Source organism: Eleutherodactylus coqui, chromosome 2 (assembly GCF_035609145.1).
Source record: "Eleutherodactylus coqui strain aEleCoq1 chromosome 2, aEleCoq1.hap1, whole genome shotgun sequence".
Lineage (NCBI taxonomy): Eukaryota > Metazoa > Chordata > Amphibia > Anura > Eleutherodactylidae > Eleutherodactylus > Eleutherodactylus coqui.
Genome location: NC_089838.1, coordinates 163,681,948 through 163,826,126, shown reverse-complemented (window position 1 = coordinate 163,826,126; position 144,179 = coordinate 163,681,948). Strand labels below are relative to the sequence as shown.

Genomic DNA, 144,179 nt, shown 5'->3' with positions numbered 1-144,179 from the left:
GAAATTGTCTTGCAAATAAATCCATAGGAAAGGAAAAGTAAGAGCGTTGAAGTCAGGTCTTAATCGAGTCACTAACACTGTATCTTGCATTGTGTTCAATTGTCTGCTTAATACTGCATCTTCGTATACATGTTTCAAGTACTTTTCCAGGAGAATTGTAAATTCCCATTTGTATTTCAAAATATCAAAGTTAGTAAATCTGTACACTCCCAGATTTATAAACCATTACTGGACTCGACTCTGTTATTTCTTTGGCATACCATCCCGAGAGTCCAGTCGGAGTGTTGGCGTCACCGTGACAAAACTAGGGCTCCGGCCATACGTGTTTCAGTAAATTCTTTGGGGTTGTTATAACCCGATCGAGCGCCAGGCAATCAGAGCTGGTGCTCGATGAACCAATCACAGCCATTCAGTGATGTCATTCAATGAATGGCTGTGAATGATCGAGCATCGGCTTTGATTGGCCGGCTCTCGATCCAATCATAGCGCTCTCTTACCGTAGGTGGGGTTTTCAAAGGTCCGTCACCAGAAGAGAATCCTGTCAGCGCTTTTTTTTAACCTAGTGTAGCTAGGGCTTATTTTTTGGGAAAACTGTATATATACACACACATTAATGCAACAGTACTAGCCAGGATGCTGCTATATGCTGTGTCATTATATATCTACACAGGCTGCCCCACTATATAAATATATTATATATATATATATATCTGGCCACCAAAGGATATGACGGCTGATACTGTCAAAGCTGATACTAGCATGGGTATCACACAACAGAAAGAAGCAGTGCAAAACCAAAAAACATAGAGGGAGCTCACCGCGGGTTGTAAACAACTAAAAGTCTAACAACTAACAACTAGCAACAGCCCTCCAACCCACTATGCTCGTGTGTGTGTGTATATATATATATATATATATATATATATATATACACACAAAATGTATATATATATATATATATATATATATATATATATATATATATATATATACACACAAAATGTATATATACGCAGCGGTACTACCGGGGAGGCTGCTACAGGCCGCCAACCCACTATACTCGTGTGTGTATGTATATATATATATATATATATATATATATATATATATATATATATATACACACAGCGGTACTACCTGTTTCAGTCTCTTACACTAGTAACTGGATGTAATGTTCCCTCCTGGGTCTGCAAAAAAAAGAGAATGTTAAAATGTTCAAGAGAACCACCACATCTCAGCACCATAAACTACACGCTCTAGGATGAGAGAGCGGGGAGTCTAATGAGCTGTGCTTCATATGCATCAAGTGCCCCGTTCCAGCACTGTGTGCCCGAGGAGTTGGTGTGTGCACACAATGTGACTGTTCAAAAGGCTCTGTGTGCACATTCTCCCATAGATCTCTATGAACGCACAGAGCCGGCTGAAATGATTTACGCTGTGTGTGTGTGCCAACTTTGCGAGAACGTGGCAACTGGTGAGTATGAAGCACTGCTACCTGGACTTCCACTTTCCTCAGTTTGGAGCTCCGTATGGTAGTTTATGGAGCCCAGATGTGATGACGGGTTCTCTTTAAAAGCTCACTCTTTTTTCCTATTTATTACGTTATGAATGTAAACAATAAAAAAACGTAACTAGCATCACGGCATGCTTAAAAATATGAACTATTAAAAGGCCACTTCAGTGATTTTTTCATTCAGCTATCCCCCTAGTACATATACGTGTTCCTAGTGGTACCTTGCTGTTTGTGCATCACATAATGTGCCCCACTTGTGGCAGTGAGTGGGTTCTGATTACCACTTCACTGCAATTGGCTTACACTAATTATTGGGCATATGTTATTTACTATATATGATCGTGTTGTCAATATAGTTGCTAAGCCTGAGAAAGGCCTCATCGCCGAAACATTGCTGTCTTTGTATGATGGGAGAATAAAGAGTACATTTTATTTAGCACCTCTACATGCTGCCAGGATTTTCTTCTACATTATGTGGACTTCTGTGGGAGAGTCTTTGGACTCTTATCTGGCTGTTACATTTGGTGGCCCTACCCAGAGTGGTTTTTTTTGGTGCTGCTGACACACTTTGTTATTTTGCATATACCGTTTCCCTGAAATTAAGACCTACCCCCAAAATACACCCAACCTGCATTACATTTTTTAAAATGTAGCTCCAACACACTTCTTGCAGTCCTCAGCTGCCCACAGAAGATCACTTCCTGGTTACTGGATTCATAAATCTCACCTCTATTAATTGGCTGATCAATGCCGCTGCTCAGCCAATTTATATACCCCAAAGCGAAGGCTGTGATTGATTCTTTGACCACTGCTCAGCTAATCAGTGCAGTGCTCCATGAACCAATCATAGCCATTGCATTGGTTCATCGAGCACTGCATTGATTGGTTTTCGAGCGCTGCTCAGCCAATCAGAGCCATTGCTTCCTGTGAGCGGGATTTATGAATCCCATAACCAGGAAGTGATCCTCTGAGGGCGGCCGAGGACTGCAAGAAGTGCATTGGAGCTCCGGAGAGCAGTGGGAGGAACCTAGACCTAGAGTCTGGTAGGTAAGTATAATAAGACACCCCTGAAAATAAGGCCTAGTGCGTCTTTTGGGGCAGGGTCTTATTTTCGCAGAAACATGGTATATCAGATCACAGAAATATTATTTCATTTTATGGTTTTTTGAAAGCAATCTTGATCTGTCTAAAATGTGTTATAGCATAGTATATTCATTGCGCAGTAATGGGGCATGCGATGAGCGTGAAGCAGTGCTCCCTGCCTCCTCTCCTTTGGGCCCCATAACAAGAGCGAGTATGGTGGGAGCACAGACTACTATTTTATTTATCCAACTGCGGTGCAAGGAAATCATCCTGTCAGGAGGTTTCATGGAGTCCGTCCACTGTGGCATGCTAAAGATGTGCAGCATGCAAAGGCAATGCAGAACCTCCAAGAGGAGGATCCTCGCTCTGAGTTTCAAGTCGCTCCACTTCATTTGTGTTGGGTCCTTGCAGCGAACAGTGCCAAGCATTATTTCCAGCGACCACATAACTTGGATAAGGATTCGTTTCTACCAAGACGTTGGATGCTGATAGAGCCCATTTGTCATGTTTTAATCCTGCTGGCCCATTAGTTGGACTAGAAAGTACTGTCTCCTGGGTTAAGGTGCTTACCAAAACTGTAAATAGGCGCTCTGTAAACAGTCTCTACCTTCCACAAGGGCCTCAACTGATGTCACAATTGACTTTAGGCCCCCTGTCCATGGCCAAGACGGAATATTTCTAGCAATCTTCCGCCACGGAGGAGTAGGGGGGAGTGATGACAGTTCTCCGCAGTGAGCCTATCTGATAGATTGGCTCACAGCGGAGAATTGCGGCAATTGCAGCATGCTGCGATTCAAATCCAGGGAGCAGAGAATCACTATGATTCTCCACTCGTGGACGTCAGCGCTGCGCTTTCCATTGAAACCTATGTAAAGTTTCACAGAGCATGACCATTGCCCGTGCTCAGGCAGCCTTAGTGCTCTATAATTGACCCACCGGCTCATGTTCCTGACTGTTTTTCTGCACATACTCACATAGAAGTGTATAAGCTCTTACTGTACCCCCATATTCCTCCCATTTTATATGGAGGTTTTCTCTGTTGAGTTCTGTATATATTCCAGAATAAAAGTGCGCCATGCCCCACTGAATGGCATTGGCATGATGATATTCTCTCCTAGAATTCTTTGTAAGTGAGAACAGGTCCGTACATACAGCAGGTAATGATGCATGATACGGCAGCACACAGTTTGTATGGCTTCCATGAGTTCTGCAGGCTCCACGGACACAGAGACTTTAATAAGGCAAGTGTTTCCAACGCAGAACACTCGTTAGAAGTTGAGTTTAGCAGATGTATGTTAGATTTGCCAGAACTAGTTTTACGGCTGCTGGAGGCTTGTATAGAGGATTTTATCTGCTGTGAAGTAGCCTACCAGAATTCATCCAATTGTAATGAGATCATTTCTCATACTAGGAATATATTAGGAAATTTCTGCTTATGTTGTGTTCACCTAGTATAAGCATACTGAATGTGGCACGTTTCACGAATCTTAATGTATGTGGTGTTGAATACTTTAGTTTAAAAAACGCAGACGTACTATAGGAGTGATATTTTTGTTGACTAATCAGAAAAATTACAAGCTCTCAGAGTACGGAGGCCTCTTCATCAGGCAATGAACAAGTAAATAGCTGGGAGAAAAGATAATAATAATAATAATAATAAACTTTATTTGTATAGCGCCAACATATTCCGCAGCGCTTACATAGACGGGGGATACAGAAAGACAAAAGTACAAAAATTACAGAACCACGGTTACATAGTAATCGATTGATGGAAACAATAGGGGTGAGGGTCCTGCTCCAATGAGCTTACATACTACAAGTAATGGGGGGATACAGAAGGTAAAGGGGCTGGCGGTGTGCGCGGTATGGCGGGGTGGACAGTAAGGGATTCTGTACACATAGACAATGGTCAGACATTTGGCCGTGTGACGGCAGAATCGGTATGACTGCAGGAGCGGTTTATGATGGCTAGCAGGGATTGCAGTCAATAGGTCAGAAAACATGCTATCAGGCGGAGTACAGAGGGGTTTGTTTAGGGAATGCGGTATGTCTCCCTGAAGAGGTGCGTTTTTAGAGCACGTCTGAAGGTCTGCGAGTCCTGGATTGCCCGGGTAGCCTTTGGTAGTGCGTTCCAGAGGACCGGTGCTGCTCTGGAGAAGTCTTGGAGGCGGGCATAAGAAGTACGAATTAAAGGGGCGCGCAGTCTGGTTTCGTTAGCAGAGCGGAGAGCCCGGGCTGGGTGATGGATTGAGATAAGGGAGGCACTGTAGGGCAGCGCTGCACTTTGGAGGGCTTTGTGGGATGAAGGTAGCGAGTTTAAATTGAATTCTGTATTTAACAAGCAGCCAGTGCAGTGACCGGCACAGGGCAGAGGCGTCCGAGTAGCGACTGGACAAGAAGATGAGCCTGGCTGCCGCATTCAGGATGGATTAGAGAGGGTAGAGTCTGGTGCAGGAGAGGCCGATCAGCAACGAGTTGCAATAATCGAGCCGGGAGTGGATGAGCGCAACAGTAAGCGTTTTTTAACGTGTCCACAGTGAGAAAAGAGCGGATTCTTGCGATGTTCTTCAGGTGCAGCTGACATGTTCGGGAATTCAAAGAAAGCAATTCGAGAAATTGGATGTAGGGGGTAAAAGAGAGATCAGAGTCGAATATGACCCCAAGGCAGCGGGCATATTGTCTAGGAGTTATAGTGGCGCCACACACTGAGATGTCAGGATGAGGTCGGTTAGTGGAGGGTGGAAATACAAGTAAGTCAGTTTTAGAGAGGTTTAGTTTTAGGTAGAGAGAGGACACAGTGTTATAGACAGCAGATGTTTTGGAGGAAAGGTGCAGAGATGTCACGGGAAGAGGTGTATAGCTGGGTGTCGTCAGCATACAGGTTGTATTGGAGGCCAAATCTCCTAATGGTTTGTCCAATTGGGGCTGTGTGGATAGAGAAAAAGAGGGGGCCGAGGACCGAGCCCTGGGGACCCCAACAGCAAGGGGAAGAGGAGGGGAGGTAGAGCCAGCAAAGGAGACGCTAAAAGAGCGGTCAGATAGGTAGGAGGAGAACCAGGAGAGAGCAGTGTCCTGAAGGCCGATGGAGCGAAGCATACTGAGGAGGAGTTTGTGGTCAACAGTGTCAAATGCTGCAGAGAAGTCGAGGAGGATCAGTAGGGAGTAATCGCCCCTCAATTTGGCTGTCAGTAGGTCATTGCATCCCCCTGTAAGGGCAGTTTCTGTCAAGTGTTGAGGTCGGAAGCCAGACTGTAGGGGGTCTAGGAGAGAGTGCTCTGATAGATAGCTTACAAGGCGGGAATAAACCAGGCGTTCTAGTAGTTTGGAGATGAAGGGGAGGTTTGAGATGGGTCGGTAGTTGGCAGCATCAGTAGCGTCAAGAGTTGGCTTCTTTAGCAGTGGGCCTATTATAGCGTGTTTGAAAGAAGAGGGAAAGATGCCAGAGGTCAAAGAGAGGTTAAATATACTGGTGAGATGGGAGATGACCACTGGGGAGAGGGATCGGAGGAGGTGTGAGAGGAGGGGGTTGCTAGCGCAGGTGGTGGGGAGAGCAGAGAAGAGCAATTTGGAGACTTCTTCCTCTGTTGCTGGTCTGAGTACAGACAGTGAGCAGGAGCTAGATGCAGTGCTGACAAGACTAGGGTCAGGGCTAGTCTGGGATTAGGAGGTTATTTCCTGACGGATGTAATCAATTTTCTTTTTGAAGTAAGCAGCCAACTCTACAGCACTGAGATCCGTCACCAGGGGCTGCGGTTTTGGGCTGAGAAGGTAGTGAAAAGTATCAAAGAGCCGTTTAGGGTTGTGCGATAGTGAGGAGACTAGAAAGATAAAGGAGACTTGTTTGGCGTGGTGGAGGGTGAGGTTGTAGGTTCTGAGCATGAATTTGTAGTGGAGGAAGTCTGCGGCCGTTTGCGACTTCCTCCACAGCCGATCAGCAATTCTAGTGCACCGCCGGATGAAGCGCATTTGAGGCGTGAGCCAGGGTTGCCGCGTTCTACATCGGATGGCTCAGGTCCACATTTTGTGTTTTTCTCTCAGTCATTAATTTGTTAAGTTGCCTGATGAAGGGGCCTCTGTGTGCCAAACAGGCTCAAACTGGCCTATGTGGGAACCCCTGGTGAGGCCATGAACAAAAAATGAGAGCTACTGATATATTTACCCCTACCATAGGATGTTTGAATACCCACCCACTGAGCAGGACACCTTGATAGAGAGTGTAGCAAGGCAGGGTAGCAAGTGGCAAGATAACTTGTAATCTTGCCACTGGGTGATTCCTAGACAAATTACCGAAGAGGTAACACCTAACCATCTCTGATTTTTGTGAAACTTTGCACATTTATTCATTACTAAAATGCATATAAAAATCTCAATTTTCAGACCCATCAAGTCATGGGGTCAAGAAATACAGAAGGGTCAATTTTCAGAAGGTCACCAAGAACCATAATGTTTGATGTTCATATTTAGGTAGCTATTGGGCAAAGGAAGATGTGCAATGCGTCATTCTCTTCATAATAATGTGTACTCCTATACAAGTTAAAGTAAAACTGGAAGAGAAATTTTAAAAAAATTTTTTGAAGTGGGTCATTTCAGAAAAGAAGCTATATGCCCCATAGAATGAAGCTTTTTACCACAAAATTTCAGGAAAGCATTCTTTGTAGTTTTTGAGCTAATTTTTTTATGGTGACCAATTCTATACCGGCAACCATTTTAGTGGTCTCAAATATGACCAAATACTACTGTATATTCATATCACGAATTGGTTGAGAAATCTGCTTTTGGACATACAATTTGTACAGCTAAATAATCAGTGGATGAATCCCTATAACAACTGGCAATTTGAATGATAGGTAAGGAGAATCCCTTTTCAGGCTTGCTGCTTGACCAATGAGTTCACAGGGTTGTGAGGAATCCCCATGTAAAATGCAGATGATTAGTACCTGCACAGATTTGGGATAAATCAAAATAGATTTCTCATACACACCATATTTTTCAAACCATAAGATACACCTGACTATAGGATGCACCCAGGCTTTAGGCAACAGAAAATAGGGAAATATTTAATGCTAATGTCACCAACTTGTCCTAAGTCGTCTCAGTATTTGGTGTTGTAGGGGAGAAAGGGGATCAATATTTTATTATAATAGTATTATAATCTGCAATAATGAAGGAGATGGGATGGAACAAGGGACTGACTGCAATCACAGTTGAAGCCTTCATGCCTGGGCCAATATCTCTACTGGAAGAACGGCCAGGGCCACACCTGCCCCCTTACCCACCTCCCTGGCATAGTCTGCCCCTGCACAAAAGGATTTGTCACTATTGTGTTATATGACTTGAAAAAGGCAGGGTGCTCCAGCCGAAACATTGTTTTCTATGTGGACTTGATTAAAGGAGCATCCTCTGGACATGAGGATGTGAATATTGCACCTGCTTGCTGTTCATGCCTCGTTTATGGACTCACCTGCACAAAAGTATACTTTGATATTCTAGGCAATAATATGTGGCCAACAATGTGGCAATACCCTGGGGATGGTCAGCACTACCTCCAACAAGACAACAGACCTTGTCAAAAATACAACTCTGTTTTTCGCTGGTTTGAGGATATGGATGTTCCATGTTTGGACTGGCCTACAGAGAGTCCTGACCTTAACCCCATCGAACATCTTTGGGATGAACTGGAACGTTGGGTCAGAAAATATTAACCTCCTTGATTTTCTTTCAGAGAACTCACCAGACATTTGCAGGATCATTTGAGGGAAACACCAGCTGAAGTCTATCAGATATTAGTAGACAGTATGCCATGGAAAGTATCTTATGTCATTAGGGCCAAAGGAGTCTGCACTAAGTATTAACATACAGTATGTGAATAAATACTGCTTTTGATTCTTGCTCAGGTGTCCAATTACTTTTGGTAGGATAGCACATGTATGAATACGAATGTGTGAATAAATGTTAAAATACATTGAGAAGATACATAGAATTAAATAAAAAGTGTAAGGCTGGGTTATCATATGTCCGGTAGTCTGTCTCTTTTTCCTTCCGACATTGTAGTAACATATCGGAGTGAAACTGATGTCAGAACTGATCTCATAGTTTTCTAGGAGATAGTTCAAGGCATCTAGTACATGAGTTGTGTCTGGCTCCAGCATAACAACTGACGTATGTGAACCCAGACTAACTGAAAAATAGTGTGGATAAGGAATGGTAAATATACAATACTGTATGTAATAGAGAATGAATAAATTGTGCTGAGGGTACAATACCTAACAATGTATTGCCAATAAAGAACCAATACATGCTATATAGTGACAAATGAAAAAAGGGAAGGGGACATTATTCCTTGAGATCACAGAGCAATACATAAAAGGACAGTTCAGCATGGTGCTTACATTGATAGCGGTAACAACGTGAATTGTATACTAAACAGCAAAATTCAACATATGACTGCAAAACAGCTGAATAGTCTACAGTCAGACATCCCAATAATATATATGAAGCATTTGTCAATACTGTAACATACAGAAGGTATGTCAGTGAAAAAAATAGAAAGTTATGACCTTTGCACTGTGCTGACACAAATTACTTTTTTTCTTTTTATAAAACATGTTTTTACGGTGTCAAAGTAGTAAAATAATAAACTGTACATATTTGATATCACTGCAATTAATAATTTAAAGTTGTAATGTTATTTATAAGACCACTCTCAAAAATGGTGTCGGCAAAACGTAGCAACAGGTTCCTGCCTCCGACAGCGAGTTTTAACCATCATTCTGATGGGTGATGAGATGCGTTATTCACGGCAAAATTAAACAGACCGCTCAAAAATCATGGCGCTTTCGAGCGCATGTCTGCGAGACCTTATTGAAGTCAATGAGAGTATTACACCGCTATTATCGCAGTGTTTTGAATGCCGTGGTAAAAAGCGCATGTGTGAGAGTGGCCTAACACACTGTGAATGCCGCTAAAAAAGATTTTAAAAATGCTAGCAGGTTTACTATTTTCTATTCTACCCCAAAAAGATTAACAAAAGTGAAACAATAATTTATATGCACTCCCAAAAATACACCTTCACTTAACTACCTCAACAGCGAAATAAAAAAAAGTTCTTGGAATGCTGTGATGAAAAAGCTAGAAAAAAATTGCTTCATCCTGAAGTCCAAAGAACGAGGAGGTAATTTTTGCATGTAACTGTAGGATGAGCCCCCAGAATCACTTCCAATGATTTGCCCTTGGCACCCCACTCCGACACCGGCTCCAAAAGCTTGCAAACATAATTTTTCTAGTTGGTTAATAAAGGTAGCACTTCTATAGCAATTTAGTTTTTTTTTTTTACTCAAAATTATGTAACATCACATAGATTTTTCTGGTATCCTGCTATTTGTTCTGTACATAATTCATAATGTAGACAGATATTGTGCGGTATTCACTGCTCTGTCCACTAGATGGCTATAGAGCTTTTTTTTTCACCTTCCATCTAAAAGAAGAGTCGGGTTCAAATTCACATTTTGCGCAGTGTAACTGATTTAAAGTGAAACATTTACAGCAGTTTCCAAAAACTTGAAAAAATGATCATAATGGAACCGATGAGAATAGACACATGTTTTCCTGATATATGTGTAGTGTAAATTAAAAGGATTCTTCAAGTTATCCATCATGATCAGTTAACTTTAATTCACAACCCCTTTTATTAAAAAGATGTGACCTTTAAATCTGCAATTCAGTATGCTTTTTGACTTATTATATATTGATGATTTGTGTTGATTTTATCTTGTCTCTATACATTTTTAATAGTGTTTTGATTACCTGATGTGGATGCAATATCTAATTGGATAATTTACTCCGTTTTATGTGTAATCAGTTTTTATAAGAAATGTATAAATAAATAAATTACATAGTAACATAACAAAAGAATATGTAAGCAAAGTGGGCAGAGATAAAAAACAGCGAATCATAACATACATCTGCCATACTAGTCCACAGTATCTGAACAATTGTACATTTGCGCATTTTGTCTCTAGATGCCAATACTGCATAACAGTTGTCTGTTTAATAAGCCTTTTAGGGCTCCTTCACAGAGGCATTTGTAATCAGTATTTTGTGAGCCAAAACCAGGAGTGGGTCCAAAATACAGAACAGATGCAAATCTCTCCATCACACTTCTTCTCTGTACGTTTCAATTCTTCGTTTTGGCTCACAAAATACTGATGAAAAATCCACCAGTGTGAAGGAGCCTTTAAGAAGCCTGTGGTGCGCGGTAGCGACGCTGAAACTCCTGTTATCCCAAACATAAAAAGTGGGGCTCAGTCCTACCATCACAACCACAAGCTCTCTCCACAGCTCTGTATATGGAAGCTACCAAAAATAAACTAAATGTACAACCTCCTCTGCCAAAACAAGGTCTAGAAGAATGTCATATGAACCTACCTCAGTAGGACTCTGAAATAACTACCTGGGACGCCCATTGGTGCAGTCTGAAATAGGGATAGACAACGAGGCAGGATACCCATTGTTACAACATTCATGCAGCTAAACCAGGAGATAGATCTACATTGATAATTTTGCAAATCTTATAGGGTCTTCCTCTGCAGTGGCAGGTAGTTAAAGGAGAAAGTAATTTTAATACCGTGGTATGAAATACTTTGTGCTTGTCATTGAAAACAAAATTAGAATTGGAGGTCCTGAACTTTCCTATCCACTAAAAAAATATTAAATTCCTTAGTTTTGGATAAATTTGCCTTTAAATTACTGGGACGGCCAATCTGATCGAACTCATGTAAAATAGAGGGGAGCAAGATGTGTGGAGGCATTATGTATAATGCCAGCTTGTGGTGGTTCGTCCAACCCTCAGCCAGAGATGCTAGGATTCTGACAAAGGGCGATTACCAAGTGTTCCACTGTTAAAATATATAAAAGGGGAGAGAGGGGGCACCCCTGACGTGTACCGTTATTTATAGCAAACGACTCCAACAAGAGGCCATTTGCCTGTATCCTGCCCATTGGCTGGGTGTATAAGGCCAGTACCTGTTCTATAAACTGTGTGCCTAGACCAACTTGTCACAATGAAGCTAAGAGAAAGCGCCAGTGTACTTTATCAAAAGCCTTCTTGGCATCTACTGACAAAAGGCACATGGGTATCTTATTTGTTTGGGCATAGGAGATTTAAGAAGGGTGTTGTCTCTAGTCTACATACCCCTCACAAAGTTCACTTGGTCTCTATGGATAATCTTTGTGATGATTTTTCTAAGGCAGTTAGCCAACAATTTTGAATAAATTTAACAATCCTTAAAGAGATCAGCTATTTGGCAAGGGTTATGTGTACTTTCACTCCTTACGGAGTCCATAGAAATGGGAATAGTGTTCCGCGGATGAAGAAAGCGTGCACAGGCACAACCACATTTATTAGCATTTTCATATGGGAAGCTCCGAAAGCTCCGAAGCTCCTGCTGTCTGGTGAATCCTTTCTGCAGCTTATCTGTCAATCGTTCCCTGACCATAGAGAGACTAATTAACACCCCTGGGTCAAGAGAGCACCAAGGAGCCCCCTCCAGTTTCTCCAACTCTGAAAAGGTTCTGAATGTTAATGGCCCTTTCCTTCTTTAATCAGGCCACACAATTAATGTACCCCAAACTACACATTTCAGCACCTCCCACTGCAAAGGAAGAGGGGTCCCATTTGTCGCATGATCCATAATAAAATGAGAGATATCCTTAATGTCTCCCTTACAAGCCACGTCCTTCAACAGAGACTAGTTAAACCGCCAAGACCATCCCCTCGCTTCAATCCGCAGCAGATCCCAACTGAAGAAAAAACGGGAAATGATCCAAGCACGGGGCTGTACCTATCATGGATTGTGGAGGAAACATTAGGGCATATTGTGAAATGAAAAACATGTCTATTCCATTACACATGCCATGTGCTGGTGAAAAATGTGTAATTTTTCATGCGCAGGTATAGGATCCCTAAGACATCTTAAAAGCCCACTGTATCAGACTCAGAGCAATGAACCCAGGTGACAGTGCCACATTTTTTCGCCCAATAACTGCTACAGACTTGTATTAATCACATTCATACAAGCAATGTTCAGATATCATTCAAAGATCGCATGCACACAGGCGGGTCGGATTCCGCATGCGGAAGCCCGCACGGAATCTGACCCTGTGCCCAGCTGGCATCCGTGCATACCTGTATTTTCTTCTTCTTTTCTATACTGCGGATGGAGAGCCGTCAGACATGTGCAGTACATATTTCTTTTCTTAAACTCCTGCTTTTCCGGCAGAATCCGCAGAAGATATGGAAGAGCGTGCCAGTATATCCACAGTTCCTTCAGCATAAACTGAAGGTTCCTGAAAACAGGTTCGCCAATTTGGAAGGGCTATAGTACCAATGTAGGAGCAGTTTTAGATATGTTTCTTGGAGATTAGCTAGCACATCATAGTTTTTAGAGACGATTTTATGGCAAAAGGACATTGGGAAATAGGAAAGGTTTTGACAAAGTCTCTCTCCTAATTAATCATATGCATTTTTTTTAAATCTCTGCCTCTCCATTTACATAGACATATATCTGTTTGGTGGAACTAAATTCCTGTTTAAGAGCATCAAACAAGAAATCAAAAATTTGCTGGGGGAGCCTTAGCTTAGTATGCATGTGGGAATCCAGGTAGTGTTTAATCCTGACATATAGAAAGAGGTCACTAGGGTTAACTTTATGATAGGAAATCTTTCCAAATTCCTCCAGCATGTTAGAGACTGTTCTCAGGCAAGACAAGGGGTTTGCTATAGTGATGATAATATGTTGTCCTAAGCCGATGGGGACACCTTGGATTCAAGAGTGAGATCCTATAGCGACAGAGGTTCTATAATAATTATAAATAAAAGGGGGGAGAGTGGGCATCCCTGTCTGGTACCATTAGTTATCTCAAAGGACCTGGACAGAGTTCCATTTCCTAGAACTCAAGCTGAAGAAGAAGAGTATAAGGCTTGGATGGCTTTTAAAAGGTTTCTCTCTAACCCAAATTTCCTGAAGACTCAGAACGCAATGTAGCCTAGCGAAAGCCTTTTCTGCGTCTACAGTGAGAAACACTGAGAAGACGTTTGATCCATTTCTACAAAAGCCATCAGAATTATTCTTCTTCTTGTACTGTCTGTCTTCCCTTAACAAAACCAACTTGGTCCAAATTAATTATTTTGCAGTATGTTCAATAAGCTAGTCACTAGGATTTTTGCGTAAATGTTCGCGTCCAGTTCAAAGGTGATATGGGCTGAACGTTTGCGGAGCAGGCTAGGTTTTTTCCCAGTTTGGATATTGCTAGTGGTGTGACCTGTAACATCTTCAAAGGAAAGTCGCTGGAGTGAGCCACTTTCTGAAAGACCTCTACCAAAAAGGGTGCAGTTCATGCCCAAATATCTGATAGTATTCACTCGAAAACCCATCAGGGCCAGGTGCCTTGCCTAGTTTTGATTTTTTTCCTTACTGTTTGGACTCTTTCTAGGGTGATTGATTTGTTGAAGGATTCTAGGTCTCAGTTTGGGATTTTGGGGAACTGAATAGAGTTGAGGAATATATGGATCATGCTCTCAGTAGGCTGATATGTAGAGGAATCCTTTTGCAAATCATATAGTTTTGCATAGAAAGAGCTAAAAGCATCTGCAATGTCGCAAGGGTTGATTAGTTTATGCTACTTCCGACCATATAAAAGGGATTCTAGATCTTATATGGGTTTGTTTAACCCTCAGGGTCATTAGTTTGCTGGCCTTATGGAAGGATATACAGTAGGTCATATTTAGACGAGTACAGGCTTTGTCATAGGCAGCCTCAAGGTGGGTACGAAGTTGCTTGCGTAATCTCGATAGTGAGTCATGTACCAGAAAGGTTAGATCTGTTTGAAGTTGTGCTCCAATGGTTTTTTTATTTGTTAAAGCAGGTGTGTTATATCCCTTGCCTTTGTTTTTTGAATCGGAAACCTAACTGGATCATTATACCCCTTATGGGCAGTCCAGAGAGAGAAAATAGAACGCTCCAGAGATGTATTGTTCTGAACATAATTTTTCACCTCAGTTCTACTTTCATTTTAAAAGTGGGAATGTTCATTAAAAGGGTATTATTCCTCCAAGGTGACAGGATGTTGGCACGCAGATAAAGGGATAGATAAAAAGGGGCATGATCTGACCATGCTTTAGTGCCAATTTCGTCTCGATGTGCTATTTGAAGGGACTAGTATTCTACAATGAATAAGTCTAGAAATAAAAGGTGTATTCTTTAGATGTGGCATTCAAGCAATGTGTAGCCAGGGGGACAACACTGAAGAGTGGCGTGCCAACTTGTTTGCGGTGTCGTAGTTTATCTGGAATTATGTCTCCACATAATTTACCTTGTTGAACCTTCATAAATTTTTAACTGTTCTATTTAAGAATTTGTGAGGAATTGCGGACTCACCAGTTAACTATAGTCATAACTACCTCATTGATTTTGCAAATTAGTGCAAAAAATCTGCCCCTGTCACTTCTGAGGTAGTCCAGGAGTTGGAAAGTCATGGTATCTCTAATGGCAATAAGAACCCCAGCCATTTCCTTTTCTGCATTGGCCATGAAAATGTTAGGGAATTTTCTATGTAGAAACTTAGGAGGATTGTTGTGGAGAAAATGTGTCTCCTGAAGACAGAGAACATTCGTATGTGAGAACAGGGTGTCCCTGTAGAAGGAGGCTCTTTTGAAAGGCTTATTCAGACCATTGGTATTCAATGAAGTAAACTTAATTGACATAGTGAAATGTGAGAGGCTGCAGACAACTTTGAAAGCCTATTGGATAATAGTGTAACGACTTGGTAGATTATAATAGATAATGAAGCTTGCACTTGTAAAATCAGCAAGGAATAGATGCCGATTTTATTGAATTAGTAAATATAAGCAGTAACATTAACTATAGGTACCATAGCATAGCCCTGAGTTAGGTATAGATAGGGAGAGCAGTAGTAACAAACTGCTGAATCGGGGAGGGGGATAAAGTTTGCCTGCAGATTGAGGACGACCTCCAAACCTGTAAAGACAGAAAGAGAAAAAAAAACTTTCGAGGAGCTCTGAGATTCATTTGATAGACCATTCTGGGAAGAGATGTAGAGATGATTTCTGGCCTCTGGGCTGTAGTAGATGGGGAGAGATTCCATTGTTTGAGGAGGGAAAGACCTTCTTCTATTCCATGCATGATATGAATTTTGCCACCTTTATTCGCCAAGAGCTTTGTTGGGAAGACCCACTTTTAATCAATTTTATGCTCTCTTAGAGTAGATGTAATGCAGGAGAATTTTCTGTACAGTTGGATTGAAATGTGGGAGAAATCTGTAAATAATCAGGCTCCATCAAAGGGTTCTGGGAGATCTGGTAATTTCCTGGTGGATTGCTGCAGGGCTTCTTTGATGTGGCAGTAGCGCAATCTAGCTATGACATCTCTTTGAAGATTTTCAGAAACTGCCTTGGGTTTGAAGAGTCTGTGTGCCCTGTCTATCAGTAGATCTAGAGGCTGGCAGTTAGGAAGCACATTTTTTATTAGCGTTTGTAGATACTGTGTTAATTCAGACATATGGATATTTTCATGGATACTTCTGAATTTTATGCTGTTTCACCTATTGTGGTCCTCAATATCCACCAACTTCATTTTTAATGCTTCCACTTCACCTTCCAATGAATAATGAGTGTCCACCATGTCATTATGGGCTTGGGTTATTTAACATATTTTAGATTTGACATGATCTACCATGCCTTCCAGGTCATTCATGGTAGAATTCATTCAAGTTGTGACGCAGGATAGGTCACGCTGTAGTGAGCCTCTGAGAGGAAGAATAATCTATTTAATAAAGAAGCAGCGCTATTTGAAGTAGGAAAGCTCTTAGTAAGTTCTTTGTCTTGCAGGACAAAAGCAGTATCAAATTCAGAAACCTCCTCCCCTCTGGATCTCCGCTTTGGAGGGCTGCTGGAGGTTGATTGAATGGTGTGCCGCGCCCTAGGTCTAAGAATGTATTCACTTCCAACCACTCTCGCAAAAGATGTTTCCCATGCAGTGATTGCAATGCTTGCAAAAATATATTATGATCTGGGTCATTGGTACCTGATGATGATGCTAGGAAATTTGAGATTTTGCAATATATCTCATGTAGTACTATGAATGTCATCTACTATGCAACACACACATGCTCCAAATTTTATGTTGGTCTCATATCACGGGAGCTGAGAATCCACACATGAAAGCATGTGCGGGATATTCTGGCAGCACAGCAATGTGATGATCCCCCATTACTAAAAAGTATTCCCAAACATTTTAGAATGTTTCCTGATTGTAATCCCCAAAAGTTTTTGCCTGTGGTATTGATGCAGTGCATTGTGGCATTAGGGGGGAGATGTCAGAAAGGTACTTGCTCAGAAGGAATGCAGGTGGATTGTCAGGCTTAGGAACAGGGGCGTAACTATAGAGGATGCAGGGGATGCGGTTGCACCCAGGAGCCTTAGGGGGCCCATAAGGCCTCTCTTCTCCATATAGGGAACCCAGTACTATGAATAAAGCATTATAGTTGGGGGCCCTGTTACAAGTTTTGCATCGGGGCCCGGGAGCTTCACGTTACGCCTCTGCTTGGAAACTATGGTCACCGAGAGATTGAATGAAGTAGTCAGTTTTTTTATAGTATTTTGTCTTGTCCTCCATGCTGTTTATATTAATTTTATGCTTTGGTTTACAGTTAATGGCCCCTTCACCTTCCATGTCTTGTACCCCTCTCTCTGTGTGTATGCACTTGGGAAGTGGATCAGGAGGCGACTCTGGTTTTACATCTACACTCAGCACACTGTTGGAAGTTCTTCTATGTGTATTATTTATATAGGAAATGGGTTGTTTCTAATTGTTTATAACAGTTTTTGTTATTGTCATGTCTGTGGGGTTTACACTGTCCTTGTTTTGTTTCTCTTTTTTCTTTTCCTAATTACACTTTTGCACTCCGGTGCATCCTAATGGACTGGTTTGTCTTATTTATATGTAACATAACCTTCATGTAACTTTATTGCGATAATTCGCTGGATGCTCACTGATGCTCCTTCTGTTACATGTTACATGTATGTCTTTAATAAAGTGATTGTTTGGCTTCATACTCCTTTTGTTTTCTTGTGTTAATATATATATATATATATATATATATATATATATAAGTGAATTGAGACCCTTTCTGTCCCAGTTGTGTTGCAGTGTTTTTATGGGCCTTTCTTATCTGGCACTTTTTTTCACGAAGAATATTTGTACTCATATATTCCACAGAGACGGTCTCTTCACTGTAGCCATGTCACAAACTGTCAGTAAATCAGAAAGAAGAGAAGGAACAGCACTTCAGACTTTTATTGCACTTAAGAGTTTATAATTTATCAACATGATCTGGGTGTCAAATATGAGGTGACAGTAGTAACATTTTGGACATTCCGTTCTTTCTTAGGCTTGGGAATTGAGGCTACAAACAGCCAGGAAAGAAAGCCATCATAGTCTTAAACGCAATCAAAGTCTGAAGTGTCCAAGATCCTAGGCTGGTAGGGACCTGAACCTGCACGCAGCACGATAATCATTTAATGCTATAGATGAGCACAGCCACTGAACCCAATTACAAACTGTCAGAATGTGACAGGACCGCAGCAGGAACAGACTGAAAGGAAAGGAGAATGTGCAAAATTGGGCACCATTGTAATGTTAACATTTAATATCAAATTTCAGCCTAGGGAGAGTGGGTATATTTTTTTATAAATTGTAAGGAGGGAGCTCTATTGTTTTTCATAAACAAGAGGGCTACGGTATATTTAAAAAATATTAAAAAAATATCATAATGAATAACAAAGATATTATGACATCATCACCATTAGGACATAATTATGATTATGACACAATCACCCTTATGACATCCTCGCCATTGTGACATAATTGTGAATATGACATCAACACCATTGTGACATCATTGCAATTATGACATCATGGCCCATGTGACTACACAAAAAAAATAATGACCCCTAGGATCACACCCAGTACTTAGTTCAAAACTCTCACACATGATTTGCCATGGGCTTAAATGTACAAAAGATTGTGTCCAATTAAAATATAACTTTAATTGATATGTATACAATGGCAATGAAGTCATAATGGTGCTGATGTCACAATGCTGATGATCCTCACACATAATTTGCTGTGGGCTTATATGTACAAAGGATTGTGTTCTATTACAATCTATGTTTTATTCATATATATATATATATATATATATATATATATATATATATATATATGTATATTTAAAAACACTAAACTGAATTAAAACTCAAAAGCTGCAGTATCCATGGGACAGAAAGTAATTAGAATTATGGGTAATTAGAATTATGTGCATGCCATAATAATTCTTCAGTATGTATGCATTTAGTCTGCTACCTAACCAGTGTACGAATCAGTCCTAAAGTCACAGCTCCGTATAGAACAAAGTCCAATGCTACCAACAAGACCTTGATATTAACAATGGATAGTAGAAATGAAAGCAGCACTTAAAATTCAACCAAGCCCCCGACCTGTTTCGTCAGAAACCTGATGTCATCAGGGGCAGACTGGGGCTATAGATGAACAGGCTGCAGCATAACAGTTCCTAAATAATTCCAGAAAAAAAATAAAAAACAGAATTATAATTCAACGTACTAATTTTTTAGATAGAGGGTGGCCCCTCAGAATGAATTCCACTGCTGAGTCCTTTGTACCTATGTATTCCAGTGCAACATTGTATGGAACACCAGCTTTGCCTGGTGTTTTTCCCATAAGGTTCTCTATAAGGTTAATGCCACATGGGCGAATCACAGCCCGATTTTGCGCTTGCCAACATGTGAATTCCCTGAGAATGCGAGGTGTTTTTATGTCAAAACCGCCTCACATCACTTCTGGGAAATCCTCCGCCGCAGCAGACAGGATCATAGAGTTTCTCTCATTGTTTTCAATGGGAGATCTCACATCGTGTGCATCTAGCACGTGGTGCGATGCTGCCGCTGGCCCTGTTGAGAACAATGGGCAGTGCAATGCGAGAGCATGCACAAAGATAGAACATGCCATGATTTGTTTCCTGCATCACATCGCATTGTGGTGTAATACTGGAAAACACAGCTCATGTGTATGACCCCATTCAAAAGAGTGGGGCTTATATTAGTGCGAGATTTGTGCATCTCGCAACACAAATCTTACACGATTTTCTCGCCTGTGACCTGAAAATGCCATGGATTAAAAACAACACCAAAATTGCCACAAAAAATGTGTTACATGTAAAGAAAATGCTGGCATCTTAGGCCCCCTGCACACGGGCGGAAATTCCACGGCGGGATTTCCCGCAGAATTTCGACCCATGGAAGCTGCCATAGGATTGCGTTAGAAATCATGCACGGAAAACAAATCACGGCATGCTCTATTTATGTCACTATAAATGTCACTCCCCGGCTGCCGGCTCCGCTCTGCGCATGCGCCGGCTGGCCAGCAGATCTCGCAGGGGATCTGACCCGGCCGTCTGCAGGCGGCTGGACAATGTTTGTATTATGCAGATAAAAAAGCCAGGAATTAACACTGCATGAAAAAGCCATTTAAGGTTTTTTTAGGAACAGTTATCAATGTGTGATTAGTGGGATCTCCAGCAATCAAGAGACCGGAGGGGCTGCTTCACTGCAGTACTTCCACTAGCTAGTGGATATGCTTGGCACTACAGCTTAGTCCTTGAAGTGTCAGAGACAACTACATGGACAAGAGTGACATTTTGTGGAATACTGCAATCAAGGAGTACGTTCTTATTGTTGATCCTAATTCTAGGAGACCAATCACACATTGATTAACCATTCCAAGGATGGACCATCAATCTTAAATCCTGAAACACCCCTATAAGAAAGATTCTGATCTATTGCAAGTTAATTAAGGCTGGCTTCACACGGGCGCCAAAATCGCGTGAGTTTTATGCATTAACCCCATTCTTTTGAATGGGGTCATACACATGAGCGATGCGATGCAGGAATCAAATTCCTATCTTGTACGTCTTTCACATCCCACCACCTATTGTTTCCAATGAGACCTGCGGCAGCATCGCACCATGTGCAAAGTGCACGCAATGCGATGTGTCACCCATTAAAGACAAAAGCGGAATCTCTGTGGATTAACGGCCCCATATCACGCTTGCCCATGGGAAGTTAGCCTAAGGGCTCCTTCACAGTGGCGAGGGTGATATCGGGCCGTGATTCATAGCCCGATATCGCCCTTGCCATCCATGTAAAACCCGAGTTCTTCCATTGTTTTCAATAGGGCCGGCACTGTTGCTAGCAGCCCCATTGAAAACAATGGGCAAAATTGCAAAAAGATAGAACATGTTGTGATGTTTTTCCTGCATAGCATCCCAACGCCGTGCTATGCAGGGAAGCATCGCAAATGTGAATGAACGCAAAAGAATGGGTCTCATATGTGTGCGGGATTTGTGCATGTCGCAACGCACAAATCTTGCCCTATTTTAACGCCAGTGTGAAGGACCCCTCAGAGAAAGTTAAGGGAGTGGGAACAACTGCATAATCGTGATTCTGTCAATGGAAAAGACTTCCACCTAAGATTCAGTGAAACACGGCCTCATGTGAGCACAGCGGAAGTATCGCGTGATTACGCATCACAGCCCACCGCATCATCGCCCACTGCCGGCGCGTCATGCGCTGTACTGCGCATGCGCGCTGGCTCGCTGGATGGGACTCGAGTGGCGGATCCGGAGAGGTAAGTATGGGGTCTTTAAGGGGCGCCCTGACGGACTCCGCTGCGATATTCCGCTGGCAGAGTTCATCACGGCCCGGCCGTGGGCAGGAGGCCTTGGGCTATGTCGGCCATGCCATTATATGATCTGCTTCCTATCCACTCTCATCAATGTCTAAAAGACATTTTATTTTCAGAGTCCACATTTGCAAATTTGAGCACATTGCAGTTATTACTTCACACATCTTGCGATATTTTTTAGATGTTCCTGTTTAAATGACTGGTGCAATACAAGACGACATGTAAATATAAGTATTAGTTTATCAAAAGCTACATAATTCTAGTTATATCAATAATAGCTTATTGCAACAATTCCATTCAGATCTCTTTGACATATATCTGCTACATGTACATTTGCATGGGATTCACACAGCTACATGACATGAAGAGCGGATGCTGCTTTCAAATTTGCTGTAGACATCAGGAATTAATGAAAAAACCCACAACCTACGTCAAATGTTATTGGAATAGCCTATCTGGTCCTGTTTCTGGGAGGATGAGAGAACACATATTGTTGCATTGAGCAGTGAGGCTTGTAATGCTTTACCAGAGCAAGAGACCCCGCCTCCTTTCTGTAGCCTGCAGTAAATGGAATTGCTATGTATCTTTTCTTCTCTGTTCATATGGCTGACAAGAATACCTTTTTACTACCAACCCTTCGTCCATGAGAAATCGCTTTCTATATTTAATCAGGATGCACTGAGATTGCAGATCAGAAAATTCCAGCTACCTTGCAGCATTAGAGACAGGTTTCCAGGCGAATGACAATCTCACTTCACTCATCTTCATTTGAACATTTGCCGGCTTCCAGGGACATGCAATGTAAGTTTTCAGTCTGCCTGACATCTGTAGATGGCAGCTTTCCTGCACATCACCTTTCCGAAACTCAGGGGACATTCAGCAGGTAAATATAAATATATCTGCATGATTCCTAAAAGCTTTCTGTTAACTATTAAGCACCGCTGATCTTCAGTGGCATTGCAGCTGAATGCAGATGTTGTATCTTGTAATGAATAAAATCTTAATTACAATGTATCTTATGTTGTTCAATTGTATCAATTTTGTCTTTCCTTTGTATTTCATGCATCACTAGAAGGACTCATATGCACAATATAAATAAATAATGTATGGTGTGATAACATTTCCTCTACATTGCATAAATGTAACAAGTTAAGCAAGTCATGAAAGGGTTTATTTTTATATGTTCCGCACATATTTTTTTATACAGATTTGACTTCTCGGAATCAACAGCAGTTACCTCAGTAGCCGGTGACAACACATAAAGGCAAAGCATCCAATCAAAATCACAAACGCTTATGCAACATATCATTGATAACCATCCAGACATGGCTACTGCTTTGCTAGCTGGAGAAAAACTGAAAGAATTGATCCTGCCGGGGCAACAGGATGATAAAGTTGGGTCTTTGGCAGCTCTCATGGTCCAGCTGAAACTAGAACTGCCCTTTGACCGAGTGGTTACTATTGGCACAGTTCTCATCCCCATACTCCTTGTAACCTTGGTCTTCACAAAAAACTTTGCTGGTAAGTCAAATGTGATGTCACAAATGCAGTCTTTTCCTACATGATGGTTCTAAATCCTTCTCGATGGTTTAATGTGCCTATTTTCATTAAAACAATGAATGGTTTGAATGCAGCAGCCTAATATAAGAGTCCCTTTTATACATTCAACCAAAGTCAATTTGTCATTTGCTAATAATTTTACATTCTATGATGGAGACTGAATGAATTGGTGCAATTCATGCAATCATGGCATATCATTAGAATTGGCCATTACTTTATAAACGGTGTTAGTGCAACCTTTGGGACCCCTGCTGATCCTGAGATTGAAGAGGGCACACCGTTGATTTAGCAACGTGTTCACCTTTAATTTTTTTCCTGCATTGTGGCGCTTGTGTCCACCATTCGGCTGAATGGGACAAAGCTGCAATCCTGAATATAGCTGACAAATGCCATTATGGGCCACACAATACCTAAGTGTACCTCCAACTTTACATGGAGGCACACAGAAGTTTTTTCTAGTATACTCTAATGCAAATCTCTATAAGGAAAGATCAATGACAGATTTTAAAAAGTTGTTCGTATTCTTTTCACTGTATTGGATATATATATTAACTAGATCCGCACATTTTATGAATGAAGTTTCAGAAACAGACAGCTAGAAGTGTAATAGCCAGCTTCACTACCATTGAAAGAGTGTTGCCTCCTATTTACACTTATGGCTCCTCATTGCAGTCAGGACCGGACGTCTCAATGGGGATCCTAAGCAATAGAACCCTGTCGATCACCCATTGATGACCTATCCTGAGGATAGGTTCTGAGTAGTAAAAGTTCTGGAATACCCCTTTAAGTGCATTTCTGGCTAGATATGTTTGCAGAGAGTGTCATAATATTCATATTTCATCAATTGCCTTAATTTTATTATGACATTTACACTATATAGAAAGTTTGTATGCCAGTATCCGCCATTGTCCAAATATGTCGAAATTAACATTTTCACAGAAATGTACAGCACTTGTGTGACTTTTTATTAAAGAATATGCCTGATGATAATAAAACAAAATAACAACTATTTTAAAGAAATTATATATTAATATAGAATCTAAATCCAGATGCAGTTTTAAACTCACTAGACTGATGCGACGATCGCTACGCAAACATAAAATGGGTTCATTCACATTTGGGATCTTTCCCTGCATTGCACCGCGTTGTGATGCTATGCAGGGGGGAAAAAATTGCAGAATCCCATTTCTTTTTGCGATATTGCCCATTGTTTTCAATAGGGCTGGTGGCAGCAGCGATGGCCCCATTGAAAACAATAGGAGAATATTGCGATCCCCTGCCGTGGCTGTGACAGCCCTTCGGGGAATTCCTTCCATGTGAAAACGCCTCGCATCCAGGAGTTTCCACATGGTTTGCGAGGGTTTACGGCCCGATATCGCCATCGCCAGTGTGAAGGAGCCCTGACTCTCCCTAGCGGCGCTGTTGGCTGAAGCACAGAATGCCCCATAAAATTAAAAAAAACTTGCCTCACACTTTTCCCCTAAATAGAAATAAACCCCAAAATGTTCCTCCGGAATAAAAAGTACATATACTGCCGATTGAATAAAACTTGCCCCACCCTGTGCCACTGAATAAAAATATGCAGTACAGTGTGCCCCTTGGTTAAAAAATATACCTCATTGTGCCCCATAAATAAAAAAAACCCACATGGTTATATTATGCCCCCTGTATTAAAAAATGCCCTTGCCCCAGAAAGGAATATTCATGTTTCCTTCTCCCAGTCGACTGTTAGGCAAGGGAGGTTTGACCTTTCTGGCTGACAACCTCTGTGGTGGTAGCATTTCTGCTTCTCACCTAGAAACAATAACCACTGAACAGAATTTTGAACAGCTTGAAAAAAGAGAAAGACTCAGCAAATAGATGCACATTTGACTTTTTAAGAATAATATACTGGTTTACTAAAAGTTTGTCTATTGTAGGACTGAAGTCTACATTTGCTGATTACATAGAATTAGGTTATTATGAAAAATGCTCTTACAATATAGATTTTTCTGATTAGGGGAGGTAGCTCAGTGGTCATCCTAACAGTTCTTGTTTTTCTATTATAATATCATTACCATTTTTATTATCTAGATTTATTAGAAATGGTAATCTGGCCAATTTTATTCTAAAGGTGCCCATACACATTAGATTTAGGTTAATAAAAATAGACTATTTCAAATGAGATGATCATTCATTGGAAAAAATGTAACAATCAACAATCGTTTTAGCCAACCAAAGACAGACTGTCAATCTCTAGAATAAAGTCCGCTGCGGTTGAAATTTAGTTAGGCGAAAGATCTTTAGTTCTCACAAAATGTTGTTTTCAAAGAGAGCCTTTTTGTCAGAACGTTCCCAGAAAGATCATCTGTCTGTCTGCTGTCTGTTGAACATTTATGGCCAGTTTGGATAAGGGTGCTTTCACACCTGCATTGGGGATTCCACTTTCCTCCTCTGTCCATGGAGAAGGAAAGGGGAATCCTCGTGGTTGAAAGTTCTGTTTTTGGACAGAACCGAACAACGCCGAGTGGACCCCATTGACTATAATGGGGTCTACCCGCTATCCACTCAGCTGGCCGGCTTTTGGAAGGAAGAAAAAGCGCTGCATGAAGCGGCTTTCTCTTCAAAGTATTTTAAGCCACATCTGTGATGGAACCTCCGGCAGGCTGTGTATGCGATACAAACGTTCACCAGATTGTTCCTTCAACAACTGTTCAACCATCAAGCTACGTCTATATAATGTGTATGGTCACCTTAAGAATGTAACATCATTTAACGTGCATTTGACAGTTTTAAGGGTGGTTCCACACCTGAGTTATGACTTTCAGTAATAATTCCGTCTCTATGTTCCATCTTTGGATCATGAAATGGAATAAAAATGGAAATAAATGTTTCAGTTTTGAATTCATTGGGTTTTAAAAAAATGGAAATCCAACAGAAAGCTTTCAGTTTGCTTCCATTCTGTTTGGTAACTGAACAAAAGGTGCAGTCTACAGTGCTATTTGCTCATCTAAAAACCGGAAACTAAGTGGATGCAAACTGAAAGCTTGCTGTTTGCTTTCTGTTTTTGTTTTTTTGTTTTTTTGAAAACCCATTGAATTCAAAGAAAAAAAACAAAAAACTTTTTTTTTTTCGCATTATAAGTCCATTTCTCTGCTCTATAAAGGAACAGAGAGACTGAATTCTGACTGAAAGTCATAACACAGGTGTAAAGCCACCCTAAGATGTGTTTAATTATAAGCGTAAGTTTTTATTTTTGTAGTTCTGAGCCTTCAGCACAACATGCTGCACTATTCTGCCCAATAAAATACCAGAGCTCTTGCCTGAAACCTCATGGACCCCGTCATAGTCAACGGATTCCGTCTGGCACTGTTCGGATCCAGCATATGCTAGATCCATGGCTTCCAGTTATTCTGTTGTCTGGCTCCTAGTATGGAGTCAAACAACAGAAAGTGATACCACTGATGTGAACCCAGTCTTAGATTCTGGCCAATTACTGTTGTAATTCACTTTTCTAGGAAGGATTGTAACATTTGGCAACATTTAAGTTTGGACTGGAAATTTTATTTCCAGTAATGTTCTAAGAGGTCATCTGGATGGAAGGCTTGTTTAATATGAACATTATAACCTTGATAAAGAAATGTTAGGTATTGCAGGGAGAAATGACTATTACAGGAATGTCTGAAATTCAAACACTGACCCACTTTGTGAGGATAATATATTTGATAATATATTCAAGCCAACATGGAAACTCTTGTCACTGTCTTCCCAATGTTCTATTCAAGCAGACTAAACCAGTAAGAACAACTGTCACGGTGCATGGGTCTAATAGGGAGCTGGTAGGAAAGCAGCGTATGCAGCATTACATACTGAATATGCATTTTTTTGGCTTCCACGAGCTTTCAGCAGCCTATAGTTAATCTAACACTCTTCCTTTGTGGCAGCTGAGCTACTACAAGAAAATACCTCTGAAGCACCATATTATCTGCATTAGGGCTCATTCACACGGGCGTATTGTCACTGTGTATTACGCACATGTGTTTCCAATGCGTAACGTGCAGTGAATGGAGGCAATGAAAGTCAATGGATTTTTTTTCTCCATTCACACATGCGTTGGAACTGCGAGGGGACACCCGTATGAAACGCAGGAGAAATAAATCGCAGCTTGCTCTATTTCTCCCAGTTTTAAACAGAGCCCTTAAAGGGTTGCATATTGAAACGCTGCCCCCTCACAAACCCTGTGTCAGGGCAGCGTTTAATACAGAAAAAAGAAGAAAAAAAAGGCACATTGTGCATGTCTGTGATGCTATTGGCCCGGGCATGCGCAGTGCCTATCGCAGCCCATACGTTGGCGGAGCGTAGGGGCTGTGATGAGGTACAATGCTGTGAGACTTGCAGTGTGTACTCATATGGCCATGTGAACGAGCCCTTATACTGTATACAATGCTCTTCACATATAATGTAATCAATGAGCCTTGAGGGATACTTTCTCGAATTGTAGAGTCCATGAATATGTTTACTGGGGTACCAAATGAACAGCGATTCCTATGAGACAATTGTTATCAAACTTGGCCCTTTTACATGCTTCCTAATTCCTTGAAACTACACATTGATTTATTAAAAAGGCTTCACTTTTTCAGCATTCATTTCAAATTTATGCTTTTAACGATGTAAGATATCTGCAATTCCAAACCAGACCTTTCTGCTATGGACAGTGTTTTGACAGCTCCGACCTTCCATAGCTCTTTCTAATCTGGTGATCAGCAAGGTTCTGTTCGGACGCCACCAATCTGCCATTGGTGATTTATCCTGAGGATAGGTCACCAATAGTTTCTCCTCTAAAACCGTTTTAAGCTGGCCATGTGTATTCGACTAATGTCAGCAAACCTGCCCATCTCTCCATCCAACAGCAGATGTCAAGTCAGAGACAGATCTGGCATTTTGATTTCAAAATGCCTGACCCTATTGTTTTCGAGGAGATAAGCCACTGTCAGAGGTGTCCCCTCTCCCCATTCAGAACACACGACTCTCAACCAAACCAAGCAAACAAATGCATGGGTGGAGTCAGGAGATATAGCTGTTGGCTGAACACTCAGGTAAGGGCTCCTGCACACTTGTGTTTTTCTTGCGCGGTTTTTTTTTCCAAGCGATATCGCACAAAAATTGAAAGGCACCAACTTGTGATGTGTTTTTAACATTAGAAAGTCCTATTGACAATCGTGCTAAAAAAACGCAGCGATATCGCCTAAAAAAAGCGTGCAAGAAAAACGCAAGTGTGCAAGAGCCCTAACTAAAATGTATGGCCAGTTTTAGTGTGAGTTTACTAAAAGTGTATATTCAAAAAATGTAAAGTTTACCAAGATTAACAAAATTTTCAAATAATTGAGTGCTGAAGAGAATGCTGTTAGCACGGAGGACACAACAGCCTGCTGTAGAGCAGCACAAAGCAGCGGGATACCATCGGCTAGGTAAGTATAAGACACCCCCGAATTCTAGGTGAGTATTGCAATTTTTTATTTTATTTAGTGTGGCTAGGGCTTTTTTTCGGGGGAGGGCTTATATTTCAAGCCAGTGTGTTTCTTACTCTCCATGGGTTGCGTTGGTATGGTACCTCAGCTCTATTGAAGTGAATGGGACTGGGCTGCATTATTTATATGTATACAACCAATGGAGTGTAGGAATGCTGTTTTTGGAAGATGGTAGCCATGCTTTTGTACTTCTTGACAGCTTCTTTACGTTCAAGCTATTCAGACACAGAAATGAGGGGGTTGTGAGAGTACAGGGAGGTCCCTTTGTTTGTCTACATCACATCTATGAGCAAAGTATCTTATTAAACTGAACATGTCTTTTTTACTGAACCTTGCATGATGTAAAAGACCCGCAGACACGTCGCTGTTCACACCAATACGCACTGAACACGACTGTTCACACCACATGTCCGGCCACCTGCACAGACACACAGCACACGTCGCTGTTCACACCTATCCAAACCTGCAGCTCAAACATCCGTCACCTGTAGCAGTGTGCTCCCATAGAACTACAGGTTCAAGGAGCACAACCAAACAATAGACAGCACACAGGGGGCCCATAACTGCCAGTTTGCCACCCCCTACCAACCGTTTTCTTAAAGGGATTGTCCAAGATGTTTTTTTAACCATGTTCCCCAAGCCACAAATTAACAAATAGTCATATACTCACCTCTCCCAGCTCCCCACATGGCCTCCGCCTGCATGTCCATGTCTCCCAAGTGAGATATTGTTTACAGGCTGCAGCAGCCTGTTTACGGGACGCCAACAGTTGCTATAGCCAATGACGGAGACTGACACTCAAGCGCTGAGGTCAGTGATTGGCTGCATTAGCCTGTTATATGCCATACACAGGCTGACTACAGCCTGTAAACAAATGTCAATGGTAGGTTTAGCCCATAAACAAAGACTGGAACAAAGGATCGAATGCATTGCTGTTTGATTTTTTGGGGGCTTATGGAACATGCTTTTTTTTAAACTCAGATGACCCCTTTAGTGATCAAAAAGGGCTCTTACAGAGAAAGAACTGTGAGGATTAGAGATGAGCGAGCATACTCACTAAGGACAATTGCTCGATTGAGCAATCCGGAGTGGATGACAGGTGAGTTGCGGCCATGAGCAGGGGAGAGCTCTCCCGCCGCTCCCCGCCCGCCGCCGGCAGCTGAATCTTTGCTCCTGAGCCGGCAGGTACTCGCTAAGGGCAATGCTCTATTGAGCAAATGCCGTTAGCGAGTATGCTCGCTCATCTCTAGTGAGGATGTCTCTGATAAGTGCAGGGCAGAAGTGCAACATTTATTTCCATTTAAATTCTGCTACTCTGCTCCAAAAACGGAACAAAGAGATGGAATTATAACTGACATCTCTAACAGAAGTGTGAATGCACCCTAAGGGAAGCTGAGTGCGATGTGCACATCATGCTCATCACTTCAGGACATATCACTGGAGCCTGGAAAGGACAGTAAGCCCCTGGGCAACTAAGTATGAATCCACTCTATACGTTAGATTAATAGGAAACACTATACTTTAGAGTCAAATTGGTGCTGTGGCAAACTTTGGATCTTGTTGTCTTGACACACAAGTACCAGTGGCATTGCTGGGATAGATTATATATATATTTAAATAAATATATATATATATATATATATATATATATATATATATATATATATATATATATATATATATACATATCTACATATATATCGATAAATCTGCAGATAGGGCCCACTAAATAGTAATAGTGTCCCTTTTAGACCCAACAAACTAACAGTGCCCACTTTGTGACTCCATACAATAAAAGTGCCCTCATATAGTATTATTATATCATCTGTTGCCCCATAAAGTAATAGTAACCCTTGTGTGCTCCATGTACCCATACAGTAATCATGCTACCATGCAGTAATAGTGCTCGCATTTTGCCTCCATGCAGTACTAGTAGCCCACATTGTGCCTCCATATTGTAATAGTGCACCTATATTCTAATAATGGCCCTGTACAGTAATAGTGGCCCCCATAGTGCCTCCATTCGGTAATAGTGGCCCTTACAGTGCCTCATGCAGTAATAGTGGCTCCATAGTACCCCCATACAGTAATGGTGGATTAATTCAAGCTAGCAGTTTAATTCTGCAGAGTTGAAGAAAGGTAGCTGCGTCATGTAGCACTATGTTATCTGAGAGAGAAGCACTAGAGAGACTGGATGACATACTCAAGGTCATATGCAGCTAGTGTAAATAGCATCCCCCTTGTAAAGCTCCTTATGCTACTGCAGAGAAACGTGATTTTTAAACATGTATCAACAAAATTAGATATATTAATGATAAATCATAGCATTAAAATATAATAAATATGTGTCACATTTGTGTTAGAGGGGAAAACATGCATTATGTAATGATTTATTAAAGCTTCATGAGGTTGACCCATATTTAGCTTTTATGAGCTTTATACCGGTTTCACGCCAGTGAAACAGCTGAAATACTTGATTTCTCACGAAGACCAAATACGATAAACTAAAACCTAGTAAGGCCGGCTTCACACGACCGGATTCCTATTGCTGAATCCACAACCGTCGTCCGCATGGAGGATCCGCAGCAAATCGCAGGCATTGAAAGGCATGTAAAATCATTTTTTCGCTCACAAGAATTGTGTATTCCGCAAGTAGAGGAAAACTTGCAGCATGCTATATTTTGCTACAGACTTCGTTCCGACGGCCTCCATTGAAGTCAATGAAGGTCGTCCGACACGCAGCCCATACACAATTAAGTGATGGTGCGGGAAATGCAAGCATTCAAAAGAAAACAAAACTGAACTGCACATGACCAATGGCGAGAAGCCGCGGTCACCCGCAATACAGCAGAATTCAGGTACGCAGGGTCGCTAGCCAGCTTCACAACCATAGTCCACTGCGGGATCTGACCCAGGCGTGTGAAGTTGGACAGTTTTAGTTCCCAACTTTAGTTGCACAGTATTTCACTACTGACAAAAGAAATATAGTTAGAAGTTCCGGGGCTCTAAGGCTACAGTTCTTCATTGCAGAATTTATGCAAATTCTGCTGTGGATATTAGTATGGATTTATATCAAAATCTGTGTTAAAATTCACATTTGTTACATTTAGATTTTGATACTGATGTGCAGCATCCGAGAAGTGGGTCCACAGCCAAGGAGATAGCGGGGTGGATTGAGGTCTTATCAGGGGGCTCTTTCATCTCCTCCCCTGGGGGTAGCATGGGACCCATCCAAGTTACTGCTGGGGAAGTTAACCCAAGATGTAGATTACCTGAAGGTTCTTTTGTCACTCGTGACGCCACTGTTCCTTCCTTTGCGGTGAATCTAGATGGTAGAAAAATAAGTAGTCCACACACAGGGAAACGTTTAAAGCTAAGCCGGGAATAGTTGGCAGTGCTCATTTACTTGAACATAACAGTTCAACAGTCACACAGTAGTATAAACACGCTAGCAGAAAAAATGGTGCAAAACATAAAGTGGTATGAGTCCACAGTCCATGTTATCTGCGAGGTTCTGTTCCTAGCCAATCTCCTGCTCTCTCGTCAGCTCTCTACCGGTCAACACTCACAATTGGAAGACAGGCACTCTATGCTGCATGGCGGCTCCTCTCTCTCCCAGTGTTTAGGGGGTAACACTAGTATCTCCTGGGTAAAGCAGGCCCAGGGTATGCTGGTGGATACCTTTCAGCCTCTTCCATTCCGAACCACACAGAACAGATGGTGTCTGTGTGGCTCACTCGCAGAACAGCACTCTCCTCTCTCTTGCAAGCCCGGAACAGATCTCTCTTCCAGGCACCTTGCACAAACAAATATACAAATCACGAAAACATGACATAAAACATGATACATGTTTCTGATATCTCACATTCAAGACAGTTAACCCATTCAGTGCTGCAGCTACGCAATACACATCATATTCATGCAACATAGAACACACTGACAACATATAGGCACAAGACAAATGCATTTACACTTATGGAGGGGGCCCATTAACTCTAGGCCACTACAGCTGTTGATTAAAATCCACCTATTTTCACCCCCAGATTAGTGAAGGTGAACTCCACTGAGAAAATTTACATTTAAGATTAAGAATCCTCACTGCAGGTCAGTTTACGTTGTGAATGTTTTGTTGCACTGTGTGGATGAGATTTCTTGGAAGGAGAAGTAGAAGTCCTTCCTTTATATTCCCTATATCTTTAGAATCCACTTCTGGCTTTGGCCAAAAATCTGAATGAAAAACTACCACAAAAATGACTACAAAAACCTGTGTGTGAAACCAACCTATAAGTACCTATAGGTGCAGGGTATAGAACAGGTTAGCCCACCTGCTTGTGGATATCATCACAGGCTTCCCAACAGAGAAGTATCGTGGATATTTATTTTTACAAACGTGTGCCAAAAAGGTTAGATGACCAACAAGGATTTTTTACTATTTGGTTAGTGGAACTCAAATCAGCACACAGACACAGGTCCATGTGTGTCCGATGTACATGTGCTCTGCACATTCACGGGCATTGTATGCCATATTACTCATCTGTAAAGAGTCCTTGACAATAAAGAGAACTACAGAAGTAGCACTTTATTACATTTTATGATGGAGATCTTGTAATAATAGCCTATTATTTCTATGAATGGACAATGGGGGAGCAGCTGCCAGGCATCTCCATCACCACTCATCTATAAAGTGGCATCAGTTTATTGGTAACAAAAGGGACATAATGAATTAGGCCGGGTTCACATCTGCACTGAAACCCTTTGTTCAGAGGTTCGGTCACAGATCCGGCATAAAATATCGGAAGAAATAGCGCTGCATGCAGCGTGTTTTCTTCCAGTAAAATGCCAGACAGCTGAGCGAAAACAAAACGGACCCCATTATAGTCAATAGGATACGTTTGGCGCTGTTCGGTTCCATCATAAGACAGATCTGTCTGGCCAGGCTATTCCTCTTTCCTGCTCCCCCTCGCCGGCTCACCTCCTCTCTCCTCTTCTATTTGCAATAGGAGGGGGCAGATGGTGGCGAAGCTAAGCTCCTGCCCCCTCCCCGCTTCTTGTCTGCAGCCAGCTTTGGGAGGAGGCGGGACATGTTGGCACTTAGCTCCACCCCCTTTCAGTGCAAACAGCTAGAGGGAGTTTAACAGTCACGCTGCTGAACTCCCTCCCACCTTCCTTCTCTGGCTGCTATCATTGACTCCCATAGTCCCTGATGTATTGCAGCCTGGGAAGATAGTTCCAGGACTATCTTTTTGGCCCGACTTAAAAGCGCCTGGTGCTATATTGGCCTGGCCAGGCGCTTTTACGCTGCGGGAAAACGTCCATGTGAACTGATGCATTGGAAGCCAGTGCATCAGATTGAAGCGTATATTGGCTGGCCGTGAAAACAGCCTCCTATATACGCTCGTGTGAAAGAGCCCTCAGGTGAAAAAACATTCCGGCAGACATTTATTCCCAATCATTAACCCAAGTAAAAGGACCTTGAGTAATAGTGTCAGTTATTATAAAGTTAGAATGTAAAATGCTACATTACATTCACTGTCAAAAAATCATGCACAAATACTCAAAAATGCTATTGATATATGTGCAATATTCTTGAAATCTACTTGAAATTCTAAATGTACACATCTCCGTTGAAAATGTTAAAAGAAAAAAATTCTCAATAAAAAGTGATGGAAGCAGGGCATGGAGGCTCTAGTACCCTGTTGTACCGCCTCTAGCTTGGATACAAGATGTGATACAGGTGGGCATGGAGGCTCTAGTACCCTGTTGTACCGCCTCTAGCTTGGATACAAGATGTGATACAGGTGGGCATGGAGGCTCCAGTACCCTGTTGTACCACCTCTAGCTTGGATACAAGATGTGATATGGGCGAGCATGGATGCTCTAGTACCCTGTTGTACTGCCTCTAGCTTGGATGCAAGATGTGATAGGGGCGGGCATGGATGCTCTAGTACCCTATTGTACCACCTCTAGCTGGGATACAAGATGTGATATGGGTGGGCATGGAGGCTCTAGTACAGTTGGAGCTGCTCATGGTTGTTGGACAATCAAGTGATCCTTTCTATTGGTGGTTTGTTGAGGACATCCTGAGCCCGGCTGCCATGTGTGCGTTCCCTAACACATTCACTGGTCCCAACACCAGCTAACAGTCTAGTCAGAACAACCCAGGTGGCGGGCAGTTTGTTGATATAACCATAAAGCTTCTCGCAATCTAATAATGTGCCCCCTCTAAAACTCTGTTTGATTACATTATAGAGGCGTTTAGTGGTCAAAAACCTCTACACAAACGGAAAGAGGTCACTGCACACAAGTAGCCTCTGAGAGCCTTTTTATAGTCCAAGGGTGAAACCGCTTTTAGGGCCTCATGTGGCAAGACCGTTCATCTAATCATGCCACAGCGCATATGTGTCTAAGGGCTCCTTCACATGGCTCCTTCACCTATTGTACCAATCTGCCATAGGTTCCCGTGTTCCTGTACACACATATTGCACAAGATTGCAGCATGTTCTACATTGGCATGTATTACGCGCACAAACACGCCAAGATCGTGCATGCAATGTCATTGCCTACTTGCTGCGCTTCACATGACTGATGCGGACGGCACACAGCAAATTACAAGAATATATGTAAAGTAAAGTTCTGTCAAAAGCTATTTAAAAAATATAATCCATTCAAAAAGCATCTCATTTAGCAATCCAAAGATATTTCATAAAATAAACAAATAAATATACGTTTCCTTGTTCCACTAGAATAGCCATTAGTTGAACAGATGGCGCACTTCGTTTGCATGTGAACTATTTGTTGAAAATACATATCCCTTTATGTATTTTTCATGTACAGATTGACAAATGAATTCTCTACCATCTGTGTCTAGTTATAATTATATTTTAGCATTATGGGGGAGGAGGAAGATTACTTTGCTCTACAAACCATTCTATCTATGTATTATATATCTGGTTAACAGTACAGCTGAAGCAGAGGTGTAGGTGCAGGGACCAGGGCAAGAATTGTTGAATAGTTTGCTTTGAGATAAGTGACTTTTGATGAAATCATTTACTTGGATGGTTTCTACATAGACTTTCCATTGGTAGTTCATTTCTTTTAAAGGAGCAGTTTGTGTCTAGATTATATTATTGGTTATTAAGGAGGCAGTTGGAGGCACTATTACTATTAGTGGCGGAATTAGGCACACTACTACTTTTAAGAGGACACTATACCCATTAAGGGAGCACTTGGGGGGGGGCACTATTATTATTAGGGGGGCATACAGAAGGCATTATCACTTTTAAAGGAACATTATTACTTTCTACGGGGCAAAAGGGGTGCATTATTACTGAGTGCACAAAAGGGTTATTATTGTAGAGAACACAAATGGGTAATATTACAGGGCAGAAAACATACAGGAGCACTATTACTATGTGAAGCAATAAGAAGACCATCATTACTAATTATGGTGCAAAAGATGTAACTATTACCATTTGGGGTAAAAAAAAGATGGCACTTTTACTGTGAGATGCACTATTACTGTCTGTGGCACATTGTGGGGCATTATCTGTTTTGCACTATTATTTTTAGGGACACTATCTATCTGACATTATTGTTTTCAGGGTTGCTCTCTATGTGGCACTATGTTTGAGGGAGACGGTAATTAATTTATGACAACATTATTTGTGAAATTCAGTATTCTGGAGCACCATGCCAAACAGCAGGTACAGTAATGGGGACAAATGGGGCAGCAACAGACACAGCAGCAGAATTGAGAGTTTGTGTAGGTTGGAAGACGGTTGGCGGGGTGCTGCAAAAGAGAGGAGTCAAACTTATGGGTTGACATGCAGGATTCACAGTTTCTACAGAAGCGCTACCATCCTATCCTTTCTCTGTTTTCTCATCACTACTGATTGGCTCTCTACAGCTCAGGGTCATTAAGATCCTTCCTCCTCCATCCTCTGCGACCTCAGGCACCAAAGCTCCAGGACCTTTAAAGGAGATGTCCCGAGGCAGCAAGTGGGGTTATACACTTCTGTATGGCCATAATAATGCACTTTGTAATATACATTGTGCATTAATTATGAGCCATACAGAAGTTATAAAAAGTTTTTTACTTACCTGCTCCGTTGCTAGCGTCCTCGTCTCCATGGTGCCGACTAATTTTTGGCCTCCGATGGCCAAATTAGCCGCGCTTGCGCAGTCCGGGTCTTCTGCTGTTCTCTATGGGGCTCCGTGTAGCTCCGTGTAGCTCCGCCCCGTCACGTGCCGATTCCAGCCAATCAGGAGGCTGGAATCGGCAGTGGACCGCACAGAAGAGCTGCGGTCCACGAAGATAGAGGATCCCGGCGGCCATCTTCAGCGGTAAGTATTGAAGTCACCGGACCGCCGGGATTCAGGTAAGCGCTGTGCGGGTGGTTTTTTTAACCCCTGCATCGGGGTTGTCTCGCGCCGAACGGGGGGGGGGTTTAAAAAAAAAAAAACCCGTTTCGGCACGGGACATCTCCTTTAATCTGGCTCTCACTCAGCTATTCTCACAGTCCCTATGCACCCTGTCTGCCTACTACGTAGCAGAAATTGTCTTTTATATCAAAGTATCATCCAGTCAGATAGTTCCCTGTGGCCATGCTTCAATATTTGGCAGAAATTTTGGCACACGTGGAGATCTTGGCGCAATTTTTGACACACTTCTGCAGTCCATCTCTATGGCAACAATAACTCCTTGGGATGAGTCCCTTACATTAATAACCATCATCACAGCAGTATATTACTTGATGCTACTTTATACTTATCACTGTGATTAAGTATGAGCATGAAGATCTACAATACATTCACTCATTGTAATCAAAGAAATGAGACCCACGGATCCACTGATTTCAACCTCATCTGTTTCATCCGAAATATGTGTTTGCTTCCAGATATACTGTGTGTACATACGTACACTTATTCAGTAGTTTATTATGCACTCTTTGTAAACTAAATCAAGCACCGGTCATGTCCAACCTGGATACGCTAGATCTGTAACCTGAAATCTTCACGCAAATGCACACACCGAACCCCAAAGATAGTGAACTGCGATATGGACTCACGGGCAGATATAACATAATGACTGACAAACACTCTAATCACTCACCTAGTATACCTGCACGCATAAACAGATGGAATAGATGCGGTACGAGGTAGTGGTTCATATTTTGGTCAATATACTTAATCCCACAAGCGCGCAACAGGAGTCCTTGTTGTCTTGTGGATCCCTACTCTCACAAGACAACTTATCCCATGAATCCTGCATGCAAGCGGGGCGATCGTCCCAATAGGGATGGCGCCATGCTGGAACCTAAGGACCTGACTCGCCCTACATGGTAAACGTTCCAAGCAGACAGGACACAGTTCACACCAACGCACCCGAGAATGCACACCATGCAGAATACGACTCTTCATACACCATGTCCGGCCACCTGCACAGTCACACAGAACACGTCACTGTCCACACCATACAGAACATCATGCATGGAAACAAGCACCAGGGTATTGTGAATCCAGCATCCTCTAGCCAGAGGGGCTGGTATATATGTGCAGCAGACCAGTGGGGATTGGCTGGCTGGAGAACTCCACACTCAGCTAGCTCTGTTATCCCACACCTGTGAAGCTGTGCTAATGGAAACCCATAGAACAACAGGTCTCAGCAGCACAAACTAACAGTACCTCCCCTTTAAAAAAGGGGCCTATAGACTCTTAGGGCATAAAAAAATTAGCCACTTCTGCAAAAGATACCACCATATAGGAGGGAAAAAACATTGTGCACTTCAAAACAGGACGACTGTGCGTTACACAAATCGCTTTAGTCACAGGCAAAGAGAGTGCACAAATCTAGAGGAGAAAAAAATGGCAACCTCCCCGAATGACACAACGTCGCATAGGACTTATTCACATGGGCCTAGTGTTGATGCAGACGTGTCAGGTAGGAAAGGGGGAAGCACACCACTACATAACACACAGAGGTCTGGTGCAAAAAGGTAAGGTACCACACAGAACAGGACTGTTCACCTAATGTTCGGCCACCTGTACAGACATACAGAACACATTGCTGTTCACACCTACAGAACAACATGCATTAATGCAAACACAAGGGAATTGGGGGAGGGGAGTAATGGGGAAACCAGAACTCTTTAGCCAGAGGGGCGGGTATTTATATGCAGCAGACTGGTGGTTATTGGCTGGCTGGAGAACTCCACACCAAGCCAGCTCAAACATCCCACACCTGTGGCAATGTGCTCCCATAGAACTACAGGCTCTAGGAGCACAACTTAACAGCACCTAGAGCGAGTTGTTATTTTGCTGCAAAACTCAGCATGCAGTTGCATCTCAGGCAGATATGTAAATGATGAGAGTTGTGGTGTAATTAGATGAAAGGTCTTGTGACCTGAGGCTCTAAAACTGCTTCCACCTTTCGTCTATAAAAAGTCTCTCAGAGGCTACTTGTGTGTAGTGGACTTCTTTTTCCGCTTGTGTAGTTGACCACTAGATTTGCCTCTATGATGTAATAGAAAAGATTTTACCCAGAGTTTGAGAAGGGGCACATTATTACTATGCGAGAAGTTGGATAGTCGTATCGACAAATTTCCCGCCACCATTCTGTCCAGACTGTCAAGAGTGTTGAGACCAGTGGATGGCTGAGGGTACATACACAAGGTGATTGGGCTCAGGATGCCCTCATCAGACCACCAGTAGAGAGGTTTGTCTGATCATCCTATGAGCATTAGCAGCTCCAGTGGTCTCATTCTTCGCCATCCAGAGACAAATGGCCATCATTACAGGCCCTTGTGTCTGTTGGAACTATTTTCAGGTACTTGGCTGAAGGACATTTAGTCTCATGGCACCCAGTACGTGTACTGCTTTTGACACCCACCATCACCTCGTTTGTAGTGGTTTTGTGAATGACGAAACTGGACTTCTACACAGTGGAAATGGGTTGTTTTCAGTAATGAATCCAGGTTTAGTTTTGGCTCTGACAATGGCTGTGTGCAGGTCTGTATACCTAGAGGTAAACGCTACACAAGGCAACTGGGCTCAAGACACCCTCATTAGACCAGTAGTAGAGAGGATTGTCCAACAAGCACGAGCAGCTCCAACTGTTTCATTGTCCACCATCCAGAAGCAGGTGGCAACATTGTTACAGGCCGCTGTGACTCTCTGAACCATGTACAGGCTCTTGGATCAAGGACACTTGGTCTCATGGCACTCATTACACCTACTGCCTTTGACAACCACCTTTGACTCTATTTGCAGTGGTGTTCTGAATGACAAAACTGGACTGCTGTGGAGTAGAACCAGGCTGTCTTCAGCAATGAATCTAGGTTTAGATTGGGCACTGACGATAGCCATGTTCAGGTCTGGAGACCCTGGAATGAATACCTCAATCCTGTCTTTGCTGTGGAGTGATACACTACCTGGACTGCAGGTGTGATGATCTGGGGAGGAGGGAGGGGGGCTATTGCATAAAACAGTCAGTCCCTTTTAGTGTGGTATGATGGATAATGACAGCCTATCAATATGTTTAGGACATTCTGTAGCCACATGTGTTACCTCTCATGGCAGGACTTCTAAAAGGTATTTTCCAGCAGTATAATGCTCAGCTGCACACACCAAGGATGTCACAGGAATGCCTCCACAACATTTTCACACTTAGAATCATAGAATCATAGAATGGTAGAGTTGTAAGGGACCTCCAGGGTCATCGGATCCAACCCCCTGCTCAGTGCAGGATTTACTAATTCGTCCCAGACAGATATTTGTCCAGCCTTTGTTTTAACACTTCCATCGTAGGAGAACTCACCACCTCCTATGGTAACCTGTTCCACTCATTGATCACCCACACTGTCAGAAAGTTTTTTCTAATATCTAATTTGTGTCTCCTCCCTTTCAGTTTCATCCCATTGCTTCTGGTCTTTCCTTGTGCAAATAAGAGTAGGGCTGATCCCTCTGAACTGTGACAACCCTTCAGATATTTGTAGACTGCTATTAAGTCTCCTCTCAGCCTTCTTTTTTGTAGGCTAAACATTCCCAGATCCTTTAACCGTTCTTCATAGGACAAGATTTGCAGACCGCTTACCATCTTGGTAACTCTTCTCTGAACTTGCTTCAGTTTGTCGATGTCTTTTTTAAAGTGGAGTGCCCAGAACTGGACACAGTATTCCAGATGAGGTCTAACTATGGAAGAGTAGAGGGGGATAATGACTCCCCGTGATCTAGACTCTATGCTTCCCTTAATACATCTCAGAATTGTGGTTGCCTTTTTGGCTGCTGCATCACATTGTTGACTCATGTTCAGTCTATGATCTATTAGTATGCCCTAGTCTTTTTCACATGTGCTGCTGTTTAGCTCAATTCCTCCCATTCTGTATGTGCTTTCTTCATTTTTCTTGCCCAGATGTAGGACTTTGCATTTCTCCTTGTTAAATACCATTCTGTTAGTCGCTGCCCACTGTGCAAGTTTTTCTAGATCTTTTTGAATACTCTCTCTCTTTTCCCTAGTGTTAGCTATCCCTCCTAGCTTTGTGTCATCAACAAATTTGATCAGTTCCCCATCAATTCCCTCCTCCAGATCATTTATAAAAATGTTAAACAACACTGGTCCTAGGACAGAGCCTTGTGGTACCCCACTTAGTACATTCTTCTACTTGGATGTGCAGCCATTTATGACCACTCTTTGAGTACGATCACTCAGCCAGTTGTGAATCCACCTAACAGTTGCCTTGTCAACTCCATATTTGGTCATTTTTTCAATAAGTATAGTATGAGATACTTTGTCAAATGCTTTTTCTAAGGTCAAGATAAACTATATCCACCACATTTCCCTGATCAACCCAGTCGGTGATACTGTCATAGAAAGAAATTAGATTAGTCTGGCATGATTTGTTTGTTACAAACCCATGCTGGCTCTGTTCAATTACTCAATTTCCATCCAAGTACTTACATACATGCTGTTTAATAAATTGTTCAAAGATCTTACCTAGTACAGAAGTCAGGCTCACAGGCCTGTAGTTTCCTGGATCCACCTTCTTCCCTTTTTTGAAGATAGGGACAACATTTGCCCTTTTCCAATCTTCTGGGACTTCTCCTGTTCGCCAGGAATTTTCAAAGATTATGGTGAGTGGCTCAGCAATTACCTCCGCTGCTTCCTTTAGTATCCTAGGATATAATTTATCTGGACCTTGAGACTTGAATTTATTTAAGTTAGCTAAGTGTTCCCTCACCATCTCTCTGCTTACAGATAGCCTGCATTCTTTTATTCCCCCAGTAGCACAGGGTGATAAACAATTAGGACAGTGCTCCCATGATAAATCCAGGGCAATATCTTTATAAGGAAATAGATGAAGAGACTCACCCAGTGTGTAGCGGGGTACCCTCCTGGGAACTCTCGCTAACACCTCCACATCCCGGTGGGCATATAATAGCCACTGAAGGATCCTCTCGGTCTTCTTTCTTATCCTGTAGTTACAGGAGAGCTGCTCGGATGGTGTTAAGCCTACTGCTTAAGTGTAATGCAAAGAGTGGCAGCATAGAGGGATTAAGTAAAATCCTAAAAGATCTTTATTGTTCCATGTCCATTCCATAAAACAAGAAGGCAGGCAACATTTCGGCCCACAAGGAGCCTTTTTCAAACTTACTAGGTAGGTGTAGGCACAATGCGATACAAATCCAATAAAAAAGAAAAACTATATCCAGTGCTCGCCAGAAGACAGATGTTCCGACCCTTTAGCAAAAATATTGGTTAACTTGTTTATTGCAATGCGTTTCGTCGCACTCAGGTGACTTTTTCAAGCAAATTATAAACAAATACATACACACTTCTTATATAGAGAACTTACACATGCTTTAGTTTCAGCAGTCAGCGTCCCACTTCACCGGATGGCTGCACTTCCGGGTTGGAGGGGCCGGTCAGGAGTGAACGGAGGAAGGGGTCTACACGCCAAGACATTACTGTGGAGCGCACGCACAACCAGTGTGCGTTCCATGGCCTGACATGCGCAGACTCCACATCAACACCTAATGGATTACTACGATTCATTCATAAAAACATCTCATAGTGCTAACCCTATTTAAGCCTTATAGACAATCCTGCTGTCTGGGTTCATTAAAATATAGCTGCAGACATCCTCAATAATATATATGTATAGCTTTTCTAATACAAAAATGACTAGTATATATAGCAGGAACATATATGCATATAAATCACTCTTCTAATACAAATGATGATCAATAAATATGTATAGCAAAACATATATATAAGCTATGGTGAAAAATAATAACTATGCATAAAAATAATAATAATTGCTAATATGTCATATTAAAATTGATGTATATAAAAACACAGTTTATAGATGGTACTTACAAGAAAAAATACCTAAAATCTAAATGCATTATCCTGATATAAAAATTGCTATTTCTTAAAAATTATTGTTTTCTCTAAGGCCTCAGTCAAACGGGCGTTTTTTCGCGCGTTTTGCGCATCGCATGTCGGATGCGCATGCGCAAATCGCGTGACCGGAGGCGAAAAATCGCGGGAAAAATCTGCACCTACCCGCGTTTATCGTCGCTGCAAAACGCCCATCTGACCAAAGAAAAATCGCCGTGCGCATCAAAATGCGCATGAAACTTCGTCTGACCGGCGAAAAAAATGATTTTGGTGCGCACATAAAACGGCGAACGCAGATAGGCGCGATTTGCGAATCGTCGTGTCCTATAATTTTTCGCAAAAGCGGACATGTGACCGATATCATAGCGAACTATTGGTTCCATATATGCGCGAAACGCATGCGCATGCGCAAAACGCACGAAAAAACGCCCGTCTGACTGAGGTCTAAAGATGTAATTTATCGTTCAAATAATAAACCAATTATTACTTCTAAAATAATAAAAACTGTATATAAATAAACCTATAAGCCAGCTATCAACTTTGTTATCAAATACTCCTAGCTTTCACAACTTTTCTAACACTTCATTCAGCCCGTATGGCACTAGGGTGTTAGGCTTGAAGATCTAATACCTCTCTTTTGCCCACAGGTCACTTACAGAATTGGTGTAAATATATTCTAGAGGGATAACATGTAAACTTGAATAGTCACTGTCGTGATACATTTTATAGTGCTGTGACACACTAAGTTTAAAAAAAACCCAGTTTTTATGTTCCTCCTATGCTTACACATCCTTGTACGAAGTGCATTAATAGTTCCTCCAACATAGCGCTTACCACAAGGACATTCCAGAAAATATACTACCAGTTTGGTATCGCATGTAAGGTGTTGTTTATGCTTCAGGACTTCAGTCGTATCTATGTTTATTTCCATTTTAGCATGTTCTAAGTGAGCACAACATTTAAATTTTTTATTTCTGCATTTATATACCCCTGCGCATTTTGTTTTGATCTCATGTCTGCCATCCATCATCTGACGGTGAAGTGGGACGCTGAACACTGAAACTAAAGCATGTGTAAGTTCTCTATATAAGAAGTGTGTATGTATTTGTTTATAATTTGCTTGAAAAAGCCGCCTGAGTGCGACGAAACGCGTTGCAAAAAACAAGGTAACCAATATTTTGGCTAAAGGGTCGGAACATCTGTCTTCTGGCGAGCACTGGATATAGTTTTCCATTTTTATTGGATTTCCAATAGCACAGGGAAGATCAGTTGATGTTCAATCTACTTGCTGAGAGATAACAGATACAAAATAGGAATTTAAAAATTCGGCCTTCTAAACATCATTCTTAACCAATTCATCATTTTCATCATGTAAGCATTCAATAGCATCTTTGACCTTTCTTTTGCCTTTAACATACCCCCAAAATCCTTTTTTATTGCTTTTGGCCTCTGTTGCAAGCCTCAATTCATTATTACCTTTAGCTTTTCTAACAATTGCCCTACACTTTGTGCAGACCGCATTATATTCTTTTTTTAGATATTCCCCCCTCTTTTCATTTGATAAACATTAGAGATGAGCGAGCACCAAAATGCTCGGGTGCTCGTTACTCGAGACGAACTTTTCGCGATGCTCGAGGGTTCGTTTTCGAATAACGAACCCCATTGAAGTCAATGGGCGACCCGAGCATTTTTGTATATCGCCGATGCTCGCTAAGGCTTTCATTTGTGAAAATCTGGGCAATTCAAGAAAGTGATGGGAACGACACAGCAACGGATAGGGCAGGCGAGGGGCTACATGTTGGGCTGCATCTCAAGTTCACAGGTCCCACTATTAAGCCACAATAGCGGCAAGAGTGCCCCCCCAACAACTTTTACATCTGAAAAGCCCTTATTAGCAATGCATACCTTAGCTAAGCACCACACTACCTCCAACAAAGCATAATCACTGCCTGCATGACACTCCGCTGCCACTTCTCCTGTGTTACATGCTGCCCAAACCCCCCCCACGACCCAGTGTCCACAGCGCACACCAAACTGTCCCTGCCCAGCCTTCAGCTGCCCTCATGCCACGCCACCCTCATGTCTATTTATAAGTGCGTCTGCCAGAGGAAAAGCAGGCACACACTGCAGAGGGTTGGCACGGCTAGGCAGCGACCCTCTTTAAAAGGGGCGGGGCGATAGTCCACAATGCTGTACAGAAGCAATGAGAAATGCAATCCTGTGCCACCTCCATCTGGAGCTACACACGTGGGCATAGCAATGGGGAACCTATGTGCCACACACTATTCATTCTGTCAAGGTGTCTGCATGCACCAGTCAGACCGTGGTTTTTTATAAATAGTCACAGGCAGGTACAACTCCACAATGGGAATTCCGTGTGCACCCACAGCATGGGTGGCTCCCTGGAACCCACCGGCGGTACATAAATATATCCCATTGCATTGCCCATCACAGCTGAGGTAAGAATGTCATGTTTAATGCAGGTGGTCTTCGGCCCACACTGCATGCCCCAGTCAGACCAGGGTTCTTTAGAAGTGGACAGATGCATTTACAACTCCCTGTGGACCCACAGCATGGGTGGCTCCCTGGAACCCACCGGCGGTACATAAATATATCCCATTGCATTGCCCATCACAGCTGAGGTAAGAATGTCATGTTTAATGCAGGTGGTCTTCGGCCCACACTGCATGCCCCAGTCAGACCGTGGTTCTTTAGAAGTGGACACATGCAGTTACAACTCCCTGTGGACCCACAGCATGGGTGGGTGCCAGGAAGCCACCGGCGGTACATTAATATATCCCATTGCAGTGCCCATCACAGCTGAGGTAAGAATGTCATGTTTAATGCAGGTGGTCTTCGGCCCACACTGCATGCCCCAGTCAGACCGGGGTTCTTTAGAAGGAGACAGATGCATTTACAACTCCCTGTGGACCCACAGCATGGGTGGGTCCCTGGAACCCACCGGCGGTACATAAATATATCCCATTGCAGTGCCCAACACAGCTGATGTTACGTCAGCTGTAATGCAGGTGGGCAAAAAATTAATTGGATTACACTGTAGGCGAGGGCCCACAAAAATTGGTGTACCAATAGTACTAATGTACCTGAGAAAAATTGCCCATGCCCAACCGAGAGGGCAGGTGAAACCCATTAATCGCTTTGGTTAATGTGGCTTAATTGGTAACTAGGCCTGGAGGCAGCCCAGTTAAAATAAAAATTGGTTGAGGTGAAAGTTTCAACGCTTTAATGAGCATTGAAACGTATAAAAATTGTTTAGAAAAATTATATGACTGAGCCTTGTGGGCCTAAGAAAAATTGCCCGTTCGGCGTGATTATGTGAGGTTTCAGGAGGAGGAGCAGGCGGAGGAGGAGGAATATTATACACAGATAGATGAAGCAAAAAGGTCCCCGTTTTTGATGGGGATAGAGAACGATGCTTCCATCCGTGGGTGCAGCCTACGTATTGCTTAGGTTTCGCTGCTGTCCGCTGGTGGAGAAGAGAAGTCTGGGGAAATCCAGGCTTTGTTCATCTTGATGAGTGTTAGCCTGTCGGCACTGTCGGTTGACAGGCGGGTACGCTTATCTGTGATGATTCCCCCAGCCGCACTAAACACCCTCTCTGACAAGACGCTAGCTGCAGGACAAGCAAGCACCTCGAGGGCATACAGCGCGAGTTCAGGCCACGTGTCCAGCTTCGACACCCAGTAGTTGTAGGGGGCAGAGGCGTCACGGAGGACGGTCGTGCGATCGGCTACGTACTCCCTGACCATCCTTTTACAGTGCTCCCGCCGACTCAGCCGTGACTGGGGAGCGGTGACACAGTCTTGTGGGGAGCCATAAAGCTGTCAAGGGCCTTAAAGAGTGTTGCCCTGCCTGTGCTGTACATGCTGCCTGATCTCCACGCCTCCCCTGCTACCTGGCCCTCGGAACTGTGCCTTCGGCCACTAGCGCTGTCGTATGGGAATTTCACCATCAGTTTGTCCGCCAGGGTCCTGTGGTATAGCAACACTCTCGAACCCCTTTCCTCTTCGGGTATGAGAGTGGAAAGGTTCTCCTTATACCGTGGGTCGAGCAGTGTGTACACCCAGTAATCCGTAGTGGCCAGAATGCGTGTAACGCGAGGGTCACGAGAAAGGCATCCTAACATGAAGTCAGCCATGTGTGCCAGGGTACCTGTACGCAACACATGGCTGTCCTCACTAGGAAGATCACTTTCAGGATCCTCCTCCTCCTCCTCCTCCTCCTCAGGCCATACACGCTGAAAGGATGACAGGCAAGCAGCATGTGTACCCTCAGCAGTGGGCCAAGCTGTCTCTTCCCCCTCCTCCTCATCTTCCTCCTCCTCCTCCTCACCGCGCTGAGATATAGACAGGAGGGTGCTCTGACTATCCAGCGACATACTGTCTTCCTCCGGCTCTGTTTCCGAGCGCAAAGCGTCTGCCTTTATGCTTTGCAGGGAACTTCTCAAGAGGCATAGCAGAGGAATGGTGACGCTAATGATTGCAGCATCGCCGCTCACCACCTGGGTAGACTCCTCAAACTTTCCAAGGACCTGGCAGATGTCTGCCAACCAGGCCCACTCTTCTGAAAAGAATTGAGGAGGCTGACTCCCGCTGCTCATAGAGCCTGGCCAACATGTGGAGTGTAGAGTTCCACCGTGTGGGCACGTCGCACAGCAGTCGGTGCACTGGCAGATTAAACCGATGTTGCAGGGTGCGCAGGGTGGCAGCGTCCGTGTGGGACTTGCGGAAATGTGCGCAGAGCCGGCGCACCTTTCCGAGCAGGTCTGACAAGCGTGGGTAGCTTTTCAGAAAGCGCTGAACCACCAAATTAAAGACGTGGGCCAGGCATGGCACGTGCGTGAGGCTGCCGAGCTGCAGAGCCGCCACCAGGTTACGGCCGTTGTTACACACGACCATGCCAAATTGGAGGCTCAGCGGCGCAAGCCAGCGGTCGGTCTGCTCTGTCAGACCCTGCAGCAGTTCGTGGGCCCTGTGCCTCTTATCTCCTAAGCTGAGTAGTTTCAGCACGGCCTGCTGACGCTTGCCCACCACTGTGCTGCCACGCCGCACGACACCGACTGCTGGTGACGTGCTGCTGCTGCTGACACATCTTGATTGCGAGACAGAGGTTGCGTTGGAGGAGGAGGAGGAGGAGGGTGCTTTAGTGGAGGAAGCATACACCGCCGCAGATACCAGCACCGAGCTGGGGCCCGCAATTCTGGGGGTGGGTAGGACGTGAGCGGTCCCAGGCTCTGACTCTGTCCCAGCCTCCACTAAATTCACCCAATGTGCCGTCAGGGAGATATAGTGGCCCTGCCCGCCTGTGCTTGTCCACGTGTCCGTTGTTAAGTGGACCTTGGCAGTAACCGCGTTGGTGAGGGAGCGTACAATGTTGCGGGAGACGTGGTTGTGCAGGGCTGGGACGGCACATCGGGAAAAATAGTGGCGACTGGGAACTGAGTAGCGCGGGGCAGCCGCCGCCATCATACTTTTGAAGGACTCCATTTCCACAACCCTATACGGCAGCATCTCCAGGCTGATAAATTTGGCTACGTGCACGTTTAACGCTTGAGCGTGCGGGTGCGTGGCGGCGTACTTGCGCTTGCGCTCAAACACTTGCGCTAGCGACGGCTGGACGCTGCGCTGACAGACATTGCTGGATGGGGCCGAGGACAGCGGAGGTGAGGGTGTGGGTGCAGGCCAGGAGACGGTAGTGCCTGTGTCCTCAGAGCGGGGTTGGATCTCAGTGGCAGGTTGGGGCACAGGGGGAGAGGCAGCGGTGCAAACCGGAGGCGGTGAACGGCCTTCGTCCCACCTTGTGGGGTGCTTGGCCATCATATGTCTGCGCATGCTGGTGGTGGTGAGGCTGGTGGTGGTGGCTCCCCGGCTGATCTTGGTGCGACAAAGGTTGCACACCACTGTTCGTCGGTTGTCTGCACTCTCAGTGAAAAACTGCCAGACCTTTGAGCACCTCGGCCTCTGCAGGGTGGCATGGCGCGAGGGGGCGCTTTGGGAAACAGTTGGTGGATTATTCGGTCTGGCCCTGCCTCTACCCCTGGACACCGCACTGCCTCTTGCAACCTGCCCTGCTGCTGCCCTTGCCTCCCCCTCTGAAGACCTGTCCTCAGTAGGCGTAGCAAACCAGGTGGGGTCAGTCACCTCATTGTCCTGCTGCTCTTCCTCAGAATCCTCGGTGCGCTCCTCCCTCGGACTTACTGCCCTTACTACTACCTCACTGATAGACAACTGTGTCTCATCGTCATCGGCCTCCTCACCCACTGAAAGGTCTTGAGACAGTTGCCAGAAGTCCCCAGCCTCATCCCCTGGACCCCGGGAACTTTCCAATGGTTGGGCATCAGTCAGGATAAACTCCTCTGGTGGGAGAGGAACCACTGCTGCGCAATCTGAGCAGGGGCCCGAGAACAGTTCCTGGGAGTCTGCCCGCTCCTCAGAATGTCTCATTTTCATGGAATGAGGAGGCTGGGAGGAAGGAGGAGCAGCAGCCAGAGGATTCTGAGTTGCAGCAGTGGACGGCGCAGAACTCTGGGTGGACGATAGGTTGCTGGAAGCACTTTCTGCCATCCACGACAGGACCTGCTCACACTGCTCATTTTCTAATAAAGGTCTACCGCGTGGACCCATTAATTGTGCGATGAATGTGGGGACGCCAGAAACGTGCCTCTCTCCTAATCCCGCAGCAGTCGGCTGCGATACACCTGGATCAGGAGCTCGGCCTGTGCCCACACCCTGACTTGGGCCTCCGCGTCCTCGGCCGCGTCCACGTCCTCTAGGCCTACCCCTACTCCTCAGCATGCTGTATTACCAGTAATGCAGAAACAGTACGCTGTAATTAAATGTGCCGCTTATTGGCCTGTGGTTGGAGGCTGACTTCGCTTACGGAACGCCAGGAAATAATTTGGCGCAAGCCTGCTGTAACACTTAGCTGGCTGCGTATGATTTTGTTGTAGAACTACTACACCCAGCACACACAGACCCAGAACACTGAGCACAGTGACAGGCAGGCCAAATAGATTTTTTGCCCAATATTTTTTAGAAAAGGCCCACTGCCTATATTCAATCAATAATATGTCTTCTGTCCCTGCCTCCACACTTCTGTCCCTAGGGTATGTCACAGAACTGCAGAGTGTTGCACTGTTAACTGCAACACAGCGGTGATTTCAGAGCCCAGACAGAGCCAGGAAATTATTTGGCGCAAGCCTGCTGTAACACTTAGCTGGCTGCGTATGATTTTGCTGTAGAACTACTACACCCAGCACACACAGACCCAGAACACCGAGCACAGTGACAGGCAGGCCAAATAGATTTTTTGCCCAATATTTTTTAGAAAAGGCCCACTGCCTATATTCAATCAATAATATGTCTTCTGTCCCTGCCTCCACACTTCTGTCCCTGGAGTATTACTGCAGGGAACAATGCTCTGCACGGCCGATATACAAAAAAAAAAAAATGTGCAACACTGCAAAAAGCAGTCTCCACAGTACTGCACACAGTTAGATGTGGCCCTAAGAAGGACCGTTGGGGTTCTTGAAGCCTAAAATACTCCTAACGCTCTCCCTGCCTAAGCACTTCTGTCCCTGGAGTATTACTGCAGGGCGCAATGCTCTGCACGGCCGATATACCAAAAAAAAAAAAATGTGCAACACTGCAAAAAGCAGCCTTCACAGTACTGCACACGGTTAGATGTGGCCCTAAGAAGGACCGTTGGGGTTCTTGAAGCCTATAATAACTCCTAACACTCTCCCTATAGCAGCAGCACCAGCAGCAGCACTTTCCCTCAGCTATGTCAGAAACGCATCTGTGGCGAGCCGCGGGAGGAGCTGATTTTTATACTCGGGTGACACCTGATCTCGCCAGCCACTCACTGCAGGGGGGTGGTATAGGGCTTGAACGTCACAGGGGGAAGTTGTAATGCCTTCCTTGTCTTTCAATTGGCCAGAAAAGCGCGCTAACGTCTCAGAGATGAAAGTGAAAGTAACCTGAACATCGCGTGGTACTCGTTACGAGTAACGAGCATCTCGAACACGCTAATACTCGAACGAGTATCAAGCTCGGACGAGTACGTTCGCTCATCTCTAATAAACATATTTTTCTTCATTCCGTGACCTTCCCTGTCACCAGATTTATCGCCAATAGAACATGTATAGGACAATCTGGGATGACAACTTTGACTAGGAGTTTGTACAATCTAGAGGCTTAGTCACAGAAAATGTGGAATGATATGTCACAGGATAACATACAGAACCTGTATGCCTCCATGCCCACCCATATCACATCTTACATCCAAGCTATAGGTGGCCTAACAGGGTACTAGAGCCTCTATGTCTGCCCGTATCACATCTTACATCCACGCTAGAGGCAGAAGGCTTTCTAGAGCCTCCCTTTAAGTGTTCAGTTTTCTGCAATAGATTATCCTTTTGCTCTGATATTGTAATCACTTAGTTATATAAACATCACAATCACACATAGAAAGTTTCATTAGATTCCAACAACTTCTAGGTGCTAGATCTTTTTTGACAATGTGTGTACTATCCTCAAGGTAATTAGCTATATCTGGTATGGTGAAATTGCTTGCCATGGCAAGTATTGAATTATTTTATTCTATTCTTTTTCAGGTGTGTCAATGATTGTAATGTAGCTTACCCTATAATCAGCAAACTTAATAGGGTATTCCCATCTGAGAATGAATTGACGGGTTGAACCCTTTGCCAGATCCTGAAAATGAAGTGAGATCCACTCTGCTTTTTTACTGAATAGTAGCACTTTTGCTGTAGAGCTCTATTCAAGTGAATGGGCTGAACAGCTCCTAGCTTGGAGTGTCATTGTGCAAGGAAAAAAATATGTGCTTAACAATCACTAGACTCCCAGAAAAGTAGGTGGTAATATATTAGCAATATGCAACCCCTTTTATGTTGCCAGAATCTTGAGGTCCTAAAATTCATTCAATCTTCATTTTTTTCTGATTAAAGCGACCCTCCAGCTTTGGGCCAAAATTCTGTCCTGGAACAGGAGTGGTAGCGGGATATATTACCTGCAGTTGTTCTTCTCTGCTGCCCCTCCAATCCCCCGGTTTCAGACCCTGCTTTTCGCTATCTAAGATGTCTGGAGCAATTTTCTGACTACCGGTATCTAATACACACTGTGCACTGCTGTATGATAGGCCAGTGGTGATCACATGAGCAGCTCTGGCCAATCAGAGAGAAAGTATAGTAAATTGGTAGTCCTAGCACTATCAATGCACTATGGGGATAAGGTAGTCTGAGGATTACATCGGCCTTCTTGTATGACTGAAACAGGACCTGAAACTGGCAAATAATAGGTCCGGCAGAAAAGAGCAGCAGGCAATATACCCCCCATTGAGTCCCAAGACAGAATTCTGCCCTCAAACCAGAGGGTCACTTTAAATTCTGATCCTAATGTGATTTTTGTTTATAGCACTGCAGCATTCAAATAATTGACATACGGTATTTCCATGTCTAACAGCTTTTATATCTTTTTAGGCTAATTAGCTATATATTCTAGCAAATTTGATTTCTCCATAGACATATACAGTACTCTTATTCAGCACTATTTGGCATTATATTCATACCTTAGGGCACTTTTATACAGGAACGATTAACACTGAGTAAATGGAGGTGGCCCGCCACAATAAACAGGCAGTCGTTCATAAGTGAATGACTGCCTGTTTAGACAGGCCGACCCGTCGTTCAGTTTTCTACATGCTCGTTCGTTGTTCAATCAGGGCATGCATTTATACTGAACAATAGTCTTCAGATTCTCACTGGATGCAAGAATCTGAACTATTTTTTCAGCCCACGTAAAAGGGCCCTTACTCCTTAGAAATTCGCTTTCATGCCTCAGGACATGTTTACATACACTATTCACATAGTGTCACATTCTATCAATATACATGTATTTATTTTTCAGAGCTTCTTTTGTAGGTTAAAACTGCTGCAGTGATTTTTCTCTATGTTATACAGAGGAGCCTATATACTGCTACACACCTCACAACTTCACCCGGGACCAAGCGTTGTATGCCAGGGGATTTTGCTGGACAGAACTTAAAGATGCACTTCCAGGAGTGAACGCCAGCCAATGGCCTTCATTATTCGAACACAAGTTCCTTCCATACGCTCTTCTGGCCTTTGCTGGAATCATGTATATTCCTGCCCTAGGATGGGAGTTCCTTGCTTCAACAAGATTGACTTCAGAATTGAACTTCCTACTTCAAGAAATTGACAACTGCTACCACCGAGCAGCCGAGGGAAGAGCACCCAAAATCGAAAAGCAAATTCAATCAAAAGGTCCAGGTATTACCGAAAGAGAGAAGCGTGAGATTATAGAAAATGCAGAGAAGGAAAAAAGCCCTGAACAAAATCTTTTTGAGAAATATCTAGAAAGACGAGGTCGGAGTAATTTTTTAGCTAAGCTATATTTAGCAAGACATTTGCTTATTATATTTTTAAGTATCATACCAATTACTTACTTAAGTACTTATTATGCTACGCAGAAGCAGAATGAGTTCACATGTGCACTAGGAGAGCCCCATCTTAAAACCAGTAGCTCAAAACTGCATATAAGGGTGAATTGCAAGTTGCCATCTGTTCAGCTCCAAAGAATTATTGCTGCAGTAGATATTTTTCTTCTTAGTTTCATGAATTTAATAATCCTTATTAATGTAATACATCTCTTCATTGTAAGAAAGTCCAACTTTATTTTTGACAAATTAAATAAAGTTGGCATAAAGACTAAGAAGCAATGGCAGAAATCGCAGTTTTGTGATATAAATATTTTAGCCTTGTTTTGTAATGAGAATCGTGATCACATCAAATCTTTAAATCGCCTTGATTTCATAACCAATGAAAGCGACCTTATGTATGACAATGTAGTTCGCCAACTACTTGCAGCATTAGCACAGTCTAATTATGATGCAACACCCACAATGCGAGATTCTGGGATTCAAACTGTGGACCCCAGTCTAGATCCAGCAGATATTGATGTCAATGAACAGCTCATTATAAAGAGACCTAGGAAGAAAATGAAGTGGATCCCAAGTAGCAACCCTTTACCCCAGCCCTTTAAGGAACAATTAGCCATAATGAAGGTTGAAAATAGTAAGCAAGAAAAGCCTAAGCCAGTGAGGAGGAAAACTGCCACAGACACCTTAATTGCTCCACTTATAGAAGCCTCATCCAAATCTTCACCCCAGCCTTCATGTCAAAAGAGTGATGCCAGCACCTTGTCAAGCATCATCAGTGAAAAGAAACATTCTCGACACTTCTCCTTGGATGTTCATCCATATGTTCTTAGCAATAAAAAGGCCAAACCAGAGACACACGAATCTGCGCCTATTGCAACATCTGAAAGCCAAGAAAACGGTTTCTTAAACCAAAATGAAGGTGTGATGACACTTATCAAAGGTAAGGCCAGTATAGTCTTATGTGTTGATTGCTTGTGGGCTGCTTCTACGAAGCTCATTTTCCCTACCTACATTCTAACATTAACCATTGATGGAATCCTTATTGCATGTTATAAAGTAATCCTCATAGCATTAATAATACTCAATAAACTACACATACTGAGAATCTGCGAAAAACCAACATGTAAAATAGTGGCCTCGCAACAGATGTTGCATTGGTTGCGTATATTGGCTCCAGGCTTTAAGCCATATGTGACATATTGCAGTGCAAAATGCCAGCGACAACACGAGAATCATATATCATATTGATGAACTAATTTATGTAGATGTGGTGATTTGGTCTCTCTTAGACTGTCTCTTAGTATGATGATTGATAGATAGATAGATAGTGCAAGGCTTTTTCAAGGTTACACTTAATTTGACTGACTTTCCTATCAAGTCATGTAACAAATTTCCAGAGAATAAAAATCTTTTTAAGCCTTTCAATATGTCATCACTTTGAATGTCTGTACTACATGACCTGATTATTTTTTTGCTTAAAGGAATATTCCAAGACCAAAGGCAAATTCCAAAACAGTTATTAAAGGGCTTTTGTCATTTAAAAAAAATAACAATACTTACCTATTCCTCCCCAGGCAGTCTTCTTACCGCATCTTTTCCTCACTGATCTTCTCCAGTCCCCCAGTCACCTAACCGCAAGCCGGCTGGATCCTCTTTTTCTTGTTATGGAACATCCATGCTCGGCATTCTTCTTCCTGCAGGTCAATGTAGGTTACATCACTAGTCATGTAATGTTCACTGCCTAGCAAGGAATGCCGATCTATTGCCGAGACCGCACATCAGCGTTGTCTTGCCGCAAGTGTTCATATACTATTGCAGAGACACAGCATGCATGGGTAGTCTCATCAATAGCTTGGCTCTCCCTGTTAGGATAGGATCGCTACGTCACTAGTGACGTAACGTACATTGCCCTGCAGGAAGGTGAATACCAGCAATGGACGCTGTCACTGGAAGAAGAATCAGCTGAAGGTGAGGTGACCCGGGGAGACTGCAGGAGCCAGGAGAAGATCGGAGGGGAGAAGATACAGTAAGAAGACTGATGGGGGAGGAATAGGTAAATATTGAATTTTTGTTTTCTAATGACAGAACCCCTTCAATCATTTCACAGACTCCTAGGGTGATGTCACATCATGACGTTTTCTTGGCAAACTGTTCTTGCAGGGTGGTTTGCATTGCCTTCCCCAGTCATCTTTTACCTTCGAGCAAGCTGGGTACTCATTTTACCGACCTCGTAAAGATGAAAGGTTGAGTCAACTTTGAGCCAGAGTTAACCCGAAACCTTCAGGTCATGAGCGAGAGCCTTAGGACTGCATTTCTGTTGCCTTAACACTCTGTGCCACACGGGGCTCTACGTCTCTATCACATTTCCCATAATCTCCTACTCACTAAACCAATGATGATTATTTATCTGCTCTCATTGTTTCACAATGCTGAAAAAGAGGAGAGAACCTGTATCACTGTCACCAGCTATAGCTGCAATTGTAATCTACTTTCATACAAGACAGCTGTCCTAGCGCGCAGTGGATCATCATATTATGATATACTGTGTCCACACTCCACTGGACTTTGATATTTATAACAGTTGCCATCTTATTGGCATTTTCTTCTCCTCCTACAACTAATTTTATGTGTCAGTTTATCTTCATTTTCAGAGGCAAACACCATGCCCCCCTTTTGTCTCCTTATCAAACCAGCAACTTTCTCCTTTCACTATAACCAAATGCCTGCTGCTCCTTTGTGCTCCACACTCGCTGCTCTCATACAAAATGGTAAAAAATTGTTTCATGTGTCCCATTTTGCTCCCAGGACAACAATGACCACTCGGTATTCCTGTGGCTCTCCAATCTTCCTTCATACCTTTTCTCCATAACTTTGATGTCTTGATGGAACCTCTTCCCTTGTTCCTCACTGAAATCACCAAGATTGATGGGAAATCTATTTAAGTGGCTATAGGGAAAGTGTACCTTGATGCTCATATTATCCCCCAAATTCTGAAAGTTTGTGAGCATGTTGTGAACCAATTCTTCATATTTGTGTGTTTTATGGTCCCCTAAGAAGTTTCTTACAACAGAGACAAAACTACACCAGGCAGATGCTTCAATGTCAGTCATGACTTTGCTGAAATTGGAATCGTTGATGAATTTTCAAATTTCAGGACCATCAAAGATTCCTGCTTTCAGTTTTTCACCACGGAGTCCAGGGAAGGATTTGCAAATGTACTTGAAGCAATTAGAATTTTTTTCAAGGCTTTAACAAATTGCTTAATGAGACCTAGCTTTATATGGAGCAATGGGAGACTGATTTTTTTTTCTCTATCAACCAAAGGCTCATGTTAGAGATGGGGTTACCACTGGGGGCACCAGTGTCCAGTTGAGGTGGGTCGCTCGTCCTGGAGCTGCGAGGACCTGATCTGTCGGCTATGTCTGGGGTTCCCGAAGTAGGTAGGGACACAGGAGAGGGCTGGCGTAGGGATCCCCTGGCCATCTGTCCCTGCCAGCTTTAACAGGTCATTTATGATGTTCGATGCACCAACTGCCATATTTTCCCTTGAAGGCCATGTCACCTTTTTCCAATGATCTTGCTTAGCCCAACTATCCAACATGAAGATGAAACATGGGTGCTTTGTGTATCCACTTTGCTGCTCAAGCAGGAAGTTGACCATCTTCAAATCAACACAAATAAGCCACTTGTTCTGATGATAACCAAGTTTATGCAGAACCATCTTTATGTTGTTGTATTCTTCATGAAGTTCTGTTGAGTGGACAAGTGGAATAGATGCATAGTGATTACCATTGTGTAATAGCACACATTTTAAGCTTTTGATGGACTTGTCTATAAAGAGTCACCAGTCTTCTGGTCGATACTCTGGAAGACCAGATGCTTGCTTAGACAGACTGAGGTCTCGTATCAAGTCACTGAATTCTTCCTGGAAGAACTGCTGACAGCGGCATTTAAATCCCCTGAACGATATTCAGGGGTCTCTTACGGCCCCTCCGGGTAAGATCGCAGGGTGCCGTACAGGTGTCATAGCAGCTGGGGTCCTTCTGAAAATGGTGGCTTGATAGACTGCCTGTCAAATCGGAGTATGACATAATGCTATAGCATTACATCATACTGCAGGAGCAATCAAAGTATCGCATATTGTAGTCCCCCAGGGGAGCTGGAAAAAAAAGTCAAAATAAGATCTATAAAGTTTTATTAATTGTAAAAAAAAAAAAGTCATAAAAGTTTAAATCACCGCCCTTTTGCCATATCTATAAAAAAAAATCAAAATCATAAAGGAAAAATACATATTTGGTATTGCCGCATTCCGTAAAAGTCCAATCTATCAAAGTAGCGCATTATTTACCCCGCTTAATGTCGTCTGGAAAAAAAAAAAAAAAGAACGCAAGAAATGCAGTTTTTCAGTCACTCTGTCTTCCAGAAAAATGTAATAAAAAGCGATCAAAAGGTCGTATGTATTCCGAATTGGTACTAACGTAAACTACAGGACATCTCACAAAAAATGAGCCCTTTTACAACTACGTCGATAGAAAAATAAAAAAGTTATTGCGCGCAAAAGATGGCAGAAAATAATTTGAAAAAATTAAATGTCTTTGAAAAAAAATTAAAGTAGTACAGCAAAAAGAAAACTATATAAGTTTGGTATCGTAGCAATCACACTGACCCATAGAATAAAGTTATCATGTCATTTTTGTTGCAGTTCGTGCGCCATAGAAACGACGCACTGAAAGATGGAGGAATGTCTTTTTATTTTTCATTTTACTCCACTTAAAACAAGCCCTCATATAGCGAGATCGATGGATATATAAAGGAGTTACCATTTTTTTAAAGGGAGGAGGAAAAAAATAAAATGGAAAAAAAGGGGCCGCGTAATTAAGGGGTTATAGCATATCTCTAATGAAAAATAAAACCTTCACAGTGCTCTTGGATGCTCATTTACAGAACCTTTATGAAGCTATTCCATATAGAGCTCTGCTGTTTACCCAGCAATCATTCTTCTTATACCAAATTCACTAACAGAACATTGTTATCATTGCCTGCCATGTAATTCCTCTACCTTGTTGGTATTTTATCTAATCTATCCATCCATCAATTGGAATGAAGTGAAGTTATCAAACAGCTTTAATTTAGCAATTATAGATTACAAGCCTGTACATACACGTGGAGGTGCCTTTCCTAAAAGGTTTTTAAATGGATCAACGGTGGTGCGCTTTAGTTGTTTCACTCCTTTGCATACTGTATATTTGATTTTCTTAATTGCTGTTTTTTTATATAAAATGTTTTCCCTAGTATATATGTTCCTATTGTTTTGCACATAACTCCTGCATGCGCCTTGGAACTCTAGAGTTAGCATTGATATCAGCTCTGGTAGGTTCATGTAGAACAGAGATGCACAACCTGCGAGCCGCGGGCCACGTCTGACCTGCTATGCAGCCTACAACCACCTGGACTTGTCTATGTGTGGCTGTTCACATGTAGTTCCCATGTCAGAGACAAGTGAACACAACTCAGAAGCAGGGATAAGTGAGTACTAATGGTATTTTATAGCTATCTCTGGGTCCCTGGACCCCTGCTTGGCACTCCAGAAAGTAGCATGTAAGTTAGTGGTGTTTTTATAGATGCATGCAACTCTCTCCATTGGGTGTTGTGACATGCTATGAATGTTACCACAGCACCTATTATTGTCCGTGGAGAGAGCCATGCGCATGTATACTCTGCTTCTCTCTAGAGTTCTGATTGGAGGAGAAGGGAACTTCCATTCTCCAAATTGGTGAGGGTCCTAGAATTAGACATCAAACACGTCAAAGTAGCAGCTCTACATACAAAATATGCTTTTCTTCCTTTATAGACAGGACATCACATAGCATAGACGTGTTTCCATCAACAAGCGGACTTGATCACATCAGGTGATCAGGTTGACATGATCAAGACCGCTTATCGGAATAAACACATCTTCTGTGCTATGTGATGTCCTGTCTATAAAGGAAATAAAGCATATTTTGTATGTAGAGTTGACACTTGGTCGTGTTTGATGTCTACAGTTGCCGTTCAAGGCTTACAGCTGCGTCTAATGCTCCGTACATATATGCACGCGTGATCCTGGATTTTCCGGTTATAGAGGAGGTGAGCTGACCATTTTTTTTCTTTTTACATGTTCTAGATTTAGAACCTGCACCTATCTAAGATTTACTGTAGTCCTTAGGAGAAGTTCAATATGATATTGTGGCCATTGGACCAAAAAAGGTTGTGCACCCCTGATATAGAAGTATGTTGAACTCCGAATGAAATCTGCACAGAAAATAGGGTTCTCTAAACTTTTGTTGACTTGATGGTAATCAATGCTTTCTTTTAGGAGAGCTTGAGTCAGTCATAACGACAGGTAAGTGAACGATGTAATGTAGAGCTCCATGAAGGAAGTATAGGGTCAAAACAAACCAGCATTTATATTTGAGATTATTGCCTTCACTCCATCCAAAACGTCCTTGCTACATAACTATATGGTTGAACTACAATAAGGGTGCACACCTTTTGTAGTCATTGCATAGCAAACTGCATATTGTCTATGATTTCCTAATTGGTCTTGGAACTTATGGGAATGCAAGAAGTATTTTCTCCTAACTAGATTCATTAATTATATTGTTGAAACCATTGCAAGCATTCTAAAATATACATACTTCTTTTTTTTAACAGATGCATCAAAAGCTACTAAATTTATTGAGAAAGAAAACCAGCCATTGTCTGAAAGCTGTCAAGATGTTTCAGTAACTGGAACATTCCTCATGTGCGGCAGTCACATGGCAAACACCGCGGTTTCCACGTCGAGTGTTACCCTCAGTCAGTTGAAACCTGAGCCAATGAGTATATTCAACCGTAACCCAACTCATCCCTTGCTCCACATAAGCACTTTATATGAGAACAGAGAGGAACACGTTACTACTCTGATAGATAAGGACCATTCCTCTCCTGACTCAGCAGATATCATTTCAGTAATACCACCAAAGCAAGTCATGTTAGCCCCCTATGAAGAAACTAGGGCTATAATACGTTCAATGGACTATTAGATTTAATAGGCTGCATTACACCACCATGCATACTCACTGCATGAGCATGGAAAATAAAAACGAGCTATCTTCTAAATATGCAACTGGCAAGTTACATACACAGCTTAGTCACCACAGTTGGGGATCTGTAGATTTTTCCATGTAGTCGGCAGTGTAAAGCACAAGTCATATTCATTCTATAAGATAATGCAGCATGACACTCATGCAATATACAAACACTGGGCTAAATTCAAACTGGGCAGGATATCCATCAATAATTGATTAACATTATAAAGCCGAGTTAAGACAAAGCGCAAATGCTGTGGAATTTCTGCATATAAAATCCGCAGCATGTACAGTACAAGCTATGTGGATAAGATTTGAAGAAATCTTATCCATATGGTGCAGGAAAACTATTTGTACAAAATTGACACAAGGAACAGATTTTAAATCCACAGCATATCAATGTATGTTGTAGATTTTCAGTACAGATTTCGCCTCTTCAAATGAGGAAATGAAAACCGCATCAAAAACCGTGTCAGAATCTGTATGTAACACATGGGGATTCTTACGTGGATCTGCACCAAAATCCACAGCACATTCTGTGCTGCAGAAAATCCGCTACTTTGTGAAAATCCCCTAACAGTGCTACTTGGTTAGGTCTGATATACAGAAACAAGCAACATGTAGAGATATTTTTATGGTAATTTACAGGTCATACATTGTATTTATTGGAGGATCGTTAAAATGTAGGAACCGTGGCTATTAGTTTGGAGTGCCAAATTACAGTCATATCAGGATCTTTTATACGTGAAATCAACATGAAGAGACTGTTGTTAATAAAAAATAGCAATATATATTTTACATTACATACAAGTACAAATTCAAAAGGAACATACGCTTTTTATAAGTACGATTGATTTGCATTGAATATTTATATATATATATATATATTCTACAAAAAGTGCTCATGTAAAATACTGAGAGCGCGGGTAATAGTATACTATGAAATAATATTGGTATTAGAAAATTTTACAACTGTACTAATACTGAGCAGACAATATTGCTAACACAGTACCTGCGGAAATAATTCATAGTAAGCCAACCAAGCTTTTTATTTGCTAGATCTATTTGCTAGATCGTCCCTCATAGTCAGTTTTGTTGGGGAAGTTGGTAACCAGAATGCATTAAGGGTGGCTTCACATGAGCGTGTGCATGTGCGTACATAGGTACGTACCCCTGTACACACAAAAACATGCGTGTGTGAAGGTCCGTGCATTGCCTTCAATGGAGCCGTGGCTGCTGCTGGCGGCTCCATTGAAGGCAATGGTCTGTCGGCACCCCTGAAGTGATTTTCAGGGAAGAGTACATGGCAGATGTTTTCTTCATCCCTACGGGGAATAAAGAATTCTCTGCTGTACCTGTAACAGATGTGACAGATGCAGCAAATGAGTTGCTCATTCCCACAGGGAATAAAGAATTGCCTAGCACAGCTGTCACACATGACAGCTGCGCTAGAGGATCCAGCTGCCGGCACCTTTTAATTGTTTTTCAGTGAAGGGCTTTAAATATAAGCCTCTGAAAAACAAGCCAAACTAGAGTAAAAATAAATAAATTCTCACCTTTCTTTAGCTGCCAGGGCTTAGCCGCTTCCTGTCTGCACTGTCCCCGGCTCTGCACTGAAGTTCTTTCAGCAGCCGGGGAATTAAAATCCCCGCCTGCTGAAAGAGCTGCTTCTGATTGGCTAAGAGCCTCAGCCAATCACAGGCAGCTCTTGCTGAATGAATGACAAGCGGGAGCTGACTGTGACAGCTGTGCTAGGGAATTCTTTATTCCCCGCGGGGATGAAGAATTCCTTTTCTGCATCTGTCACATCTGTGACAGGTGCAGCAAAGAATTCTTTATTCCCCGTGGGATGAAGAAAGCATCTGCCGCATGTGGCAGATGTGTTTTTCATCCATGCGTAGGAAAAGGCAGCGGCGAACAAGTGAGTATATATATATATATATTTATTTATTTATTTTTTTTAAACACTAAAAGGGATGATTTTCAGGAAAGAGCTTATACTTAAAGCTCTTCCCTGAAAATTACTTCCGGGCTGCCGGCAGATCATTGCCTTCAATGGAGCCGCCAACAGCAGCTGCGGCTCCATTGAAGGCAATGCATGCATTCCGTATGGTGCGCGCATGTCCTATCTTTGCAGGCGCACACCTGTGAAACACAGACATATGAACACACCATAGGAAATGCAGTGGTTGTAATAGATGTGTGTTTTTGTGCGTGCGTATAAATGCACATAAACACGCTCGTGTGAACGCACCCTTACAGAGAGATTCTACATCTCTGCTTGCAATGAAACGGATCACTCACTTATCAAAGTTGGAGATTTTTTTCCGTAGTTCTATGTATAAAAATCACATGGCCATAATTCTTTGTCTACAAAAGCCAAAATTTGCCATGGCAAGCTGCCATTTTTTTCATTCTTGAAAGAGTTTATCATTTTAGAATGACCAAGTGAAAGTGAGAGATTAGCCAATTATTACTTTGGCAGAAGTCTTTGAAGGTGAGAATTATGGTCTAGTTGTGTTCCTATACTGATAGCTGATTCAGCTGTACCGGTGCTACCAGAGGTGCAGCTATAGTGGGTGCAGGGGTAGGACTCACTAGGACACTAGTGTCTGAATTGGCCCCAATGCCCCTCTGCTACATAAGAAGACACCAGCATTCTAAATGACACATGGTAGGAATCCTTTTACAGGTTTTGCATTGGGGTCCAATAGGTCCAACATGCCTCTTTACATAACTTGTAAGGAGGGAACACTGTGAACAATAGTTAATTTCTAAATACACAAAATAGTGCATTTGCAGGCTTAAGTAATCAAAAGCTGGTTTTATTTTTACTCTGCAGAGTCACTATTTTCTTATTCAAAGAAATTTACAAAGTGACCAATTGGTCTACTCCATATCAATTCGTCTGCATCAACGGCAACCAAGACTAGATATTTCTATTGCCCCATCAGAACATGCGATACGAACAAGTGTCTCTTGTCAAATGTTCTGACATTCAAGCACCCAACGCTTGTAGAGCTTACTGGCTATATGTATGTGTTTATGTGTGTGTATATATATTTTGTATGCATTTGTAAGTAAGCATATGAATGTGCATCTGTATAGGTATATGAGCACATGGGTACTTGTCTAGATGATTGATTGAGCACCTGGCCATTTGAAGTATGTGAGTACTTTATGGCACTCTTATTTGTAGTTTAGATACTTGTACCCTGTAGGCATCTATTTGTTGCTTCCTACAAGGCCCTGCTATTTGTACACTTGATAGCTTTCTTATTTATGTCATGTTGTATGATCCTTTTATTTATGCGTTGTATGGCCCTTTTATTTAGATAGTATATGACTGTTAATCAGACACTCTGTAGCAGTTGTATTTATAATCAATGACAAATTTTATATATTTATGATACTAAAGGGGTTTTAGTTTATTGAATAGTGTGTTCAAGTAAAGTGGCTTTTGTGTTCAGGAACCCCGCACCTCCGATCACTTCTACTCTTTTTGTTATTATTCAAGTTGGCCAACAATACCTCTGAAGAAGTTACAGGTGAAGTCTCATAGTAGCAAATTGTTACCACACATCAATACTTTTAAGGCCCATTAAAACGCAAACATAATCTTTCAAACGCCTGAAAGATTTAGTGATCTTTTTGCACAGTGTTAATGGCCATTAACACTTTATCATCTTCATTTGTATGTAAAAGGGCCTCCAGGAGCTGTTTGTAGAGCCTAGCGTGTGGGTAATCACACGCCCAGCTGTGCACACAGCTGCATTGTTCTCGTTGCGGCTGCTGAAGGATGGATTTTAAGTTCACCTTAAAATCATTGTTCAAACGAAAAGTGCCCGATGCCGATTATCGCTCATTTTCAGTCGTTTGAAGGAATTTTGAGCGATAATTGTTACGTGTAAATAGGCCTTTAGAGAATTATGTAAAATCTTGTAGCTGCAGTCAGTACAATTCATGCCTCTTATGCATGTGTAGCTTTAGATTTGAATTGATTTGGTATTGTCTCCCTTTCTTATTAGTTTACTCCAGTCTAGTAATTGGCCATCAGGTAGCACAAGGCCCTTGAAGCATTCCAATCAACTTTATACATTGACTATAGTATACTTTATGCCATAATGTATATTTAATTTGAAAGACGGCTGACTATATAAATCTTGATATGCAGATGTTTTCAGTGGATAGGTCAATACTTTATTAAGTTATAGGTGCTAAAATTGTTGTCTGTACATTTTATTTTGCATATACTGTATAAATATAAATATGTTTATATTTTCCATTATATAGTTACTAAGAATGATACAAAAGAAAACATTATTTTTATATATTTATTCATAGATATAGTGATGACCACAATCAGCATTTGCAACTCATTGAATAGGTGAACAGGGTACAGAATTCTGCAAGCACAGTAGAAGAACGCACAGCAGTGGTGCACATAATGTAACATATCACGGCATTATTCAATAGCCTTTTGGGTGTAGTAATTAAGCACAAATAAACAAAAAGGCATATATAAAGCAACTACCATGAGTATATTCTTATGATGGCTACATATGGACAAATCTTACTCTTCATTTAGCAAGGGAAGAGCAAATGTATTGATTTTGTCCACGTGTGGTTTGCTGCAGAAGAAACAATGCGCTGATTTCTTCAGTGATGACACTGTCACATTATTTCTACACTGGTCTTGGGCAATTAGATGACTAAAACTCCTTTACAAAGCACTATTATTGTGCAGATCACTCCTTAGATTTAGCGGTTTGCCCAATAATTGTGCCGTGTAAACGCAAGCAGTGAAAGACCCATTAGCGATAAATCACTCATCAGAACTTTCCCGCAGAACTAAAAGTCATCTTTGGTCTGCCGTTGCATGGTTCCCATAAACAGGCCGTCATTCATCTATGAATGACGGCCTGTTTACTGGAATGATCTCCGGCCTGCTCTACCTCCACTAAGCAATGATTACTCCTATGTAAAAGCACAGGAGCGAATATTGCTGGGACGAAAGTGCCAAACACTTGTCCCGTGTAAGCGGGGCTTAATACACATGCCAGTAGTACTCATACGGAACCAATTCCCACCACTGACATTTCTTCAATATTTCATAAATATGTTTGCTGGAACATGAAAACCAAGTGTCAAGTGAACATATATGTGAAGACGGGTAACATACATATGTCATATAGCGTATACAATGATAAGATTCAAAAAGAGATGTATATTGTGTGAGACAAGAGTGCTAACCAAGTCCCACCTACTGATAGGTTATGACGTGACAATAGAGAATTCAGACAACAGGTGATCACTGTACAGGATGCTGCAAACTAGGAAGATGTAGATTGATATATAGTTTTATGGGGAAATATTATATCATGCTGCCTGCAGTTTGAACTGCATGGAGCTGATGTCTTCTTTTAATGTCAAGGGGAAAACTAATCTTTACTACAACTATTGGATACATAAGAATTGAATGCTCAACTAATCAACCCCTTCTAGACTCTATTTAGCCGAGACAACAGTAACATTCTTGAGTCTTTGTGGATAGGTCTGTGTCAGCATTGCACATGTGCAAATTGTAACTTTTCTCCATTTTTTTAGAAAAACAGTTCAAACTGTCAAGTTGCCAGGGGGCTATGGGTGAACAAATTCAAGTACAGCCATTGTGTAAATAGGAATGATTTGGTTTCTCTAAAACATTAAGGGGTTTTTCCATCTGGATAACCTATAAAGCCTCCCCACCAATAATTATACTATCTTACCATAACAGCTGATCATAGCAGGTCTAACTTCTCTAATCCCAGATGATAACAGCTGGTCTATGAAGCTCCTGATTTCAATTCATTGCAGGACAAATGTAGCATTACCCGGTGCCTATTTGAGGAGATGCTGCATATTCTCAAATCTGCAGCATGCAGTACAGATTTTTTTTCTGCAGATTTCACTCGTGGCATACAGATTTTGCCACAGATTTCAGGTCGTTCTGTAAAAAATATTTGTTGTGTTGTATATTTGTCTCTAGCACACTAGTGTATTTGGGCCTGTGTTCTGTCCTGTTCATTCACAGCCAGCAAACTGCACTATGATAGCATGGGGGACAGGGGCGTAACTATAGAGGATGCAGGGGATGCGGTTGCACCCGGGCCCAGGAGCCTTAGGGGGCCTATAAGGCCTCTCCTATCCATATAGGGAGCCCAGTACTATGAGGAAAGCATTATAGTTGGGGGCCCTGTTACAAGTTTTGCATCGGGGCCCGAGAGCTTCAAGTTACGCCTCTGATGGGGGACTATGCAGATTAACATTTTCACATGGACCAGTTGTCCGCATGAAAAAACTCATTACGAGTCCTATTCTTGTCCGTATTGTCTATATTAAATAGAACATGCCAACGTATGTCTCTGCGCTGTCTCCATGTGAATCAAGTTGGACAGCATGCGAACAGGTATCCATGAACCTTTTGGGCTCAACTCGCACACATGGTAAGTGTGCACCTGGCCTAACTGTCAGGAATCTGTCGCTTGAGAGGGGCATTTAAAAGCAAATATAATCAATAATGGAAAAAGTTGGCATCTTTTCTGCATCCCATGTTTGATCAGAAACAGAAATGATTGGAATACTTCGGATTTGAGATGACTTTCACCTTAACTATCTATGTAGATAAAAAAGCCTGCTACCTTAAAGCTACAAACAGAAATCTACTAGACTCGTCCCTTGATACATTTTCAGGAGAAGGGATAATGTCATGTAGTAACCCAGGCATGCTTATGGGGCAAGTTTGAGCCCTCGAAAATGTAGGTAGGCTATATTCTGCATTTTATATGCAGAACAAAGCACTGCTTGACAAATATTTTTTAAAATACATACTTATGGTGTGAAGCAGGAGGTCTCCCTGACCTAGGGCTCCTCTGATTTCTGGCACTGTAAACTGTTACAGGTGGGTAAGCTCATCTGGCTTGTTAAGGTCCAATAAGTATAGCTGAGCTGTACATACAAAAGCTGTATGATGGGACTTGGCGGCCATACAGTCTCTTAGTTTATAGCTACACAGCCTCTGTGTGTTTCTGTACAGGGTCTGTTGCGTAATGTATATATGGAGATACAAATGTAGCAGCTATTAACAGATCTGATATATCATGATACTTCAATTTACAGCATTGTAGTACACTGTAGTTCAGCTATCATAATGTGTTAAATGTCAAGTTCATTTTTGTTACATCTGCCTTTACTTTTTGTCCTTCTCACCCCTCTCCCATTGCCTAAAGGTTATTAAGAAGGGAGCGTAACATACCTGTAACAGCATAATATACAAAGGGTCTGAATATGTAACTATGAAGACACATAAGGCTTATTCACATGAGTGATATTCTCATAAGAGTTTTTTGCGATGCACATAAAACTCGCACAAATATGAAATTATTTTTTTACATAGATTCAGTCACACTAGCGATTTTTTTTGCTGCGAGGCAAAAAAAAATTGCAGTATGTTCTATCTTTGGGGGTTCCCGCAGAACGCCTCACCAATTTTTTTTCAATGGAACCTTAAGAAACATTGCATGGCACTCAGATGCCATGTAATGCATATGCGAATGTGATGCGATATTTCCCATTGAAGTCAATGGGATACACTTGCGATCCTAACACACGTAAGGATCGCGATTTCATAAAAGCGATTTTAAAAAATGCTTTGCTGGGAAAATCGCACGTTGGCAAGCGCAATATCAGACCAAGTTTCTCAGCCCAATATCGTGCTCGCCTGTGTGAATGTAGCCTTAAGTTTGCATAGGAGTGTGTACACAAATGGTAGAAAATAGATTATCTGCAAAGTTGCATTATGTTTTTAGTTCAGATACATAAAAGCAATAAAGAGGACATTGAATTAAAAAGCGTGCAGACATGTTAACTCAATTGTATACTGTTGTGTTCAACAGCTAGCAGCTTATTTGAATAACTAAATTGAATGCAGATAATTAAAAGGGTTCTCAGATTTAAAGCGACCCTCTGGTCCCTGGACAAGCCACACTGCTTCTGTGACTACCTGATGCACACTGGTCACTGTACATCTTTTTTTCAATTGCTGCCAGTCCTGAAAAATGAAATCAATTGTGTGGTTGTGCAACTCACAGGCTGCAGCAACATTGACACACTTATTGCAAAAAACATATCTTTTGCCTTCTGCAGGTCGCATTCTTGGCAACCTGCAAGTTGCACAGCAACGCCATTGATGTCAACGTGAGTGTGAGATTGCAGGGCTACACAGCAAGCTCTGGTCACGCGACCTCTGTCACAGCCAAAGTCGTCATGCAGCACCAGTCTTATTACGTTTTATGTCTGTCAGTAGATTAAAAAAATGTACGTTTGAAAAGCCCTTTAAATTTTGAGTAATAACACATAAGCATTGAGTGGATGAAAATCAGAGCAAACAATGTTTATTTTTCACATTCCAAGATAAACTATTTCAAGGGTGCCTTTACATGAAACAATTATCGTTCAATAAATTGCTGGATCGTTCGAATTTGAACGATAATCATTCAGTGTAAACTTGGCAAACGATTGAACAATAATTCATTTGCTTTTTGTTCTTAGTTCATTTAATGTAAGCATAAAAATCATAAAAATCGTTCGCTAATCGTTCAGTTTAAACAGCGATCGTTCAGTCATTCTCATTCACTGGTACAGGGAAATGAACAATCCTGTTAAAAAAATAAACGATCTATCTTTGCGTTTAAACTGACCGCCTGAGTGAACGAGCAAACCGTGTCCTTGTTTGCTCGTTAACTCAGGCAAATGATTTCTTGCTACGTCTAAAAGTACCCTAAGGCTTCATTCACATGGGCGCGACGATTTTCATCCAGCCGTATCATGGCCAAAGTGTGTCCAAAAATCACGTGAACGAAAGGAAGCTGTGACTAAGTCACGGCTGCAACTCCCGCTTTAACACCCGTTCAGACGGCCGAGGCTGCAGCGCATATGTGGAGCAAAGGAAGGGGGTGGGAGCTTAGCAAAGCTAGTCCCTCCCCCATTCCACTCCAGTCTATGGGAGCTTCTGGCAAGGGGGAGGGGCGGGACTATAGCACACTAGCTCCCGCCCCATCCCACCCCATCCCATTGCAGACAGCCGTCAAGAGGTGGAGAGGGGGAAAGAAGGGGAAGGTAGTTAAGCAGTCACGCTGCTAAACTCACTCCCACCTCCCTTCTCCAGCAGCTGTCATAGGCTCCCATAAGTCTATGCAGCTGCCGTAACCAGCATACTCATTATGACATTTGAGCAAACAGCTATTCACTAAAAGACAATAAATTTAAAAGACTAGAAAGGTTATCTTCAAAAAACAAATGGTATTTGTATGTCACCACTTTCATATATTATCACAAAAAGAACACTTATTGCTGCAGTGTCAATCATGTCATGGTTGATTATGCATCCAGAGCAGTTGGTGTACAGCATAAATACACCCTAAAATTTGTCCTCATCAGTACAAACTATGAAAATCAGGGTTTTGGAGATATGTTGAGTAGCAATTCATAAGTTTATCATCCAAATATTAGAAGATGCTACACTGAAACATCATTATGGGCATTTTCTGAATTTTTTTAATCCAACTATTCATGTCATTAAACAGCCTATACTCAATAAAACAGCCTATATTCACCTGTCCCGAGTCCCCACACCTCCAGCACTGCCTCTCCATTCTCCCTGTCGGCGCTCTGCTTACAGGATGCAGTCAGTCTGTTGCCAGGATGTCACAGGTTGCTGCAATCCTGTGTGAACAGGGCCTAAAACCGTCTGTAATGGTAAGGCAATAGGAAAGAGGTGAATTACACATAAACTGCTCTTTACCCAATTGAATTACATTTCCTTAGACATGTTGGGCGTTCTATGTATATGTTCTCTTCTAGCCACTTATATTGGCAATGATGTAAAAGATAGCATCCTTCTTTCAATACGATGTCATTTTTATGTCCTTGTCTTATTTTTGTAACTTTTTGATGAGCGAATCTATAGCAGGCACTAAGAACTGAAGAAAAGGTAAGTGAATCCTTTGGACTTACCTGGTTTTCTGCATTACTAAAAAAAATGATTTTTGTCTAACTCACAATTATAGACAAACCTAATCTAACACCTAATTTAATAAGAGTTGTACCACTCATGTCTTTTATTGACTATACTCAACAAACATCCACAGTGCAGGGAGAAAAACTAAGTAAAGCCTTGAATTTAATACCCTATGGATACCCTTTAGCAACAATCACCTCCGAAAAATGTTTCCTGTAGTTGCAAATAAAGCTCTATTCACATCTCCAGTGCACATCCGGTATAAAATCCTGGACAAAATAGCAGAGCATGCTGCACTATTTTGTCTGGTAAACTGCTGGACAGCATGTTGGAAGTTCGAAAAATCCAATTATAGTCAATATGATCCAGTAGGCTTCATTTACACCTGTCATGTGCCAGATCCGGCGCTTACATTATTTAGGTTGTTTAGCTCTTATCATGAAGTCAAACCACAAGAATATAGAGCATAGATGTGAATGATGCTTACGATTTCCACAATGCTGACGAGAAGCTTTGAACCATAACTGCAAATGTGTTGCAGTAAATCAATATTCCTGAGGTGCCTTGCCTGCTTCAGGTCATTCCACAGCATCACAAAAAGGTAACGTACAGGACTCTGACCTTGCAATTCCAAAAATATTTTTCAACTGTTCATTAGTTGATTTACTTGTGTTCCTTGGGTCATTGTCTTGTTGCATCACTCAATATTTCTTCAGCTTGAGGTCTTGGACTGCTGCCCTTGCTGCCCTCCTGAAAAAAGCTTTAATAAACCTTCGAATTCATTTTTGTCAATGATTGCAGGGGGTTCAGACCCTATGGCAGCAAAGCAGCTCAAACAATGATGCTCCCTCTACCATGCTTCATAGTTCAAATAAGGTTTTGCAGTTGGTGTGGAGAGCTTTGTTTTCCTCCAAACATAGGGTTATGCATTTGTGTGGAAAATGACATGACATAGGAGATATGAGAGTTTTGATATTGAAGGGTGGTTTAAAGTCACAAAGCCATAGAAGAATTTGGGAATATAAATTTATAACAACTTTTGACACGTTCAATGGAAGATTGAATTATTGCTGAGGTTTTATGGGTGAATGGCAGGTATAAGACATCTATAGCACAGATGAGACTGTTGACCTGATGAACCCCCTCCAACAGTAATTCAGGGACCATAAACTTTCAGTCCATTATCAGTGTCTAGTTAAAAATGTTTGTGTACCTGTTGCAGCATTCCTGGCCTGACGACCCCTCCAACAGTAATTCAGGGACCATAAAACTTTCACTTCCTTATCAGTGCCTAGTCAAAGAAGTTTGTCTGTTGCAGGATTCCTATTAAGTGCAAACCAATCACATCCATATCTGTGCCTTGTCATAAGTATGTATGTTATAAGTGTGTATAAATATCCATGCCTCTTCAGATCTATTCCATTTAAGCCTGAAGAAGAACCTGAGAGGTTCGCAAGCTCGCTATTATTACATCATGTATTTGTTAGTCATTAAAAGGTATCATACCTACAAGATTACGTGGTTTCTCTTGCGGGAAACAATCACATTTGTGTGAAAAAGTTCAATTTTTACCTCATCTGTCCATACAACATTTTCTCATAAGTATTGTGGAACACCCAGGTGGTCTTGGGCAAACTTGAGACAGGCGGCAGTATTTTTCTGAGTTCCTAAATCTTTTTTTTTATTTTGTCATTTGTAGATAATTTGTCTAGCAATGGATTGACATATAGAGCCAGGTCCTTAGCAGTGCTTCTGTAGCATTTTCCAGCTTCATGTAACACACGTTCTGAAAGTTCTTTGCATTGAGGCATGGTGCACAATAGCGAGTGTTTCTTGAGAAGAACAGATTTGTCAGTAACCAGGCTTTGAGCGCTTTTACTGGGTAAAATAACTGTGAAACCCACACTTCTAATGTTATTTTCTTAAGAGCAAGGACACATGGTCCAGTGCCGCATGTAGGCAAAACTCCACTAGTGCATGATTTTACCATTGTAGGCAAGTATGGCTTCACCCTAACAGAAACAACTCTTGCCTATCCATTGCAGAAGACATTAACACAGATGTTCATTTACTTCTTATCTCTGAACTGTGGATGATTATTCAATGTGCTCAATAAAATATATGAATGTTACCATTATTTGTGTATTATTAGTTAGATTGTCTAAAATTATAACTTAAATGACTACCAATCAAGCCTCATTTTATTAGTAATCAATGCAGAAATCCACGTAATTCCAAAGGATTCACATACTTTTTCCCCACAAGTTTTTATATCTAACCTTGGCTAGTTAAGTATTTCAACTCTATTGATATGCAAAAGAATGAAGCAGCTTAGTGAAATTTTTCCCATGATGGGTGTAGAGCTTCAGAGAACAAGACACCAAGTCCACAAATATGGACTTGGTCTGAACCCCACTGCTTTTAATGACATAGATTCATGCACATTCTTTAGACATCTTACCATATACAATAAAGCTTAATTACCTCATTTGGCAGAGCACAGCCCTAATTCTACAAAAACCTGGTATATCAATATATTGTATAGAATGTATAGGACCAAAGTTTATTTTTATTGAAAAATCTATGTACCATCTTATTTTGCGCCTCTAAGAATATATGTGATAGCATACTTCATATATTATTATCTACAGTGTTGATATTGATTTCATTTCTCCAAGGTGATCATGCAAAATTTCGGTAAAATGCATACAAGGCTTTTCTTACAGAAACATACACTTGCGGCACATTTAATTTCCCATGGACCAAACTTGAAGCGCGACTCGGCAGACTCAAAGAAGAATTATAGAGTTTATTTTTGTATTGTATTTTATAATGACCTAATTTTTTTAATTTGAACAATAAAAACAATACATTCGATCTAAACCTTCTGTTTAAACAACAGTGTTAACTATGGTAGCATTGTTTTAATAATTAAAGCTGAAATATGACACCACAGCAATAACGATGTATAAATTATATTGCTACAACTGTTTCACAGTCACAACCTGTCAGATTGGATAAAACTCTCCCTGTGTTTACTGACAATTGTGTGCTAGTAGGTGCTGTTGTTATTAGACTTGGTAACTATTTCTGCTACATAATTAGCATACGGAGGTAGAATTAGATTAGCATTATGGAAAATGTATTATGTTATAATACCATTATACAGTAAAGTTACAGTTCTAAGGAATTCATCTAGAATTAACACTGCATTAAATAATAATGGTTATTATATGCAAACTTCTATCTGAGCAGCCCTACAAGTTGTTGCTCAGTACCGCTATTATGCTTAATAATATGCATAACACTAGATATTAATAAACTTATTTCTTACAACCTGTATGTGCTTGGGTGGATTATTATTTACCATGTTCTATGATACGTAAAGCAGAGCTTCTTCTGTACATTCGTCAGGAATCTATAAAAGTAATGTCATACACCGAGGAGAAAATATAAAAAATGGACTGTATGCATATGGTCAATGTGAACGGTTGACCTGGTAACATACCCAGTAAAATAACCCTTGATAACACGCTGCCACCTGCAGATAAATAATATGTGAAGATTGGCACTGTTTATAGGATGAAAGTAGACTTTTTTTTTTTTTTTTTTTTTAAATCTCATGTAGGTATAATAAGAGCAAACAGTCTTCTCATGTACTTCTTATTATGAAACTTGTCCAAAGAGTTGCTGCTGATATTAAGTTAAGCTGATAATTGGTTTCCGTAAGTGTGGAGGAAGAATCGATTTCCCATAGCATGCTATGGGCTCTATTTGCTGTAGATCCGTGGTGCGGATGCCCATCATGGATTTCACAACAAATTTCTGTCCGTGAGCAGGAGCCCTTAGGCGTCATGTCCACTGGCAAAATCGAATTGCGGATTCCGCTGCGGAATCCGCATTCGATTTTGCCCATAGGGATCCATTAGCCATCCACGGGCAATTAAATTGGCATTTTAATGGATTTGCATTTTCTCCCGCACGTGAGAGAAAACGCAGCATGCACCATTTTCTGCGGGTCTCCCGCAGGCTTCCATAGAAGCCTATGGAAGCCGTTCGGTCCCGCGGTACACCTGCAGCTGAATTTCTGCTCTCCGGCGCGGGAGAGCAGGCGTTCAGAGAGGAAAAAAAAAAAAGAGTGCACGGCGCATGCGTGCGGCGCGCTGCCGGCGTGCCGAGCACATCCGCCGGGCACAGAGAAAGAAGATCCAGCCGCGACAGACAGGAACCCGCAGCGTCTGGACAGGTAAGAAACTTCTATTTTCAGGCCTCATGTCCCCGGGAAAGGAGGGTCCTGCTGCGGGATTCTGCATGGAGAATCTGCGCGGGCCTGTGGTCATGAGGCCTTAAGGTGCAAGTGTGTCTGTCTGACCTCCTGGTGTTTGATCCGTGTCTGAACTACTCAGCTCTCCTGACCTCTCCTTTCTTGACTTCAGCTTATTGTCGGACTACACATTCTTCTGTCTGCTACCTGCCCTGACTCTCGGCCTGTTTCTTGCTCAGGCAAGTTATTTCCCTGCCCTGACCTCGGCTTGTTCCTCAACTACATCTTTGTCTGCAAGCTTTCAATACTGCATTACAGGAAAACCTGACCACGTCCATCAGCTGCCTCTTAACTGGGAATATTTCCAGGGTAATGGTCTGGGGGTTCCCACAGCAAAGACTAGATTCTGACCGGTGGGGTTCAAGGATGAAACCAGGAAACCCCAGGTGCTGCCCTGGATCTAGTCCCAAGTCAGATCAGTTTACAGGCACAGCAGAACCACGTTGGCTGTGTGACCACTGTCTGCCATCTGCTGGTGAAAGTCGAACATTTTCCATTCAAAGAGAATCTGTCACCACTCCTGACATGTATATTTTAGTAAATACTTGTATTTTTCATGAACTAACAATTCAGGAGCATCTTCTTTTATAACTCTATGTTGTACCATTCCTCTGGTTACTGCTCCTAGAAAAGTATAGAAAAATTGACAACTGGGTGTAACCAATTGGGGAGGGTGTGTGTATATATTGTCCATTCAGTGTTGACAATGTCAGACTATATAAAAACACAACCTTAGAACAAGAGGGGTGTCACACGTACTTTTCAATTCATAAATATTCAGGAAAAATAACAGAGGGACGACACAACATAGAGTCTACAAAAAGATGCGCCAGAACTGTTATTACTTGATGAATACAAGCATTTACGAAAACAGACACGTCAGACAGGAGTGATGTCAAGTCTGCTTTAACGTTCACCTTTCATCAGCAGATGGCAAACAGAATTACATATGCGGACAACGTCTACAGCGGCCAGAGGATAAGAAAATGAAGCAATCAGAAGAATGAGGGTACATGGCTAGTTTAAGACCACTCTCACACACGGGGTCGGCAAAACTCTGTGATTTTGTTTGATTTTTACTGACGTTTTCGAACGCATGTCACAGCGTTCACATCGCTTTTTAACAAATCCCATCATTGTGATAGTAATGAGGTGCATTAGAAAGCGTGAAAGCGCACCAAAATCGAGTGCACATCTGCGAGGCCCATTGAAATCAATGGGAGCATTGTACTGCGATTACTGCGGCGTTCAATACGCCACCATAATCGCAGTAAAATGTGCATGTGTGAGAGTGGCCTTAACCTGCATGTACATTTTTGCTGGTCAATGAAACAAAATCATTATTTCCATTGTACTCTTCTGTGCTTTTGCGTATTATTGTTGCTGCTTGCTTCAGACTTACTCTGAAAAGGAAAACGGCTTCTAGCCCTCTGATTCATTCATAGGAAAACTGAGAATTCATTCTTCCTGAGGATGACTGTATCTGTTCTTCCCCATATCCTCATGTGACCTACATTCTGCTTTGTTAGATGATGAGTCACCTATTTCCATACATCTTTGAATTCTGTGCAACACTGGGTTTAAAATATGTGCAAAAGGTTTCCCAAGTTTGAAACTACTAATCACTGTTTCAAGAAGAAAGTTGACCACTTAACGAGAACCTGTGAAACCTCATGTAGAGACATTCCGCATTGACAAGGGGATTGGCAACATGCAGTTAACAATTTATTTATATACAGGGGGTGGGCAAAAATATGGACACACTGTATGAAATGCATGCCTTAAAATCAGACTCTACATGGTTTATTGAAAAAAGATTTATAATCCCCTATAACTTAAGTGGAGGTAATTTGACACAGATGCTGACAGGCAAAAGTGAACGTCTGTCCAAGCAACAAGGTTCCATTGGTCATGGTTTTGAGCCACTCAGCTGGCTCCAAAAAGTACCCAGAGCAGGGAAAGAGGTGAAGTAAACACAAATTTGTCAGAAAAGTTCTCGGCCAACCAGGGGTCAAAAGGGCAGCTTAGTGTTAATGGTTAAAATACCATGCATTTCGTATGGTGTTTCCATATTTTTGTTCACCCCCTGTATTTCCAGGAGGAATAACAAATGAATGGTACAATGCAGAGTTGTAAGCAAAGATACTCTAGAACGCTTGTTTTCTGGAAAATGCAAGTTACACATATTTCATAAAAGCTAACACAATCACTTTAAATGGCTTTTCCGAGACTTTCAAAAAAAGAGGCTACGGTCTGGGAATGATACAAAGTTATAAACTATGCAATAGTCACTGGTTAAAAGTCACTCTGGTCCCAGAAGCTCCTGCAGCAGTTATGTGCCATTCATCATTTACATGACCGCTGCAGTCATTCACTGGATTCACCGGTCACAGTGATTGGCTGCAGCAGTCACATGAGGAATGGCATGTGATTGCTGTAGGAGTTTCTGAACTCTTTCACAGAAGCAGGAGGAACACCTGGATGACTAAGATAAATTTCCCTGTAAGGGTTCAACTTTTCTCTAAAACATAACTTTTAATAAATAAATATTAAAAAAGGCTTGTCAAGCAAGTCTTAGGTGGGACACACAAAAGAGAAAAAACAAACAAAACAAAAATCCTCCTTAACTAAAGTCCCCAACCCGTGTATCGGGAATTAGACAGGAGATGAGAACTGAATGTTAATTCAAGTTTCTCTTTGAAAGTAGCCAGATTTATATAGAGAAAGTACCAGATATATAAAATAATTCCATAATCTGGATGTCGTTATATGGTCAGCCTTATCAAAAAATAGGCGTTCCCAAAAGTGGATCTATTAGTATCCACCTTTTAGTTCTAAAAAGAACAAATGGGTCCAGAACCAGACCGATACCAATCCTCTATATAGCAGGAGGATTTGTAGGCGGCTTGATGGTTAGGTCTGATTCGGAGCTAGGAACTTTACAAGGAGTGAATACTCCAGAGAATACAGCTTTATAGGATTTGGAAAAGGTCAAATTCGAAGGTTCGACACGTTTCTGCTACTTGTAATGTAGCATCATCAGGAGCCAAGATTAAGGTCTGTGCAACTCTAGGATACAAAGCCCCAGAATCAATCGTGAGTTGAATCAACTAGACTAGTCAGAACTTCAGGTGAGGGATAGACGATCCTATCATCTTAGGCTTTTCTATGTCTAAGCTCCAAGTAAATCCTCACCCCAATCCCAACAGGAACAGAAAACAAAAAAAGGCAGCAGCACCAGCCCTTATGGTAGGCTGGTGGCTAATGATCGTCTATCCATCACCTGAAGTTCTGACTAGCCTAGTTGATCTAACCTAGGATCATTTCAAGCAATTTATAACCGTACTAGATCCAGTCTATAGGATTTAAGCTGTTTTTGATCTATTATTATATGAAATCCAACTCAAGATTGATTCTGGGACTTTGTATCCTAGAATTGCACAGACCTTAATCTTGGTTCCTGATGATGCTACATTACAAGTAGCGGAAACATGTCGAACCTTCGAATTTGACCTTTTCCAAATCCTATAAAGCTGTATTCTCTGGAGTATTCACTCCTTGTAAAGTTCCTAGCTCCGAATCAGACCTAACAATCAAGCCGCCTACAAATCCTCCTGCTATATAGAGGATTGGTATCGGTCTGGTTCTGGACCCATTTGTTCTTTTTAGAACTAAAAGGTGGATACTAATAGATCCACTTTTAGGAGCGCCTATTTTTTTTATAAGGCTGACCATATAACGACATCCAGATTATGGAATTATTTTATATATCTGGTACTTTATATAAATCTGGCTACTTTCAAAGAGAAACTTGAATTAACATTTAGTTCTCATCTCCTGCCTAATTCCCCATACACGGGTTGGGGACTTTAGTTAAGGAGGATTTTTGCTTTGTTTGTTTTTTCTCTTTTGTGTGTCCCACCTAAGACTTGCTTGACAAGCCCTTTTTAATATTTATTTATTAAAAGTTATGTTTTAGAGAAAAGTTGAACCCTTACAGTGAAATCTGTAGGAGTTTCTGGGACTAGAGTGCAAGGGACCAAAGTGGCTGCACTGGACTGTCAGGACATATAATCAGTGAGTACGGTTTAGTTTTGTTATTTTGTTCCATTTTAATATGTGAAATGTTGTTCACCTAAAATGTCACACCTGGAGAATTCTTACAAGATTTCCTTACTTCCAGATCATCTTCTGGCCTAATCACAGCCTTAAACATATATAGTCAAGTCCAGAAGTATTTGAACAATTTTCATAATTTTGCCTCTGTACACCACCACAATAGATTTTAAAGAAAGCAATCAATATGTGATTGAAGTTTAGACTTTCAGCTATATTTAAGCAGCTTTAACCTCTTCCTACCCTGCAATGTTCTACTAAATCATGTCAGCAATCCATTTAAAGGGCTACTATGGTGGAATTTTTTCTTAATTCATTATGCAATTAGTCTTCCAGTATATAAAAGTAATCTAGCAGCACCTTGCTTAGTGATTCCTTTCTATCAGAAAATTCAGTTGGGTCATGTGATCTCAATTTTGACCATCTGGGAATTACTTGCCTTTGTGATCTCTCAAGAAGTCACTGTTTCAGTCTTCTTTCAAGGGGTGGTGGTAGGGGGTGAGAACAGAAACTTCTATCACAGTTACTGATGATAGCGAAGGACATCACAGTTTATCCTCCCTAGCTTATTTAGGTGAATATAAAAAGGTAATGATATTCTCATTGTCCTTCCAGGAAGCAGAGGTCCTGCTCTAGCTAGTCAGGTGATGCTGTGCTAATGTATCATAGGATTGCTAGTACAGCTTAAGAGGAAGGAAAAGCTGAAATAAATCTTAAAATCAAGATGGTATCTGATAAGTATCAGACAGGAGGCTATACTGCATGGAAGTGAGTGGAAAATATATAGGAGATGTCCAGAGTGTGACAGAAATTAAGTGAGGGTGCAGGATTAGAAAAAATTGTTTGTTTGCTTTTTCACTAGAGTTGCCCCTTTAAATTATGTCTGCACATGACTTTGATTACTGGAGGAACTTGATAAATGTCTCATTTAGGCTACCAGAGTTCATTGCAAAAAGAAAAAAATGACATACCACATAAAGTGCATTCCCTTAAATATTTTATTATTCATTAAACAGGAAAAAACAATTAAAAACACAAACAAACCAGGGTCATCATCTTATAAATAGGAATCCTTACATGGGGAGATGTGCAGCCAAACAGCGAGCATTTTTATGTTCACCTAAACAACATCATCAGCTGATGAATGAGCATTTGCTTATTGGTTGGCTGATCATTTGTCCTTTTACATGGCCCAATTATTGGCTGAATGAGAATTCGTAGGAACAGTCAGGCCTGTTAATCAGCCCATGTAAAAAAAGACCTTAAAGCTTGACAAAGACCATAGCTTATGGTCGAAATGTTGTTTGTGTGTTGGAGCAAACAAAGCTGTATCGTCAGATATGAAAATTCTTTAACGTCTATGGATTCTTCCTCTTCCGTTGACGAAGCATCCACTAGCTGCAATCTTCTTCCTGCAGGTCAATGTCACTAGTGACGTAGCATTCACTGTCTGGCAGGAAGCGCCGGATGCTATGTCGAGCTAATGCCGAGACTGCGATAGTTCCTATGCTAACGCCGCGAGACAGCACGCATGCGCAGTCTCGGCAACAGCCTGGCATAGCATCTGGCTCTTACTACTAGACACTGACCTGCTGGAAGAAGAAAACCGCAGCATAACAGAAGAAGAGGATGTGGACGGCTTGCGGTGAGCTGACCTGGGGACTACAGGAGCCAGGAGAAGATTGGTGAGTAGAAGTTGCGGTAAGTAGACTGCCTCGGGAGGAATAGGTAAGCATTGACTTTTTTTAATGACAAATCCCCTTTAAGAGCAGAAAGAAGGTTCAATATATATTTAAAGTATATTTATGCAGAAGAGCAATCCACAATTACTTGCTGTTTGAAGAAGCTGTGACACTCTTGCAAGCACTTCAGGCTCGTCATTGTATACCAGGCACAGCACTATTCATTTTGTAATGGCGGTGCTTGGTATTGCAACTGCACTTGAATAGGACTGAGCTGCACAAAGGCCATGTGACCAACGAATGTGACGTCATAGGCTTTTTCAACAGCTGATTGGCAAGGGTGCTGGGAGTCAGACCACAACGGATCTGATATTGATGACCTGTCTTAAGGATGAGTTATCATTATCCAAGTCCCAGAAAACCTCTTTATTGAAATCAATTTAAAAAGAGCCAAGCTATGATACTACTGTACTAAAAAAAGAAACTTAAAAGGGGTATTTCCACCTTGGCTCTAAGTAACCGAGATGGAAAATTTCCTCTATAGTTACCGGACACACAGCCAGTAACTACGAAAACAGAAGAGCGCTTCAGCCCAGTGCTATCTGTTAATTACTGACTTCATGGTCATCAAAAACTGCTTGCTAGCATTGTATTGTCATTGATAAGTAAGCTTTTAACCCTTTCTAATCCAATTTGTATCCTGGTTTTCCTAGGTGGCTTACTCTTTTTCTGCTGTTATACAACTGCGCTATCTGCTGGCTAAAGTCAGTACTGCATGAGGTGACACATTGGATAGGCTCCGACAGAAGAGGCTGGCAATATACAGTAAGAGAACTCCGAAGGACGTCTTCCAACATCGGAGCTGTATAGCTTTAAATCATAATGTCTTTAGACGTCAGACAGTGGATTGGCGAGGGTTAAATCCGATTAATAAATTGTGTTTTATGGGTGTATACTTGAAGCAGTGATGTCTAACTACAAGAACAGCAGTAGTTTTTTTCTCACAAATAATGACAAATACCCAGTGACTATTATTGAGAACATAAAACATAGTGTCAATAAATCATGTTGGAACTGCATCTGGCATCTGATGATTTATTTTAGTTGCCAAGAGGCAAGATAGGACAATGCCCACAATCTGCATTAATGCTAAGCCAAGGGTAACAGTAGCAATGTAAAACATGTTGTCGCTTACAAAATCACAAACCTTCTTGAAGCAACCCTCTCTATTAATAGTCAGGACTTTCGGGGACAGAGGACTATTATGGCATCCCTTGCGGGTCTTGCAGCAGCTGCTGGGAACTGAACCATTGTTGTGTCCAAGGTGATTTTCCTGCTGCTCCAAGGACCACGGTGACTCAAACCAATCACGGTAGCTATGTACTCCACAACAGTGCAGGGCCCTTTGTATTGCATCCAAGGCATCTGCTTTCTCCTCATCTTCTGAATAGGATAACACTGCGTTCTGTAATCCACTTTGAAAACCTTCAGCAATGTCTCTATTATAAAACGGTTACAGGGGTATAAGTCATTGTTCTGTGATACTCTATTTCCTAACTAACTACAAACAGTATTTTTCACTCATTAGATGCCTACACTAAAAATATGCACTTGTATATAAATCACCGTGAAGTCTAAGGCTGGGGTCACACAGGGTGGATTTGCCGCGGTTTTGCCGCAGCAGATCCGCCCGCGGCAAAACCGCCCGCGGCCGCTAAGCCCGGGATTAGCCAGCCATGTGGACGAGGTTTCTCAGAAATCTCGTCCACATGGGACGGCTAATCCGCTGCGGTAAATCCGGTTGAAACCGCGGCTGCGGCCGCCGCAGCCGCGGTTTCAAAAGAAGCAGCATGCTCATTCTTTTTTGCATTCCGCTGCGGCCGCGCTCTCCTCTATGGGAGCGCCGGCCGCAACGGAAGAGCAAGCGGCCGGACCGCTTCAAAGCCGCCGCGGCTTAAACCGCGGCGGCTCTGCCGGCGGAGATCTCGCCGTTTTTGCTGCGGCCAAACCGCGAGATTTCCGACGGCAATCCGCCCCGTGTGACCCTAGGCTTAGGGTGGCCTTACATGGAACAACTATCGTCTGCATAGTTGCTGCAAATAGTCACTAAAATGTACAAATGGCTGATGTTCATTCGTTGTCTAATTTTGCGATCACTGAACGAATTGTCAGGAGCGTTTACACAGGCGAAATACAATTTGTCGACTAGTTAGGGGGCATGAGGATCTTTGATGGGCCTGTATTTGAAGTTTCAACCCCTCCCTAAGGTACGCTTATTTGTTGCTGAATCCACTGAATACATATAAATATGTGCAAGCAGTCTTCGAGTGACCACTAGATATTGCGAGAGGCCACAGCATGGTGTATTCTGTTGAAGACCAAACCAGCCAGAGACTGTAGCAATAAGCTTTCTTTTGAAGACTAGTATAGTCTGTTCAGTCGAGGATCACTCACACATATTTGTGTGTTTTTGACAACCAATGTGTCTGTAGGGGAACAAAATGCTAAAATAAATGTGGGAGCCAATCAGTGTTCAGGGGCAAGAGTACTACAAACAAGTGCACACCTCCCTGCTAAGTTGTTGGCTAGTTGCCTAAAAACAAACTGCTTACACCAGACGATAATCAATTAACCAGTGACTATTTTTAGGTGAGCTGAGACGAAGTGACTAGTGAATAAATTCTCGCTTTTCACCCAGTTTGTGGCTGTGTTTGCAAGGAACTCATTCACACTATGGAGTGACTATTTGGACAATAGCTGTCCTTTGTAAAGCCAACCTAAGCAATGTGCAGATTAATTAAAGGGTCCTTCTTTATTTATAACCACCCAAGGATCTAAGTGGTCAATTGACTAATGAATCTATCCCATTCAATCGATTTGTTTCTGTCTCAATCTAACATCATGAAGGGTGTCCATATATGTTGTGGTTGATCGGCTGTAACTACATGCGAATAATAAGCAGTTCAGGTGGCGCTTAGCAATTAGTGGTGATCCAAATGCAGTTAGTATGTATCAACCGCAGTTTATACGGGCACCCTAAGTCAAGCATGTCAACATGTTAACCATTTATTGCAGGCTTGCTTACCTTTGTCTCCTTTACATCTTCCAACTTACTTTGCTCGGCTTCCTTTGTTAAAGGAATTTGGTTGATATATGGTGGAGGAAACAGGTACACTTAATTGTCTATTAATTCAAAGTAGAAGAACCTATGATCACAGACACTAACACAAAAGCTATCCTCTGGATAGGTCATCAGTAGTTGTTGGACAGGGGTCCACTGCACAGGACCCCTGTCTGTCAGGTGATCACCTGGTCACTGTCCAGTGCAGTGGGCCGGATTTTGTCATCAGCAAAAAGGGAAGAAAGTTCCGGCTTCACTCCCATTGAATGGAAGAGGTGTGCTGTTACTCTACTTCCTGCTCCTCTCTTGATCAGGACTAGATGTGACATCATGACCAGGAAGTGCCGTAGCAGAGTGACTCTCCCATTGATTTCAGTGAGTGTTAAGCTTCGTCCTCCTTGTCCGCAGATGACAACATCCGTCCCTTTGCACCCAAGCAGCGGACCCCTGTCCATCAACTACCTATTCAGAGGATAGGTTATTAGTGAAAAAGAGGGCAGACAACCCCTTTAAATGTTTTGGGTTTGAGTCTAGTAAAATGGTAAAATATTTCACGTATGTAAATATATTTCTCCCTGTAAATTATTATATACGCCAAACAATAACATTCATTTTAAGCGCATAACACAAACTGCACATATCATTACCCCTTAAGGACCAGGCTGTTTTGTGCCTTAAGGACCAGACACTTTTTAGAGGTTTACCCATGTGGTGGTTTTACTGCCCTATTTTTTTCCTTTAGCTATCAAAATTACTTTTGCTGCATTTTCCCCCCATGACCTATGATTTTTTTAACATTCATAGTTGTTTTTTCAGTGCTATGTACCCCAAAAAGGACAAGGCAGAAATGGTTAAAAACAGCTTCTACCTTCTCCTTTGGGTTCTCAGCTGTGACTAACAGCTGAAAATCTGAATAGTTCCTGCTTGATTGCAGCAGCAGAGGCTTTAATCCTACGCCGTATTTCTGCTATTGGGCGGGATTAAAGCCCAGGAACAAGTGCCGTAAATTTACAGCGCTTGGTCCTTAAGGGACTAAACCTCACAGAATCACATTAACCATCATGTTACAAGATAAAGTCTGCAGAGTGTAGCATTATGAAAGAAAATGTCAAGTAACAGTATGGACCATAGCATTGCATGGTGTTCGGGCTTGATCAATGTGTACGAGATGTTGCAGGTGCAAACATTGCAATTAATGATCCGCAAAGCAGTCTATGAAAATCATGAAACATTTCCATGAACTTTTTATAAAGAAAATTAAAGTCAAATAACTCAAAGCACAAAAGTGGCATCATGTGACTAGAGTTGTGCAATTCTGTTGTGCCCAGAAGCTCATAGAACCAGAGTTTAGGGTATTGATCAAATGTAGCAACACTTTTAACAAATGGAAATAACCCTCTAAGGTTCCATACCTGTGAAAACGATTGGGTTAGAAGATCAAGAAAACAAATTATGAATAATAGAAGCAGAAGTTACCTGCGATAGAAGAGAGCTGAGAGCCCAGCTGCAAGTCCAGCTATCAGCACTGCTACCAGAAAGAGCCCATAGGTGCGTAGAAGACATTGCTTCTCTACTGCAGCACTGATGCATCCTAGAAAGCCCCATAGCAGCACAGCGCCTCCGGTCACCAGCAGAATGAGTGGAGTATTTGGATAATTATTGGTGGATAACACCAAGTATTCCTCTAAAGAGATTTTTGCCCAGATTCCCACTGTAAGCATAACTAGACCTGCCACCCAAAAGATGAAGCTGAAAGCCATGAGTAATATCTTTAGTAAAGACATTCTACGGTTTGTGCATCTCTTGTTCTGCTGGGGGATCATCAAGGACCTAACAAGATTGTCATCTTCATGCGATATACCCACTGCTACATTATACTGTGAAACAAACTGCTGCTCTTCATCCTCTAGTGGATATGCAGGGAGCACCCACATACCATTTGGGTTGCTTGTTAAAGGAAGCTCTGTCACAATGGAGATTCTTCTTTCCCCACGTAGTTCCAAAATCTCATTGCCAACTGCAGAAGATTTCCTTGGATGCATCAGCTCTGTTATCCTATCGGTCATGGTCCTTTGCCTCTGCAGATTTTTACAGCCTCCCTCTCTTATCAACTCTATGGAATGCCAATAGATCTCCCTTGGTTCAGCAATAAATGTCAAATAGTGGGCTTCTGCATGCAATACTTAACAGCTTTTGTCTCCGCCTGTTTAAATAGATAATGCATATCTGCCAGATATACTTTTTTAGGGATTTTGCAAAGATGCAATTATCATTTCTATTTACTTTTGCAATACAAAGTCTTTACATGAATGTATATTTTTCAAATCACTTCACTAGCATTTAACAGAATACACATGCTCATAACTAATGAATAGTTCTATTATAATGGACTTTTGAAATATATATTCATAGTGCAGAGAGAGTTATTCCTAACGGCAAATAACAGTTATTATCATATAGACAATTATTAAGACAATGACCTACAGAATGTCTGGATAATTGAAAATGCTGATATAAAAAACCTTGGTTGCTAAGAAATTGTAAGTGCCTAGACAACAGGTAGAAGTATGAAATGCAAAGGCATATTAGCTTCTACAAGCTCCGAGGCTGACCTTAACCTCCATGTTCTTTTGCACCAAACTGATCAACACTGCAGTAGTTCATCACACCACAATATTTAATAGTACACAAATGTTCAATGAATTAAATAGTTTGATAAAGTAGATTATACTTGATGCATTTTACCTGTTTGCATTCACTTATATGTGGGGTGTCACTCTTTATATAATGCTTGCATAAGACCTAAACTGTGAAACTTATAATGTGGTGTTTTGAACAAGGGAAGTTCTTCCTTTTAGACCAGGTTGGTCGTGTCTCAAGAAAATCCATGTTGAGCTAAGATGTGTTATGTGATATTGAAGTATCTGTAAAAATTTAATTTATGTTATACTCAGGGGGGTTGTAGCCCTATTAATCAGGTATGCCTAATTATTATGTGTACATATCCATTAGTTGCTGAGTTTTTGATCTGTGTGAAACCCATCAACATAACTTTATGGTATTTCACAAACTTATTTTCCCAATCATCTTTTACCATGTCATTGAATTCCTTGATCTTGAAAACTATGAAGAACAATAAAAACAGACTTGTGAACATTGTTCAGGTTCGAGGGTCAACACTTTCTTACAATGACTGGCATGTATCCAGGTGTCTTTCCTTCCAGCTTAACCGAAGTAGCAGTTGTGAGTTGTATCTGTTACGGTCTGTCAAATCTAGAATCCAAGCTTTTTCTCATCTGCCTTTTGAGGACCACCCAGTCTTCTGGAAGTAGTTTTTGTGTGACCCCTCTTTTGAATCTGGAATTGAAGAGAACACATGTGTATGACTGCTTGCGTAGCCACTTCACATAGGATGTGAGGTCTCCATGTTGTAACTGCAACTGCTGAGGAAAGTATAGGCCAATTACAGGGGCTCTATCAAACAGGACCTCAAAAGGCTTGAAAAGAGCCACACGGTGGCTGAAACGTGTTGCACAGGATGAGTGACCCCTTATAGGAGGACTGAGCACAGGGTGAGTGACCCCTTATAGGAGGACTGAACTCTATTCCTCTTGCATGAGGATATTTTAATGTCAAATTTAAAATTTGCAATTAAAGCAAGATTTGAGCACTTTGGGTGAGGAAAAGACAAGGGACCCAGTATACGTCTGAGAGATTGAGAAGAGATCTTGGGATACCAGGGCAGGAGGTTTAACCCTTGAATGACCCACATTCAGGGGCACCTCCCCCCTTCACAAGTGAGTACCCATAATTAATCTAATTTTTCCCTCTGCCTGAGCGCATATACAACCATGTTCAAAACAGGACCTCATAAGGGTATACCTAAATCCTTTTATTGGGTGTGGTTCACACTGCATGAAGAACTAAGGGAAGACTTTCTAGTCATGGTTTTCCTATTTCTTCTATTGCTTTTTGTATTTTTAACTTGAAGGTGCCATTCAATCTCTCTACCTCGCCACTCCTCTGGGGGGTGATATGGAGTATGGAATACTTGAGTGATCCCCAACCCCTATGGATCTCCTGAAGTATCTCATGATCGAAATGCGTATCTCTGACGCCTTTTATGACATCTGACACACCATATCTGTAGATCACGTCATTCAATGGTTTCTTTGCTATGGTTTTGGCGTTGGCATTTTTCAAAGGCCACTCTGAAAAGAGGTCTAAGCAAACCAACACATACTCCCACACACTCACCTGAGGTAGTTGTATAAAGTCTATCTGCAGTCACTAGAATGGGTAGTCTGGTTAAGATGTGCATCGAGAAGGTACCCTTACAACTTCAGTTGTAATGTGCCTAGTGCCCTGTGAAATGCAATGGCCTATGAGCACAACTGTAGGTTGGCAAAGCTGAAGTTTGAATTTGGATGCTTTCCAGCTATTTTCAGTGTGAGAAAGTGTAAAAGGTTGATGGTTACCTCCAAGCACTGTACAATAGTGTCATAACACAGGAGCAACATATTGAAGCAATGAAGTATTGAAATATTTTGGGAACCAGTTTGGCAAAACTGTTTGTAGGGCCTCAGAGTACTGCCCTGGGGAGCTAGCTGCTCCCTGCAGCAACACACACCAGCAATATTGTCTGTCACGATGTATGGAAGTGAATAAGAGCTGGGCGCGATCTTGTAGGATTACACTGAAGAAGCGTTTGTGAGATTCTCCATTGTGAAGAAGGTGGAGCTGGTTGGTACCTGTGACAACAACGTATGGGGATATGGCACCAATTGTGACAGCATTAACTGCTCGAAAATTGTGGAGCAAGAGAAAGGTTTGAGGTTACCCTTGGCAACCTTTTTCTTGACTAAAAACAATGGAGTGTTGTAAGAAGAATGACATTCCTATACGATCCCGTTTTCAAACTAGTCCTGGAACTGCTCATGCATGCTGGCTTCCTGTGCAGTACTCAAAGAGTATTGCCTGATATTGGGTGGTTGTATGCCAGGTTTGACTTTAACATCCACAGGAGTGACAGGCAGTTGTTCAACATCCATTTTGTCTTTGGCTCACAGAATCTCTGGTACCGATGCAAGAACATTTAGCATATAAATAGATACATTTTAATGACAGTCTGTAACAATAAGCACAGAACAAATGGTAGTTAACAGATAGCTATGGGGCTAGTCACCTTAATATCATTTTGGGTATACTCAATTACTGCTTGTATCACTGTAAGCATATCTTCCCCTAATAAGTTGACTCGGCAGGTCTCTGACACCAAAAACCTATCCACATTAAAGTAAAACCCAATATATATATATAGATTATACCATGTACCTGCATTGTGCACACATCAAGAATACACACACACACACACATTAGGTCAGAGATATCTTACTCATATTCCCTCCCTTCCCTTACATCACCTAGTTCCATCTCTTTTTCTCTGGCTGTTTGGGCATGTCTCTTGCAGTCCATGTACAGCCATCTAATGATACACATACCATATAACATATACAGATAAGACAAAAATACGTATAGAGGGCCCTTCACGAACACATAAAAATATCAGATCCACTTTATTTATGATCAGATTTGATGAAAATTACATCCAAATTCTCTTCTGCAGCAAAATCATAGTCTACCAACTCAAACATCTCACGCAGGCAACCCCGTCTCTCAAGAATGCAATGGAAAAGAAAACTTAACTCCTTGTAGGCAAGTGATGGGATTGTATAACAGATTTCAAAGTTTTCTTTTCCAGCTTCCACGTGTTCTGACCATAATGTAACATCTTTCCAACCAGGGACTTTTATACAAAGCAATTTGTTCTCTGGTTCCCCTACACCACAATTAGCCCAAAATGGATCTAGTACATGTTCAGCTCTGCTGCATCATCACATTGTGAGAAGGAGTCAGTGGAAGACATAGAGGCAGGGAAACAAACACTACAAACACAGAACAGACATTGTCTATACATTCACACAAAGTACACTGAGTTACACTGATTGTTAATAATTCAGCAAGTAAAATAGAAACAGAGAATGGTACCTTCCTCCAGACAGCAGACAGAGCAAAAACTGTAAGATCAAGGGTTTTACTCACTGTTGTTTTGTGCTTATCAGGTGTCCACCATCCATAAACCTTGACAGTCCTTAGAACATTCCATATGCCCACGTTCATCCACCAAGATGTTAGAGTAAACACTTAATTTAGATGACACTCAATGAGTACTGTAGCCTTATCAATCAGGTATGCCAAATTATTATTCAGTGCATCGGAGAAGAATATAATGAGAAACACTTAAGTGATGTTTCTAAGCTCTTCTTTTTTATTGTTTCAATGCAAGAGTTTATGTAGTGTGGCAACCCCCCACAAAGTAAACAATTCAAAGTTTACAGCATGTGTGACACTTCATAGTAAAACACTACAAAAGGTTAATTATGACAAAGCTGCATGCTCAGCACTACAATGCCTGTCTTCTTGCTATTCACAAAGCACAAATATGATGCACACGACACTACTGAGTAAAATATAATTCAATACTTTCACAGTATCCATAGCATAATAAGAATTATAATCTTTATTTATATAGTGCCCGTATATTCCACAGTGCTTAATACATTTATAGGCACCATATTCTCCTCCAGAAGCAATATGGCAATGTTCTCATGAACTGTCGCAGAATCCAAGAAAGCAAATTAAAAAAGCATTCTGTACCCCCTTGAGAAGGTACATTTACATGAGACATTTTCAAGTAGTCTTATAGAGCCCTTTTTAACCAAGACATCAGATTCAGCAGTTTTAACACCATACTTAAAAGGGGAGTCCGAGATCTATTCTTCTATAAGTCACAACTCCCCCTGTCATAAATCAACAAACAGGCATACACTTACCTCTCCCTGCATCTCTCATGCCACTGCTTGTTCCTCACTGTGGTTGTTTGTTTACAGGCTGCAGTCCTGCCTGTTTATAGGACGTCACAGGCTGCTGCAGCCAGTCAGAGAGCTCAGTGCTCGATCATGGAGCTCTGTCATTGGCTGCAGCAGCCTATAACATCCCATAAACAGGCTGCAGCAGCCTATAAATGTGACGTCACTGGAGAGACCTGGAGTGTCAGCCTATTTGTTGTTTTATATCAGGGGGATCTGTGTTTTACATTAAAAAGACCCCGGACAACCCCTTTAATCCTCAACAGGCAGACAATTCACTTTGTAGGGATACAAATGAACGAAGACTATTTCACTTTCTGTCCTGTTAACCATTTCTTAAAGGTACATTTTTTTCCTCCCCCCTTTAAAAAAATCGTAACTCTTTTATTTATCCATCGACGTCGCTGTATGAGGGCTTGTTTTTTGCAGGCCGAGTTGTATTTTTAATAGTGCTATTTATGTACCATATAATGTACTGAAAAACGTTAAAAAAATTCCTAGTGGAGTGAAATGGAAAAAAACCTAAATTCCGCCATCCTTGGGTGCGTCTTGTTTCTACAGCGCACACACTGCAACAAAAATAACATAATAACTTTTTTCTATGGGTCAGTATGAATATTACGATACCAAATTTATAGCAATTTTTTTTTTGCTGTACTACTTTTATTTTTTTCAAAGATATTTTTTTCAAATTATTTTCTGCCACCATCTTCTGACAGCTATAATTTTTTCATTTTTTCGTCAACATAGCTGTGCGAGGGCCCATTTTGTGCGGGATGTCCTGTAGCTTCTGTTGGTACCATTCTGGAGTAAATACGACTTTTTGATTGCTTTTACTTAATTTTTTTTTGGAGACAGGTATGACCAAAAAAGTACAATTCTGGTGTTATGTTTTTCTCTGACGACGTTCACCATGAGGAGTAAATAATGTGTTACCTTGATAGATCGGACTTTTACACACACAGTGATACCAAATATGTATTTTTGTATTATTATTTAGATTATTTCGTTATAAATATGACAAAAGGGTTATTGTTTTACTTTTATTACTTTTTAAAATAATTAGTAAAACTTTTTTTTTACTAATTTTTTTTAGTCCTCAGAGGGGACAAGAACTTGCAATGCTTTGATCGCCTCTGCAGTATGATGTAATGCCATAGCATCAGGGGCGTAACTATAGGGGAGGCGGTTGCACCCGGGCCCTGTAGCCTTAGAGGACTCATAAGGCCTCTTTTCTCCATATAGGGAACCCAGTACTATGAATAAAGCATTATAGTTGGGGACCCTGTTACAGGTTTTGCATTGGGGCTCAGAAGCTTGAAATTACGCCTCTGCATAGCATTACATCATACTGCGATCGGGCAGGCATTCAGAAGGCCCTCGGCTGCCATGACACCCGCGCGGCTTCCGGCGATCTCATCATGGGGAGTCTTATGGGACCGGGTGATTTAAATGTCGTTGTCAAAATTTTAAAGGGTTAACAGCTCCGATCAGCCGCACAGCTTTTGCGGGTGGGTGCTGGCTGTAAGAAACGGTTGCCGCTCACATGGTATGGAGGAAGATCACTCTGCATTCTCCCTCCATACACATCCCGAACGTGCGTGGACGTAACCTTATGTCTTGCGTCGTTAAGGGATTAAAGGGCCACTCCAGAAAAAAAAAATTCTATCCCTGCACCACTGTATACTGCAGCCACTTCCATGCAGTGCAGCCCTTGTCTGATGCTTATCAGGCATCATCTTGATTTATTATTTTCCCCTGACTAGTGTTTGCTAGCAATCCCATGATGCATCAGTGTATCATCACATGACCGTGTCACAAATTCTGAGTGCACTCACATGAAGGAAACAAATGAGCATTGTTCATATGAATCGGCCATCACACAATAGGTGAAAAATAAATAATTGTGGGGAAAAACCGTGAGCCACGTCAGATACCTAGAGCAGCCTGTACCAGAAGGAGGTTCCTGCTTGCTCTGGGTATCCCTCCTATACATCATACACCTTTGTGTCATGGCGGTCACACACTGTAACACACATAACTGTACCATATGCAGTATATAGTGTAACCTGCAGGGGGCACTTTACACGCCGTACAATGCGGACTAGTTCACGTCTCCAAATACAGCGTCATCAAATTCCTCCCTCCCCAGGCGAACGCCCTCCTAGCTGACTCCGCCCACACACGTGACCACGTAGACATGACATCATGAAAAGGTCCTTTACCTACTAGGAGCTAGCACAAGCCGTCAGTCACACGGTGACCCTCTGACGTCACCACACATATGACCCTGCACTACCTTTCCCCGCCCATTTACTCCACTAGTCCTGCTCCGCTTCTGATTGGCTGCAAGTTCTGCTGACAGCGGCTTCTCTGACTGGAAGCTCCCTCACAGCTGAGCCTGCGCCGCTAGGCATGTTGGGTGTTGAAGTTCTAGCTGGATGATCTTCACCACAGGACGAGCGCTTCTCTTTGAGTAAGAACTACAGTTCCCATGAAGCAATGCTGTCGCCGCTCCTGGCTCCCCTCCGGAGAGATGACTAGTGCAGCATGTTGTGCCGTGCTCTAGCTCCAGCTGAGTGTCTACCCGGGGATCACACATAGTGAGAGGCATCAGGAGTGGGGATCTTCTCTTCTCGGACTCAGTGAGTGTGTGCCGTCCTGCATTCAGTAGTGTCTGTAGGGATCGGGGCTCCCAGCGCCCCAGCCGCGGGCCACAGGTGTTGTGCGCCCGACCAGCTCTGCGGGAGGGGAAGTGCGCGTGCTGTTCTGGCCAAGTTCTCTGAAGTTGTGGCTGATAGTAGAACTTACCTGCAGCATGGTGGCCGCCCGCAGTTGCTGCAATCATGGAACTTATATAAAGTGTTCCCCGGGGAATGACCCTGCTAGCCGGAACTTCTACAGGAGGAGGTGGGGCTGTGTGCCCATAGTGGCCCTGCCAGTGCCCTGCTGATGAATGATCATGGCTGGCATCCATAGCAGCTCGGACTCCTGTCTGTTTGTCTGCTGGCAGTGAAGTTTATATTTGCCCTTCTGGAATGGGGCTTGTGAAGTCGCTGATCCTAAATACATTGGAGACTGCGCATGCGAATGACTAATATCATCAGCCAGAATATTACGTAATGGTGAGGTCACGCACTGCGCCGAAAATCCCAACAATGGAAGCAAATGGGGCTTCAAGTGAGAAAATATAATCTTTGTTGCCCATGGTAACCAATCACATCACAGCTTTTACTTTTCAAGAGCACCATGAAATGAAAGCTGAGCTGTGATTGGTTGCTATGGGCAACAGACCGTCTTATAACTCTCCCTCCATACTAATGTACTGGTAAAGTACACCATGACATTATAGCGCGGGTGTAATACATGCAGAAAAGTCACCGTGTACAGTCTGACATCTCCCATAGTGAAAAAACACACATGCCGGATTCATATCTTCCATTGTAGATCCGGCATAAAATACCGGAATGGAGAAGCGCTCCATGCGTCACTTCTTCCGGTAAAATGCTGAGCAGAAACCAAACAGACCCCATTATAGTGAATGGGGTTTGTTCGGCTCCGTCACAAGACGGAGCAATTGGGCCAAGGAATTCCCCTTTTCCTGCCCCCAAACAGAGCCCTTGATGGAGGCGTGAAAGCAGACGTTTACACGTGATGTCGTAATACAGTGATTATTACTATGTCTGAGTAGAAATGGGCTCCCTTAGTCGTTGGGATGCCTAGCACCTGCTATGTCTGTGGCCTTGGTAGTTAAGCCCATGGCCCTGCCTAAGAGCTCATGTCCACGGGCGTATGCAGAAAACGCTGCCGGTCCGCCACAGCATTTTACCCATTTTGTAACCATACGCTCTGCCTGCAGAAAGACCGGGAGGGACAGCGTATGGCACTGCACATGCCTGAGTATCACACGGATATGCGAAGTGTGCCTTTTTTTTTTTTTTTTTTTTAAATCCCCCATTCCGTTTCAGAAAACGCTGCACATACACAATGTATTGCATATGAACAGCGTATCCTACGCAGCCTATACAAATGTATAGGGCTCACGCTGCGCACGTAAGTGTCTACATTAGAGATGAGCGAGCATACTCGCTAAGGCACTTTACTCGAGCGAGTAGTGCCTTAGCCGAGTATCTCCCCGCTCGTCTCTAAAGATTCGGGGGCTGGCGCCGGTGACAGGTGAGTTGCGGGGTGGAGAGAGCGAGAGAGAGATCTCCCCGCCGGTCCCCGAATCTTTAGAGACGAGTGGGGAGATACTCGGCTAAGGCACTACTCACTCGAGTAATGTGCCTTAGCGAGTATACTCGTTCATCTCTAGTCTACACGTATCAATGAAAGTCCGTTGACTTTCATTGACTCCATTCAATGTGTATCACACCTCCATGCAACGGATGCGTAATATGTGGTGTAAACACGGTCGTGGACTTGAGCCCTAAGTCAGGGCCTCGTAGGCTGCCTGTTCATTTTATACAGAAGTATTGCAGTGTATTATTGCAGGCATTAAATGATTGCATAATCTTGTCCCTAGCAGGACTAATAAAAGTATAGCAATCCAAAGAAGATGTTTAGAAATTAAAATCCTGAGTAAAAAGAAACTTAAACTTTTATTACATAATAAACTACATATTACATAAATGGTTGTCGCATCTGTAATGACCCAAATGTGTTCTGTAAAGTGTAAAAAGGTGGCAATCACAGAATAGCTGTCCTCTTTTTTTTTTTTTTTTTTTTTTTTTTAATTTCTGTTCTTAGTCTTCCAAAATTAGGAATAAAAAGTAATCAAAAACTGTATCTACCTCAAAACCGTACTGAGCACGGGTCATTCTGCAAAAACTAAGCTTTCACAAAACATGTTCTAGGTCGTTAAATGCGGTGACACAAAAGCAAATGATTGATTTTGCACTAGACGAAAAAAAGAAGTTAACATAAAACCTATATAAATCCACTATCAGGCCTCGGCACACGAGGATTTTTCATGCAGATTATCCGCAGCGGGTTCACTGCACGTCTTTGATAAAAGGATTTTTTTATTGCTTGCGGGAGGAAAAAAAAGGTGAAAAATCAGTTTTCCCCCCGCTTCATCCTTTCCCCCCTAAGAAATATTGTTTTAAGTGCTCAGCCACAGCATCACTGCTTGGTGAGGAGATGGACCTTGTTATTTTGATCAAGAGGGGTTCCAAGTGGTCGGATCTGCACAGATCAGACTCTGATCTATTGTCCTGTGGCTAGGCAGTGAGTTCAAATCTTGGGATAACCCCCTTAAGAGTTAATACAATCATATCACTGTATGATCCATTGATTCTACAGAAGTGTGGTCGATGTAATAGTGCTAATTGTTGGGCTGCACCGGTACTTGCAGCTTCAGCCTGGCAATTGGGAAAACGTGAGCACTACCATCAGCCACTGATGTAGCAGGAACCTAAGAGATTGGGAAGATTCAATCATAATGCCCTTGTATAAGGCAAATAAAGAGTATACTACCCTTCTGACTATAAGATTTGGCAATATAAGGAATCCGTGTCACATGGATCTTCAATAAGGCAATTTTTTCTCTTTGTGAAAAATAAAAATGGTGACCTGCCCCAGTACAACGCTGTATCTTGGAGGTATCTTCCTGAATAGTGTGTGCTAAACGCACAACATGATGACGGAGGGCCGATAGTTCTGCATTATGGCCTAGTACCGGCGTTCTGTGCAGGACCCTGTAGAATATTCACATCACTGCTCGCTTCTGTCTGTGAGTCTGCCTGTGTCTTGGTTCTCTTCCTATATGTGACTTGTATAAGATGATCTTTGGTTATACACCTGCTATGGGATCTGGTCCACAGAGCAGGCTATTAGTTCCTTAATTACCCATAGTGTGTCTGGGAATGAGATATTTTGAAAACCATTGCCAAACCTAATACTGCAAAGGTTATGTATTCCCTTTTAAAGGAGGTTTCCAACTACATAACCCCTGTAAGCCCCTGCAATCAATCAGCTGATCATCATGGGTCTGGATGCTGAAACCATGGTGCAGTTTTGGATCCATTGCATGATGGACCTCATTGTATTATAATGGGTTTTGTTGTGTTCTGCTAAGGTGCCTGGCATTTTAAGGATGGTGGGGTGCTAATTGCCAGGCTGCACCCTAAAAATGATCGCTGAAAAGCTGCACCTCTCCCACTGTTAAAACTTCAAAAACTTTTTTTAACATCTGAAATTGTCTGCTTGTAAAGGCCCATTTAGACACAACGATTAACACTCAAAATTTGCTCAAAGGCAATCTTTTGAGCGATAATCATTGTGTGCATTTACACGGCAAGATGATCGCCCAAAATTCGCTCAAACGGCAGTTTGAGTGACAGTTTTGAGTGTTCACTTTGCATAAGATCTTAAGTAGCTATCAACTTTAGAGCTTATTAGTATGTAAATGAAGGCTCCCGCTGTATACAGAAGACAGCTGGAGCGCTGTCTTCTGTATACAGCTGCTGTGTTCTCGGAGTGCTCAGCTGGTATCCTGCTGAGTGCTCCAAGCAGGGTATGCAGAACACACCTGGAGCGCAGTCTTCTGCATATTCTTGCTGTGTTCATAGAGCGCTCAGCTGGTATACAGCGGGATACCAGCTGAAACAATAGTATATGCGGTATCCCGCTGAGAACTCAGCGTGCTGTCCTGATGACTCATTGTTGTCTTTCAGCTAGCTGAAAGATAACGATGAGCAAATCATTAACGAAAACTGCACGATGGCCGTGCGTTTAGACACAACGATTATCACTCAAAAGACTGCTTTTGAGTGATAATCGTTGTCTAAATGGCACTTAAGGCCACGAGATGCACAAATCTTGCGTGACTATGAACACCATTCTTTTGAAGAGTCATATACACGAGCGGCACGTCCTATCTCTCCGCGTTCCTCGGAACACATCGCCCATTGATTTCAATGGGACCTTTAATGCATCACATGGTGTGCGATGTGAGGTTTTCCATTCAAATCAGTTGGAAAGCCTACCAATCCTCTATCGCACGGGAAACTCGTGCAAGAAGATCTGAATGTCACAGATGGGATGTGTTCTTGCCTGTAGAAACGCCTCGCATCCGTGGGTAAATCGCACGTTCACAAGCGCGATATTGGACCGAATTTCACAGCCCGATATCGCGCTCCCCTTTGTGTAGCAAGCCTGAGACTGTCATACCATACAAAATGGCTAATAGGTAACCTTTACCGCATCTCAGAAATGAAGGAGCACTTTGTGGGTTTTGCAGCCTCCCTTTTATTAGGACTTTTTCCAGGCACTAGTTGAGGTTCCAAGACATAAACACCCCTCAAAAGACCCCATTTTGGAAACTACACCCCTTAAAGAATTCATTGAGGCACGGTGGTGTGATCATTTGATAGTTTTTCGTATCACATTGGCCTACGAGAATGAAAAATTACAATTTACTTTTTCCAATAAAAAGTAGATGTGGACCCAAATTCTATATTCTCACTAGGGGCAGAAGGAGCAAAAGCACCATTTCCTGCCTCATGTGGGCATAAACTGCAGTTCGGGCAGGAAAGTAGCACCATTTAGCACGTTGACCACAGATTTTACTGGAAAAACATGGACAGGACCCCTAAAGTTTAGTGGGAAAATTCAAAAAATTGACTTTATTTTGGAAGCAGAACCACCCAAGGAATTAATCCAGGAATGTAATGAGCATTTTGACCTCACAATCTTATGTGGAATTTGTAACTGGTCCATGAAAATGGAAAACGCAAAAAAATTCCAATAATATGTAGTTTTAGTTCCAAAACGAAACGTAACTGGAAGAAATAGCAGCACAAGTTTTTAAGCATGTTCGTTTAGCAGCATTGCTGATCCGGGGGGGAGAGAAGCGCTATTTGTTGCCCAGATTTTGTTGGAATGGATTTTGGGCACCATGTCCCATTTGCAGAGCCTCGGACGTGCCAGTACAGTGGAAACCCCTTACATGGCACCCCACTGTGGTAACTGCACCTCTTAAGGTATTCAACTAAGGCCGGGCTCACACAAGCGTATTTGAATTGTATATTACGTGTGATGTATGCTCGTATGATATGTGGTACAACGCGGCAATTAAAATCCATAAATTCTTTTGCTATATGTGCAGCATTTATCCACAGTGTCACTAAGCGACAAAAAGGGAAATTGAAAAGAAAAAAATGAAACCAGTAAGCCTGTGCATGAGCGTGTGTGAGATGTGCTGTCATACGCAGGCAAATATCGCTGCCATGCGCAAATCAATGGGAGCGTCCTTGGGTTTTCTTTTCTTTTCACGTGCATAAAAAAATCTGCAACACTTTTAATGTGTATCTCAGTCGCGTACATATACTGTGTATTATGTGACTAAAGTACACATACGCCCTGTCAATGAGGAGTTAATGACACGCTGACCTTCTTCTGTGGGTCAGTGGGATTACGGTGATTATATAGGTTTTTCTTATATTTTGCTACTTTGCAGTAAAATAAGTTGTCCAATAATGTTTTTTTCCCCATATTCAGGGAGCCATGACTTAATTATTTCCATCTGGCGACATGACTTTTTTTGCAAGATAAGTTGATGTTTTCAGCGGTATTGTTTGGAGTACAGATGTCTTATTTATGTCTTTTTACTACTTTTTGGGGAGGCTAGCTGAACACAAAGTTCATCTCTGGCATTGTTTCTTCCTTGTAACATCCAGTATCCTTAGAAATGACATGTTGCTTTATTCTCTAGGTCAGATACCGAATTTATATAGTTTTTTTTTTTCTTCTTTTTTTCCATTGCTACTTTTTGCGCAGTAAAGGCATGTTTTGTATAGGAAAAAAATGCATTGCCATATTCAGAAAGTCATAACTTTAAAAAAAAAGTTTTTCTGTCTATGGATATGTGTGTGGGTATTTATTTATTCTTTTGAAGGGTGAGCTGAGATTGTTCGTCCAACTTTGGGGTGTATGCAACTTTTTTTACTTTGAATTCAATGGGAGCTGCACCTGAAGTACCCCTTTCTTGTTAGGCTGGTCTCACACAAGTGTATGCTACTGTGTGCATCCGTAATATGCAGTACCAATCTGCCTCATGCCCACGGGCTTAGTTTTGCTGAGGAATCCGGAGTGGCCATCCATTCCATAGCATGCTATAGTTAAATTATTCTTCATGCACACGAGCGGAAACGAATTGCAGTTTCCTCTCACAGGTGAAAAATTGCAGCATGCTCCATTTTACTACAGTTCCTGCATGGACAGCTTCCATTGGAGTCAATGGAAGCCGTCCGACCTGCAGCCCATCCACAATTGCCATTGTGGACAGGCCGTAGATTCTGTGGGAAAAGCGGGAGTTTGAAAAAAAACAAAACTGTACTGTGCAAGTCTGACGGCGAGCTGTGTGAACTATCTGCAGTAGAGAAAAAGAAAAGCAGGTACGCATGGGCTCTGTTGCTGCCAGGGCCGGATTCAGCTGCGGCTCCTGCATGCGGAATCCGACCCGCCTGTGGGCATGAGGCTTTAAGGCCCTTTTACACACAGCAATGATCGCTCAAAGATTGCTAAAAAGCAATCGTTTAAGCAATCATAGTTGCGTCTAAACGCGCCCATTGTGCACTGCTAGCTGATCGTTGAATTCAGTCCAACCTAAAAATCGTAGTTCAGCCTTATCAGCAGTTCTCCGCCGGTAGTGCTGATAGCATTGTTTCCCACTGGAGAACAAAGGAGCTGAATGCAAATAAGTACCCTTGGGCTATTAACTGCATTCAGCTAAGGCTTCATTTGCACACTTAATTGCTCTTAAGTAGCTGAGTAGCTAATTAAAAGTTTATGCAAAAGGATCGCTCAAAGCTGTCACTGAAACTGTCCTTTGAGCGATCATCGCTCCGTGTAAATGGGCCTTTAGTCTAACTTCTGAAACTTGAAAGACCAATTATGCCTTCCTCAGGTGCCTCAAAAATGTAGTCGCACAGGTGGAAATGACTCTGCCAGGCTCCACGGGATAAACTGACACTCTTCACTTAGGACAGTTTCCAAAGAATACGAAACAACTTAGTGCAGTACAGCTGACACTGAGACCAAGGGCTATAAAACGTTTATTATACTCACAAAGATGAATCATAAACAGGCAGATAACATGAAAACACCGATGTTCCACGTGGCAAGCAGGGCCAGAATAACCAGCCAATTCTAATTTCATCTGGGGCATAGCATACAATTGCCACAGGTGGGCCTTTCTGTGCAAAATCTGCTCACTATGGTAAGATTATAATATACATAGATAGTGTATGTAATAATGAAATCCTTACAAATGCAACTTAATCAGGCAGTATAGACATCAAATCTTTAAGCGATGCATTCAAGGTATCAGCGCTATGGAAGTCCATTCACAAAATGTTATTTCACATAGCTATGGTGGAGCGACTGACTCATCCCAGGGGCGTCCACCTAAAACAGGAGAGAGTATAAACAATAAGACAGTATCACACTGGAGTTATCCTGGCACTGTTGCCACGTGGAACATCGGCGGTTTCATTTCACAAGCCTGTTTGTTGATCACCTTTATGAGTATAATAAAAGGAGTTTTATGGCCCCGGTCCCTGCGTCGGCTGGACTGCACTAAGCTGTTCCATACTCTTTAGATACTTGGAGACTGCACTGAATGGGGAGTGTGAACAGCGGTGATCTGTAGCCCGTCAGTCTATCCTGTGGAACCTGGGAGAGCCACCTCCACCTGTGTGACTACATCTGTGGGGCACCTGAGGAGTGCATGGAAGTAGTCTTTCATGTTGTATTGTGGGGAAGTGGACATTTCCTATTGTACCTATTTATTCTCATAACTTGTGAAACTCCCAAACCAGCCCTACAAGACCCGGACATATTGTATGCAGATCTATTCTGTTCACTTGAGGGAATTCACATTAGTAACTGTTGGCTTTGTGGTTATGCAGGCGAAACGTGAAGCTCCTGGTTGAAGCACAAATCTGTTCTGTAATGCAGGACAGCCCACCACAAGAGGTAAGCTACTCCTACTCTCCTAATTGTATATTGTATCCATATCTCTTTACACATTGGGCAATCTTATATAGAAAACGCACACAAATGTGTCGGATACAAATCCACAGTTCTGCTCTGATTTGAGTGACGTTTTGCCTGAGCATTCTTCAGCACCAGGCGATGAATACTGGCGGAATTAAAAATCGAAAACTCACCGACTTCCTCTGTAATCTTGGTTCCACATAGCAACCAATCACAGCTCCCCTTTCATTTCTTATACTGCTGAGGTAAAATGAAAGCTGTGCTGTGATTGGTTGCTAGGGGCAACACAAATTTTCTTTTGGCCAGCTTCCATAACAGTGCGGTGCGGGGCTCATTTTTGTGCCCCACTTTGTATATTCCAGGACCGCTAATCATAAAAAAGCTTTTTCCCTGCCTGTTGTTATAAATGGTTGCATATGCGATAACATAGAAAAAGGCTGCCAGTGGTCTCGGGATGGTTTTCACACATTTGCATTACACAAAACCTATCTTGTATAATAAAAAAATCTGGCCCGTGTAAGATACACCATCAGTATCCGATGAGGTCCAACTTCCGCTACTTCTACTAGTCAACTGATCGAAGGGGCAGCAGAGCTCAGAAGGGTGCTGTGGCCTGGTCACTGTCTATGAGGCACAGGGCTGTACTTCTTGGAAATTCCCTAAATCTACTCAATATGAAAGTGCAAGATATGCAGAGTTCACATATGTCACTTCTGCCTATGTATACATGTGTGGTCGTTACATAGTCACCAGTGCTAAATGGACCAAAAACCTTCATAAGGCTACTTGCACATGAGCGAGAATCTCACGCTAGTTATGCGAGATGCACGATTATGACGGCCATCCTTTTGAATGAAGTTAAGCACATGAGCAGTCCCCCCCCCATTGGTAAACATCCCTGAGTTTGCAACCTCCCTGATTAGTTGTAGGCGATGACTAGATATGCAGTCGATCATCTTTTAACTCTTTAGTGGTAATAAACATGATCCATCCTCCCTTCGGCTGTGTTCACAATCCATTGTTGCTGATTTAGTCCAAAATGCAAATAAGAGATGTTGTAAAATGTGGCACTAATTTTTCCGGTAAAACTCTGGACACCATGATGGAAACTTGATGTAGCCCATTGTTGTTCTTGGGGTCTGTCGGACATAATGGGCAGCGGTCATGTGACTGATTTGTCTACCTTTCCCATAACGGTACAGAAACATGGAATGCTCAAGGCAGATGTGAACAGAGTCTTACCAGGTTCTCTCCGCACAACCATGAAGTAAAACGTCTCATGTTGCTCCCTGACCTCAAGCGATGTTGCATCCTGAATATTGCAGCTAGACTATTAAACCTGGCAGGCTTTACTATAATCTTAATATCAAGGCACTAGTTTATATTCTATCTGAGGAAAGCACTGGGCACAACATGGGCCACGTTTAGAGTGCCTGTACACCTTGCAGCCGAGCTATGGTAACGGCACATGGATTACCACTAATTACCATGGCAAGTATACGTGAAGGGCACCCATTAGCGGTAACCCATGTAATTACTGGGACTCATCTGCAATGTGTATGTACAATGTTTAGGCTGTATTCACAGGGGGGTGGTTGAGATGTGGCTAAAACTGCAACCAAAACGGCACTGTTAGCTATGGCTCTCTCTGTGGTTTTGATAAAAACTGCCCCCAAAAAATTGTTTTTCTGTTGCGTTTTTTTCCCCCATGCAGTTTAACTGCACTTCAACCACTTTGTGTGAACACAGCCTTAATGTATGAATGGTAGCTGCGATTCACCTCTTGCTTCTGGGCTTTAAGTTGTTCTTCCTTAAAACAGTATCCAAATACAACCGATACATACGAGTGTTGTCTTGCCAGGTTGGCGCAGAGGTGATGGCGGCATCGGAAACGGCAGAAGATGGACCAAATGATACTTCGGACGTACCACACAACATCTGTCAGTATACAGTAGGATTCAGAAGTCACTGGGTTTTTTGTTGGTTCTTCTTTCCTTTACGTTTGATCTTTTTTGCCAATGTTTTCCATCTGCAGCCAGTAAATGCTGATGGGATGGGGCTTAACAAGGGTGGAGGAGAAGGCTCCTTCTGCAGCCATTTTTCTTAAAGACAGAATTGTGAGGAAGAGGGGGAAATGGGCGATCTTCTGGTAGACATGGAGAAGACCAGTTCATATCCACTAATCAGATGTAATAAGCCTTTGCTGTAGCAGTCACTGGGCTCTTGGGTTCCTACAACAAAAGCGCCCATATCGCCTATTTTCTCACCATGCATACAGAGTTGGTCTGTATTTAAGTCATTAGTTATTTTCTATCTGTACCGGTTCATTTTCATGAATTTTTGTAATCGGTGACCAATTTCCGGACACCCTGTGGAATCAAAGGAAAAGATGAGACTGATAGAGGAATTGCCATGTATTTTTATTTTAGTGTTTTTTACTCGTGAGTGCCTTCACAGAAGTTCTTTTTGTGGGGATTTTTGTGATCGTGGCAAAACCATGTGTTTACTAAATAGGGCATGGCGAAATGTAATAGAAAGCAGCACAAAAAGTGCTAAATACAACCTAAGATAATTAAAGGGGCATTCTGGTAAGATTAAGTTATACCCTATCATTGGGACAGGGGATAACTAGCTGATTAGTGGGGTACGACTACTGGAACTGCAATTGTTAGATCAAGACTCCCATATCTCCTTGAGAGACTGATACAATGAATGGAACGTCAGCCACATGCTCAGCCGCTGCTTTATTCATGTAATTGAGGTGGCGAAAACAGCCGAGTTCACGCTCGCTGCTATCTCCCATTCATATGTGTGAGGTCATTGGAGATTGCCTAGCGCTTGAACTGCTCCATTAATTTTGACAGTCTCTCGGGGAAATGGGAGACCCCTTTTCTGGTATTCATGAGAGTCCCAGCATGACATTATTATTATTATTATTATTATTATTATTATTATTATTATTATATTTTTTTATTTTTTATTTATTTATTTATTTTTTTCTGCTATATCTTTCCTGGTCTTTTTTTTTTTTTTTCTGTAAAAAGCCCCGTTCAGCCAGGTACTAACCTGAAGTGAATACGGAAATATTAAGTGCACTATGAACAGAATGTTTTGGGTTTTTTTGCCATTTGTCTTTACTTGTAGTAAAACTTGGAATTTTTTTTTTATTTTTTCAAAACACTGGTTTCAAAAAAAAAAAATTTAAATAAAAGTAACAAAAAATGCTTGAGAAAAGACACATAAGAATCATTTATTTTTATTTTATTTTTTTACAACTCAAATAAAAGCCACAAAATGGGTGCAAACACATGTGAGGTAACCTTATGGACTCAGTATATGGTCGTAGCCGGCTGGTATGGCACCTGCAGAGGTTTACATGTTGACTATAGCTAGATGCATAAATAATTCTCTGTAATTCCCAGTGTGCATGCGGTCTTCATCCTGCCATATGCTGTGGCCCTTCCTCTGCTTAGATTTCCTTCTATTGTTTGTTTAGCTGATGCTGATGCTTTTCGGATACTTTGGGAGATGAAAATGAAGAAAAGACAGAAAAGTCCATCTCTTCCGGAAACTGTGACGGAGCTGAGCACAGAGGAGGGAAGTAAAGTATACATTGTGGGCACGGCTCACTTCAGTGACAGCAGTAAACAAGATGTGGTAAAGGTAAGGGCCAGACCGGCTTTTAAAGAGGAAGTAAAGCTTCCCCATTTCATACGTTTTTTGTTTTTTTCTTATTTGGTCACTGGTTTTAATTGCTACTGAAAGGAATTCAGGTATATTTTGCAACTGGAAAAACCAGCTCCATCAAGGGGATCTTCTCTATTGAGAAATGTGCATAGAACAGGTTACATATGATTATAAAAGGTCTGCACATATTCAGATGCGCATTTCGGACTACAAAGCTACTTGTTCATCACATAAGCAGCAATGTGACAGCGTGTGTATATACAAAATCCTAGTGACCAATCAAATGTTCCCACTACGTGGACTACAATATGTATTTTATGTGGCAGCAGAGTTATTGGGGCACTACACTTATGGTGGGTAACTAATGTACAGCAAGTCACTCTTGTAATTCCTGCCTGATGGATATGGTGTGCCCAGCTTCAAGATCCAATAAGCTTCCCTGCTTCGTACACCCTTCCCCCAATCGCCTCCCCTTGGAGGGTTTTTATCTCTGCCGATACCTACATACTAGTCAGTGGCCGTACAGCCCACGTGGTGTTCTATAACCTATTTTGCAGCTCTTGATTTGATTTTATTGGGTTTTCTTCTTGGCAAGAATATGTTTTGCCATTCTTGTTCTCCGTTTTCTGGCAGTACAGCCCACATACACCAACCTACATTCCGTCCAATAGATGCTATAAACTACGTATTGTGAATCACAAATAATAAACTATTTAATAGTCAATGTGGACGTTTCATCAGTTGCATGGAATGTAGCCGGTTTCAACCCATACTTGCTGCATTGTCTGCTTTCACATTTGAAAAGCCCTTTTCGAGATAGCCAGGTTTTCTTATTGCTGTAAGATCGATAACATATTGCAGAGGTTCCGACTCTTTTTGGGGACACACAATACTCCTTTATCCAATATCTGTTGTAAATGTTATGCTGTCTCAAAATGGGGAGATAAGTGTAAAAATGATGTTTAATGGATTTAAAATCTCTACAGTATTCCAAAGAAGAAGATAAGTTTCTTTTCCAGACTACTTGATTTTTTTTTTCCCCTTCTAATAACGCTCTGTTCATACTGTGTTTTACCAAGAAATAAGACGCTGTCTTATATTAATTTTTGGCCCAAAATAGGCGCTAAGTCTTATTTTCAGGGAATGTCTTGTTTTACTTACCTAGCGGGTGCGGTCCAGGTCCCTCACACTGTTCTCCAGAGCCCTGGCACGGTTCCTGCAGTCCTCGTCTGCTTACACAGGATCACTTTCTGGTTACGAGGTTCATAAACCCCTCCTCCATGAAGCGATGGCTGTGATTGGTTCTTTGCATTCTTATGCAGGGAAGTACCGTATTCTTCGCTTTAGAAAACGCCTACTGCGGGGGCAAAAAGTCTGTGCACCGTATACAGTGAGCATGCCAAAATTCGCACATCCTTCTTGCACAGCTGCCCGGTGGAACCACATACAGAGCAATGGAGCCCATATTAACAGCTGATTGGTGGGGCAGAGGAGCAGCAGCGGTCACTCGCGAAAATCACGAGCACAATTGGAGATTTCTTGCCTCAAAAGGTAGGACATGTACTATGTTTTGACAGCTCATTTTTGGAAGCTCCCATCGACTCCAATGGAAGCCGTCCAGCAAAGAGAGGTGGAGCTATACTCGCTAATAGCAGCTGCGATGTGCTCGTGGCTGCTATGTATTCACGTGATTTAATGCTCAGACCCGCTGTTTTAGCATGGCTATCTGAGCACTCAAACAGGACTCATGTGAAAGAGCCCTAATGAGGCATGCCATGCAGGGTTCCTAAAAAGTTGGCTGGCAACTAATGGAATCCTCATTACATTGTCACTCAGCTCTTCCAGGATCCTGAATGCCAGCTGCAAAGTTTTGCAAGTATTTATAGCACATACATTGTTATAACCAGTCAGATATGGCATTCAGGGCTCCTGGAAAGCTGGATGACAAGTGATAAGATCACCATTACACTTACACTCTGCTGTCCCTGGATCCAGAATGGCAGGTGAACCTAGTGGTATCTACTTCATTCTGAGGCGGTACTACTGCTCTTTGTCTCCTCTAATGCCTCCCTGCCTAGTTTGGGGGAGTTCAAAATATTTTTTCCCTATTTTCCACCTCTAAAACTAGGTGCGTCGTATCATATGGTGCGTCTTTTAAAGCGAAAAATACGGTAATTCCTTTTTATTTTTTATCCTTATCTGCAAAAAGGTTATAAAGAAACTGATTTTGTGGATCATTCATATGGCTAGTGAAATTCAGATTGTAGTTAACAAAATCCTATGGGGGAGCCATACCACGGCCCCAAATTATGAGCTTGTCAATGTAGCATCCATACCACAGGATGTGTTCCCTCTATGGATTGGGGATTGTAAAAATTACCTTCTCCAACCACTGTGCCATTAATAGATCCGCCATAGTTGGGGAGAACCTGGACCTCATAACGGCTCCTGTGAGTTGTAAATAAAACTGCCAGTTGAACCCCGAAATGTCTTTTTAATAATCCACACTAATAATTCCTGTAGATCACTATCATATCTACTAGATCTGTTTAGATGGTAAGAAGCCATATTAACGCCCAATGGTGGTGTATACTACAATAAAAATGAGTCGCATCATAAGTAAGCCGCAAATAGTTCTCTTCCCAGGTGAAACCTTTTGACTACCTCCATGCTATCTTTAATAGAGATGAGCGAGTATACTCGCTAAGGCTTACTACTCGGGCGAGTAGTGCCTTAGCCAAGTATCCTCCCACTCGTCTCTAAAGATTCGGGGGCCGGCGGGGGAGAGTGGGGAGGAATGGAGGGGAGATCTCTCTCTCCCCCCTGCTCACCGCCGCAACTCACCTGTCACCCGCGCCGGCAGCCGACTCTTTACAGACGAGCGGGAGGATATTTGGCTAAGGCACTACTCGCTCGAGTAGTTAGCCTTAGCGAGTATACTCGCTCCTCTCTAATCTTTAAGATATCCAGGAACCCATCATACCATTAGCTGCAGTGCTCCGTCTACCTATATACTCAGCCTTTTATTTCAGGATCCCATGCTCACAACAGTTAGGCAGAAGGAGAAAAGAAAGGCATTTTTATGAGTTTTAGGTAGTCGATAAAGAGATGAGTAAAATTGGTCAATTCTTTGCTTGTTTTGCATTCAAAGCTCCCATACTTCTGCCTTCTATTAATAATATCTTTATTTAATTTGGAACAACATGCGGGCTCTATGGCCTCTGTAGGCATTAAGAGAGTTAGTTTAATCACCTCCCCTTGGAGTTTTTTGTTTTTGAGGAAAGGTGTACGAAGCAGGGAAGCTTATTGGATCCTGAATCTGGCTTCATGATAAACATCAGGTATGAATTCCAACAGTGACTTGTACATTTATTAGGTACTCATCATGTGACCCAGCAGTTTAATGCTCCAAAAACTTTTGCACATATTACATTGTGTGTGTTTTGTTTTTTTATGTGAATGTGTGGTCAGTAGGATTATAGACATGACGTCACAGTAGCTTTGTAGTCTGAAACGTTTTATGTTTCAGGTATTTCTACTTTTCACTTGAAACCCGTGGCCACTTGTGCACCTAGAGGATGCTTTCTGCTCCCCTGATTAATTGAGAGCCCATTTTGGGCACCACCTAGTTTGTTTTTTTTTGTTTGTTTCTGTGTGTGTGTGTTTTGCAACTGTATTTGAAAGCCTAAATTAGGAGAGTCCATGAATAGATCCTAGATGAGGGTAAAATTATAATGGAAAGATTCCTCCCCCCCCCCCCCCCCCCTTCCCCTGTGAATCCTGATTTCGGCTTAATAAAACTGACCAAGCTACTGCAGCTTGTAATGATGGCTGGCCATAAGGCAGCAGAACTGGACTTAACCTATAGCTGCAGCTATTCTTGGGTACGGTCTCCCAGTACTTGGATACCCTTATATTTTCCGTACGGTTGAACTGTGTAACAGTCAGAAAGTTGAATGAGCAATAATATGAAGGAGGTATCAACACTAGTGGCTAACAGATCTCAAGAATAGGAATTCCTCAACCGATGACAGGAACAGAATGGTGATATAACCAGATGACACAAATAGATGTTGATGAGAGTAGTGAAATAATAAAGCAGATGGAGAATAATGATGGTTATCAGATAATGGAGCAGATGGCTGATGATGAACAAATAACTAACTCGCCCTAAGTCAAGTTTTCCCTAAAGGTGGCCATTCATATTAGTTAGAAGTAGTTTGATGTTTGAACAAGCCTTGAAAGAAGCCTCGTCTCATGTACAATCCTTTTGGAGATGTATTCATAGGTGTTTTGGTCAATATTGCCATAGTGCTTCAAACTGGCCAGATATGTTCAGTGGACTAAATCTCTCTCATCAGACATATAATTCAAATGTGGATGACTTCTTACTAGCTGATTACAGTCTGTCATTGGTCAACTGATATGATCAATCATTAAACTTCACATAACAATCATTTTGGTTGAAATATCCGCTTTCATGCACTTAGTCTGTGTATGGGGTTCTTTAGTCTATCCCTAATCTGATGTTGACCCTAATATCAGACACCACAGTCCCTGGGTATCCCTACAGATATTCCTGATGGAAACCTTATCTAAACCACTGACCCTAACCAACAATGAGAGGACACGAATACCCAAAGGCAAGAGAACCCAGCGGACCAAAGTTGAACTAAAGGTGGCCATACACATTAGATAAAAGTAGGCTGATGCTTAAGCAACTCTTGAACAATTAAGAAGGTGTCTGCCTGGTGAATGATCATTTCACAGACGAAGCTTTTTACATTTTAGTCTATATTGACTGTTATAGATAAAACTTTAGGTGTGATTGACTTCTCTCAAATGATGACAGTCTGTTATTGATCATTCATCATTAATGTGGTTTTGTGAGTTATTGCTTTTATATAGTTTGTGTCTCTCCCTCCCACTCATGTCCAAAACTATAGAAAAGTAATATACTCCTCATGGCGTTGGACTGCTACTTTGGCGGTCTGGTGCTATGACCCTTGACAGGTAATCTCACCTGGCCAGAAGGCCTTGCGACGTTCTGTAAAACTGTCACGTGGCTTAGAAGCCCCAAGGTAGGTTTACGGGACACCCCTGATGACATCCTTGTCCGGGTTTCTATTGGCAACCCACATGACCGCTGCTGCAAATGTAAACTGAAGACCAGAGCAGAGTGGCAGTAAGAGGCGAGTATGTATGTTGGGTGTTTTTTTTATTTTATTTTATTTATTTTTTTAACTTGGGTTCATCTTCACATTGCCAGCACTGATTTTTTATTGGGAAAACACCTTTTAAATTTCACATGATAAACTATTGTTTTGGTTGAAATTGTCAATCAACTTTAATCTAATGTGTATGGGCACCTTTAGAAGCAAGATAAAGGCAGATGCAAACAAGGAAAAGCCAAACGGCAACTGCTAGGCCAAGAAGCAAAAAGTGAAAATGACCAAAGGAACAAAACTGCAGTAACGAGAAACAAAAGCTAGACAAGAAACAAGATACTAGAAGCCTACAAGGGATACTGGATTTAATTGCACCAAGCTTACGTTATAACCAACAACACATTGCTGGAGTAAAGAGGCCAGCCAATCAAGAAGTCTTATCCAAACAAGGCTGGGCTGCAGCAGTGTGGTCAGCTGACCCACTCTAATGGACCAGCTATGGAACAGTTGTATAACAACTACCCCTACAACAAACTGGTTGACAGGACATGATACAGCAGCAGCATTGTTGCTGATCGTAAAACAGTGTGAAAGTGGCCTTTATGAGGTTAAGTTCAATTTGACTGACTGGTTTTAGAGTGTCTATAACAAATATTTAACTATGTTCAATAGTATCAGTGACTATAACTAATTAGTGTTGTGTATTAATGTATTTTTAAGAACTTTCTTTTTATTAAACACTAATTATTTTAGACCATACAAGAGGTTCAGCCTGATGTAGTAGTGGTTGAACTGTGTCAGTACCGAGTGTCCATGTTAAAGATGGATGAAGAGACCTTACTCAAAGAAGCCAAAGAAATAAATCTGGAAAAACTCCATCAAGCAATTAAACAGGTATTTTTAAAAGATCAGCCATCATGTATATCAATGTGATGTCTTCCTGCCATGTGAAATGCAAAGGGGTGTACTCTTTAAACTTAATAGTCCTTCTGCAATGCCACTGATGTTTATGGCTTAGAGTAGACGGTAGGCTGAATAGTGTTTTCTTAATGTCCACTTGACCACTGAAGTAGAACACTGTTCTCTTTAATACTAGCTTTCTATATACAATATTATTTTATATACTTTACAGCTTTCTATCTTGATTACTCACTAAAGTTCTGCGTTGGCAAAATTCTTAAAATTGCCATTTTATCGCCAACCGTTTTTATAATTATCGAATGATCTGTTTACTGCTGCCTGCTTCATTATTTTCTTCCTCCACTCTTTTGTACTTGTGCCAGAATGGAGTCATGTCCGGCCTCATGCAAATGCTTCTTCTGAAGGTGTCTGCTCACATCACTGAACAGCTGGGAATGGCTCCTGGTGGGGAGTTCAGAGAGGCTTTCAAAGAGGTGAGACTCCCATTATACAGCTTGACGTTCCTGTGTTCCAGTAGTAATTGTATGCGCCTTTTCCCAACATAAGTCTGACACTAAAGCAGCTATCACATCTCCAAACACTGATTTATAGAATTGGAGTACTTTTTGGACGATAAGTCGCATCTGACCATAAGACACAACAAAGATTAGGAGGGAGGAAAAAAAATTCAGACTTAAGTTCAGAGTTCAATAAATTTGTACTCTTAAAGAACTGATAACAGAAAAAGACTACATTTTTTTATACCATGAGCAATATATTGTTTGCTAAGCATATGAATTAAGAGGTTTTTTTTTAATATATATATTTTATTTATTTTTCCATCCCAGCCCTGCTCACCCGATTGCCTTTCACACCCTGACGTCTCCTATGTATATTGTAGTCCCTTCCAATGTAGTGCAGCCTCTTGTCTGATGCTTACAATGCACCCTTTTGATGCAGAGATGTCCTTGCTTGCTTTCTCTTTCATTATTCTGTGCTATCAATCCCATGATGCACCAGCACATTGCATGAGCAACTACAGCCTGTGCCATCTCTGCCTGCAGAGAAGATACTGCCATTACCTTCTGTATTTATCTAAATAAGCTACAGACCTAGAAGTATACAGTCAGGAGGCTGAGCTGTGATCTCCTTCATTATAATAGTATTACGGGCAGGATAATCATCACCAGTAACTGTTATAGGAATGTGTGTTTCCCTCTAAGAGGTTTGTGTGGTAGGGTTCACACAGGAATTTATGCTTTCTGAAAAACTGAATCATTTGAGAGCACACTGCTTTGCAAGGTGATGAATTAGGGGCGGTGTTACTCAATCAAACTGCATCTGTGGAACTTCCTGTGTCCTTTCCAGATAGCTGTTTGAGGGTGCATACTGCTGTACAAAATGTGAGCATGTTGTGTATTTGGAAGCCCAGATCCTGGATCTAAAGATGCAGCTTACAACACAGATATATTCATACCATGGAAAGGAGTTTACTGCTCACTGAGAAGACACTCGCTGGGGCAAATGTGGGGATTGATGGTAGAATGGTAGTTCAAGATGATCAGGCAGCTAGCCTGTTTAAAGGCCACACTATGGTAAGATATATATGAGCGAGATGGACATGTGGGTTTTCTATGAGCCACCTAATAGAACAGAAGCCACTGAAAATCTGTTACTGAGGCAAATTGATGAAGCAGCAAATCACAATGAGGTAATTATGGAGAACTTTAAAGGAGATGTCCCGAGGCAGCAAGTGGGTCTATACACTTCTGCATGGCCATAATAATGCACTTTGTAATGTACATTGTGCATTAATTATGAGCCATACAGAAGTTATAAAAAGTTTTATACTTACCTGCTCCGTTGCTAGCGTCCTCGTCTCCATGGAGCCGACTAATTTTTGGCCTCCGATGGCCAAATTAGCCGCGCTTGCGCAGTCCGGGTCTTCAGCAGTCTTCTATGGAGCCGCTCGTGCCAGAGAGCGGCTCCGTGTAGCTCCGCCCCGTCACGTGCCGATTCCAGCCAATCAGGAGGCTGGAATCGGCAGTGGACCGCACAGAAGAGCTGCGGTCCACGAAGGTAGAAGATCCCGGCGGCCATCTTCAGCAGGTGAGTATGAAGACGCCGGACCGCCGGGATTCAGGTAAGCGCTGTGCGGGTGGTTTTTTTAACCCCTGCATCGGGGTTGTCTCGCGCCGAACGGGGGGGGGGTTAAAAAAAAAAAAAACCCGTTTCGGCGCGGGACATCTCCTTTAACTATCAGGATTTAAACTGGGAAGATGAAACCTGCAGATCTCATAAAGGTAACAGTTCTGTCAATAACTAAAGCTAATCCCCTTACCCAACTTGTACAGGACCCGACTAGGGGGACAACCATTTTGGACTTAATATTAACCAACAGGCCTGACAGAATAATAGGTGTGCAGGTTGGGGGGCACTTGGGAAATAGTCACCATATTTTAATAAATTTCCACTTTTCTTTCAAAAGGGAGTTTTATTGGGAGCTAAAAAAATACTAAACTTTAGAAAGGCAAAGGTCAATTGGCTTAGAGATGGCCTTAACCATATTGACTGGGACAATGTGCTCACAAATAAGAGTACAAACAAATGGCAAATGTTTAAAACCTCTTACTTGCTGTGAGCGGTTCATACCTTACAGAAGTAAAGTAATTATGAATAGAAGAAAACTAGTGTATCTCAGTAAAGATGTAAAGGGGGCAATCAATAAACAACAAAAAAAAGCGTTTAAACTACTAAAAAACTATAAGGAAAAAAATAAATTATGTAAAAAGCAGCAGAGGTGAAGACAGACTCAATGCCAAGGAGAGTAAAACTAACACTAAACTGTTCTTTAACTATATAAATAGTAAATAGATTAATACTGAAAGTGTTGGCCCTTGAATGAATAATGTAGGAAAAGTTGTAGAGGATGATGAGGTGAAAGCAAATCTATTACCGTAAATAGTTTTTTTTTATCTAGTGTATTCACAGAGGAAAATGAAATGTCAGATGGCATGCAGTGTGATAAAGTAAACTTTCCACTAAATGTCAACACTTTAACCCCGGAAGAAGTTCAGACCTCCTTAAAAAGATTAAAATAGCCAAATTGCTGGGTCCTGATGGCATACAATCCTGGATTCTAAGAGAATTAAGTCATGTGATAGACAGTCTGTTTCTTATATTTAAGGACTCTATAGTGATGGGGTCTGTTACACTGAATTGGTGCATAACCAGTGTGGTGCCAATATTCAAAAAAGGGTTGAAAAGTGAGCCTGGAAACTACAGGCCAGTAGGTCTTACTTCTATTGCGGATAAAATATTTGAAGAGTTTTTGAGAGATGCCATCCAGGAGGAAACTGGCTGTATAGCTCCATATCAGCATGGGTTTATAAGGGGTAGCTCCTGTCAAAACAATCTGATTAGCTTCTACGAGGAGGTAAGTTTTAGACTGGACCTCGGTAGTTATTGGATCTTGTATCTTTTTTATTTTTCCAAAGCGTCAATGGCAACTGAAGTAATAAATTTAATGGGTGCACTACAATACCTTGAGAGTTTATCAAAATTGGGGTTTTTCCACTTTAGAAAAAAGACGGCTGAGCGCGACCTATTAACCATGTATGGATATATTAGAGCACAATATAGAGATTTCTCACGCAATCTATACCCAGGACTGTGACTGTAACAAGAGGGCATTCACTACCACTAGAGCAAAGACGTTTTCTATACCAACATAAAAGGAGATTCTTTACTGTAAGAGCAGTGAGTCCATGGAACTTTGTCTGAGGACGTGGTGATGGTGCATTCGATAAGAGAGGAATCTGTTCTAGCATTACATGTTATAGTCACGGATTACTTCAGAAGGGTTTTTGATCGAGGGATTATTCTGATATCCAGACTTTGAGTCGGGAAGTAATTTTTTTTCCCCTAAACCCTTTCCAATCCACTGTCTGACGTCTGAAAACATTCTGATTGAAGGCTGTACAGCTCCGATTTTGGAAGACATTCAGCAGGGTATTCTTACTGTATATTATTGGTCGCTCTGTTGTCAGGGGCCTCTCCAGCATGTCCCATACGACAGTACTGGCTCTAGCCAGCAGATGGCGCCATTGTATAATGGCAGAAAGAGAAAGCCCCCTAGGAAACCCTGAATTCAAAATTGGATTGCAAAGGGTTAAATGAGGAAAATCTGCTTCTACCTCATTGGGTTTTTTGCCTTCCTCTTAATCAACACTTGATCTACCTTAAGAAAAGGACTCCAAGAGTTTAAGATAGAAAGAAATAACAAAACAAGGTAATGATTAGAGATGAGCGAGCGTACTCGGAAAAGCACTACTCGCTCGAGTAATTTGCTTTATCCGAGTATCGCTGTGCTCGTCCCTGAAGATTCGGGTGCCGGCACGGAGCGGGGAGCTGCAGGGGAGAGCGGGGCGGAACGGAGGGGAGATCTTTTCTCCCTCTCTCCCGCCCGCTCTGCCCTGTTCCCCGCTGCGACTCACCTGTCAGCCGCAGCGGCACCCGAATCTTCAGGGACGGGCACAACGATACTCGGATAAAGCAAATTACTCGAGCGAGTAGTGCTTTTCCGATTACGCTCGCTCATCTCTAGTAATGATAGCTGAGATAGATATTGGGGGTTAGTTAGATAGTTACAGAATTTCACCAGAGTGACTCATTAATTTCTCTCAAGCAATGCTGTAGTCTTCATTACGGCTTGCAGGCTATACAAAGCACTGTACAGCTAACTTCTAATGAACGTGGTAAGCATAGTAGATGTGGGCACTGATCAGTTAATGAATCTATGATGAGGATGAAGAGGAGGGAGAGCGACTCACACGGATTGAGCTACAGGAGCTAATGGTCAATGATTTACTTCCCGCAGCTACTGCAATCACATCGACACTACTTGGTAATTCTGTATATTGATCTACGTGATAAAGTTTTTTTCTCTTTGTCTGCTACAGAGGGCAGAATCTGCTCTTTTCTCTTGCTCTGTATTTGCAACACTATAGCATCAGTCTCCTTCCACCAGCTCAGAGAGAATGGGAAACTAGTTCTATAGCCTGCAGAGTGTAAAAATGCAAGATCCAAGTTGTATAATAAACATATATAGTGTTATTCCTCATGTACACACTGGCTTATTCTTACACTTCAGAACACATAAACCTTTATGCACATTTTTTTCCTGATTTTTATAAAGCAAGTTTAATAGTTGGAAAAGTCTGTTTTTTTTATTTGCATTTTGCAGTACTTTTTTATTTGACCTTTCAATTATTAACAGAATATTTTGCTTATTTTTGTATTTGCATCTATTATAGTTTTTTCAGTCCTCGAATACTACCTGATGTGTAGTATTAACTATAGTGATACATAACAGTACTGCACTAGACACTCCCTAGAAGTATGAAAGCTTGCTATAAACATAGTATTTTTATAATTTTACACACATGCTTTGTCTTAACCATCATATCTAAAATGTTGCATTATATTGCTAAAATTGCAGGCCAGCAAAGTGCCTTTCTGCAAATTTCATCTGGGTGACAGGCCTATTCCTGTAACATTCAAGAGAGCCATTGCTGCACTTTCATTTTGGCAGAAGGTGAAGCTCGCCTGGGGCCTCTGCTCATTATCGGACCCAATCAGGTACAAAAAGCTTGTTTTATTTTGAAGATGTCAACACATTTGTCATATACAGTTGCTATCAAAATTCAGCCTTAATTGAAGATTAGGTTTCTTTGCCAAATTTACCAACTTTCAACAGTTTTTGCCAAAAAACATACAAGAACAATTTAAATAACTCTACACAACTAATATAACAAGTGCTTTCTCACAATTTCAAGACAAAACACAACTTTTAATGACTGCTGCAATTTCAGAATTATTCAACCCCCATGAATATAATCCTTTATAAGAGCACACATTTGTAAATTAGGTGTCATCTCAAGAACACATGATGTAACTAATCGAGGGCTTCATTAGTTGCATCGGGTGTGCTTGAGATAAATCGCATCAAATACCTGGACTGGCTGGGGTTTTGTTGACAGTGACATTTGATTGCATGTTAGCATATGTCTAAGTCAAGAGAGTGATCCAGAAAGTTGAGAAGAGATCGTTGCCTTGCGCAAACAAGAAGAATGATACAAAAAGACAGCAAAAGTACTGAAAGTTCCAGTTGGAAGCATAGTTTGCAAGTTCAAAATTAAAGGAACAGTGGCCACACTACCTGGATGTGATAACAGAAGAAGCCATCACCAGCTGCCACCAGATTCCTGATGAGGCAGGTCATCCAAAACCCTCGAGTGACTGCCAACAACCAGCAGCGAGATTTGGTGCTAACAGGCACTAAGGTTTCCTTTTGCACAGAGCGGCTAGACTCACACTAGCCATGAATGCAAGTTGCGTTTGAGAGGTTTGGGCACAACTCTCATCAGACAGCACATGGGCACCAGTCGAACAGAAATAGGACATGCAATGAGTTTTTTTTCAGTGTGAAAAAACGTCAATGTGCATAGTCTCATAGCTCTATAATGGGGCTATCTGATGTCTGTGGGTTAACATAAGCAACACCAAGCCCCAAATATGATAGTGTGTGGGGAGCCTAAGGTCTGTACGAAACTCTGAAGTTCTTCATGCCTGAACTCCAATCTGCTCAAAATCATACAAATAAGCCACAGAAGTTTGGAGATTCTGTTCTGTGAAGCATTAAAACAAAATTGGAGCTTTTCAGGCCTTCGCATCAGTGGTATGTCTGGAGGAGGAAGAATGAAGCAATTCCTCTCTACAGGCTATTTCAGGGGAGGCGGGGCGGAGCTAATTCACGGCACTTAGCCCCGCCCCAGTCCCACCTCTCCTCATTGCAAATAGTGCAGAGGGGTGGAGAGGAGGCAGAGAGGGGGCAGGAGCTCAGTGCACTGCTCCCGACTCTTCCAGCCTCCTCTCCCTGCAGAGAGAGACGCCGTATATCGGCCAGTGTGAATACCCAGCCGATATACGGTCGTCGGAAATAGCCCTACAGTAAAGTATGATGGTAGCTCTGTGATGCTTTGGGGTGGCTTAGCTTCCTCTTGCACTGGAAATCTGCAGCATGTAGAGGACCAGGTGGATTTAATCAAGTATCAAGAAATCCTGGGGGAAAAAAAAAATCATGCCTTCAGTGAGGAAGCTAAAGCATGGGCATCATAGGATTATTGTCCTGTTGGAAGGTCCTAAGCATACTTTAACTTCAACCAGGCTTTGGTTTTAAAAATCCTGGAAGATTCTGGAGTGGCCATCATAGTTGCCTAACTTGATCCCCATTGAAAATCTATGATGGGACTTGAAGAAGGCAGTCGCAGCATACAAAGCCAAGAATCGTACTAAATTGGAGGTAATTGTCTATGAGGAATGTGCTTGGATTGCTCAGAAATGCTCTCAGAAGTTGATGCCTGTCTATGCATTACATTTGCAGCTTGTCACAGCAGTAAAAGGTGGCCGTCTATACACTAAAGATACTTATAAAGGGGTTGAATAGGGCCAGGCTCACACAAGCATGTGGTAAAACGCTGCGTTGTACACTGCGGTGTGAGCTGATGTATCACTGCGCATGACAACATATATCTCACATACGCTGTCATGCAGTCTTCCTGGTTTCATTGTTTTGTTTTTTTTTTTTATTTTTTATTTCCACTCTGTTGCCCAATGACGTTGCGTGTAAATGCCGCACATACGTATTAGTACGCACCCATAGGGCTCTATCGCATGTGATATGCAGTAAGATGGAACATACTGCATTATTTTATTTTATTACTTGTGTATTATATGCAATAATGAAAAACGCTAGTTTGAGTGTAATGGTGACAATCAATGCATTTGAATTGCCGCAATGTACTGTGTATTGTACATGCATGTAAAACTCAATTCAAATCTGCTCGTGCTAGCCTGGCCTTATTCTGAGGCTGCAGGAGCCATTTAAAGTTGAATTTGGGGGGCTTGGCCAGCGACCAACATGAAGAGTCGCATGTGAGAGGAGCTCTCAGGGAAATCATAAAATCCTGCCAAAATCCTGGCCTTAAGGTGATCTGATAGCTCAAAACGGACTTCTAAACCCTGCCGTGAGTAACCGGGACAAGTCCGGGACAGAATAAACCCCCTGAACACGCCATAGGGAGCCGCGGGACGACCCAGAGGAGAGGCCGCACCAACGCCCTGTCTCCTTCCCGCCACTGCTGACGCCCCAGGCGGCGGCTGCCTTATCTACATACCGGACCGAACGACGAAGTCGATCCTCTCCCCCATCCTCCGGTGCAGAACGCTCGGCGCCGGACTCAGCCGGAGACCTAAACCTGCCGGTCTGGGTCACCCGGCCGGCTACTTGGAGCTCCCCCGCCGCTGCGGATCAGTTACTTACCGGCCCGACCGGACACCGAGGGCGAAAGACCTCAGCTCTAGGCCGGCCTTACGACTGGGGGTGCCCGCTCCTGCATCTGGGCTCGTGGACTCCTTCCGGGACCTGCGGCGCCAAGCCTTCCTTCCACGGCTGTGAGGCGGTGCCGTTGGACGGCCCGAGCGAGGCCGCGGGGAGAGGAGCGGCTGCTCCTATATCTCTGACACGGCCTGCCTGCCGCGGGCGCCGCTAGCGGCCGGGGCTCTATTAACTCCCCGACAAACCAGCTGCCTTAACCCTACTCGGTGCCGTGGGACTATAGCCCCCTATACCCGGCGAGATACTGTCTCCCTGCCCCCCCCCAGGAGCGGACTGGCCGCTGTGGATCCTCAGGGGGCCGCGACCCGCCTGGCCTGGCTGTTTGGCCCGACTACCCGCTGCTCTACTCCCGCTGCTGCAGAACAACTCCATATAGATCGTGCTCGGACACCGTGAGCAGAAAGCGTCAGATCCAGAGCTGGCCCTGTGCCTGAAGGTGCCCCGCACCGGCATCTCGACCCAGCGGCCCCACGGGCCACATCTCTCCTAGTTACCCTGCAGCGCTGGGACACATTGCCGCCGCCGCGAGACCGCGCCACTGAGCGACCCGGTCAAGGGGAGGTGACGAGCTGCTCCTCCCGCTCCGGTGAAATTACCTGCTGCAAGCGCCGCTGGCGACTGCGACCGGGCTGAGCGACCGGCTCCACCGCCTCAGTTTCTCCTGCCGCCGTGAGACGACAGCTCCTTATGCTCGGCTGGGAGTCGAGCACGAAACGACCTGCCGACCGAGAACCGGCCCTGCGGAGCCGGCATCAAAACCGTAAGTGAAACAGTGACCAGGGGACAACACCTGGGCGCGGGGTCGGAAGCCAGACTACTTATTTTGGCCTCTCTGAACTAGCCTGGGCCCAAAGCTAGCGGACATAAAGGGACCACGCCAAAATATAGTCCCCCTTTCTGTGACTTAGCTCTAAGCCCAGCTCGCTATAAGGGGACTCGCCACGACTTAACGACTCTCCGACCGGGCCATTCGTACTGATGTGAGCCCTAAGCGGCATCTCTTAATATCCACAACACGGATCTTTGACGTATTAAACTCCTAACTATCGTGGCTTCGCGGTACTGGGCCCTCTGGGACTTTGATAACTTAAATCCTTACTAAAGGCCCCCCCCTACGTTCTTTGATCGGCTAACCTGCCTTAGTCTCAAGCAACCTCCCTCGAAAACACTCTACGTCTCTACCACCAAGCCTACCGCCTACATCTCCGGTTAAACACGTCAACCAACTCTCCGCCAACATGAGCACACGCGCTAAAGGCGGCTCTGCTGCAGAAAAATTAAAAGAATTCTCACGCACTGAAACTCCAGACCACACTCCCTGGGCGACGCGACCAGCCCAAACAAAGGAAACCGAAACTATATCTGGGCAACCATCGGAACCAACTATGCGACAACTCCTGAAAGCAATCAACACCTGCAAGTCCACCCTTACAGACAAGATAGAAGAAATTAAATCGGACGTGCTTCTCCTGAGACAAGACCTACAAAATATGCGAGGCAGGATGCATGAAATGGAAGATCGCATCTCGAACGTAGAAGATTCCCTGCGACCAATCCCTGCGGCGGTGCAGAAAGCCATAAGATCAGCGGAATACTGTCAAGCCAAAACAGACGACCTAGAAAACCGCTCGCGCCGCAACAACTTGCGTATAATTGGCCTCCCTGAAAAATCTGAAGGCTCACAACCAGAACTGTTTGCGGAGAACTGGCTGAAACTACTGCTAGGTGACGACACCTTCTCTGCCCACTTTACCGTGGAGAGAGCCCATCGGGTCCCGGCAAAACTGCCACAGCCGGGCGCACCCCCACGCCCGTTTCTAGCAAGAATCCTAAACTGCAGGGACCGCGACGCCGCCCTACGCCAAGCCAGATTAAAAGGCCCACTCAAACATAACTCAGTGATATCTATATTTCCAGACTTCTCCGCGGACCTACAAAAACAGAGAGCCACTTTTATGGAAATCAAGAAGAAATTCAAAACTAGAAATATCCCCTACTCAATGGCGTACCCGGCCCGCTTACGCATTGTCGCAGAGGGAAAGGCAATCTTCGTACATTCCCCCACCGAAGCTCTGGGATGGCTCAGAACGCACCCTGCGTCACCAAGAGACCTTAGTCCATAATGTTCACAAATATGAGCACTGACCTGATCTACGGCTGAGGCGACCTTTTATCCCCCTGGCCCAAAGTTGGCAGATCGGCCGCCCATGGTGTGAACCTGCTGTCTAGGACTTCCCCGGGGTACAAGGCTACCCTAACCGAACACTCAAAGTCCACTCGACAAAGCTAGCCACCTATAGGCCACTGGGACTTCCCTTCTCCAACAACACCAGCTACCTACCTGATAGTTTGTAGCTCGATATTTCTTTTGTCTCCTGTCTTTTGGTTTACTGGAATTCTAAATGTTGGATTTCCATGTTCATATCCAGACAGGAGGCCAATAGTTAAAGATTTAAACTGTTTTAAAACACCATTTGTTGTTTGTTGTAAAATGTCTATGCCGATGACACTTATTGCTCTGTGTATGCAAAGCCCCTCCCCCCCCCTTTCCCACAAGGATAGGCGCACTGATTAAACCCCATGACCACATCGACACTAATGTCTTTAACATATCTTAGTTGGAACGTATGCGGCCTGGGCACTGCCCTCAAGCGCAGGAAAATCTTCTCCTATATTAAACAAAACAACCCACACATCGTATGGTTACAGGAGGACCCACCTTACCAAGGACAAAGCCGATACCCTTAAAAAACCATGGGTCCAATGGACGGCCCACTCTTTTCACACCTCCTCCTCCAGAGGCGTCTCATTGCTCGTACATAACTCCCTAAGATGGAATCCCATTAATATCCGCAGAGACCCGGAGGGCAGATCAATATTCGTGTATGCCGAGATAGGGTTTGGAGTCTGTCATTCTCTGTATTTACAACCCACCACACAACAATCTCTCTCTCCTACAGGCTGCCATAACCTTTGAAAACCAATACCCCCTGGCAGGAGTGATCTGTATGGGAGACTTTAATCAGGTGATGGACCCAGCCAGAGACAGATTCCACATACCCACTAATGCTGTCGTCAACACTAACTCCTTGTGGCAGCTGACCGAGAGCGTTGGCTGGGTCGATCTCTGGCGGTTGCATCACCCTGAAACCTTAGAATTTACCTGTCACTCCCTTGGACATAATGCCCTGTCAAGAATCGACTATATATTTAGCTCCACAGAAACGGCAATCTACCTCTCAGATATAATACACTGCCCGCGCGGAATATCAGACCACAGCCCGATTCTTCTAACATTGAAATTTCCCCAACTTAAGATAATCCCCACCTGGGAGCTACATCCGTTCTGGCTTAAACTTCTAGGCACTGACGATCAAACCCCATTCCATATATCCCTCTTCTTAGATGCCCATGGAAACGATACTCACCCAGCCTTGAGATGGGACACCCTTAAGGCGTACCTCCGGGGGTGCCTTAAATCAGCCATCTCATACAGCAAACAAACGACCTCCCAAGCAGACAAAGCTATAGAAACCAAAACATTAGAGGCAGAAAAGGCATTCATAGATAGCCCCACAGATTCTAACAAAGAAACATGGCTCAGTCTTTCCCGCCTCTATAAACACCAGATCCACGCCAAGGCCAAGCGTAAATTATTCTTCGTGAAACAATACTATTTCGAACTGGGTAACCAATCCAGCCATCTGTTGGCTAATCTGATCAAACGTGAGAACCACTCCAATACGATCCTTAAGATAAAAGATCAACATGGCGCGGAATTGACAGATGCCCCAGCCATAACAAACTGCTTCAAAGAATTCTACACTAACCTGTACAGCTCACCTACGAATTTCACTAAGTCAGACATCCTAAACTGAGTGATCTGAATTTCCCAACACTGTCCGAGGAACAGGTGGAGTTCCTGGAGGCCCCAATCACCTTTAGGGGAAATTCAGCAAACAATCCAAGATATGGCACTTAACAAAGCCCCGGGCCCAGACGGCCTCCCAATAGAAGTTTACCGGAAATATGCCGAACAGATGGCCCCGCTATTACTTGAGACTCTACAACAGGCCCAACTAGATAAAGCCCTCCCACCCTCGTTCTACGGAGCTTCCATCATAGTTATCTTGAAACCAGATAAAGACCCTACAGACTGCAGTTCCTATCGTCCCATTTCCCTGGTAAATGCCGACTATAAAATCCTAACGAAACTCCTAGCTACCAGACTAAATCAAGTAATCCTATCTATTATACACCCTGACCAGACTGGTTTTATGCCAGGGAAATTACGACGATTAACTTACGTAGAGTCCAAACAGCGATCCAACTGGGCAAACAGTTCGACATGCCCTGGGCACTGGTCTCACTGGACATGATGAAGGCCTTTGACTCACTGGAGTGGGTTTTCCTGGAGGCCTGTCTGATCCGATTTGGGTTCGGTCCCCTATTTTTACAATGGGTCAAAACTGTCTACAAATCGCCAAGCGCTAATGTAGTAGTAAATGGCATCCCATCTACCGAGTTTCACCTCGCAAGGGGCACCCGTCAGGGCTGCCCGCTATCCCCAGCTCTATTTGCTATAGCCATAGAAGCTATGGCGATCCGGTTGAGAAATACCCCCGATATAACTGGCATCAAATGGGCAGGTATTGAGAGTAAAGTGGGCCTATATGCGGACGACACCATTCTCTTTCTGTCAAACCCTACAACCTCCTTTTCCCATGCTATGTCCCATATAGACAAATTCTCCCACCTATCTGGACTGCACGTCAACTGGTCCAAGTCCACAATTCTATATACAAATCTTAACCCGACAAACGATCCCTGCGTCGCCAGATACGGCCTAGCCGTGGTCTCCACATTTAAATATTTAGGGATATATATGTCCCAAGACCAAAACAACGCCATAAAAGATAATATTGACCCACTAATAAAAAACATCAAAAAATAAATAAATAAATTTGGCAGATGGTCTAAGCTACCGCTTTCGGTGGCCGGCCGTATAAACCTGGTTAAGATGGCCATTCAACCTAAATGCCTATATATACTGCAACATATGCCAATATATGTCCCCAAGCGTATATTTCAATCCCTCAACTCCCACATCACATCTTTCATTTGGAACTCCGCCCGCTCAAAACTTAGCCTTTCGACCCTACAAAGACCCAAAGAGCAAGCTGGGATGGCTCTTCCGGACCTACGGCTTTACTACCTGGCCAGACAGCTGCGCAATATCCGTAGCTGGGTCCTGGAACGGGAAATGCCCATAGCAGACCAACTTCTTGCAAAACAAGTGAAAGGGAACAACCTTCTAAATTTCCTAGAGTTCCCAGAACATACCAATCCTTCTGATATACTACCACTTCACAAACTCGCCCTACGGGTGTGGAAAGAGGTTAAAGCTATTCAACAATATAAAGAAGTGATAGCCGAACTCCCCCTATGGAACAACCCCGGCTTCACAGCCTTGCAGGCGGTTCCGGACCCTCAATACTGGATATCTCTAGGGGTGAAATCAGTGGGAGACATATGTGCAGATGGGACTCTCCCCACATTTAACCAACTTCGTGAAAAATTACAATCCCCACAACTCCAGATATTTAGATTTTTACAGCTGAGACACGATCTGAACTCCCAATTCCCACCTGCCTCTACACGTATATCCAAATTCCCCACAATTGGCATCCTCAGATCCCAAGGACCCAAGGGCCTAATCTCGGCACTCTATACGCATCTCCTCTCAGCCAAAACTGACCACAACCCGCTCTCAGCCTACGATAAATGGAAAATTTCCATCCCGTCTTTAACACCTGAAGACTGGATAGACATCTCTAAATCTCATCTTTCAGTCTCCCCTGCAGTCAACAACAAACTGATCCAGTTATATATAATACATCAAGCATATCTTACTCCTAGTCGACTACATAAAATGGGCAACTCCCCCTCAAATTTATGCCATAGATGCCGTCAGCCAGAAGCTAACTTCTGGCACTTGATATGGGATTTCCCCTCGATAAATAGATTCTGGTCTGAGATAGTCTCCTTCATAAACTTCACCATTACCACCTCTTTTCAATATCCGGATGGACCCCAAGTTAATTCTGTTTGGCTTACTGGAGGAGGAGGAGTGGCCATATCACATCCGCATCTTTCTCCAAAAAACATTATTTCTGGCTCGTAAGGCAATAGCCACTCATTGGATGGCTGCGGGAGTCCCCACAATCTCATACTGGGTTCGGACAGTAAACACAGTAATCTCCTACGAGAAACTTATATACCAAAATAGAGGATGTCCAAATAAACATCAAGAGATATGGGGCGTTTGGCTGGACACCAACTCTACTCTATCCACAGACTATAGTTCTAGGCTCAAGACCTTCTCTATTTTGCTCCCTCCCCCCATCCAATCCTCTCCTCCTTCTCCTACCTATATCCTAGCTCCCCCCCCCCCCCTCTTAATAAATAACAAACACGGAACCTCACACCAGAATAATCTAAATAACCGGCATAGACAGTTTGTTTAACCGTTAAAAGTTTTTTATTGTTATGTACACGGACAATTCATATGAAAAAATGCTAGCACTATAAGTAAATTACAGCACAGCATGCTATAGATGTAACACCGAATTCATATCTGACGCAATTGATATTATGTACTGTGCAAATTCACTGTGCAAGTTAAAGTTGAATTTGGAGAAATCACATGTTATATATATTTTTTTTTTATTATTTGCAAACTGCTGAAAGTATGTAAATTTGGTAAACTAGGCCTAATTTGCAATGGGGGTTGAATAATTTTGCTTGCAGCTGTAAATGGTAGACTCCTGATCAGGTTTGTGTGTGTCTGTACCGTAATCTAAATTTGTTGTCTGACTTGAATTTCTTGTTTCAGTGAGGATGACGTGGAGAAGTGTAAACAGAAGGATTTGTTGGAGCAGATGATGGCAGAGATGATTGGTGAATTTCCTGACCTGCACCGCACTATAGTCTCCGAGAGAGATATTTATCTCACCTACATGTTGAAGCAAGCCGCTAGAAAAACTGAACTACCTCGTGCCTCTGAAAGTAATGACCAGCTTCTCCTAACCTCTTTAACATTGCACCCGGCTGTGTTTTATAGATTCATAAACATGATTTGAGTTTGGGTGTATCCGTATAAATTCGTATTTGCCATGCGTCCTCTGGCAGCAGCCGCAGGTCACGATTAGAGATGAGCGAGTATACTCGCTAAAGGCAATTGCTCGAGCAAGCATTGCCCTTAGCGAGTACCTGCCCGCTCGAGGCAAAAGGTTCGGGTGCCGGCGGTGGGCGGGGGAGAGCGGGGTGGAACGAAGGGGAGATCTCTCGCTCCCTCCTGCTGACTGCCGCTACTCACCGCGCCCCCGCGTCAGCACCCGCACCTTTCGTCTCGAGCGGGCAGGTACTCGATAAAGGCAATGCTCGCTCGAGCAATTGCCTTTAGCGAGTATACTTGCTCATCTCTAGTCACGATCCTTTTAGTACATTTAGCCCTGCTACTTGTATCTGGAGCAAAAATCTGGAACTATAAATGTAATAATGGGTTCACTGCAGTTTTGTCCTTAAAAGAATTGTGCAGTGATAGAAGACATGTCATCACCGTGACCTTTTATTGTAAAGACTGATTTGTAGAAAAAGTATTTTTCATTTCTGGGGTTATTTAACAGAAAATGGAAATTTTGTAGAATACTTTTTATTGGAGATATATCTTTATGCAAATGACCCAGCTTCCCATCAAGGGGCTTTGGGCTTGCTTTCAGTGGTGCTCCTGTAATCATCCCTGCAGCTACAGGCTTGCGGCTCTGCCTAAAGGCCCATTTACACCAGCCGATCGCTAATCGTCGATCGTTCTAGCGATAATCAGTGTCTAAATGTGCGCCCATCGTGCGCTTTTCGGGCAATGTAAGCTGATAGTTAAATTCAGTCAAACCTAAAAATCATTGTTCAGCCTTATCAGCAGTTGTCCACGGGGAGTGCTGATAGCATTGTTTCCCATGGAGAACAAAGGATCTGAATGCAGATAAGAGCCCTCCGGCTATTAACTGCATTAAGCAAAGGCTTTATTTGCACACATAATTGCTGAGTAGCTAGTTAATAGTTTATGCAAAATGATTGCTCAAAGCTGTCGCTCAAACTGTCCTTTTAAGCAATCATCGGGCCGTGTAAACCAGCCTTAACCCCTTAGTGACCAAGCCTGTTTGCGCCTTAATGACCAGGCCAAGTTTTGCAAATCTGACATGTGTCACTTTAACATGGAAAAACACCAGAAAGGTTTTGCATATCCTAACGATTCTGACATTGTTTTTTCGCCACATGTTGTACTTCATTTAGGCAGGGAAAAAAAAGACCGATAGAATTTGTGTTTATTTATTAAAAGCGCGAAAATTGGGAACATTTTGAAAAAATCTTCATTTTTTTCACATTTCCAACTGCAATATCTTAAATATGTGCAAACATAATATAGAAATTTTTGCTAAGATATATATTTCCACCCGTTTACTTTATTTTGGGGGCACATTGGAAAAAACGGTTTTTTTTTTTTTTTCGTTTTTTTTAACCATTTAGGAGACGTACAAATTTAACATTTACTTTTTAGCATTTTGAGGAACACCAAGCCAAGATTGGAAAGGCTCATGAGTGTCAGAATAATAGATACCCCCACAAATGACCCCATTTTAAAAACTACACCCCTTAGTGTATTCACTGAGGGGTGTCATGAGTATTTTGACCCCACAGTTTTTTTTCAGGAATTAATTCAATTTAGAGGAGAAAAAGTAAAATTTCATATTTTTGCAAATCTGTCATTTTAAAGGCATATTTTTTTCCAATAGTTTACATGAAAATGAGGATTTACACCCCAAAATGGATACCCGTGTTTCTCCCGTGTTCAGAAATATACCCATTGTGGCCCTATTGTTATATCTGAGTCCACAACGGGGCCCAAAATGAAAGCAGTAGTCAGTGTCTTTCAAAACAGAAATTTGGCTTGAAGTCCTTTTAGGTCCCATAGCACACATGTAGAGTTCTTGAGTGCCCAAAACCATAGAAAACCCCCACAAATGACCCCATTTTAAAAACTAGACCCCTTAAGGAATTTATCTAGGGGGGGAATGCATATTGTGACAGTTTTTGAATGAATTCAAGCCAAGCAAAAGGAAAAAAATTGTGATTTTCGTTTTTTTGGCAATTCTGTCATTTTAAAAACTACTTTTTTTGTACAGCACACATATGAATGAAGACTTGCACTCAAAAATGGATACCCCTGTTTGTCCCGTGTTCAGAGACATACCCATTGTGGCCCTAATCTTATGTCTGGATGCACAACAGGGCCCAAAATGAAAGGAGTAGATAGTGGCTTTCAGAACATAGATTTTTGCTTGAAGTCCTTTTAGGCCCCATTGCCCACTTGTAGAGTTCTTGAGCGCTCAAAACCATATAGAACCCCCACAAATGACCCCATTTTGAAAACTAGACTCCCTAACGAATTTATCTAGGGGTGAACTGTGTATTTTGACCCCACAGTTTTTAAATAAATTCAAGCAAAGCAAAAGGAAAAAATTAGGATTTTCATTTTTTTGGCAATTCTGTCATTTTAAAAACAGCTTTTTTTGTACAGCACACATATGAAGGAAGACTTGCACCCCAATATGGATACCCCTGTTTGTGCTGTTTTCAGGAACATACCCATTGTGGCCCTAATCTTATGTCCGCATGCACAACGGGGCCCAAAATGAAAGGAGTAGAGATGAGCGAGCGTACTCGGAAAAGCACTACTCGCTCGAGTAATTTGCTTTATCCGAATATCGCTGTGCTCGTCCCTGAAGATTCGGGTGCCGCTGCGGCTGACAGGTGAGTCGCAGGGGAGAGCGGGAGAGAAAGATCTCCCCTCCGTTCCTCCCCGCTCTCCCCTGCAGCTCCCCGCTCCGTGCCGGCACCCGAATCTTCAGGGACGAGCACAGCGATACTCGGATAAAGCAAATTACTCGAGCGAGTAGTGCTTGTCCGAGTACGCTCGCTCATCTCTAGAAAGGAGTAATCGGTGGCTTTCAGAACATAGATTTTGCTTGAAGTCCTTTTAGGCCACATTGCCCACTTGTAGAGTTCTTGAGCGTCCAAAACCATAGAGAACCCCCACAAATGACCCCATTTTGAAAACTAGAGGCCTTAACAAATTTATCTAGGGGTGTACTGTGTATTTTAACCATACAATTTTTGAATATATCTAAGCAAAGCAGTAAGAAAAAATTACGATTTTCATTTTTTGGGCTATTGCGTCAATTTAAAAACTGTTTTTTTTTTTTTTGTACAGAACATGTATAAATGAAGACTTTCACCTCAAAATGAATACCCCTGTTTGTCCCGTGTTCAGAAACATACCCATTGTGGCCCTAATAGACTTACAGGACACATGGCTAGGGCTACAATGAATGGAATACCCGTTGGATTTCAGGGTACAACTGAATAAATTCCATGCCCCATTGCCCACTTATAGAGCCATTGAGCGGCCAAAACTATAAAGAACCCCTTCAACTGACCCTATTTTGAAAACTGGACCCCCTAACGAATTCATCTAGGGGTGTACTGCGTATTTTGACCCCACAGTATTTGAATGAATCTAAGCAAAGCAGAAGGAAAAAGTTACGATTTTCAATCTTTTTGGCAATTTTTTAAATTTAAAAACAGTTTTTTTGTACAGTGTACATAGGAATGAAGACTTTCACCCCAAAATGGATACCCCCGTTTGTTCCGAGTTCAGAAACATACCCTTGTGACCCTAATTTACTTACAGGACCCATGGCAAGGCCTATAAAGAAGGGAAAACTTCTTGGATTTCAGGGCACAACTGAATAAACTCCAGGCCCCATTGCTTATTTGTACGGAATAAAAATTGACTCCCTAAAAATATCCCCCCCCCCCCCCCCCTCTGCACCCTTTTCGGCATTCGCAAATCTTAGATAAAAGTAATAATGTGAACTGTGTGGTATTTCCGAAGACAGGGGTAATTACGGAGGCTGGTTAGAATGGGCCCATGGGGCAGTAAGACCCTCCACTCGTGCTTTTTGGGGGTCATTTCTTGACCTCAGTGGCGGGTATAGGGTGTAAAAAGTGGCTTTCCGTGAGTCTTCGTAAGCTTGATGAGGTGCGGCGGTCTCACACAGAAGACGCTCAACAAGGTGCTCCTGGAACTGCAGGAAGGCGAGCGTTCCCGGCTTCTTGTAAAAATACGTATGACTAATAGCGGTCTGAATAACGCCGGGCTCACGCAGCCGTAGGCGGAATCCGCTTCTGGAGGCCCGCAGCGAATCCCATCTGTGAGCCCGGCTGTGACCCTGCGTACGGCCGCGTAATGTACTGCGCATAACTGCCTACTCACACCTGGCAGTCATTCGCAGTACAAATTTTTTTTTTGTTTGGATTTCCCGCACCGTCGCTTAGCGATGACACTGGTACCCACAGCCCGTATACAAGGTAGTTGCGTATGGGCTGCGGGTATATCCATGACCATGGAGCACAATAGAGTCATTCCATGTCAAGTGGTCTGAAACAAGAAAAAAGTCCCCACTTTCACATCTCAGATTTTGCTCACAATTTATATATTACACGCCCATGGTATCAAAAGAAACTTCCCAAGGTTTTAGACCTAAAACTTTGGGAAATTTCTTTTAATGCCATGGGCGTGTAATATACAAATTTTGAACAAAATCTGAGATATGAAGGTGGGGAGCATTAGACCACTTGACATGGAATGACTCAATAGGCTCTATGCTATAGATAGCAGTGGTAAAATAGAACCTGCTGCGTTCTCTTTTCTGCGAGTGGATTACGCAGTTCCGACCCCACTAATTGTGTAATCCAATGCGATTGAACTGCGTAATACCACGGATCAGACGCATGCGGAATCCGTAATTCCTATCCGGTCATGTGAGACCGACCTAAGGTAGATCGCTACCTTTTTATCACGTGACCGGGGACCGCTCAACGAGGCCACCCGTCACTGCTCCAGGCTCTCGGCAACCGTTGGTCGCCGAGAGCAAGGGGATTTTAAGTTTCCTGGGCTCCCCGACTCTTGCGCATGTGTCTGGTATTTCGCCGGCGGTCGCATGTGCAGAATCCGGGTAAGTTCACGAATGAGGATCGCATCAGGGTGCAAATACGGAGTCCTCCAGTAAAAAGTTTCATCTCCTCTCACCGATCGCATCAGTGAGGGGAGATGAAACTAAGTTTTTAAAAAAAAAACTTTTACGTGATCGCCATTATCCATTGGATAACGGCGAACACGTGATCAGGAACCGCTCACCGTGGCCCCCCGTGAAATTTCCAGGCTCTTGGCTAAGTTTTGTAGCCAAGAGCAGGGAGATTTTACGTTATCCTGGCAATCCACCTCTTTTGCGCATGCGTCTGCCGCTTTGGCGACGGCCGCATGCGCAGAAGCTGTGGTAAGGTCCGCGGATAAATCCGGGGGCCTTAGGTACGTAATTTCATCCTCCCTCACGGATATGATCCATGGGGGGGAGATGAAATGTAAGCGTTTAAACTTTTTTTTTTTTTTTTGTTGAACTTTTATGAACTTCTTTTTACTTTAAATGATCACTGCTATCCATTGGATAACAGTGATCATCTTTGCAGTGACATCCCTCTGCTCTTGGCTACACATGGCAGCCAGGAGCAGAGGGATTTTAAATTTCCCGGGGCTCGAGCCCCTCTGTGCACGCGCCCGATGTCAATCATCGTGCGCGCATGCGCAGAAAGGGACTCCGGTCCCGGAAGTCCGGGACACCGCTGAGGACCAGGGGTGAGTATTTTCACCTCCCCTCATGGATCAGATCCATGAGGGGAGGTGAAATGAACTTTATTTTTACTTTTTTAAAAACTTTTTCGCGATCGTCGCTATCCACTAGATAGTGGCGATCGCGGTCCGGGGACCGCTCACCGCGGCCCCCGGGGACATCTCCTGGTTGCCGGCCACCTTCAGGAGCCAGGAGATTTTAAACTCCCCGGGGTTCCCATTCTTCTGCGCATGCGCATGACGTCATTCCTCTGGCGCGCATGCGCAGAAGAGCCGCGACTGGTCCCGGAGGACCCTTTTACCTGCGGCAGACATCGGGGAAGCCGGGTGAGTAATTTCAGCTGCCCTGATGGATCCGATCCATCAGGGCAGCTGAATCTTTAACTTTTTTAACCTTTTTTTTCACTTTATTGCAATCGGCCCTATCCATTGAATAGCGCCGATCGCAATGCCGGGGGGGACTGCCCGCAGCCCAGGTTGACAGCTCCATGCTGTCGGCTACCTGCGGGCACCGACAGCATTGAGCTGTCACGTCCATAGCCCACGGGGCTTTATTCTCTGTAGGACGCATGTTTTTACGTCCTCAGAGAATAAAGCCCACTTGGGCAGGACGTAAAAACACTATGGGCTGGTCGTTAAGGGGTTAAAACGGCATTCTCTGCAGCAGTATTAGAGCAGTGTTATCATCTGTGATGATGGCAACGACTGCTGTACTACTGCCACTGTAGACGTTGTTTTAGGCAGAGCCACAAGATTACATGTCTTCAATGCTCTGTGGTGCTGGGGGATTATAGGAGCACCACTAATCATGCCAGAAGTTCTTACCCAACTCCTGAGGATTCCAATTGCAATATGAGAACTGTAATATTTAGTCATTTGCTTCGGGTTTGTTTCACTTTCTTTTGACTGATTTCTTCGTATTTAATGTATCCAATGTCTGCCTTGTTTTTATGTCTCACAAACGGTAGAACAAGTTCTACTTCAGTATGGATAACATTGATATTCTTGCAGTTCTTGTATTCACATTTGTCACTTTTCTGTATTTAGCTGAGCCTAGAAAAAGTGTCCCATCTATTGTTGTTGGCGTTGTCGGGATGGGGCATGTACCTGGGATCGAGAAGAACTGGAATACTGATGTAAATATACAAGAGATCATGAGGTAAATCTGACGATGAAACAAATGTGTGTTTATCTTGTAACTTGGGACCTCGCGTGTGTAAGTCAGTGTATTCTAGTTACTTAATGCTAGAAACACAACAGATAGGAGCGCAGCACTACCATAAGGGCTCCTACACAGTTGCGATCGCAATATTGTTGCGTTTCTTTTTACACAAATGTCAGTAGGATTTTCTAATATTATAAACGCATCGCACAAAAATCACAAAGCCCTAAAATATATTTTTTTTTATTAAGGCCTCATGTCCACGGGCACACACGGATTCCGCATGGGGAATCCCGCATGGAATCCGACCCTGCCTGCGGCCGGCAACCCTGCGTACCTGCCTGTATCGTCTTTTCTTTTTTTTTCTTCTGTACTGCAGACGTGCGAAAGTGCCGGCGGTACACATGCACAGTACAGGTTGTTTATTTGTTTTTGTTTTTTTCCTTTCAAATTTTTAAACTGCTTTCTTGTGGAATCCGCAGCCCGTCGCAATGTTAATTACAGACAGGCCGCGGATTTGACGGCTTCTATTGACTTCAATGGAAGCCGTCCACACAGAATCCACACTAAAATGGAGCATGCTGCGATTTGTTTTCCGCACGTGGAATCCGCAAATCGCATCTGCATGTGTTTCATTAGCGGTGCGGATGCCCAAGCTTTCCTATACGAGGCTTTAACTGCGGATCTTCTGTGCGGATTCCGCAAATCCAATCCGCCTGTGTGCATTGGGCCTAACAAAGATAAAAATGAAAAAAAACCCTAAGGGCTCATGTCCACGGTCAAAATATGATTTAGGATCCGCAGCGGATTACCTGCACGCGGATCCGCACCCCATAGGGATGCATTGACCACCCGCGGGTAGATAAATACCCGCGGATCGTCAATAAAATGGATTTTAAAAAAAAATGGAGCATGAAAAAATCTGGACCATGCTCCATTTTCGTGCGGGTCTCCCGCGGGGACGGCTCCCGCGGGCTTCTATTGAAGCCTATGGAAGCCGTCCGGATCCGCGGGAGACCTAAAATAGGAATTTAAAGCATTTACTCACCCGCAGCGGGCCGGGAAGCTCTGCTCTTCCTCACGGCCGCATCTCCCTTGCTTCGGCTCGGCGGATGTGCCCGGCGCATGCGCGCGGCACGTCGACGACGTGCCGGCGACGTGCCGCCGGCGTCAGGAATTCATCCGCCGGCCGAAAAAGAAGATCCGGCCGTGAGGAAGAGCAGAGCTTCGCCGCCCGCTACGGATAGGTAAATTCTTATTTATTTGTATTTTCAGCGCTCACGTCCGCGGGGCAGGAGGGACCCGCTGCAGATTCTACATGTAGAATCCGTAGCGGGCCCGATTTTCCCCGTGGACATGAGGCCTAAAAGCAGTAACACAAAAAAGCTGTTCTGCATATGTGCCGTGTCCTTTTCTAGTCCTCGCATCTGTGGGGAAGCTTGAGTGCCGTTGTAGTAACACTTCGGTAAATACAACGCAGGCACCATGATGCTAAGCAGCACCATTAAAGTGTCGTCATCACATGGAGCAGCTCTTGCTATTTAATCGGGACACATATGATAACCCTCCTCTGAAGAAGAAACCACATAAACGTACGTCGGGGTGGCTGCATCTCTGATTTATGGCTGCTTCTATTGACGATACTTGGGCTAGTTGTGTATTCCTCACTATGAGCCTTTTATATCTGTGTGTATTTAATGTAGTATAGCCTCCTAATGATGCTGCCATTTTTGTTTTTCCTCCCCACTTTGAATGACCTTTTTTATTTTTTCAATCAATATAGCCAAGAGCTTTTTTTTTTGGCAGAACAACTTGTATTTTTCAATGGTACTGCAGTATTTAATGTTTTATATAGTATTTTGAAAAACTTCTAGCTGTAATCCTCTCTTTTTATTTTTGTGTAACTTTTTTTTTTTTTTTTCTTTTTTTTTCCTGATAAAATTAATATATTTTCTGGTAGTGCTGTGCTCCTACTTATGATTTCCATCTTGTTTTTTGGAGTAACTACCATATATACTCGAGTATAAGCCTAGTTTTTTGGCACATTTTTTAATGCTGAAAAAGCCCCCCTCGGCTTATACTCGAGTGAGGTAAAAAAAACAAACCCTGCAATACTTACCTACCAGCCTGCTTCTGTGTCGCAGGCGCGATGGTCTTCCCGGCGGTGCGGCAAGCAGCTTGAGAAAACTCCCCGCTTACATCTCCATGCTCAGCTTTGAATTCCCCTGCCATCAGCACTGTGTAGGTAAGCACGGTGATTGGATTGAGGGCCAGCCAATCAATCATTCACAACCATTCAGTGGATGACATCACTGAATCGCTGTGATTGGCTGGCGCTCGATCCAATCACAGCGCTGACGACGGGGGAATTTAAAGCAGAGCAAGGAGATGACAGCAAGGAGAATTCTCAAGCAGCTTGCCGCACCGCCGGAGAGACCATAGCGCCGGGGACACAGACGCTGGCTGGGAGGTGAGGATTCCATTTTTTCTTTACCTAATATATACTAGAGTATAGCTAGGCTTATACTCAGGTCAATAAGTCTTACTGATTTTTTTTTTTTTGTGCCAAGTTATTGACTCGGCTTATACTTGGGTCGGCTAATACTTGAGTATATACGGTACTTCTTTATCTGTGATTATGGGTGGACAGTATAGCTTTTGGACAAAGTGCCTAGCCTAGTTTACTAGTAGCCTTGTATTGCATGTACTTACTACTTCTCTTTTTCTTACAGCGTGCCTCCTCCCTCAGCCCTAAATAGGATTATTACTTTCACTGCAAAGGTCACGTTTTTTGGACTTCTCGGTTACGGTTGTTTTTGTCTTAGTAAACGGACTGTCCAACTTATTCTTTCAGTGCCAGCTACACAGTATTGCCTTCAAAGACTGAACCAAATGAGAATCTAGAATTTTTTTAGGTTTCGACTCATGGATGCTAGTTATTATCTTCTGCGCTACTGATCACACCACCTGTCCTGGATTTAGACTCAACAAATCGCCAAGAAACTGCATTGCCATCCGATTGCACCAACAATAAATGGCAGCTACGGCAGCTTCTGCAGAAACTGTTGTGTTTTGGAGGATAAGAACCTTAAGTATAGCCTCTCAAAAGTGGGAACATGAAACCATAACAGGCATTGCAAATATCCCAACCCGTCAGAAAAATCATATCTTTGGTCATTTTTGAGGGCTATTACTTTTTTAAAGAGTACGCTTTTTATGGTGCAGTGCTTCCACCATTCTTTTACCTGACCTTTTCATAAGACTATTTTGATGGACTAACCAACTAGAAGGGTTTTCTGATCTACCCCCTGCTTGTATGTATTATTTATCAAATGCATCATTCTATCTAGAGCTGACTCTTACGAGACCCATGGCAAACGCATATGAATTTAGTAAATGAACAAGGGATGTCCATAGATATAGTAGTTTATTCACTTTTCAATCATTCACTTGTCTTATAAAATTGCTTAACTACCTGGCATCACTTTTTGTTATACCAAATCACCTTCACATTATTATTCATTGGTCCAGGGGCTTAAAAATGATCTATCTTTGTGTTATGGTGACATTTACTTCCTAAAGTGAGCACCAAATTAATATTTTACATGGATGATCCACGGGATGTATCACAGACTTTATATCTACACTTTCTATTTAATGAATACTCTTTTGGGTAGAGGTTGCGTAAAAATAATCCGTTCCTGAATTACTCTTGTTACCTTCTTATCTTAATGGATATTACACTTGTTCTCTTTTGGACCAACTGCACAGCATACTTTAACAATACGTAATCAACTTGTGCATAGCCGATTCAGTCATCTCTTGTATGTTGCCACTTTGTGGCAGAAGAGCTGCTCTTCTTGAATACCAATACCTATTTAGTTTGGCGGAATAAATTGGGTAGATGAGACTGGCGAAGAATGGCATAACCAGACAGATGAGAATCGCCATGGGGCTCTAACTGTTCTACTATTGTCTTGAAAAGCGGTCTTGACCAAAAGTACACCTATTACTGGAACTTGCAGGGGATGTCTCCGATCTCTTCTGGACTTTGGAAGGCTAATCTGCCTATATGTGATGTATTGAGTCAAATTTGCCATTAGGTAGTCTGGAAAAGCTTGTTGACAACCTATGTGGGAGCTGTAATGGGGCTGATTTGTTGTCATCAAAGTCTTATAGAGGAGGACAGTTTAAGAGCTTGATTATGATGATTCTTATCGAAGGGTTAATGTCATTAGTAAAAATCTAGCAGCAGAACAGTATTGTTACTTTACTCTCCCATGCATGACTCTGATCAAACGGGATGCGGGATATGAAGAGATGTAATTAACACCTTTTGTACACCGTTGATGATTCTTTGGCAATATCTGCTATATACTTTTATGTTCAGTTTAATTTTGGTTGACTTATTCAGTGAATGCTTAAACGGGCTGTGCAGATGTGAACTATTAATTGCCTATCCTCAGGATAGGTCATCAATAGTAGAAGGGACCCCATATGAACAGCTGATTTCTGCAGAAAGCAAATGGCTCCATTCCCACTGTAGTGGCCAGGCTTGGTATTGCAGGCATTAAAATGAGTGAGAACCTTGTAATGCCATGCTTGTCCACTGCAGTGGGAACAGAGCTGTCTGCTTCCTGTTGAAATCGTCTCAGTGTTCCAGCTCAAAAACAACTGATCAGCTGGGATCCCACATGGCGGACCCCCATTGATCTACTATGAATGTGCTTCCCTGAGGATAGGCCATCAGTAGTTTACACTTGGACAACCTCCTCAACATGAAGTGTTAACTTAAGGGGGAAATTTACTTTGAACACTTGATGGGCAAAATGTAAGTGCTTTTACAACTGGAGGTTAACAAAAAACGCTGTTTGATAGAAGTCCCTGTTTTGTCTTGGGCTAGGTCCATGCCATTTTCTTTCTTTAATTGCATCCTGTAGCAAGATACGAAAATTATTTTCTGTTTGAACGAACAGATCCCACCTTCTTTTAATATAATGGTCAATGGCAAACAACCTGCTTTATAGGTACTTTTTCCCCATCTCTTCATTGATCTATATGCTTTGAGATGTTAACACTGACATTGCTATGCAATGACTCCTGCATTCTCTGCTATGATCCCCAATGTCTGCTTTCAACCCCACCATTTAGAATCCTATTGAGGAACAATGATGAATTTGTGGTCCAGGATGGGGAAAAAAATGCACCATATCCTCCTGTAGGTTTTGGGTGGTGTTGTGGTTTTCCCCATCCAAGTGAATGGGCTGAACTGCAGTGACAGACACCTCTCATGGACAGGTGTGACATTGACATTGTGCTAGAAAGAAAACTGATGGTTCTCTCTAATCCCGGACAACTGCTTTTAATAAGCTGCGTGTTTAGTCCAAAACTACCTATACATATAAAACAAATGGTGATTGATGATTGTTCAAAAAAGTGAATGTTCAGTCCTGATGGCCAACAGCAGACTATTTGATAAAAATGTGATCTATCAGGTTGTATCTTTTTTTTTTTTTTTCTTGCTTGTTGTGGGTCAAAAAATGCATGTTTGTGGCATGAGTCCGATCATGTGCCACCTTGTGTAAATCCATTGTGGTTTTTGTTTTAATACAGTACCTCCCCTGATCTGCAAATTTAGTCTACCATGATGGTTGGATCATTTGTACGAGTAGTCAACAGACAATTGATTTGGCCCGTTTCAGACGATGATTCTCTTATGTGCATGGCCAGCTTTAGACTGGATTCGAATGGCCCTATGCAGGGTGCACCTGAGAAACTTGGGCACAACTTGCATTGGACAGCACATGGCTGCCAGTCTTTGTGTTATCTGATATCTATGGACCCTGCACATTCCATGTGTTGTTCTCATCCATGAAGACCGATTCGAATAGGACATGCTGCAATGTCCTTTTTTAGACCGTGTGAAAAATCAATTGGCCATGTGACTAGCCTCACCAGCTCTTATGGGTTATGCGCTATTTATGGTGTACACGGACATTACACAACCTTCATATATAGTCTTCTGAATGGGTCCTAAGTAGAGATGAGTGAGCATACTCGCTAAGGGCAATTACTCGATCGAGCATTGCCCTTAGCGAGTACCTGCCCGCTCTAAAGAAAAGGTCCAGCTGCCAGCGGCGGGCGGGGAGCGGCTGGGGAGAGCGGGGAGGAACGGAGGAGAGCTCTCTCCCCCCCCTCCCCCTGCTCCCCCATGCTCACTGCCGCAACTCACCTGTCACCCGCGCCGGCAGCCGAACCTTTTCTTCTGAGCGGGGAGATGCTCGCTAAGGACAATGCTCAATCGAGTGATGGTCCTTAGCGAGTATGCTCGCTCATCTCTAGTCCTAAGTCTTAAAAGTGAACTTTTCCTTTTAGAGAGGTTATTCTCCAACCTTTTCCTCCAGCATCCATACATTTCCTATCCTGTGGATGGGTGATAACTGTTGATTGGTACTTTTGGGAGTAGGCCCTATTGTTATCCTGAATTCTTGCAGGTTTATCTTGTATTATCTGTTAACTGTAAGACATGTAAACCTGTTGCATAAGTTCCCAGCCGGTACTTTTGTATGGGAGTAGACCGTGTGCTTGGTTGTGGTCTGTGTTGTCCCGAATGGCTTTTGTTGTAGACCAAATATTTTAATATGTCTGCTTATTTGAAATATGTTAACTTTTTGAAATTTTGTGCTTTTTCTGTCTCAGGAATTTCTTAACACTGTGTGAATGGAGGGCAGCTTGTGCGATCGCCGTTTTTCTTCCTTTGTAATATCAGGCATTGTGGGTTTTTAGAGCTGTAATATACAACTAACATGCCTTCGATTAATACGCAGATGTGTAGAGCTTCTGCAGTAAGTAGTCTGGCTTCTGATCACTCATATCTCTTAACTTGATGCTGTAAAACAATGATTCAAGGCTTAACTGGATGTGATACAATGGTCCCAACCTGAGTGGCACCAAACGTCCTGCAAATAGAAGCATTATATATTAAATAGTGCTGGTTTTTATTCCCGGATTGTCTAACAACAGACTTTTATCTGGCAGATATCTGTGCCGCCTTAATCCCTCTGATGAGGGTTTCATGTTTAGTCCCATCTTGCTGCATTGTGTGATGTGATATTTCTATCCTTCAACAAATATTTCCATGATTTCTCGTAAAGGGGTTGTCTAAAATCAGTCCAAATTGTGGCAAAGGCGGGGGATGGTGTAACATGTCAAAATAAACTTTTGGTTACTGGTTTCATCCACCACTGCTTCAGTATCGACTTTAGGCTGAATTCACACGAACATATATCGGCTCGGTTTTCACGCCGAGACGATATACGTCGTCCTCATCTGCAGGGGGGGGGAGAGGATGGAAGAGCCAGGAGTAGGAACTGAGCTCCCGCCCCCTCTCCACTATTTGCAATGAAAGGAGGCGGGACGGGGTGGGGCCAAGTTCTGAGAATTAGCCCTGCCCCCGTCCCGCCTCTCCCCATTGCAAATAGTGCAGAGGGGCGGAGAGGAGGCAGAGAGGGGGCGGGAGCTCAGTTCCTGCTCCTGGCTCTTCCATCCCCCCCCCCCGCAGATGAGGACGACATATATCGGCTCGGCGTGAAAACCGAGCCGATATACATTCGTGTAAATCCAGCCTTAAGCTGCTCCCTGCCAATCTTCACGTTCTTACCGCTGCAGTCCATTACTGGTGCACTGCTGAAGCTAGTCATTGGCTGCAACAGTCACTTATTGTCGACGTGATGCCACCGCTGCAGACCCATACACAAAGACGGCAAGGTAGGGGATTCAACTAATTACTAAGGCTGGGTTCCCACTGGACGGAAATCCCACAGAAATCTCGCAACTTCGCCGCACCGAAAAGCCGTGAGATTTCTGCAGCTTCAAAACCCGCGGCATTTCACCACGGGTTTTGGAGCGGTACGGCCGTCGGCATTCCGTTGCGGCTTTCTCTCCCCATAGAGAAGAGTGAAGCTGTAACGGAAAAAAAAATTGACATGCTGTGGCAGTCAATTCTGCACCGCATCACCGCTTCTGCCTGGCTTTGCCGTGACAGATTGTCCACCCCGTGTGGACAAGATTTTTGCAAAATCTCGTTCACATGGCTGGCTAATCCCAGGATTAGGAGCCGCAGGCAGATTTGCCACATGGAATTTCTATGGCAAATCCGTCCCGTGTGAACCCAGCCTAAAGCTTATTTTCTTTTGCACAATCCCAACCTTTTGCCCAAATTGCATCTGATCCAATCTCTTTAGGCTGACCATGGCTACATGCTACACTTTGATCTCCTGAATACTTGACTCCGTTACTAGCCAATGTGGAGCATTTTATTTGATGTGCAATGCATTTCTGAGGGGTGGGGCATCCAGGATACACAATAAATATTAATGTGCCACAAATTTTCATCCATTCCAATTGATATGAGTGGATTAAGCCTAAGCAGAAATGTCAAGCTCGGCAATAATCTGAACGGAGACACTTCCCCAGATTTGAGCTTTGTTGCCTTGCCAGCCATCGGATTGAGTTGGTGGCATGTATTCTAGTACATAGTGACAAATGGGGTGAAACAATTTGCACTCTAGTTTTTATACAACAAACCCTTTTAAATGAAATGGCTTGATGGTGGATGACGACCTAAGTGCGATCCGTCAATGTCCTCCATGTGTATAGTCTGAACTGGTATGTAAGGTACCTGTACACACGGCAGTTTCACAGTGAATTGCACAATTTTGTAAAGTTTTCCTGATTCTCGGCTTGTGCAGGTGAAGTACATGGTTGTAGTATTCTTCACCTGTACAAGTTGTGCAACAAAAAAAATTTGCAAAATTGCAGTAATCTACAGTAAAGCCCCGGGAGTACAAACCTCTGTATGTAGAAGAACCATTTAAACTTGTTTCCCCTATGATTCTATTTTTCTTTCTTCCTATAGATATATAGATTTACATATATATGAATGGTACTAACTTAGGTTGGGGTCCTACAAATCTCAAGAAGTTCTTCCTAGTGTGGTGGTCTATTTCTTTGACATATATGCTGTTTTTCTTTTTAAATGGCTGAACTGATTGGTAACATATATAAAGCCTGTACCTGTATTGGCAGTCCTCGTCTTGAAAGTGTAAAGCCATAATGTTTTATTTGCCTGAGTAAAAGGTGTACATCTGCTTTGTAGCATTTGTATCAATTTTTTGCAATCGCAGCGTGCCTTTTTTAAGGTTTTAGGGGAACTTTGTGATTTATATTCAAATAAAGAATTGCAACAAAAGTTTCTGTTTTCTTCTTGGAACACAAAATCCCCCCCGCGGCTGCGGGCACATCACAGCGCATTTGTTTCCAAACACACTGGAGAATTTGAAATATGCTCATGACAACCAGACTTCATTTAGATGTGAATTTTGTCACCATTTATTCCCCTTTCCACACAAGAAGGGCACATTCAGACGACCGTATATCGTCTGGGTTTTCACGCCAGCCGATATACGGCGTCTCTCTCTGCAGGGGGAGGAGGCTGGAAGCAGTGCTCTGAGCCCCCTCTCTGCCTCCTCTCCGCCCCTCTGCACTATTTGCAATGAGAGGAGGTGGAATGGGGGTGGGGCTAGGTTCCTGGGAATTAGCTCTGCCCTATCCCGCCTCTCCTCATTGAAAATAGTGCAGAGGGGGTGGAGAGGAGGCAGAGAGGGGGCGGGAGCTCAGAGCACTGCTCCCGGCTCTTCCAGCCTTCTCCCCCTCCAGAGAGAGACACGCCGTATAAACCCAGCTGATATACGGTCATGTGAATGCACCCTAAGGCTAACTTTCTACGGCTGTGACGGAATATTGCTAGTAATATTCCGCTGTGGGGGAGCACTGACAGGTCTCCGAGATGAGCATATCTAATAGATGGGCTCACCACAGAGAATCGCAGCATGCCGTGATTTTAATCCCGTGAGCGGAGGATCGCTATGATTCTTTGCTCGTGGATGTTGGGCCCTCCTCCTGTTTCTTTCAATCAGTTTTCAAACAAAAAAAGGAAAGCTTTCAGTTGTTTAAACTGAAAAAGTAGCGCTGCGGCTGCACTATTTGCTGTGTTTAAGGGCTCTTTCAGACTAGCGCTGTGGCTGCTCTGTATAGGCACAAGCAAGACATCACTAAACTCCCTCCCCCCGGCTGACGGAATTCTGGGCTGCGGCCTATGTATAAAGCGCAGATCTTGAAGGGCTGTGTATGAAACGCTGTCCATTCGCAGGCAGTGTGAAGAGGCAGTGTTTCAGTACGCAGCCCCGGCTCTGCACTGGG

General features: G+C 42.7%; 3 protein-coding genes across 4 annotated transcripts; 2 read left to right on the top strand and 1 right to left on the bottom strand.

Moving 5' to 3' along the window:
* Window positions 1-22,727: 22,727 nt before the first annotated feature.
* On the top strand, window positions 22,728-60,461 carry PANX2 (pannexin 2). Its single transcript, XM_066589895.1, has 3 exons — window positions 22,728-22,953; window positions 52,898-54,337; window positions 60,091-60,461. The coding sequence occupies exons 1-3, from the start codon at window positions 22,728-22,730 to the stop codon at window positions 60,459-60,461; spliced, it is 2,037 nt and encodes a 678-aa protein (XP_066445992.1).
* Window positions 60,462-81,748: 21,287 nt separating this feature from the next.
* LOC136610684 (tetraspanin-7-like) lies at window positions 81,749-87,103 on the bottom strand. Of its 2 annotated transcripts, none has more exons than XM_066589894.1 (2): window positions 85,283-85,590; window positions 81,749-82,184 (listed from the first exon to the last, which is right to left on the bottom strand). In XM_066589894.1, the coding sequence occupies exons 1-2, from the start codon at window positions 85,588-85,590 to the stop codon at window positions 81,749-81,751; spliced, it is 744 nt and encodes a 247-aa protein (XP_066445991.1). The 2 variants fall into 2 exon arrangements, 1 of the variants encoding a protein (XP_066445991.1); XR_010790145.1 differs by lacking the exon at window positions 85,283-85,590 and adding an exon at window positions 86,995-87,103 and having other exon boundaries at window positions 82,114-82,184.
* A 6,138-nt stretch (window positions 87,104-93,241) lies between these two features.
* TRABD (TraB domain containing) lies at window positions 93,242-137,393 on the top strand. Its single transcript, XM_066591876.1, has 10 exons — window positions 93,242-93,380; window positions 101,649-101,715; window positions 103,598-103,676; window positions 105,233-105,399; window positions 111,345-111,485; window positions 111,875-111,985; window positions 116,992-117,131; window positions 126,845-127,017; window positions 133,805-133,916; window positions 136,652-137,393. The coding sequence occupies exons 2-10, from the start codon at window positions 101,692-101,694 to the stop codon at window positions 136,821-136,823; spliced, it is 1,119 nt and encodes a 372-aa protein (XP_066447973.1). The 5' UTR covers window positions 93,242-93,380; window positions 101,649-101,691; the 3' UTR covers window positions 136,824-137,393.
* The last annotated feature ends 6,786 nt before the right edge of the window (window positions 137,394-144,179 follow it).

Coding starts and splice junctions, on each gene's coding strand:
- PANX2 (XM_066589895.1), top strand. CDS start 22,728: ATGCAACATATCATTGATAACCATCCAGACATGGCTACTGCTTTGCTA. Junction 22,954..52,897: donor CTTCACAAAAAACTTTGCTG/GTAAGTCAAATG, acceptor TATGTTATACAG/AGGAGCCTATATACTGCTAC. Junction 54,338..60,090: donor TGTGATGACACTTATCAAAG/GTAAGGCCAGTA, acceptor TTTTTTTAACAG/ATGCATCAAAAGCTACTAAA.
- LOC136610684 (XM_066589894.1), bottom strand. CDS start 85,590: ATGTCTTTACTAAAGATATTACTCATGGCTTTCAGCTTCATCTTTTGG. Junction 82,185..85,282: donor TCAGCTCTCTTCTATCGCAG/GTAACTTCTGCT, acceptor GTTTTATAATAG/AGACATTGCTGAAGGTTTTC.
- TRABD (XM_066591876.1), top strand. CDS start 101,692: ATGCAGGACAGCCCACCACAAGAG. Junction 105,400..111,344: donor GTAAACAAGATGTGGTAAAG/GTAAGGGCCAGA, acceptor TAATTATTTTAG/ACCATACAAGAGGTTCAGCC. Junction 117,132..126,844: donor TCATTATCGGACCCAATCAG/GTACAAAAAGCT, acceptor TTCTTGTTTCAG/TGAGGATGACGTGGAGAAGT.